Source organism: Pleurodeles waltl, chromosome 3_1 (genome assembly GCF_031143425.1).
Source record: "Pleurodeles waltl isolate 20211129_DDA chromosome 3_1, aPleWal1.hap1.20221129, whole genome shotgun sequence".
In the NCBI taxonomy this organism is placed as follows: Eukaryota; Metazoa; Chordata; class Amphibia; order Caudata; family Salamandridae; genus Pleurodeles; species Pleurodeles waltl.
Genome location: NC_090440.1, coordinates 1,480,502,217 through 1,480,646,395, shown reverse-complemented (window position 1 = coordinate 1,480,646,395; position 144,179 = coordinate 1,480,502,217).

The following is a 144,179-nucleotide window of genomic DNA, read 5'->3' as shown; positions in this document are numbered from 1 at the left end:
GGCCAAACACACCATCTGCACATTCATTTCTGTACACCTGTTCACTCCTGCGGGGGGGACCAAGGCCACATGTGTCCCATCAGTGGCACCTATGATGTTGGGGATATGTCCCAGGGCATAGAAGTCACCTCTCACTGTGGGAAAATCCTCCACCTGAGGGAACACGATGTAGCCGTGCATGTGTTTCAGCAGGGCAGACAACACTCCGGACAACACGTTGGAGAACATAGGCTGGGACATCCCTGATGCTAAGGCCACTGTTGTTAGAAAAGACCCACTTGCCAGAAAATGGAGTACTGCCAGGACCTGCACTAGAGGGGGCATCCCTGTGGGATGGCAGATAGCTGAAATCAGGTCTGGCTCCAACTGGGCACACAGTTCCTGGTTTGTGGCACAATCAAGTCTGTAGGTGACTATTATATGTCTCTCTTCCATTGTCAACAGGTCCACCAGAGGTCTGTACACTGGAGAATGCCGCCATCTCCTCACCTGCCCCAGCAGATGTGCCCTATGAATGAGAACAGCGAGCACAGAATCAGCCAACACTGAGGTAGTAAAAAAACATTTTTATTGCACACATTTGTCAATACGCTATGTGCCTGTCTCTGTGTATATGCAAGGCCTACATATGTGTGAAACATTTAATATTAATGCCATGTGGCCACCTGAAATCGCAGCTGCCTGACGTGTAATGTGGGACAAGGGGATATGAGGTAACTGCGCTGGCGTTGTACACCATCGCAGTAGGCGGTCGAAGACCGCGGCGCAATCCTGCATTGGTTAACATTGGGCCCTATGGGTTCCAGGAGCCAATGACGATGTACGCCGGCAGTGACGGTATGCACCGCTTTGGACGTGACCGCCATTTTCTGTCAGTTCACTCACTTGATACCTGAACTTCGACAGGAGAGGACCTACACTGCAAGTGCTGCTGTGACCTCAGTCTGGAAGCGACGAAGGCTCATGTGTTTGGGGAAAGGACCCCTGCCTTCACATCGGAGGAGTTGGATAAACTAGTGGATCGGGTCCTCCCCCAGTACACGCTACTCTACGGTCCTCAAGACAAACAGGTGAGTACACTGTGATCATGCTGTATGGGCGATGCCTGTTTGGAGTGGTGTGGATGGAAGATACGGGGGGAAGATGAGGCCTGCATGATCGGACGGTGAGTGTATGTGTGTCAGGGCAAGGGTGGGAACGTGGGACAATGACTGTGACGGTCCGGACGGTTAAAGTTTTACATTTTCCCCTGTACTATTCCTCTAGGTCAGCGCACACCAGAAGAAGGATATTTGGCGTGCCATCGCCAAGGACGTCCGGACCCTGGGGGTCCACCACAGATGGAGCACCCACTGCCGTAAAAGTTGGGAGGACATTTGCCACTGGAGCAAGAAGACGGCAGAGGCCCAGCTGGGGATGACCTCCCAACGAGGGAGGGGTGCCCGTCGCACCATGACCCCCCGATGTTCCGGATCCTGGTGGTGGTGTATCCAGAGTTGGATGGGTGCTTGAGGGCATCACAGCAGCCACAAGGGGGTGAGTACCGTCACATCCATTAAACTCGGCGCGCATTGGAGGTGTCTGGGTGGGGGAGCTGGGCAGTGGGTTCCTAGGCTAGGGCAAACTTTGTAGGCAAGGACCCTTTGTGAGGCAGGCTAAGTGGCACCCCATCCCCACCAGTGGTAAGACCCATCTACACCTAGTCAGGCTCCTGTGACTTCCATGTGTGCAGCAATCGGGCACAGGCCATGTACCCCATGTCCATGTGATTAATTTGGGAACTCTAAGTGCATGGCATAGTGCAGAGGGCTGCTGTGTCTGTAGTGTCCGCCGACGGTAGCGGTATTGTATGCACTGAACATGTCTTTCTTCTTTCTCCCCCCCCTTTTTTGTGGTCTCCCTGTTCTTGTGTGCATTAGCATCATCAGGCGGAGGAGCTGTGCCCCCGGAGCAGGAGGGAGCTGCATCCCACATGGCCCCGGAGGGAGAGACAACAGAGCCTGAAGTTACCAGTGGGACGGAGGGCGAGGGGAGCTCCACGGCGGTCACAGGTGCTGAAACCAGCGACACCGACTCTTCCTCTGATGGGGGCTCCCTTGCGGTGGTGGGCCCCTCTGTGCCCACTGCATCCACAGGTACAGCTGCCACCCCCCCTACCAGCACCACCCTCCTAGCAGCCCCTCAGCATGTGTCCCGTGACCACTCACCCAGGAGGGTGGGCATCTCCTTTGCCCCAGGCACCTCAGGCCCTGCCCCAGTCTGCCCTGCTGCCCTCAGTGAGGAGGCTATTGACCTCCTGGGATCCCTCACTGTTGGGCAGTCTACCATTCTGAATGCCATCCAGGGTGTAGAGAGGCAGTTGCAGCAGAAAAATGCATACCTGGAGGGCATTCATTCTGGCCAGGCAGCCCAACAGCGAGCATTTCAGGCTCTGGCCGCTGTACTGATGGCAGCCATTGTCCCTGTGTCCAGCCTCCCCCCTGCAACTTCCTCCACCCAGACCCAATCCCCAGTCCCTCAGCCTACCCCAAGCACACCATCAGACCAGCATGCACACACCTCAACACACAAGGGTGGCTCTGGCAAACATAAGCACCACACATCCCACAAGCATCATACCCATGCACACATACCAGCATCTACTGCCTCCACTGTGTCCCCCTCCTCCACGTCACCCTCCTCCCTCCCTGTCACGTCTCCACTCACACCTGCATGCACTACATCTTCAGCCACTACCTCCATCACCATCCCGCCCATCACCACACACCGCTCACGTGCACTCACCACCCTAACTACCATTCACACATTCCCTGTGTCCTCTCCTAGTGTGTCTATGAGCCCTCCTCCCAAACTACACAAACGCAGTCACACACCCACCCAACAGCCATCCACCTCACGACAGCCTCCAGCCCATGCTCCATCACCCAAATTCAGCATACGAACCCCTCCTACAACCACTAACTCTTCCTCCACTCCCAAACCCCCTCATCTACCCCTCCCACTGTGTCAAAAAAGATTTTCCTCTCAAATGTTGACCTCTTACCTACACCTCCCCCCCGTCCGTCCCCTAGGGCCCGCCTTTCCGGGTCCCAACCCAGCACCTCAGTCACCACATCACCGGGCACAGTGGTGCCAGCAATATCCGGATTCTGGAGGGCGCCAAGCCACAGGGCTGCCAGTGTCCCAAGGAGTGAGTCCAAGGACATTCCCCCACCTCTAAAACAGAAGAAGTTGCCCACATCCCAGAGGGAGAAGGCCAAAACACCTGCCACCAAGGGCTCAGCCAAGACAATAGTTGGGAGTGGCAAGACAGCTGCACCACCATCCAAGGTGGGGAAGGGCCTGAAAAAGAAAGGCAATTCAACGTCGCCGCCAACCTGCACGGCGGACAAGGCCACCTCCGGCACCGCCACATGCACTGCCGCCACGGACACCACTGCCAGCACCCCAGATACTGAGCCCTTCACCACCACCGTAGTCAGTGAGCCTGCCACCAGAACCGCCGCTACTGACACCACCGCCAGTCCAGCGGTCAGTGAGCCCGCCACCAGCACCGCCGGTACTCACACCGCCGCCAGCGCCGCAGTCTGTGAGCCCGCCACCAGCACGGCAGTCTGTGACCAGCCACCAGCACGGCAGTCAGTGAGCCAGCCACCTGCACCGCAGTCAGTGAGGCCGCCCCCAGCACAGCTGGCCCAATGACCGCCGCAAGCACCGCCGCCCCAATGACCGCCGCAAGCACCGAAGCTACTGACCCTGCCGCAAGCACCGCCAGAGGCCATGCGACATCCTGAGCCAGTGGCACCACCGCAGACATGGCTGCCATCCACAGTGGTAATTTGTATGAGGATGGTGGTCAGTTCCAGGGGCCTGGGCAGCTTCGATGTTGCTCCACCGTCAGTGGAGTGTCCCATCCACTACCTCAGTCCTTGGCAGGATGAAGCACTCTGGGCACCAAGCCCCCTCCAGAACCAGTGGAGAAAGGCATCCACTACCTCAGTCCTTGGCAGAATTAAGCACTCTGGGCACAAAGCCCCCTCCAGAACCAGTGGAGACTGACATCCACTTGAGAGACTGTGGCTTTGCACTCCCCAGGATACAACAGTGGGCAAACCACCCACTGGAGAGACTTGAGAGACTGTGGCTTTGCACTCCCCAGGATTAAGCAGTGGGCAAACCACCAACTGGAGAGACTTGAGAGACTATGACTTTGCACTCCCCATGATAAAGCAGTGGGCAAACCACCCACTGGAGAGGATTGAGAGACTGTGGCTTTGCACTCCCCAGGATTAAGCAGTGGACAAACCACCCACTGGAGAGACTTGAGAGACTGTGGCTTTGCACTCCCCAGGATTAAGCAGTGAGCAAACCACCCACTAGAGAGACTTGAGAGACTATGACTTTGCACTCCCCATGATAAATCAGTGGGCAAACCACCCACTGGAGAGACTTGAGAGACTGTGGCTTTGCACTCCCCAGGATTGAACAGTGGGCAAACCACCCACTGCAGAGACTTGAGAGACTGTGGCTTTGCACTCCCCAGGATGGTACAGTGGGCAACCCACCTACTGCAGAGACTTGAGAGACTGTGGCTTTGAACTCCCCAGGATTGAACAGTGGGCAAACCACCCACTGTAGAAACTTGAGAGACTGTGGCTTTGCACTCCCCAGGATGGTACAGTGGGCAACCCAACTACTGCAGAAACTTGAGAGACTGTGGCTTTGCACTCCCCAGGATTGAACAGTGGGCACACCACCCACTGTAGAGACTTGAGATACTGTGGCTTTGCACTCCCCAGGATGGTACAGTGGGCAACCCACCCACTGCAGAGACTTGAGAGACTGTGGCTTTGCACTCCCCAGGATTGAACAGTGGGCAAACCACCCACTGTAGAGACTTGAGAGACGGTGGCTTTGCACTCCCCAGGATGGTACAGTGGGCAACCCACCCACTGCAGAGACTTGAGAGACTGTGTCTTTGCACTCCCCAGGATTGAACAGTGGGCAAACCACCCACTGTAGAGACTTGATTGACTGTGGCTTTGCACTCCCCAGGATGGTACAGTGGGCAACCCACCTACTGCAGAGACTTGAGAGACTGTGGCTTTGCACTCCCCAGGATTGAACAGTGGACAAACCACCCACTGTAGAGACATAAGAGACTGTGGCTTTGCACTCCCCAGGATGGTACAGTGGGCAACCTGCCCACTGCAGAGACTTGAGAGACTATGGCTTTGCACTCCCCAGGATGGTACAGTGGGCAAACTACCCACTGTAGAGACTTGAGAGACTGTGGCTTTGCACTCCCCAGGATGGTACAGTGGGCAACCCACCCACTGCAGAGACTTGAGAGACTGTGGCTTTGCACTCCCCAGGATTGAACAGTGGGCAAACCACCCACTGCAGAGACTTGAGAGACTGTGGCTTTGCACTCCCCAGGATGGTACAGTGGGCAACCCACCCACTGCAGAGACTTGAGAGACTGTGGCTTTACACTCCCCAGGATTGAACAGTGGGCAAACCACCCACTGCAGAGACTTGAGAGACTGTGGCTTTGCACTCCCCAGGATGGTACAGTGGGCAACCCACCTACTGCAGAGACTTGAGAGACTGTGGCTTTGCACTCCCCAGGATTGAACAGTGGGCAAACCACCCACTGTAGAGACTTGAGAGACTGTGGCTTTGCACTCCCCAGGATGGTACAGTGGACAACCCACCCACTGCAGAGACTTGAGAGACTGTGGCTTTGCACTCCCCAGGATTGAACAGTGGGCAAACCACCCACTGTAGAGACTTGAGAGATTGTGGCTTTGCACTCCCCAGGATGGTACAGTGGGCAACCCACCCACTGCAGAGACTTGAGAGACTGTGGCTTTGCACTCCCCAGGATACAACAATGGACATGGAGCCACCTCTTGGATCTGGCGTGGTGCACTCATCCGGCTGAGGTGCCCCCCCTTCCGTTCCCCCTGAGGTAGCTGTTTTATTTCTATCTGATACCCCTGCAGTGTTCTCTCCGTTTTGATCAGGTATCTTGTGTGGGCCTCGCCCATGCATTTTGGGCCCAGTGGTCCACGGACAATGAATGGTGCATTACCTACACTACTAATCGTGGTGTATATTTTGTTTAATGTGTATATATTTATGTATATATTTGCTTACTGTATTTTGATATATTACAATGGTTCAACTCATTTCCTTTTGTCTTTGCATTGTTCCGGGTGGGTTAGGGGGTGTTACTGTAATGTATAGATATGCATTGGTGTGTGTGTTGTAGTGGGTGAGGGTCGGGGTGGGGGTTGGGATGTTGGTTGTGTGTGTCCCTGTGTTTTTGCCTCCCCCTCCCCTATGCCGTAGGTGCAGTACTCACCGTGGTCTTCGCCGTCGGCATTGATGATCCTCGTATAGGAGCAGGAAGACTATCGCTGGCAGAATATGGAGTTCCGGCTCCATGGTGTTGTTTTTCCTCGTGGAGTATGTAGAGGTGAGCGTTTCCCCTTTGAAATGGCTGTTTCCGCTGTGCTCTTATCTGCGGTGACTCCGCCCCGGAAAAGGTGGCGGATTGGTAGGTTGTGATACTGTGGGCGGTACATTGTCCTCCGCCTGTCTGTTTGCGCTGACCGCCGTGCTGTTTATCTGTACTGCCATGGCGGTCGGAGTGTTAAAGTGGCTGTCTTTGTTGGCGGTTTCCGCCACGGTCATAATTCCAATTTTTTTATCGCCGGCCTGTTGGCGGTTTTACTGCCGCTTTAACACCATCCGCCAGGGTTGTAATGACCACCAATATGCCTTCAGCTGAATTCTCACCACAACCCCCAAAGTAGAAGGTGGAAAATAGGCTAGAAGAGCAGACATAGGGTCAAGGAAAACACAGCACCAAACAGCACAGCCTATGAGAATGCCAAGATATCCACTTGAGGAGGTACCCACTTGCAACACATTGGGTAATATGCTAAAGGGATAGACAAAGTCAAACTTCACTACCAAACCTTGGAAAGAAGAGAAGCTGTATACCACCCAAAACAGCACAACCTAATCAAGGTAAGAAGCTGAAAACCCCGCTGACACCTGCCCCGGTAGCATGGGACACCTGCAGGGCCCTCCAGATGAGATAATAATCATTAACACCAAAGCATGATAAGCACTAGATGGCAACTTCCCACCAATGCATATCTTCAACACACAATACAGGGAGCCCCCAAGGCAACTCAATCACCCATTTGGGAGGTGCAGTCACAAGGAGCTATGGAACATTGGGCTAGGAAGTAAGGTACCAAAGGAGGGACAGGAATTGGGCCCAGGGAAATCAAGAGAATGATGCCCACCATGCCGAAAGCTCCAAGGATGGCCATTGTGTAGATAAAGTGCAGACTTCAAGTACAATATACTTGTGCCTTTAAGAGCTGCCCACTGAAGATAGGGATGGAGATGACAAGTGCAGGAAAGATATAAAAGCCATGTACCACAGAGCCAGCACATACATGAAGCAACAGGCACAATTGGAGAAAAGGCCACAAAGAGCCAAGTCATCAAGCAGAGAAACCCCCATACTTCCAATAAAGCTGACCCACAACTCCTGGAATAACTCATGCAGCCAAACCCAAAGGAAAGATGAGACATTAGAAGCTTAGATGGTGCCCAGCAAGCAGTATACATAGAAGGGGCAAATCTCCATTAAATACTTTTTTTGTTCAGGAAGGTGTCCCTTCCTGCACAAAAACAATCGCCCCCGAAAAGCAGGCATCCTTGCACCATGAACAAGGGTGGCTGCGTTGGCATTAGGCAGCTAATTTAACACAAATATGCGCCATATTCATTTAAATACGGTGCATCCTGTAGTGTTGGGAGCCCTAGGCCCTCAAGCTATGAAAGAAGGTGACACAGACACAGTGGCATGGTTCAGGTAACTGGCCCTGGGCACGTGCACACAGCCCTTTTTATTGGCAGGGTCACCTGACTGGGGATGCCTGTGTTGGAAGGGAGTGGGGAGTGGGTGTTTAAGGCCAGCCCTCATCCCAGTGGCTGGTGGAACACTAGAACGTGTTCAGCAGGGCACTACATCCCTACCAAACTTTATTGAGGAACAAAACAACAAAGTCCAATCTGTGGGAGAGAAACAAAGACACCAAATATATATATACAGAGTCTCTTTAGGCAGTCTGCCTGACCTGTGGCATGGAACAGATGCAGCTGGGCACTCGGCATCACAGCACGCCTCCGTTCTTCAACCAGACTGCGCTGGACACGAACAACCGTGCAGATGACATCTGGATACTTCAGTCGCTTGACCACGACCTCACAGTTTGCTGGGGATTGTCGGTCCAGTCCTGCCTGGGCTCACGTTGTCAAAGTCTATGTACAACCTCTGATGAAGGTGCATCTAGAGCAGTGGGGAGTCCACTGTACGCAGTTCTGGAAGGCATTCCGACTCTGGGGATGGCACACCTCCTAAGACTGCAGATGACGTGATGGCCTGGTGCACCTGGGTGTCCAGCAGCAGAGCGGGGGCAGGCTTGCCTCTTGTGCCAGAACTCCATCGAACAGTAGTCTCTTCAAGGCCCTTTGGTGGGCTTCCACAGGACTGTGTGGACTGTGTCGGCCTATCGTAGGCCAAGCAAAGGTGTCACAGAGGAACCGCCTACAGGACAACATCCTAATCTCACATGGAGCCACAAGGGTGGTTGACGCAAGGTCAGCTTGCTCGAGCCATCAGGATTCAGGTGCTCTATCCATAGTGCAACAGTCTTTGGGTGACCAGTGTCTGCATGTGACCTCTGTGCTGCCTAATGCCTGACGTGGGGCTGTCTCAGATGCATCTCTCGCGTAAGGATTCCTCTCCCACCGGAATTCCCTGGAGGCCCTTGCCCCTGGATTGCCACTGGACTGCGTGGGCTGTGCAGGCCAACGTAGGCTGCACCAAAGTAGTCACACTGAACTCCCAACAGGGCCACGTCCAAGTCTTGTGCAACCCCAAGGGGGGATGGTCCAAATGGTCTGGTCTGCTCTCACCGACAGGTGACTGGTTCACGGGGCTCATGGCAGATGTTCAGGTGGTTAGTTTCCATGATGCCAGAGATGCCTGGTCAGCGTTGGTTCTTGTTGTGGACTCTGGCTCCACTCAGGTGGTGCTTTGCTTCTCCGGTGGTTTGGCGATGCACCTCATCAAGATGATGCTCTTGTTTTATCCTTCTGCAGATCTAACAGTGGCGGCATCTTCGTCGGCGGAAGGATCACTTGATGGACTTGATGGACTTGATGGACTTGATGGACTTCGTGGCTACTGGTGGGTCTTGCATGGCCTGTGTAGTTGGCAAAAGGGATGCCATCACAGCCAAGCAGCCAGTGAGAAGTGGCAGGACGGTTGCACTGAGAAGCATGGGGGTCCACCTGTGTAGGTGTCTTCAGCGACATCTGCTCACACCGGTGGCTGTCTTGTGCTGGTGGATACCTTCAAATCTGCTTGCATGAGTTCTCAGATGTGTCGCTCTTCTTTCTTCCGCTTGCGCACCTGTGATGGAATCGATCTGTGGTGTGACAATGCAAGGACCACTCACCTGAAATCCAGGTATTCGCAGGAGCGAAGAGGTAACCCACACCCTTATGAATTATTCTCTCAAAACCAAGAATAACAGCCACTGAGTGAATAACTCCTGGGGGAAGGGGTAGGGATAGGGAAGATGGGTGAGGGAAGAGATAAACTGGTATCAGAAGCTCCAATGACATCCAATCCAAAGGAACACGCCTCTTTTATAGTATATCACAGTACAGCCCTTTAGTGTATGGAAAGCAATGTAACATAAATCAAAACACACATTCACACACCAAAGCCAATGCTGTAGTCAATGCTGGCAATGAGTGCTGACAGGTAAAATTAAAGTTGCATTAATGTTCACTTCTTTTCATTGACGTAAGCAATATTGTCTTTCCATTTCTCTCTATTCTTTCAACAGAATTCCAAGATCGTTTATAAGTCACCAGCAAACGGAGCAGGTAAAAAAAAAAAAGCCTATTATTGCATAGTTAATTCAAAAACATGTCCTGATTAACTTGTACCATAATGTTCCAAAGTTCAAAAAATAAAAGACAGCAGTTTCTTTTAAATAAATGTTGACCTTTATAAACAGTCTTTCCGTGAGAAAGTGGCATTCATTTTTTTTTTTGTCTCTGTAAATGATATCTGATAACACTGACCTTGAACCACCCAGGGGCACAGGGGGCAGGATTCGAATCTTACTAGTAAAACTGCTGGGCTTTGCCTTTTCCACCAGATGAACCAAAATCCTTTCTTGCAGGAAATCTGCTCACTCGCACAAAGACTTCAAGGATCGTCACAGGAACACTCTGACACAAGAGCCAGAACTCTCGAAGCCAAGCAAGGAAAAGATGATTGATTTTGCTTAAATAGCTTTTTACTCATGTTGCACTCACGTTGTTAGGCACGGGAGCCAAGCAGGTGGAAATACTTGTGACAAGGATGATGAGTCACCAGTATCATGTTTGAAGGCTTTGTTTGAAGGGAAGAATTTAGCATAGTTTGTGCACTGAGAAAGAACCAGCATGCTTTTTGTATAATCAGCAACACAAACACTTACACCAAAACAATAAAAAAGAAGTATTCTCTATACTCCAGGGGGTGTACTAGAAGGGACAAGTCCTAACCATAAGAACCCTGCAATTTCCTATATTTTCCTAATTTGTACAAAAGGACACAGACAACGCACAATGAGTGCTTCCTAACAGTACCTCCCCCAAAGATCTCCTTAATGGGCGTGGTTTAGATGGGTAGCGAGCATGAAAAGAAGGTACTAACTGTGGAGCATGGACATCAGTTGCTGATTCCCATGATTGTTCTTCAGGTGGGAATCCTTTCCAGTCAATTAGATAAAATAACCGCCCATGCTGTCTACGGGAATCTAGGATGCGACGGACTTCAAATTCTTCATATTTGTCGATGATTATTGCAGGAGGAGGAGGAATAGGTTGGGTGGTGGGATGGAAAGGTTTCACTAGAGACACATGGAGTACTGGATGAATTTGATGTTCTTTGGGAAGGGCTAATTTAACCACTATGGGATTGATCACCTTCAGTATTGGAAAAGGGCCAATGGATCTGGGTTGTAACTTTCTAGGACCAGGCATGGATAAATGGCGAGTGCAGAGCCAAACTAAGGGGGTCATTCTGACCCTGGCGGTCATGGACTCCCATGGGCATTCTGACCACGGCGGTACAGCCGCGGTCAGAAACGGAAAACCGGCGGTGTCCCGCCGGTTTCCCGCTGCCCTGGGGAATCCTCCATGGCGGCGCTGCAGGCAGCGCCGCCATGGGGATTCCGCCCCCCTTACCGCCAGCCTGGCTCTGGTGGTCTTGACGGGTGTCGCGGGCCCCTGGGGGCCCCTGCAGTGCCCATGCCACTGGCAAGGGCATTGCAGGGGCCCCCTAACAGGGTCCCACCAAGTTTTTCAGTGTCTGCCAAGCAGACACTGAAAATCGCGATGGGTGCAACTGCACCAGTCGCACCCCTTCCACTCCGCCGGCTCCATTCGGAGCCAGCATCCTCATGGAAGGGGGTTTCCCGCTGGGCTGGCGGGAGGCCTTCTGGCGGTCGCCCGCCAGCCCAGCGGGAAACTCAGAATAACCGCGGCGGTCTTTTGACCACGCAGGGGTATTCTGGCGGTTCCCGCTTGGCGGGCGGCTCCCGCCGCCCGTCAAGCTCAGAATGACCCCCTAAATCTCCTTCAGCATACGTAGGTGCAGGCGCTCAATGTTTATCTGCTTGTAATTTCATCTTGTCCTTAGTGTCTTGGAACGTGATTTTTGCCTTTTCCCAAATGCTTTTTAGATCAGAAACGCATGTATGCACTGCAGGTATTTTTTGAGATAGTTGAATAGGTAAAAGTCTAGGATGATAGCCCATATTACAGTAAAAGGGGGACATGTTGTGTGCTGAATGAATACTGTTATTATACGCAAATTCTGCTAGTGGTAAAGCTTGTGTCCAGCTACTAGTTAAGGTAGTTAGTAAACATCGGAGGAATTGTTCCATAGTTAGGTTAGTTTGTTCTGTTTGACCATCGGTTTGTGGATGATGAGCTGAAGATAACCGATGGTCAATGTGAACATTGGCGCAGAGTTCTTGCCAAAATTTGGACACAAACTGTGTTCCACGGTCGGAAATTATTACAGAAGGCAAACCATGGAGTCGGATGATGTGTGTTAAGAAAGGATTAACTAACTCTTCCACTGATGGGAGTTTTGAAAGGGGAACAAAATGGGACATTTTAGAAAATAAATCTACTACTACTAATATACAGGTGTGTCTTTGATCTTTTGGTAAATCAGTCACAAAATCCATACTAATGGTGTGCCAAAGGGTTGGCAGAACTGAGAGAGGAAGTCATTGACCAGTAGGTGCTGATAGAGAAGATTTATTGTTCAAATGTCTGCATCAAGTGATTCCCACCAAAACCATTGTGAACATATGTTTTTAGTTTTAAGTATCCCGGGGTGTCCACTTAAAGGAGATGCGTGACATCATTGTAACACTTGTTCTGTTAGGTCTGGGGGAATGAATAGACATTGCTTGTGATAGAACAACCCATCCGAAATAGAATTTTGTGGTTGCATTAACCACTGTTTACTGTCTTCCTTTTGCAAGCCTATTTTTAATTGTTGCCAAAATGAAAGATCGGAACACAAGCCAATTATTTTTGTTTGAGAGATCATTGGGACGGTTTCTTGTGTCTTTTGTTTTTTCTGGGAGGAGGGTACAGGAATCAGCGAGAGGGTATCGGCTTTTAATTATTGAGCCCCGGGTCTATGAGTAATTACAAAATCAAATTCATTAAAGAAGGACACCCATCTCATCTGTCGTGGAGTAAGTGCCCTGGCTGACCTAAAAAAAAAAAAAAATTTGTGGTCAGAATAAATTGTGATTGGAAATCATGCCCCCCATAAATGGTGCCGCCATTCTTGAAAGGCCAATTTTATTGCCAGAAGTTCTCTTTCAGCAATAGTGTAATTTTGTTCTGCGGGTAGAAGTTTTTGGGAAAAATTAGCTATGGGATGCATATGAGAGAACACCACCCACTGCCACTTGAGAAGCATCTGCTTCAACATAATATGGTAGCGAAGAATCAGGATGTTTAAGAATAAGAGCAGAGGTGAAGCTTGTTTTAAGCTTGTCAAACGCTTCTTGTGCTTCTAGGATGCACAGGAAGGGGACACCTTTTCGTAATAAACAAGTGATTGGAGCCACTACATCAGAAAAGTGGGTAATAAACCTTAGATAGAAGTTAGCAAAACCGGGTACTGTTTGCACTTCTTTTACTGTCGTAGGCTCCGGCCATTTAAGGATGGCATCAATCTTTTTAGAGTCCATGTGAACCCCTTCAGCAGAAAGCACAAAGCCTAAAAAGTCCACCTGAGAGACATGAAATTGCCATTTTTCTAATTTTGCATATAATTGGTGTTCCCGTAATTTTTTAAGAACTTTTGAAACATGGAGTTCATGTTCTTTCTCGTTTTCAGAGTATATTAGTATATCGTCTATGTAGACGATTACAAAGCGATCAAGGAATTCACCTAAAAGCTCATTGATGAAAAACTGGAATGCCGCTGGAGCATTGCATAGGCTGGATGGCATAACACAATATTCAAACAGGCTGTACTTTGTGTGAAAGGCCGTTTTCCATTCGTCACTTTTGCGGATTCGTATGAGATGATAAGCCCCGCAAATGTCTAATTAGGTAAAAAGTGGTGGTCTTCTGTAGCTGGTCCAATATAACTGGGATTAGTGGAAGTGGATACTTATTTTTTATAGTCACTTTATTCAGGGTTCTATAATCAATGCACGCCCTGAGTTCTCCCCCATCTTTCTTAGGGACGAAAAACAGAGGAGAAGAGACAGGAGATGTGGAATGCCGTATGAAACCAATGGCCAAAAGCTCATCTAAATATTGTTTAAGATAGTTATTCTCAGGTTCTGACAAGGCATAGATTCTACTACAAGGCAAGGTAGCGCCAGGCACTAAATCTATGCGACAGTCAAAACTGCGATGAGGAGATAGGGTGGTTGCTTTAATTTTGTCAAAGACATCTGAGTAAGCTTGATATTGTCCTGGAAGGACTATGGTTTCTACGGTGAGAGATGTTGCGCATAATAAAGGTGAGCTCCAGCTCGAGGCTTCTTGATAACAGTACTGTAAACAGAAAGAGGAATTCAGAGTTACAATACGGTTTTCGCAATCAATTCTCGGGTTGTGTTGTTGAAGCCATGGCACTCCTAATATAGCTCCAAAAGTTGGGGTATCAATAAGATCAAAACTAATGGATTCGGAGTGACCATTGTCACAAACGAGAGTGATGGGCTCAGAGTAATAAGTGATTAACCCAGAAGATAACTCAGAACCATCAACGGCTCGAACTGGCTCAGGTTCTTCCTTTACGCAAAAATGTGATTCCTAACTTTTTAGCCAATGTGATGTCTAAAAATTAGCCAGTTGCTCCTGAGTCTAGCAAGTCAGATTGAATTTTCCTTACTTGATTTTTCAATATTATGGTCACAGTTATAAGAAAATGACGTGGAGGTCTTGAGAGAGTATGTTTAAAAACCTTTGGGGTCTGTTTTGCTTCACCCATTGGATTGACTCTTATTTTCATTGGGCTATTTAGTTTTCTGTACTTTCTATGATGACATTTACAGCAGCAACTGTTTTCTTGGGGGTGACAGCCTTGGTTTTGGGTCTAATGGGACATTCACAAGCAAAATGTCCTGCTTTACCGCAATATAGGAATAAATTCTGAGAACGACGTCTCTCTTTCTCTTCACTAGACAAAAGTGAGCGAAGGCCTCCTATTTGCATAGGTTCGCTGCTATCATGTGTCTTCAACACTTCTTTCTTTTCAGTGCGTAACAATAAATACCGTGCAGAATCTCCCCCTTTGCTCTTTTCCCCCTTCCTCTCACTTAAACGATGGTCAAGTTTCACAACCAAATCTATAAACTCAGAGCTATCATCTGGGGGTCCACTATTGGAGACAGAACCTCCTTAAGGTCATCCCTTGGACCTCTATAAAATAAAGAAGTTCTTTTTTCCTTGGGCCAATGTGTTTCAGATACTAATCTGTTAAAATTTGTAACATATGTTAACAGATCTTTCGTGCCCTGTTTTAAATGTAATAATTCTGTATCACTTGCTTGTATGAAGGTATGTTTGGAAAACAGTTTTTTCATTTGTGTCTTAAATGCCATAAAGTTATACAAAAAGGGGGTCATCATTTTGGACTAGTGAGATTGACCATTTGGCAGCATTTTCTGCTAGGTAAGACAAAATGAAAGCCACCTTTGCTGCGTCATCCGGGAAGGCAGTGGGTCTACACAAAAACTGCAAGTGACATTGATTCATGAAAATATCAAACTTGTTGCTATCCCCAGTAAATCTCTCAGGTGGGGCCAAAGGGACATGGACAGGAGTTATCACAGTACGTTTCACAGGTGGAACCTCATCTGTTTTAGTGGATTTACAAGCCATAAATGTAGGTGGTTTTAAATATATTTTATCGTTTTTTGCCGTTGCACCAGACCAAGAATCAACTCGAGGTTTATATCTATCCAATTCAACCCTAAGAGAATAATTCTCCTCCCTTAATAGTGAAACTTCTGCTTGAACCTGAACTAAGGCCTGTGCCAAGTCTACCATATTAACCTCAGCCTGTGACATCTTCGCTCTAGTGGATTTGTTTTTCGTGGGCTTGGCTTACTGACAGTGCCAGGACCACTCACCTGAAATCAAGTTATCCGCGGGAGCGAAGAGGTAACTCACACCCCTGTGAATTATTCTCTCAAAGCCAAGAATAGCAGCTACTGAGGGAATAACTCCTGGCCAGGTGCAGTAGGGAAAGTAGGCGTCAAGTTTGCTAGAGGAAGCAATGGAGGGACCCGCGGGTCACTTAGGCGATACAGACAGGGCACAGGAGGGCTTCTCGGGCCAGCCACCAACTGGGCTAGGATGAGGGCCACCTGCTGGTCACTCCTGCACTGGAAGGTGGTTCCTCTCAGTCCTGGGGGCTGCAGGTGTAGTGCTTGGTCCAGGCGTCAGGTTCCTTTGTTACCAGGCAGTCGCGGTCAGAGGGTCCTCGGGATCCTTGCTGCAGGCATCGCTGTGGGGATGCAGGGAGGTCGACTCAGGGTGTCCACATCGTTGGAGTCGCCTGGGAATCCGAAGCCGGGGCGTCGGGTGCAGAATGTGAAGACTCACGCTTCTGGCGGAAAGTGGAGTCTCTTTAAAAGTTGCTTTAAAGTTGCAAAGTTGTTGCAGTTTCTGAACAGTGCAGCTGTTCTCTGGTGTTTCTTGGTCCTTCAGGTGCAGGGCAGTCCACTGAGTCCTCAGAGGTCGCCGGTCCCGCTGGATGCATCACCATGCAAGTTCTTTGAGTCTGGAGACAGGCTGGTAGGGCTGGGGCCAAGTCAGTTGGTGTCTCCGTCGTCTCTGCGGGGCTTTGAGGTCAGCAGTCCTTCTTCTTTCTTCAGGTTGCAGGAGTCTGATTTCCTGGGTTCAGGGTCGCCCCTAAATACTAAATTTAGGGTTGTGTTTTGGTCTGGGGGGCAGTAGTCAATCATTACTGTCCTTGAGGGTGGCTACACCCTCTTTGTGCCTCCTCCCTGAGGGGGGGGGGCACATCCCTATTCATATTGGGGGAATCCTCCAAACACAAGATGGAGGATTTCTAAAGGCAGGGGTCACCTCAGATCAGGGCACGTTAGGGTCTGTCCTGACTGGTGGATGACTACTCCTTGTTTTTCTCATTATCTCCTACGGACTTGTCATCAAAAGTGGGGGCTTTGTCCGAAGGGGTGGGCATCTCCACTAGCTGGGATGTCCTGGGGTGCTGTAACAACAGGCAGGAGCCTTTGAGGCTCACCGCCAGGTGTTAGAGTTCCCGCAGGGGGAGGTAAGAAGCATCTCCACCCAGTGCAGGCTTTGTTCCTGGCCACAGAGTCACAAAGGCACTCACCCCATGTGGCCAGAAACTTGTCTGGTTGTGGCAGGCTGGCAGAAACTGGTCAGCCTAGCACTAGTAGTCGGACTGGTATTCAGGGGGCACCTCTAAGATGCCTTCTGGGTGTATTTCACAATAAATTCCACACTGACATCAGTGTGCATTTATTGTGCTGAGAAGTTTGATACCAAACTTCTCAGATTTCAGTGTAGCCATTATGGAACTGTGGAGTTCGTAATTGACAGACTCCCAGACCATATACTCTTCGACACTGTAAGGGCATAGTGCTCATGCAACTATGCCCTCACCTGTGGTATAGTGCACCTTGCCTTAGGGCTGTAAGGCCTGCTAGAGGGGTGTCTTACCTATGCCACAGGCAGTGGGATGTGGGGATGGCACCCTGAGGGGAGTGCCATGTCGACTTAGTCATTTTCTCCCCACCAGCACACATAAGCTGTGAGGCAGTGTGCATGTGCTGAGTGAGGGGCCCCAGGGTGGCATAATACATGCTGCAGCCCTTAGAGACCTTTCCTGACCACAGGGCCCTTGGTACCAGGGGTACCATTTACAAGGGACTTATCTGTGTGCCAATTGTGGGGGAAAAGTACAGTTTAGGGAAAGAACACTGGTGCTGGGGCCTAGTTAGCAGGGTCCCAGCACACTTTCAATCATAACTGGCATCAACAAAAGGCAAAATGTTAGGGGATCACCATGCCAAGGAAGGCATTTCCTTACACATAGAGTGCAGAGTAGACTTGCGTGACATAGAGTGCTGTGGTGTAGGCTGGTGCAGAGTGGAGTAGTGTAAAGTGGTGCAGTGCAGAGTAGAATATAGTATAGTGCTGTAGAATGCAGTGGCATGGAGTGCAGAGGCGTAGAATGCAGTAGTACAGAGTAAAGTGGTGTAAAGTGGTGTATAGTACAGTGGCGGAGAGTGCAATGTTGCAGGGTAGAGTGTCAGTGTGGTGGTGTAGAGTGACATAGAGTGGTACAGAGAGCAGTGGCATAGAGTGCAGTGGTGCAGAGTAAAGAACAATGGCATACAGTGCAGTTGTTTAGAGCGCATTGGCTTAGAGTGCAGTGACATAGAGTGGCATGGGGCAGAGTAGAGTGACATAGAGTGCAGTGGAGTAGAGTGTCATACAATAGAGTGGCAGAGAGTGTAGTAGGTTAGAGTGGTGCAGTAGCATAGAGTGCAGAGTAGACTCAAGTGGCACTGAGTGCAGTGGCATAGAGTGTTGCAGAGGGGAGTAGTATAGCGTGATACAGTGCAGAGCAGAGTACAGTGCTGTAAAGTGCAGTGACGTAGAGTGGAGTTATGCAGAATAGAGCGTATTGGTGCAGAATGCAGTAGTACAGAGTAGAGTGGTGTAGAGTATAGTGGCAGCCAGTGCAGTGTTGATGAGTAGAGTGTCAGAGTGCTGTGGCGTATAGTGCAGTTGGTTAGAGTGCATTGGCATAGAGTGCATTGAAGTAGAGTGCAGTGGTTTAGAGTGCAGTGGGGCAGAGTGGCATAGAGTGCAGTGGCGTAGAATATATTGTTTCAGAGTAGAGTGCAGTGGCATTGATTGGAGAGGTGTAGGGTAGAAGGCAGTGGCACAGAGTGCAGTGGCGTAAAGTAGATTGTTTCACAGTAGAGTGAAGAAGAGTAGGGTAGAGTGGAGGTGCATAGAGTGGCATACAGTATGATGGCATAGAGTAAAGTGGTATAGAGTGATGAGGCATAGAGTAAGTTAGAGTGATGGACAGTGTATTGATGTAGAGTGTGGGGGCATAGAGTTGAGTGTTACAGAGTAAAGTGCAGTAGCATAGAGTGTATTAGCATAGAGTGCTGTGGCGTACAGTGCAGTGTTGCAGAGTGGCATAGAGTGGAGTTGGGCCGACTAGATTGGTGTTGCCTAGACAGGAGTGGTATGGCGTGCAGAGGAGAAGAGCACAGTGGTGTACAGTGGTGCAGAGTGCATTAGCATAGAGTAAAGTGGTACAGAGTAGAGTAGAGAGGCAAAGTCTGAAGTAGCATAGAGGGCAGTGGCATAGGGTGGAGTGGTTCAGAGTAGAGGACAGTGCAGCGTCCCACAGTGCAGTGGCATGGAGTGGTGTAAATTGGAGTGATGCAGAGTAGGGTGCAGTGGTGTGGAGTGGTGCAGAGCAGAGTGGAGTGTGCATGGTGTGGTACCACACTGCCATTACACACAACACGTTTTTGATTGAAATGATCATTACACTGCACAGATATACAGTTTTTCAAATAAAGTTACACAGTACACAGATGATGATGTGTAGACATTGCATCACTTAATGTAATGATTTGTTTCAATCATATAAAGGTATTTGTTTCCTGCACAGTTCAGAATTAACAAAAATGAGCTTCATTTGTACTCCTTATTTTGATATATTCTGAAGTTTATTTAAATGATGTCATGTGATAGAAAAAACGCTTTCCTAACTCCAGTATCCATAAATCCTCACACTTTGAAGTCAGAGAAAGAAAAGTAAACTTTAAGTTCCCACTGAAGACAAAGCCTGACATTTATCTTGTTCTTTGAATGCACAGCAAATGTGCTCAGATAAGAACAAGACTTGTTTACAGAAAGGGAGCACTCGGAAGGATACCGTAAATAAGGTTTGGGCAAGGGAAGGGACGAACTCAAGCTGCATAGCCTAAAAAAAATAAAGCCAGTAAACTGAAAGCAACAAAATGTGAGTTACAAATTACAAAGTCAATGGCAAGCAATGGTTGGAATGCATCTCCAAGGAATCTCTATGAATGTACTTAAAGTGACAGCTGTGGGATACTTTGTGGGAAAAGTCCAGTATTTTAGTCCAGTCTGTATCTTGCAGAGGTTTGGCCACATCAATCACCCAGGTGGTATGACAAGAAGACCTGAAGTGGTCTCAATGTTGCAGGAAAGGTCTGTACATCCATTCTATTAGTTTGCCACCAGTCCCTACGGTGTAGAGCTTCTGGCATTCGTCATGTAGGGTTAGTGCTAGGTGGCAGACATGAAATAGGGCATTTAATGATTGTTAAGGTAGTTGTGAGTAAGGACTTGGCCGGGGTGAGGATGGTAGTCTGCCACAGGGGTTTGGAAATTTAGTAGTTTGCCACCCAGAAACAAATCCCTCAATTTTAAGGTACCTGCAGCATACCACTGATGGAGCTGCGCTGAGCACAGCCAGCCTGTGCGAGTGGGAAGGCTTAGCAAAGGTAGTGCAGAAGCACAGGGTTTCCTTGTTTCAGTGAGTTTACAGGTTCTAACAAGGCAAGAGCAAGCTGTGCATGATAACTCCGGATGGTGGTCCGATCGAATGGTCAGTAGGAAACAATGAGCAGTGCAGTAAGCCCTCCTTAAGTCTTTACAGACAAACCCCATCTCATGCAGGGGGATGGGCAGAAAGCTAGCATGCCACCCATTGGACCTGTGCAGCTGAATACTAGCATTTTATGTCCAGAGGTCTAATCCACACACAGACACGGGTAGCTTTAGAGTGGAAAGAGCTACCCGAGGGTGCCCCAGCGATCAAATCAGATGTGTGGCATGTCTGAATAAGGAAAGAAGGTTGAGCGGGGGAAGGTTTGCAAAATAATACTATCATCGAGGTAGCACACCATCTTCATTAGTGCCACGTGGCCCACTACAGAAAGCAGAAGAGAAGACCAAAAAGCAAACTTGGCTCCGAGGGACAATGACAATTTCCATCCTGCAAATCAGTGGGAGAATGGTAGATATTAATAGGTATCAAAAGGTAACTGGTTCCCTGCTCAATCTGAGGTCTAATTGTATTTAGAGAGGAAAACAGTGCCATATGTTAAAGAAACACTAATTACATTTTAAAATGTTTACATTTTGTTTGTTAAATTTATATCCCAAATATTGGGAAGATTCTATGTGTACTTGACACTTAGAGATAACCTAGATCACTAGTTTGGCTTTTGCTCAATTTCAAAGCCATTTTAAGACATGGACAAAGTGGACAATTGTCTTGCACAACCTTGCAAGGGGTCTGGCCCCTGCTCACCCTTCACAAGCACGAACAGCGGACCATTGCACCAGAAGAGTTTAGTGGGTGGGTGCTGCTTGTTCAAACACTTGACAGTGCCTTACCGATTTCTCTCATGTCTACAGAGATAATTCCCCAGGTACCCAATATCTTCCAAAAGTCTTGGTGGACCCATCTTGTCTGAATTTAGGAACTGTCCCACCTTGTTCTTCTCTTCCTTATTGATTTGGTTCTTAGCAAGAACCTCCCATTTGATCTCGATTTCATCCTCCTCTTTTATTCTCTTTGATTGGTAGTCCAGGCTCCCAGTTCTGAGATAAATGTAGAGTCTCAGACATACACTCTAGTGCTGTGAGACTACAGACAAGCTGTGGTATATCACATCCTAAACTTAGGTGTGAGACTGTCGCCCACACCATCTGCCCTGCCTCATCAATTTTTTTTTCAGTTGAAAGTACATGAGCAGTTGGGGTGAGTCAGATGTTTTTGTTCAATTTGTTTAAACTAGCATAAGGTTAATTACCTTAATATTTCCCAAACTGTTTGCCAGGGGTTTTAAAATGTTCAGAAACAGAATCAATTTTTTTTGCTACTTTCTCTTTAAGAAAGAATCAGTATTTGGGTATGGTTGATGGCCTTCACACAGTGCTGAAGGGAATTCATTTACTACTGAACAAGACACCTGTAATGTGACACCTGAATGTAGCATACCAGGAGGCAATCACAAAAAGACTACAGTGAATAAATAGTGCTATGTTAAAAAAGAGTAAATAAATGCACTGATAGCATAATGGGGTATGGCCTCTTTTGGGTGTGTCTGTAAAACTGATGTTTGTTCTTGAATGTTTGTCCTGAATTTTGACCCTTCATCCTGAATTTTTGTCCTGAATTTTGAACCTTTGTCCTGAATTGTTTACAGTCCTGTCCAGAATTTGCCTCAATGCCAGGTAGTCACCCTAGCTTATTTCCTGTTGAAACATAAACTAGGGAGCAGTACCTTTGTTTGACCACTAAATGTCACTGTGGCACTATTTTCAGCTCGAAGACAGTCTTTCCTCCTACGGGCCTTGTTTGTGGAAAACAGATGCTGGTGAGGAAAGCATGCTGGCTGGAAGCAGGTCGTCAAGCTGGTGGGGGCTTCTGGTTCCACGTGTCCTGGGCTGCAGGTAAGTGTTGTTTTCCTTTTCTTCTTTCTTCTTCTTTCTTCTTCTGTTCTTTTTTTTCAAACAAAAACACACCGCCACGTGGGAAGAGGCAGGCACCATGCTGTGTGGTGGTTCGGCAGTCTCATGGACCAATCTCCGGTCCGGTCGCTTGTGCGGACGGGGCAGCCCTGGGCACTTCTCCCCGTTCCTTGGTGTGAAATGACACCATCGCCTTTTCCTCCTTTTTGGGGCCACTGCAGATGTCCGTGACATGCAGGCCGTGTTGCTGGGGGGAAAGGGTGGCCCTGGGCAGTGCTTCAGTCTTCTTTCTGGGTGCAACAGCACCATTGCGCCGTTCTCGTCCCGGCTGCTGCAGCCTTCCTTGATGCTGTGGGCCATATTGCTGAGACAGAGGGGCCTGTTCTTTGTAGGTGGGCTTTCTCTGGGTGGCGCTGCAGACCTCTGCCACCGGCTCCAGGTCCTTGCGGCTGGACGCTTAATACGTTGGCCGCATCACTCTTCCCTTCCTTCACGCAGCTGCAACCAGGGTGGGACACTTCATTTCTTAGTGCCTGCTCTGCATCAGAGCGGCATACGTCGCGCTTCACCAATATCTCTCTCTCGTGGAGCGAATAGCAAGTGGGGTGAGGGGGTCCCACATGCGATGGTGACTTCGTTGGTGCTTCCTTTGCAGTGCAGGCCTCTCTGAGTGTCAGTACGGGGTAGCGCTGCAGGGGAGATGTCAGGGTTTGCTTCAGTGCCACCCACTATCTGGGTCGGCTGTATACTCCCACAAGCGCCTCACACAGGGGCCAGCAAACGGCTGTCTCTCACCACAACTTTGCCGGTGACCCTCTCTCACATTGAGGGGCCTGGCTGTGATGCTGTCTGGGGGAGCCTCTTTATTTGCATATTCTTCCTCCCACGAGGAACAGCAACGTGCAAGGCAGCACGCACGTGGGGTCAGACCCACTCGTCACCATTGTAGTGTTGGGGGCCCTAGGCACTCATGCTACGAAAGAAGGTGACACAGACACAGTGGCATGATTCAGGTAACTGGCCCTGGGCACGTGCACCCAGCCCTTTTTATTGACAGGGTCACCTGACTGGTGATGCCTGTGTTGGATAGGTGTGGGGTGTGTGTGTGTGTGTAAGGCCAGCCCTCAGCCGAGTGGCTGGTGGAACACGAACGTGTCCAGCAGGACACTACACATCCCTGCATTTTTTTCAATGATGCAGTTCAGCTTAGCAAGATTGCTTGCAGTGCTGTGCCAATTCCTTGTAGATGAGGCCCTAAGTCTTTATACATTTGCCCATAGTTAGTATGGGTGAATGAAGAGACCAAAGAAGTGCTTGTGCTTGAACAAACTAATGCTGAGTTTTAGAAAATAGGTCTAGTACAGATGTGTGGATGCTCCTCATTAATGAAAGGGTTAACCATATGTTAAGGTGCTATATTTGACGCTCACCATACCGTCACATTATTGGTGCATTTTGAACTGATCTTCTAAGTTTTTTTAGTGATGTACTACACCTAAACTTTATGAAAGCCTTACCTTTTTCGCTGAAGATGGGTTGGTTGGACGTCCTGCCGTATGGCCAAGCCCTGTGTTCAACCTAACACAGGCATTTGGCTATGGACAACGGGTTTTGCATCGTGACCAGGCTGTGAGAACAGCACATGTAGTCGGTCAACCCCCACTGTTCATGACACCAGTGCACATGAAGTGTTCGAAGATTAGTCAGTTGTGGAAAAGAGCAGTAGTAATACTAGAAATGAAGATGGGTTAACAAAGATAACAATAAAAGGAGTGCGGGCTTATTTTTTTAAAAGAATTATCGTGAATGTTTAATAAAAAGTTAAGATTTAGTGTCATATTTTATACGTAAAGAGGCAATTTTAGCATTTCATAATTATGAATCACATTTTTCTTCAATTATTTGAAAGATCGCAATCGACCTATGTTCTCTCTGCTTTAATTGTATTTCGTTTATTTATTTAGTTAATTTGTTAGATGCTAACTTGTTTTACTTTGGGGTTGTGCAACCCTTATTAACCCCTCTTTTGATGTATTAATTAATCTTGGTTAACAGCATTATATTGTGGGTTTTTAAAGTAGGCCTGTAATATAATCTGTGAAAATAGGCTTCGACAATGTGAATTTAATATGTGTTATACTTCAGAGCTGCTATCTATGCTCCCTTTTTTCAAATAAAGTATTCATATAAGAGCCAGGAACTACAATATACCACACTTTATTATTAAATGTGTAAGACTGTCAATCCTATTGCAGAAATACTAAACTACTATTGAGCCTTGAGCAATATTGTGGAAAAACGCTTTCCTTTGTGCACTACTATATTCGCATGCCTTGCTTGTGCTACTACGAATGACGTTCTATGTACACGTTTTGCACCAACGTTAATTAATATTGTTTTTCCTAAAATTATACGTAGGCATATTGTAGTGTACTTTTCCTTAAAGGCGCCCACTCCTTTTGCACATAATTATATTTCACTTGCCACTAACCTTTTTTGAAGTCCCTCAATGACACAAAAATGGATTAAAGACTTAAACTTTTGCATGCTGCTTTGAAAAATGCAAAATAGGGTTGCCCGAAGCAAAAAGGCTAAAGTGAAACATGAATTCTTAGCAACAGTTTTTATGCTTGATTTGTTTTACAATATTTTTGGTATTTAGTTGTGATTGGAATCTTGTGCCAGAAGACGAAGGGCATTTGGAAGGCAGGAAAGTGTGCATGGAACATTTGCTACTACATGCCCCAAAGCAACATTTTAATGTCAGAAGTAAATTATAACAGCTGGTATTACTGCTGACGTACATTTAAATTCTAATCTTGATAAACTAGACTATGGTTTGAAATCGCTGGGCTACAAAAACTCATCTGCAGGAATCAGTCGTAAGCTGATATATTAAACACGTAGATTCCTGCAGAAAGCACTTTACAAAGTATGGCTCTAATGTAAGTTTTCTTCAATGACAATGCAAAGGAGAATGAATCCCAGCCCAGAAAGGTCGTCATTTTTACCACACAAGTTATACAGAAACTACTACTACGGGAACATACCGCCTGTCAGGCTTTTTCCGATGTCCCTGCTGTGGCTGGGATCACTCAGCAATATAATATATGAAACGGCATCCTCCCCTGTTCCCATTTGGGTTATGAAATATGTAGGATTTATGTTTGCAAAGGTGCTTTCCTTTACAGTTCAAATCATTGAAGCCCCATATCATCCTACTTTTAATGTACAAAGGTCTTAAAACTGAATTGTGATGAGGTGAGCTTGAGATTTCCAAAATGTCAACTTTATAAACTTCAGCATGTTTAGAATTTAGCAGCATGGCTGATAGGTCTCGGCATACCCAGTGCCGGATTAAACCCCCGTGGAGGTCCCTAGGCAGTGGAAATCTCGCCTCCCCCCCCACTTCGAAAATGATCTTCAAATACGTTTTTAATTTTACCACCATCATTTAAAAAAAAATACAATTTCATTACACAAAATTAAGTATTACACTACATAGTTTGCAACGATTTCTTTACAAGCTGACAGAAAATGAGCTTTAAAGAGACAAAGGCGGTGATTCTAACCGCGGCGGGCGGTTCCCGCTGTGCTGGCAGGCGACCGCCAAAAGGCCGCCCGCCAGCACAGCGGGAAAGACCCAGCAACGATGAAGCCGGCTCCGAATGGAGCCGGCGGAGTTGCTGGAGTGCGACGGGTGCAGTAGCACCCGTCGCGAATTTCAGTGTCTGCTAGGCAGACACTGAAATTCTTTTTGGGGCCCTCTTACGGGGGCCCCTGCAGTGCCCATGTCATTGGCATGGGCACTGCAGGGGCCCCCAGGGGCCCCGCGGCACCCCCTACCGCCATCCTGTTCCTGGCGGGAGACCCGCCAGGAACAGGATGGCGGTAGGGGGTGTCAGAATCCCCATGGCGGCGGAGCGCGCTCCGCCGCCATGGAGGATTCTCAAGGGCAGCGGAAAGTCGGCGGTACACCGCCGACTTTCCGTTTCTGGCCGCAGCTGAACCGCCGCGGTCAGAATGCCCAGCGGTGCACCGCCAGCCTGTTGGCGGTGCTACCGCGGTCATTCGCCCTGGCGGTTTTTACCGCCAGGGTTAGAATGACCCCCAAACTGTTATGCCAATCTGATGTCTATTGTTAATGTACTCTAAATGGGTACATTACATTAATACAGTATTTACTCTATAGAATATTTGATGCAAAGTTTTCGTTTCTTTGCGTTGATTTTTTTTTCTATTTTTGGAAACAATTTAAGAAAACTTGAGCATAATTTTCTTTCAAGATCAAATCAATATTATTTTGATCTGTTGTCCCTGGGCCCATAAAAGGAGTAGGGCCAATAGGCCAGTGCCTAGGCTTTTATTTGGTAATCCAGCACTGCACAGACCTATTCACATGTATTATTTTCCTGACAAGCTCCACATGGTTGTTGCAAAAATAAGCCCATTTAAAAGCCTCTGCATAATTCACTTTGTTTTTCCTGTCAGTGTATTTTCAAACTGTGAGAAAGGGCCCTTTTTGCCATGGTTAGCCCCCACTTTTTGCCTGGAATTTGATGCAATCTCAAAGTTGTTACTGTCCAGTGCCCCTGCTAACGAGAAGCCCTGGACCGAGTCTCTTTCACTAAACTGTTGTGATGCACTGGCACAATTAGAAGCACCTCTAGCTGCCGGTATATGACCCTAGTAAAGGGTACTTAGGTAACCAGGGCATGGCGTACTAACGGTGGACCCCTAAGGGCAGCAGCACAGATTGTGCCACCCTATAAGGCCATGCATTCAGAAGCACCCAGCACTGCCATTGCAGGCTGAGTGCTCTTATGGTATCCTAAAAAGCAAACTCGAAATGGCCCACAGTGTGGGTGCCCCATCCACTACACACTGCATGCAATATAGGTAAGTCACCCTCTGGCAGACCTTCCAGCCCTAAGGCAAGGTTCACTATACTGTATGCATGAGCATAGATGTATGATGAATATGTCACTACTGTGTCCTTGCCAAACCTGGGACATAGTAACTGAACAGAGCAGCCATTTTAATGTATGTGCTGGACACTGGTCATTCCGAGTGTCACAGCTACATCATGGCCACTCTGAACTCTGGGCTGTTTGGTATCAAACAACTCAGAATGATAAATCCAAGCTTGTACCAGTATTGGATTTATTACAAAAAGTACCCAGGGGTCATCTTAGAGGTGCTCCCTGAAAAAGCTAACTACTCTGGATTGGTTGCTGGCTAGTCACAACCAGCCTGCCACCACCAGACTTGATTCTGGAACCCTGGGGTGAAAGATCCTGCTCTATGGGTCCCAGTACAAAGCCCTTCCTGGGTGGAGGTGCAAACACCCACTCGCTCAGGAATGTTCACTGCCCTGCTAATGAGTTTCAGAGGGCTTACTGCCCTTGAAACTCAACCCCCAAGCCTGCTGCTATCAGCAGATGGGTGCCCCCATTGCAAACCCTCACTTTAGGAGGAAGAAAACAGTGGGAAAAACACAAAATGGACAGGAGGAGTGGTCAGCCCCAGCTTGCACCACCCCTAAGGTGTTGCATGTGAGGTGACCCCTCCGTTTCATTTTCCTCCATCTTGCATGGAAGGAAAATAGTTTATCGGGTGCAGGGAAGTGACTTTTACCCACATGAAGGGGTCACTTAGTGAGTGTAGTCACCCTAAGGTAGATGAACCATTGGTCACTACTAGGTACTCCTGTAAACACCCACTAAATACAAAATTTAGTGGGCACTTCTAGACCAGGTAATTTGATTCAAAGAACAAAAGAAGACCAGCAACAAAAGAAAGACCCAAAGTTCAGGATCTGAAGTCTTGCTGCACCAAGAAAAGGCACTAAACGCTGCCTGCTGCATCCAGCACTCGACAATTGCTGCTGAGGGGTTGCTTGGACACTGGACACACTCTATAAATCCCCGGGCGACCTCCAGACTTCAAAAATCACCACAGATCTCCCTCCAGAGTGAAGGCATCACTCTCTTGCAAACCAAGACCAAGGCCTAGTGAAGGCCACTTCACTGACTGGATGCCGCAGCCAGACCAAACTCCACCCAATGGACTGTGAGGACAAACTCTGCAAGTGTGCTAAGGTTGGTGGCACTGCACCCTCCAGCGGCCGCACAGCACCATTGCCTCAATTAGTGGTCACCTGAATGAATAAATAATTTATTTTATCAGTTAATTAAACCATAAAACATTCCTTCAACATAAAATTGCGCAAAGCATGATTAGTAAAATAAAACATTATTAGTACACTAAAACAGGACATCATTTATGCATTGGCCAGGTTAACCCCACTTGGCTCGGGCTGCAAATATAGGACTTAATTACAAGAATAATTAAAAACGTGACTACATGAACTAACCACCCTGCCTCTATCTAACCTGTTTTTTTCACAGTAGGTAGTAGTATGATTCAGTGCCCCTGGCGTGGTTCCTGTCCACTAGGGTTATAGGTTATAGGGGGGACCTATTTTTTTTTTTTTTTTGGTGGGGTGATTAGGGAAATAAAAAAAATTGAAATTGAATGAGCCTAATGTTCAGTACGGTGCATCAATTAGGGCTTGTCTAAATGAGGTGACCCCTAATTCATTCAGTTCTTTCTTCAGAATTTGTCTTCTTTCAATGGCCAAAGCTGGACAAATACTGACCACATGCCCTAGGGTTTCTAATGGCAGATGACATAGGCGGCATTCCTGATTGTCTATTTGTGACACCTTTTTTCATTTTGGCATGAGGTCTAGTGTTGGCATATTGCCCAGCGTTAGCTTAAGAAAGCGTTGTTTAATTTTCAGTGAATAGGAAGCAGCCAATAATGGTGATTCTTTGAGTGCTTTATATGAATTATGAACCAACCAGCCATGAGACATTTTAGCCAGTTTCTCCCTAGCTTCTAGCCAGCTGTGTAATTTACTTGATTTATTTACTACTTTATTAAAAGCCGGGCTAGGGAGCGACTGATCCCATACATCAACTAGATTCAGATGTATTAGGCTTCTTTCCAGATACTTTTTACAATTACTATTGCCTCTTTCTAAATTAATTTCCTGCCACACTAAGTTAGCCAACGTCCCTTTTGGGGCATGACACAATTTGTAGCAACATTTGATTTATGCCGCTGGTTGAGCCAGTGACTGCTTGACCAGCATGAATTCCAGTCTAACCTGGGCCGGGGTAGCATATCCTAGTAACCGGAAAGCATACTTATAGGTGTTAGACCTGACAGCCTTAGGGTGGTCACCCCTAACTTTTTGCCTGCCTGGTGTTTATACTGTGTTATTGCATGATTTATTGCACAAATACTTTAAACATTGCCTTCTAATTTGACCAAACGTTTATCCATGTGGGCTTCCTCTATCCCCCTCATTATTTCAGTCCCATATGTGAGAGTTGAAAGTAATTTTGCTCTCATTATAGCTGTCAATGGATTCAGAGCGTGGCCACGAATGGTACTTGCAGGCGTTCCAAAAGCGTGAATGAGTGCTTGTGCCTTGTTTTTTATCGCTTCTTGCGTCTATCATAACTCCTAGGTATTTCTGCAAGGTTACTTTCTCTATGGTCTTTCCATTCAGAAACCACTTGCGTTGGTTAGAGGGTCTACGGGTAAGGGTAATCATTTTAGTTTTACTTTGATTTATTTCTAATTTATTCATTCTTGAATATCCTTCTGGGTTATTCAGCAGTTTTTGCTGCCAATTGTAGTGTTACTAAGCAATATCAGGTCATCTACATAAAGCATGTTGGATAATTGTTGACCACCAAGAGAGGGGGAGTGGACTGACTGATTGTTTAACTTGGGAGAAAAGTCTGCTATACACAGATTAAAAATAATTGGTGCCAGAACATAGCCTTGTTTTAAACAAACTGTTGTTTTAACTGCTCTTGATAGATATGAGCCTCCCCAAGTTTAACCTTCACCCGCATATCAGAATAAATCAATCTAATGGCATTTAAAATTGTTGCTGGCAGCCCCCATTGCTGCAGTTTGCCCACAGTCTGCTGCAGGGGACGCAATCAAAAGCAGCTTTAAAATCAACAAAACACAGGTATGTAGGGGTCTCAGTTGCTTTTGCTCTGTTGATAATCAGTCCCAGTGCCATAAGGTGGGTTAATGTTCCCTGATTCTTAGAAAATCCACTTTGATTTATGGGAAGTATGTTATTGTCTGCAATCCATGCCTCTAAATGTTGCAGCAAGCATACAGAAAAATACTTGAGATTGACGTATAAAAGGGCGATAAGTCTATAATTGCTTGGAGAGGCAGTCTTCCCTTCCTTATATATGGGGTGGATTATTGAACCTTTCCAACTTGCCGGCACAATTCCTGTTGTAAGAACATGATTGAACATTGCAGCCAGAAAATCTGCCCATTTTTCTGATGCTTGTTTAAACAGAGCATGCACTAGACTGTTGGGCCCAGGCGCGCAATCAGTTCATGATCTCCTGATGATTTTTATTATCTCTAATGCTGTGATTGTCAAGGTATTCAAGACGTCGGTTTCCCAAGTGTGGACTCCCCCCGGGATAGGACTGCTTCTCCGGTGGGCAGCTCCCTTACACGTGACTTAAGGTGGTTCACCCAAACTTCCTCTATTATATTAGCATTGTTAACTGCTTTTGGACCCTTTTCAATGGAATTGATTAACTTCCAGAATCTTTTTGAGTCTGATGATTTTGACGAATGGGGTAGTTTGGGCCATAACGTTTGATGCTGATGTTTTTTAAAGGACCATATTTCCTTTTTTAGGAGTTTCCTTTGCTTTCGCAGGGCGCTCAGTAGTGTTCCATTCTCCGGGAATTTGTGCAGTTGCCTCAGCTGAACCCACCACTGCTTTCCTCCTGTGAACACTCTCTGGTATGTGTGTGTGGTTGTGATAGATCAATTGTGCTCCCTTTTTTGTATTTTCTGAAGGACCTTGGCTTGTGAGGTCCTTGACAAAAGTCTCCCAGACCTTTGTCAGATTTGCTGGGTCCATGGCCATGGATTCTAGCCTCGACAGAGGCTCTTCTGCTTGACTTTTGATGGAGTTGGATGACCATTTCAGTCACTTGAGGTTTTCAGTGCTGATCTCTCCTTTCAGAGAACCCACTTTCACCGGCTTACGCAGTGTGGATCGCATCCTAATTGCATGCGGTTTATGGTCGCTATCTACACAGTCCAAAATTCTGAAATTGTTCACCAAAGTGTATGGTGCAGGATTAACTGGTGTGTAGTCTAAATATGATACCTTTTTTTCTGAAGGATCTTGTCCATGCTGGCAGGGTGTTGGCCGGATTCCGACCATTTAGCACGAAAAGGCCTACAGACTCACACATATGTATTAACTTCTCCCCTCTCTTATTTGTCTTTCTGCTCACTGGGATGGTTTGTCGAGGCACCACTGCAACTGTTTGAATATGATCCTCACCATGGTTATGGAATAGGTAGAAGTTAAAATCATCTGAAATCAGCCAATGTGCTGGGTGTATTATACTTTTTATATACACCAGATGCTTTATCAGGTTATTAACTTCAACTGATTTCTTTTTTGGATTAATATATATTATTAGACTCAATGGCTCATGAATATTCTTTCCCCAGCCGTCTAGTCTGACTAGTTGGAATGGTAGATCTTCCTCATTAAGCTCTGAAGTCTGGGTGAGAATACTTGTGCTGACATAAGCTACTAGGCCTCCCTTTGCCCTTCCAGATCTGCTAGTTTTCACAGCCGGTTTAATAAATTCTGTGTATCCAATTATGGGTATAGACTCCTTGGCCAGGACTCCTGTATCAGTATAATGTCAACTGAGCTAAATAATTGGATTATTGCTGAATCCTCCAATTTTGCCTGTAGGCTTCCTATATTCCATGAATAGATGTTTAATACCCCTTGGGAAATTTGTTCCTTTACTATTCAGCTTTTACTGGCTGCTTCTGAGGATAATGCCAGAGGTAACCAATTCCAGTTGGACTGTGAATTCTGGCTTGATACTAATCTCCTTCGCCCTTCTTCATTCCATATTTGAACTCTGAAAGGGCTGCTGCCCTTTTGCTAGTCTTTCCTTCAGTGGCTTTGCTTAGATTAGAGGTAGTGTGTGCTCCATGCAGGACTGACCATGCACCTTTGGACTTGTTGGACTGATGATTTCATAATAGTGGGTATGGATATCTCTCACCTTGATGTGTAACTACCTCAATACCCCAGGCACTCAAGTGGTCCTTCCTCCCCAGGATTTGTTTAGGGAGATCAGGCATTGAAAAGATAATGAGCGTTGGGTCAGTAAGCTGGTTGCCTTTTGCTTAGATGAATTTTAGAGCAGCAATGCCTTCTGTGGACATGTGTTGGAGGTCCGGGAGTACTTTTATGAGTTTTGAGATGGTAGAATGGTTGAGTACATCTGGGGTGGATCTTGAGGTGAATTCTCGGATCCAAAGCAGCTGATGGTTCAGCTCATGACTGCTCATGCATTGTTGAATTGCCCAGTTTCACTCCTGTGTAGCAGTTTGTTAATTTCTCACACTTCTTGTTTTAGTCAGACGTGGGCTAGTCTCTCCAGTTACATAGTTTTTTAACATTACGTCCTGCTGACTCCTAAAGGAAATTGCTCTTTCGTCCATGGGGCCGCTGGCTAATGTGAATGGATGATGTCCTAACTGAGTCCTTGATATCGGGGTGGTGACTTCTAAGTTGAGGGCGTTCTTTGCTGGTACGTTTGAGTTGACATGGGGAGTACTATCCACATTTTACCTTCCACTTAATGCCACTTAATTCTATAGGGATGATCTCAGTGGCCTTTGTAGTGATTAGATGGAGAGACCGAGCCGACTTCCCTCCCTTTCTTGCACGTTTTCATTCTCTTTTTGTTATTTTCCAGGTTGTAGATTCTCAGAGTTCCCGTAAATGATAGCAGCTAGTGAGTGTGCTGGTGCCTCAGATACCTCCATGCTGAAATTTGCCATTACATTACTTTCTGCAGAGTCCCTTTTATCTGCTGTGGGGAAGGATGGGGCCACTTGGGAGGTAAGGGGCGTGCCCTCTGCTTTGGCCACGAGGGGAGCGGATGTTAGCATAGTAGCGAGCGAGTTGACATATGGGCATTCCTCTTTCTCAGCAGTGTGAATTTCTTTTAATGTTCCTTCCAGAATTAGTGGCAGCTGGGATAGTCTATCTACCACCTCTTTGCATGAGCAGATGGTGAAGTGATTGAATTGTTTAGCTTGAGCCCTTGTTGTCAGAGCATTTAGTTCTTCCAGCTTGCTGTCTATTCTGGAGACAAATACCCCCAGTGTATTTAACAGATCGACCTGAATATACATTTTTTTGGAGTGCCATTACTGTTGTCTGCGTTGAAATCAATATTGTGCCCCACATTTCATTTGCACTGGTTGCCGCCGGAGGTTGTGGATTGACTTTCTGGTCACCCCTTTGATCTCCCTCAGTGGTTCTTATATTGGATATTTCTTTCTGTGAGACATTCTCTTCCTCTACCAACCTGTTTGAGGCACCCAGTTTTATCTCCAGGGGCTTCTGCTCATTGTCTTCAGATCTGTACGTCAGGAAGGAGTAGAGCTTAGGGCTGGAGCTCATTGAGACATCTTGCAGGGTCTCTTGCTCCAGGGTTCAGGAGTTGCTACCATCTCTGAGTCAGGAATGGATAGGTTAACCGGACTAGACATCCGGTGGAGATTGTCAGGATCTGTACAAATGTTTATCATACTTTTTGACCTAACATTGGACAACCAGAAGGACAGTCCCTTCTGGACTGTAATGGGACCAAGAGGAAGCCCAAGTCGGAGGACTTTAGAAACCAGCATGGCCCTCCCACCTAAGGGAACCTACAGCCCACCTCCCCCACCCAGACACCTACAATGTGCGCTGAATCAGCAGAATGACAGTGTACTCACCCCCTTGTGGCTGCTGTGATGCCCTCAAGCGCCCATCCAACTCCGGATATGCCACCGCCAGGATCTGGAACATCAGGGGGGTCATGGTGCGATGGGAGGCCATCCCCAGCTGGGCCTCCGCCATCTTCTTGCTCCAGCGGCGAATGTCCTCCCATCTTTTCCAGCAGTGGGTGCTCCGTCTGCGGTGGACCCCCAGGTTCTGGATTTGCTTGGCAATGGCACGTCAAATATCCTTCTTCTGGTGGGCGCTGACCTACAGGAATAGTACAGGGAAAAAGTAAAAGGTATAACCGTCCGCATCGTCACAGTCATTGGCCCGCATCCCTACCCTTGCCATGACGCACATGCACTCACCGCCGTATCATGCACGTCTCATTCCCACCCCCATCTTTCATCAACACCACTCCAAACAGGCATTGCCCAAACAGCATGCTCACAGTGTACTCACCTGTTTGTCTGGAGGACCGTAGAGTAGCGTGTACTGGGGGAGGACCCCATCCACTAGTTTCTCCAACTCCTCCGTGCTGAAGGCAGGGGCCCTTTCCTCAGACACACGAGCCATTATCCCTTCCAGACTGAGGTCACAGCAGCACTTGCAGTGTAGGTCCTCTTCTGTCAAAGATCAGGTATCAAGTGATTGAACAGAGAGAAAATTTTGGTGACGTCTACGGCGGTGCGTACCTTCACCGCCGGCGTACATCGTCATTGGCTCCTGGGACCCATAGGGTCCAATGTTAACCAATGCAGGATTGTGCTGCGGTCTTCGACAGCCTACCGCGACGGTGTATAACGGCAGCGCAGTTACCTCATATCCCCTTGTCCCACATTACAGGTCAGGCAGCCGCCATTACAGGGGGCCACATGGCATTAATTTTTCTGTGTCACACATATCTAGGCCTTGCTTAAACACTAATACAGCCATATGTCGATTTTCAAACATTTTCAGATAAAGTTGTGTTTACCTATGTCATTGTTGGTCGACTCTCTGCTCGCTGTTCTCCATAGAGCACGTCCGCTGGGGCAGGTGGGGCGATGGCGGCATCCTCCGGTGTACAGACCGCTGGTGGACCTGTCAACATTGGAGGAGCGACATGTAATTATCACCTACAGACTTGATCGTACCAAAATCCTGGAACTGTGTGCCCAGTTGGAGCCAGACCTGATGTCAGCTATCTGCCATCCCACAGGAATCCCCCCTCTAGTGCAGGTGCTGTCAGTACTCCATTTCCTACCAAGTGGGTCTTTTCAAACAACAGTGGCCATAGCATCAGGGATGTCCCAGCCTATGTTCTCCAACGTGTTGTCCAGAGTGTTTTCTGCCCTGCTGAAACACATGCGCACTACATCGTTTTCCCTCAGGTGGAGGATTTGCCTACAGTGTAAGGTGACTTCTATGCCCTGGAACATATCCCCAACATCATTGGTGCCATTGATGGGACACATGTGGCCTTGGTACCCCCACGCAGGAGTGAACAGGTGTACAGAAACCGGAAGAGTTACCATTCTATGAATGTGCAGATGGTGTGTTTGGCCGACCAGTACATCTCCCATGTAAATGGCAAATTTCCTGGCTCAGTGCATGACGCTTACATTCTGCAGAATAGCAGCATCCCTTATGTGATGGAGCAAGTCCAGAGGCACCATATGTGGCTATTAGGTGAGGACATGGACCCAATACAGTGTGACTAGGTGTCTGGGTATGGGGATGTCCCTAAGAGCTCGTGTGTGTCTAACAGTTGTCCCTCGCCATTTGCAGGTGACTCTGGTTACCCCAACCTGTCATGGCTACTGATCCCAGTGAGGAATCCCAGGACAAGGGCAGAGGAACGCTACAATGAGGCCCATGGGCGGACTAGGAGGATTATAGAGAGGAACTTCGGCCTCCTGAAGACCAGGTTCTGGTGCCTACATATGACAGGTGGTTCCCTATTCTACTCACCAAAGAAGGTGTGCCAGATCATCGTGGCCTGCTGTATGCTTCACAACTTGGCTATGTGACGACAGGTGCCTTTTATGCAGGAGGGATGGTCCAGATGGAGGTGTTGTGGCAGCTGTGGAGCCTGTGGACAGTGAAGACAAGGAAGCAGAAGAAGAGGACTTGGACAACAGGAACACAGTGATCCAACAATACTTCCAGTGAGACACAGGTAAGAAGACAACACTGCCTGCTACATCTGATTTAATTCTTCTACCTCTCATCTGTCTGTCATATTTACCCAGTGTATGGACTTTCCGCATGGACTAGAGCTGTGTGAAATAGGTATGTTGACAATACATTGGATATAGCATTTTGCCACAGTTATTGCTAATACACATTTTCGAAAGTACAGACTGACTCCAGATTGTTTTGTGATTTAAGGGTGTTTAATTTAGTGCTAAATAGTGGAGGTGGTTGTAAAATGGTCAGGGGTGATGGTGGAGGAATGTCCATGGCAGAGTCCAGTCTATTAGTCTCAGAGGTGCATTGTCCAAATGGGCATAGGAAGTGGAGTTAGGGCAGTTTAAGTATGGACAGGGTGACAAAGTGGGACAGAAGGATGATAATCAGGGTGGTCTCATTTCTTGGCGGGGGTCTTGGCATTGTTCTCTGTCTTTGTCCTGGATCTCAGGGACCGCTTGCAGGTGGTTCTCCATCTGCAGGGGGTGGGCTGCTGATGTCGTGGTCCTGTGGCGGTGCCCCCTGTCCACTAGCGTCGGCGGAGGTGGTGGGCAGTTCGTCATACAGGCTTGTGTCAGGGGACCTTGTTGTGCCACAGTGTCCCTCCTGGTGTTGACGAGTTCCTTCAGCACCCCTACAATGGTGCCCAGGGTGGAATTGATGGATTTGAGTTCCTCTCTGAACCCTAAATACTGTTCCTCCTGCAGTCGCTGGGTCTCCTGAAACTTGGCCAGTACCATTGCCATCGTCTCCTGGGAATGGTGGTAGGCTTCCATGATGTTGGAGAGGGCCTCGTGGAGAGTGGGTTCCCTGGGCCTGTCCTCCCACTGTCGCACAACAGCTCTCCCAGTTCCCCTGTTTCCCTGTGCCTCTGTCCCCTGAACCGTGTGCCCACTACCACTGCCCCCAGGTCCCTGGTTTTGTTTGGGTGGTGGGTTAGCCTGTGTTCCCTGTAGTGGTAGACACACTGCTGCTTGACGTGTCATGGGGACAGAGGTATGGGCCTGCTGGGGGGGTGCTGTGCTTGTGTTTCCAGAGTGGCGAAGCTCTGTAGTGGCCTGTGCCAGTGTGAGGAGACCCAACTGTCCTGAGGTCCCAGATGGGCCGGGCTGGTCATCTAGATCCAGTTGGACAGAGCTGCTGCCATCACCTTGGGCCTCTTCTGTGGGTGGAGTGGACATGTCTAGACCCTCCTGTCCGGTGACGTTGGGTAGGGGTCCTGCAGGGGTGTAAAGGCATGATTATTGCATCTGTGTGTGCCATGGTGTGCAATGGGTGGGTGACCCTGTACCCCAGTGCTTCCATTCTTGTGTGGGACCTTGTGTGATAATGGTTTAGGGGGGTGTATGGGTATGTGCAGTGGACATGCTTTGGTGATGGGTGTCCTTGCTTTGGTGTTACATGCAGGGCTCGGGTTTGGGATGTGTGGTTTGTGATAGTGGGACATGTGTGAGGAGTTGGAGTGATGGAGGTGAGGGTGAGGGCAGTGGTATGTGATAGCATGCAGGTGGGTGGGGGATGAAGTAGTTAAAGGTTTGACTTACCAGAGTCCATTCCTCCAGCTACTCCTGCGAGGCCCTCAGGATGCAGTATAGCCAAGACCTGCTCCTCCCATGTGGTGATTTCTGGGGGAGGAGGTGGGGGTCCGCCGCCAGTCCTCTGAAACGCAATCTGGTGTCTTGAGACCACAGAATGCACCTTCCCCCGTAGGTCGTTCCACCTCTTCCTGATTTCATCCCTAGTTCTTGGGTGCTGCCCCACTGCGTGATCCCGTCCACGATTCTTCGCCATAGCTCCATCTTCCTAGCTATGGTGGTGTGCTGCACCTGTGATCCGAATATCTGTGGCTCTACCCGGATGATTTCCTCCACATTGACCCTGAGCTCCTCCTCAGAAAACCTGGGGTGTCTTTGCGGTGCCATGGGGTGGTGTGGGTGATCTGTGGGGTGGTGTGTGTTGTGATGTGCGGGGTGATATTTAGAGGTGTGTTGTGTGAGGTGCATGGATGTTGTGTGAGTGATGGTGTTGAGTGCCTGTGGATGCTATTGTTCTTTCTGGTGGTGTCTCTCTCTGGCCTTCTGTCGCAATTGTTGTCATAGGGGTTTGTGGGTGATGTGGGTGTGTGTTTTATAGTGTATTGGGTGTGTGGGAGTGGTGTGTGTATGTGTATCAGTTGTGTGTATTTTGAATTGTCCAATGTGGTAGTGTTTTGTGAATGTGTGTGTATTTTGAGCGCAGCGGTGTGTACCGCCAATGGAATACCGTAGTTGTAAGACCGCCGCGTGGATTCATGGGTCGTGATAGTGTGGGCGTATTCCTGTTGGCGTGACGGTGTCGGTTTTGTTATCGCCAGTTTATCACTGACCTTTGATGTGGCGGACTTGTGTGGGTGGCGGATTCCGAGCTGTGGGTCACAATGGCTGTGGCGGAATTCTGCGGCTGCGGCGGTTTGTTGGCAGTCTTCTGCACGGCGGTAAGCGGTTTTTACCGCCAATGTTGTAATGAGGGCCATAATGTCTAGGAGGAATTGGGAATAAGCAACTTGGTCAACACTGTGTCTCAATGGGACAAACAGGGTAGTGCTTGACAGTGAAAATAAAATCAAAAAGGGCATGGCACCAATGATAGTCAATTGTTTGGTGAGATTTGGACCCAGGCTCAATTTGGGGCCTACTGCTTTGGAACCCAGGTCTGTTGCACCCATTAGAATGGTCCTGGTCAAAGTCTGGAAACCAAAAGGTTTTTAAAAGTTCCTAAGTCTCTCACCGAAAATGATCTTTGACACCTTCTTGAAGCAAACATTGAAATTTCTTTTCAGTTCCACTGCGGAATGGGACCTTCTCACAATTTTGAGAAGAAAAATCCTCCTTGTGTGGGAATTGTAGCTGCTGTTGTGGAACTGAAGGTTGGTCCTGCTGGTGCTCTGAAGCCGTGGAAAGTTCTCACTGAAAATGTTTAAAGTCTTAACGCAGAATGGGCATTGGAGCCTGATTTAGTTCTCGGAGAATGAGTTACTCCATTACAACAGTGAAAGATATCTGTCCTGCTGAAATATAAATCCCATAGTATATAATGGGATTTATATTTTGGCGGATGGAAAATCTGTCACCGTTGTGATGGAGTCACGCATCTTGTGAGATCTTGAGATCTTGAGATGTGAGTCTTATGACCTTGGCAGATGGGATACTCTGACACAAACATGAAGGCTATCCTGCCTGCTACTTTACAAGTTGGATAAGATATAATGGAACTTGTAATATGGTGTTCAGGATATTTGTCACATTTGTGACGGAGTATCCCATCTGCCATGGTTGTAATCAGGCCCTTAGTCATTTTTTCTTGAGGTCAGGAGATTTCTGACTGGGACAAAAAAGACATTGAATCTGAGACTGTGGAACTGGCATTTGGATATTTTGGATATTTTTCTGGATGGGTCCCCGTGAAGATTTGGAGCTCTGGAGGAAAAGTTTTAAAAAATGTCCAAACTTTCTTCTGTTGCCCAAGCAACCTCTGGGGTACTGTAAGAAGTAGGTTTATTAGTCCAGCAGAATGTGAGGTCTGCACACATAATAGTTCCACAATTTCCCTTTACTGGGAACTAAGCACACCATTGTAGAACTTGAGTCTCCTAGGGTAGTGAAGCAGAGAAGTCGAAGGCCTAATCAGGGTAAGTGATGTGGGTGATGTGGGTTAGTAATCACCATTTGACGGCATGCAACAGTAAAATTCAATAAATGATTGTGCAAAAAAAAGGAAAAGTACATTTATTGCACACACACCATTAACACACACTATTTAACGCTCTTAGGGCTCCATAACTTTTTTTCACATAAAGTATCCACCTGAACTTTGCACCTTTTTTTCCACATTCTGGAGTGGACCGAGAAAATCTGCAAAATATACCAACATTTAGATTTTTTAAGAAAAGTATTCATTTTTTCCCTAACAATGGCATCCACAAACGGATTGCTGTTTTAAAGACTCCATCTTCCCAGCTTTCAGGAATATGCAGAACTGAGTCCAAAAACCTGATTTTTTATCAGTTTTAGCATTTTTCTAGGAAGCAGCGTATTGTCCCTATTTTTTGTGCTCTCAACCTACTTTCAGTTTGTGGGTGATCAGAAAAGCTATAGATTTCTGAAAAGTAGACAAAATTACAAATTCAGCAAGAGGTATGTAGATCCCTCAAATTTTGCCAAGGAAAATAACTGTTGAAATAAAGAAATATGAGTAGAAAAAAAAAGCATTTGTGTCAACATTTCCGTCTGTAACTTTTTGGCCCAATTGCCGATTTACAAAATCAATGTACCATTATATCCGCTAGACCCTTCCAGTTGTGGGGATATATAGGGATTGTAGTTTCCCCAAGAACCGTAGCTACCCAGAGAACAACTCAGCTGCACTGTACAATGGTCTTTCATGGAGAACAGAGTATAGACCAATTCTTAAAGCAAAATCGGCAGAGTGAAAAATGGGAATGAAGGAAACGTATGATTTCAGAAATGCACATAAGATATGAAATTTAGGAGCAGGGGTTATTTCTACATCTCTGAATTTGTGGGTACCCATACTAGCGTATGATTTGGAGAGTATATCTAAAAATGTAATCTTTCTGATAGACTGGCTTACATTTGAAAGGCACAAATGCAAAAAAAATCCGATAGGTATAACAAATGTTCTACTATTCTATGCTACCACAAGTACCCAATAAAAATTGCATCTGACATGTGTGGGTAGGCCTAGTGACTGTGACTGGAAGCGTCCCAAAACGCAACATGGCTGCAGGCCAGATTTCCACTAAAAACTGACCCTTTTTCCAATGTTGGTATCTCAAAATTTTGCACCCTAGGTCAGCAGGCACCTAGGGAAACCTAGCCAACATGTACATTTTTTAAAACTAGAACCTAGGCATATCCAGGGTGGGCTGACATACGTGGCTCACACCCCTTTTTATATATTTGCAAGCCTCAAACCACATTTTCCTCACATTTCTGTGATTGAAAGTTCTGGAATCTGCAAGATTCCTTCCATCTGTCATTTCTCCAGGACTACAGCTAAAAATGGTACCTCACTTGTGTAGGTAGGCCTAGTGCACGCAACAGGAAATAGCCCAAAGCGCAACATGGATACAGCAATGTTTTCCTAGCTTAGCTTAGGGAGCATGTAGGGATACCTAGCCAACCTGTACATTTTTTTAAACTAGCACCTAGGCATATCCAGGGTGAGTTGACTTGCGTGTCTCACTACACTTTCTATATCCAGAATCTCTTGCAAACCTCAAACTTTCACTAAAAACAAATTTTCCACACATTTTTGTGATGGGAAGTTGTGGAATCTGCAGGGATCCACAAACTCCTAATGAAAATAGTACCTCACTTGTGTGGGTCAACCTGGTGCTCGCTACAGCAAGTTGCCCAAAACGCAACATGGACGCAGCACATTTTTCTACTGAAAGCTGACCTATTTTTATCAATGTGTGTAGCTTGAGATTTTGCATCCTTGTTTAGCCAGCACCTAGAGAAGCCTAGCCACTTGAACATTTTTTAAAACAAAGAGTATCAGGGGTGGGCTGACTTACGTGGCTCTCACCATGTTTTTACCCAGAATCACTTGCAAACCTCAAACTTTTATTAAAAAACATATTTTCCTCAAATTTCTCTGTTGGGAAGTTCTGAAATCTGCAGGGAACCACAAACTTCCTTCCACCCAGCATTCCCCCAGGTCTCCTGATCAAAAAGGTACTTCATTTGTGTTGATAGACCTAGTGCCCATGACAAGAAACAGTTGAAAACACAACATGGGTGCATTGCATTTTTCCACTGAAAACAAATCCTTTTTTTCAAATGCGGGTAGCTGAGTTTTTGTACCCCAGTTCAGCCGATACCAAGGCAAACCTTACCATCCTGCTGTAAATCACTCAATTGTTATCCTGCTTATTCACCTTTCTGCTCCCCTCTTTTCTATCCAGTCCTCGCTTGCAATACATCTCCCACAGACTCTTGGTATCTAACCCATCTATCTGGTATTTGTTGACACTGTCCTTCAGTAATGCCATAAACAGATCTCTCCTAGGTACTTCATTAATATCTGTACGGCCCTCAGAACTCGAGGCTCTCTCAGGTTTCATCCATTCTCCAATCTCTCTAAACTCACAGACAGTTTCTAGTACATCCTTTAAAAGATTAGCTGTCTGATTGATTAGTAGGGTGATTATCATGTTTGTAGGCTAGGGGAGCAAAGAGAATAATTTTGTTTTGCACTGACACGGTCAGTGGTCCATCAAATGGCAGCTTTCATACCCTCTTCCTTAATTCTCTGCATTGCATCTACTAATGTATACCAGGGCTTATCATTTTGTGGCCAGTCTGACTCTGTAGGATACTTATGAGTACATCCTATAACTGCTAACTGCAGTAGGGTGATCTGTTGGTTACCCTTATAACCCCTAAACCGCTCCTGTACAATAGGATCAGTGCTAAGTATATAACATTTTGGGCCAGATGTATCATCCATTTTTGCATTCGTAAACAGTGCGAATGGCTGTTTGCGAATGCAAAAATAGCGATTCCTTTAATATGCAAGCCCATTTAGAGAATCGCAAATTGCGATTCTCTAAATAAGAAATCACAAATAAGGAATCCTTATTTGCTACTTTCAAACCACATGTAACAAGCAATTCCTTAATGCGAATTTGGCATTAAGGAAACTCTATTACCACCAAGTTGAACTTGGTGGTAACCATGTGCAAATTAAAAAAATGCATTAAAAATGCATTTTTAGAATTGACATGTAACGCACACATGCCCCTTTGGCATGTGTGTGCCTTACATGTCCTTAAAAAACTTATTGGGGTGCAGCAGAGGGGGCCTTAGGCTCCCAGCACCCTGGGGTTTGCATTTCCTAAATTTGTGAATTCCAGTTAGGAATTCGCAAATTGGGAAATGCAAAAAAATTGCAAGAGGCCCATAGGTGCGAATGGGGCCTGTCTCGCAAGTTGCGATTCGGTAATAGCATTTGTGATTTTTAAAAAATCGCTATTACCGAATCGCAAAAGGCGTTTTTTGATACATCTGGCCCTTAGAGGTGTCTCCTATATCCATCATCAGGCTAGAGGCTCCTGTAGCAAATAATCGCACCAGACATGTAAGCAATGTTTCCCCAGCTGGAAATTGTTCTCCTGTTGAGTATAACCCTCTAGAGAGTCCATGGGTGTCCCCTGTGGGTACTGAGATCTATGTTTTATCTTTCGTCTGTATATGGGCTGTGCACAAACCACTTTCTGTTTGTCTGCTTGTCCAGACCACCACTTTTGAAAAGACTCTTCACCAGAGTCAGAAAAGTCAGAGGAATCCCAAAAATTTGCATCCCATTCGTCCGAGTTCCAGTCTAGCCCTACTTTAGCAATAGCTAAATGAACTTTCTTTTTATTACCTCTTCCCCTGCGCTTCTTGTACTTATACTTCGCCATGTGCACTGTGGCACATTCAGCCACAGTTTGGTAAATATCAACTTCATGTTGCAGTAATTTACTTTGACATGACAACATTGTAGAAGTATTTTTGGCTTTAACTAGCTGCCTATCTAATTGCTCACATTCTTGCTCTAAGTTAACACACTTCTCATGCATTTTCCGATAAGCAGATAAAAGGATCCAGCCCCGTCTGCCTAGGATGGATGAATCCTGTCCTTTCTCTACTGGCACTTTTTGCAACAATTTAATATCTTTGTTGGTTCTACATCTATAATACATGCGTCCCAATTCCCACTCAATCCAGCACCGTAAGAACACTCATTTGCAAGTGCGTCATAAGGTGCTTTTCCCCACCCGGAACATTATTTGGCATCTGGGCAATTGCCTTTCATTTTTTGCCAAACATTTTCACTTTTTAATCTTTGATTTTGAATCCTGCAAGTGATGTCAAGTTGTGTTGCTCTTGTTTAAACTAAGATGAAGTAATGCCAAAGAATGCATCACTCTTAGTCTGAGTAATATTGAGGCACTTCCCAAATATCAAATAAAAGCACACAAGTACATGAAAATAAGCATTTACCTCAAATGAAATAAAACATGCATATGCCAGAATAATTGCAACAGTTACAGGCAAAAATATGCAATACATCAGCAGTGAATATATATATATCACTAAGAAGAAGTGCTGCTGTTCTTCCTGCGCTCACCTGGCGAGGTTGGTGCTAAAAAAATGGGCGCAGGACCCATTTTTGGCTACAATATGTGGTGAGTACAATTTTTCCCCTGAAGAAACGGATTCTTGAACATTGGAGAGCAATCGTAAACAAGGATGTGACGTACTTGGTAGCTCGCCATTGCAATTTGGTACATGGAGCGATGGTGGAAAAAATGACATTCTTTGGTATTGATAGAGTGTTGGGTACCCCGAGGGGGGGCGATAGAGAGAGGCAGCTAAGAAAGTTGGAATCCAAATACATTATTCGACTAAACAGTCGACATCCTTAGGGTATGAACAAGGATGAAGAACTCTATGTTCATATTGGTTAGTTATGGTAGCAGTAACACGGTAGTGTCCTTACTGTTCAGGGCTTATTTCAATTTTAACTCTAATTTCAATTTTAAATTGACAGTACTGTTCAAGTGGCCATCCAATTAGCTAAACAAGTGACGTTGAGGGTATGTGGATATTTTTGTTAGTGGAACATATGAGATTAGAAGCATGGTGAGGGAGAAGAGAGAAAGAAAGAATGGAAGGAAGGAAAAGAAGAGAAGAAAAGGTAGAGAAAGCAGGGAAGAAAGAGAGAAGAAGAGAAGAAGGAAAGAAGAGAGGGAGGAGAAAAAGAAGAAGAAAAAAGAGAGATAGGGTATAGGAAATAGAAAGAAGAAAAAAAAGAAAAAAAGAAAAAAGAGAAGGAGAGGAAAGAAGAGAGAAAGAGAGAGAAAGAAAAAAAAATTCTTCTATGTCCATGATTTGTAAGAGGTGTTATATATGGGATGTAGGAGGGGCCACTTGGTTTGTGCATTTTTTCCTTTGGGGGCCAATGAAGAAGACCATGATGGTTGAAACACATAGCCATTTTCTTGTTTTTTGGATAATGGTGATTTTTTTTATATGATATGGATTTTTGGATTTGAATAAACAATTTTTGTTGCATGGAGTGCCAGCATCTGAATCAAGTGTGGTGGAACATATATATATATATATATATATATATATATATATATATATATATATGCTAAGAGGTTAAGAATTAAAATCCATCACCATGGGGGTTTAATCCATTATCCTTGCCAGCACCAAGCTGGGGAACCCTGAAATCCTGAAACGGCTGAGACAGGAGACCCTCACCAAGTGGGATTTTCCTGTTGTTAGAAATGGGGACTTTGGTTGGCAGTCAGGTTACCCCCTGTCCAAGCAAGGACCATCACTCTAGTCAGGGTAAGTCACTCACAATTCAAATTATCCCCTGCCCACCAGTGCTTAATTTGTGCTTGCTGTATCCGGTGCTGAGCACAGGCACTTATTTTTTAGGGCCAGGGCTTATTCTCCTGCCTCAAAGATTTGCTGCGAGCAAAATACACATGTGGGAAAGACGGAGGAAAGGAAAAACGAAAAAGTGTCACAAAGGAAGAAAGTAGAACGCTGCAAGAGTGAGCTGAAGGGGCGTGGAGTGGCTTTAAATGGATTGAAGAGGCCATAGATGGCTTCAGGATTACGCTGCCTCAGTATTCTGTGTTCCCACATTTAATTGCAGTAGCCGCATGTTTAAGAGGAGGGCTTTGGGCACCGGCACGTTTATATTCACAAATTAATCACTGGTGCTCACCCTCTGGTAGCTTGGCATTGAGCAGTCAGGCTTAACTTAAAAGGCAATGTGTAAAGTATTTGTGCAATAAATCATGCAATAGCACAGTATAGCACCACAAAAATACACCACACAGTGTTTAGAAAAATATATAATATTTATCTGATAAGATGCAAGTCAAAACGATTAAAATGCTATAAGTATATGTTGAGATATCACTGTAAAAGTGATATTAAGTGTCTTTAGTCTTTTAAAAGCAACAAATGTCTCTTTCAAGCACAAAGTACCTGGTCTGCTTGCAAAATCTCCGCGAAGAACCGCAGAGGAGGAGATGCGTGGAAACAAAGGTGGTGTGCGTCAATTTCTCGGGCCGCACAAGGCGATGCGTTGTTTAGTTTTCACGCAGAGACGGCTGTGTGTCAATTTCCGGTGCTCGGTCGTGGATCCTCTTCAGGTTGTGGGGTTTTCAAACACCCTGGGTATGATGTGTGGATTTCCGGCACTGACAGGACTAAGTCACAGGGGCTGTGTTTATCCGGTGGGCATTCTGTGGAAATTTCTTTCGCACAGCAGGCACTGCATCGATTCCTCTCTGGAAGTCTGGCTGCGTCGTTCCGGGTCGGCTGTGTGTCTATCCAGTGGGCCATGCAGCGAATTTACGGTTGCTATGCTGGCGCTGCGTCGATCTTCATGTTGCGAAGTCGGGCTGGGTCGTTCCGGTTTGGCGTGCGGTGAATTTTTCACCACAGTGCAGGCTGTGCGTAGTTTCTGGCAGGCTATGCTTCGATTCTCGCCACACAAGGAGCCCTTCTTGTAGAGATTAAGTCTTTTTGGTCTGGAGACTTCAGGGGACAGGAGGCAAGCTCTATCCAAGCCCTTGGAGAGCACTTCTCACCACAGCCAGAGAGCAGCAAGGCAGCAGGGCAACAGCAAGGCAGCAGTCCTTCACAGGAAGCAGACAGGTGAATCCTTTGGGCAGCCAGACAGTTCTTCTTGGCAGGATGCAAGTTCTGGTTAAGGTTTCTTCTCCAGGAAGTGTCTGAGTTGGTAGGGGCAGAGGCCCTGTTTAAATACCCAAATGTGCCTTTGAAGTGGGGGAGACTTCAAAGAGTGGCTTAGAAGTGCACAAGCTCCCCTTTCAGTTCAATCCTGTCTGCCAGGGTCCCAGTAGGGGGTGTGGCAGTCCTTTGTGTGAGGGCATGCAAGTGTCAGGCCCTCCACCCTCCCAGCCCAGGAGACCCATTCAAAAATGCAGATTTATGCAAGTGAGGCTGAGTATACTGTGTTTGGGGTGTGTCTGAGTGAATGCACAATGGAGCTGTCAACTAAACCCAGCCAGACGTGGATTGTAAGGCACAGAAGGATTTAAGTGCACAGAAATGCTCACTTTCTAAAAGTGGCATTTCTAAAATAGTAATATTAAATCCAACTTCACCAGTCAGCAGGATTTTGTATCACTATTCTGGCCATTCTAAATATGACCTTCCTACTCCTTTCAGATCAGCAGCTACAACTCAAACAATATATGAGGGTAGCCCCAATGTTAGCCAATGAAGGGAGCAGGCCTCACAGAGTGTAAAAACTAATTTAGGAGTTTTATACTACAATGACTTGTAAACTACACATGTACAGGTCCTGCCTTTTGCCTACACAGCACCCTGCCCTATGGATTACCTAGTGCATACCTTAGGAGTGACATATGTAGAAAAAGGGGAGTTCTAGGCTTTGCAAGTACTTTTAAAAGCCAAGTCGAATTGACAGTGAAAGTGCAAACACAGGCTTTGCAATGGCAGGTCTGAGACAAGGTTAAGGAGCTATTTGAGTGGGTGGCACAATCAGTGCTGAAGGCCCTCTAGTAGCATTTAATATACAGGCCCTGGGCACACACAGTGCACTTTACTAGGGACTTATAAGTAAATTAAATGATCCAATGTTACCATGTTTAAAGGGAGAAAGCATATGCACTTTAGCACTGGTTAACAGTGGTAAAGTGTGCAGAGTCTTAAAACCAGCAAAAACAGTATCTAAAAAGTGGAGGGAGGCAGGCAAAAGTTGGGGGTGATCACCCTAAGGCTGTCAGGTCTAACACCTGTGCAGTGCCTCCACTCAACAGACGAGTTCCTCCCTCAGCGCCAAGTTTAATTGTCTTTCATACCTTAAACTAACTCAAGAGGAAGCTTCTGGTAAGCCCCCTGCCTTCAGTTATGGAATTCAGACGCTGGGTGTACTTGGTCTGTGTTGAAAACACACAAAAGAACTGGCCAGGCCCCAAAGCGCATTCCTGAAATAAAGCTGTACCTTTCCCTGATGAAAACATTCTCAGTCTGGTATACTCATATTGTATCTGCATCCCCCATAATATGTTCCAGCACAGTATGACCCTGCTCAGTGTGGAAAACAAGCTTGGTGTGGAAAAGCCCTGCGCCGCCACTGTGATGGCTACTGAAGCTAAGAACAAAATGGAGTCAATGGTCAAGATGGAATCAGTGGTCACATACACATAGCATTACAGTGGTTTGCTCTCTATTCTTCCCATATCTGACACGTGCAAGGTTATCAGTGTGCAACCTAACCAAAATGTCTAGAATATTTCCAGGTGCTCTCATGTTTTCTAAGACCTCCCTTAGGCCTACTAATACTACATAGAGGTGCTCTTTTCTTAGCAATACAGTTTTCCAACAGTGGGCACAAATCCTTAGTAACTGATGTCATGTAGTTGTCTTTTGCCTGAACCCTATCTGCAGATCTGAAAGAATGTCGTTATCCAAAGCCCACTCCATCAGTTTAGCTAAAATTTGGCAGAAAATTATCTCTTGAAGCCCAAAATATCTTTTGAAGCCTGTAAGGCTGAAAGGTCTAAAGCTTGCTGTATCATCCTGCTGCCCTTTTTGTGCATTGGGATGATCTCAGCATTCTTCCAAGTATCTGGAATATGACCCCGCTTCATAATTGGCCTAGAAAGAGTGTTAATGTATAGTACCCAGATATCTGGTTCGGATGTGTTTGGATCAGCTGGGATATAGTCTTGACCGGGTGCTTTTCTGGGGATGCTTGACTTTATAGCTGGAAGGGTATCTTCTAGGGAAATCTCCATTGTCTCTGGGCGCCTACAGTGGGTGCCTCTTGCATTAACATTGCCTCCACTCAACTCTTCTCCTTCAGAGGTACAATACAAATTGCTGAAATGCTCATACCAAATGGTGTGGATGGACATTAAAAGCTACTGTGGATGATAATGTCCTTCTACCATCTGCATGTAAGTCCCCAAAAGGCCTTCTTTTGTTTTGGCTGCCCGAACTAAATGTAACCAAATGTCAGTCTCCAAACTTAAATTAGCTTGTTCTAGCACCTTCTTGCAATGGTTCCTAAACTGTGGGATAGCAACAAAATTATGCAATTTAATCATTTTCAGAAGGGAGGATTTGGCTCCTTTGTACTTTATATTGTACCATGGATGCATTGTTGCAATGGTTTTAACCACTTTCTTTGGTGCTCTCAGAAAAAGATCCCTTAGCCCATCAAACGTAGTTCTATGTTGTGCAGCTATAAGATCTGGGGATGACCTCCTGGTCTAACATATTCTGCATTTTGCTCAATATATCAGCTACTCTTATGTAGACTTGACTTAAAATGTCTAGATGTGCTGTGATATACTTCCACTTTAGGGCCTTCTTGTTGTTAGAGTAAAGTCCCACAGGAGAGAGGGTTTTGATATCTCACCTCCTGGACCTAGGGGTCCTGTCAAGTGCAATTTTAGGTGATCATTATCACTATCATCCCTTTCCAGGACTACCATGTCCTTCATGAATTGCCAAATATTCAAGAATAATAAAATATAATCTTGTTGGCATAGTTTGACCGCTTAAATGTAGGTTCTCCTTCATGACTTGAGGGGGACCTCCCCTTACAAGCTCGCAATTCTTGACTTAATGTTGCTCCCACTAGCTGATTAGCTTGGTGTCACAATTTATTAGTGGTTCAAATGACCCATTTAAATCACCAGCTACTGTCACTTATGCATCATATGGTAAGCCACTCAACAAGTCATCCAAAAGCATCAATGTTGGAGATTCCTTGTTCACATCAATAGCCGTATTATAAATACTACCCAGATATACAAAATTATAATTTAAGCTTAAGGAAAGTCCAAGTAAATCAGGGAAAGATCCAGGAAGCATTTTAACCTTGCAGTTTAGTGAGTTATTTACCCAGATGATAAAATACAAGGAACCCCAAGTAAGGTCAACTAGTTTAGTTTGTAGCCCAGCCGCATTCCATGATATTATACACCAGATACAGTGATGAAGATGCAGGTTTTGCCATCTACATATTTAATTCAGTCTTATTCCAGGAGGGAACAAAAATTAAAATCTTTACAGTGTGCTGTACTGTGTAAATGTGTGGAAGCATAGGACAGTCAGAGTTTCTTTAATTGTAAAAGGATGTCCAGATAAGTCAGGTGTTGAGTGGATTTGTTCTCCGGATAGTCCATATCCATGATTCAGGCTATACTGTGGCAGCCAGATTTGACTTTTTCAATCATTCCACACACTTCCCATGGGAGGTTTTGAACAGAGACCAGGGTCGCTGGCATGCTGGGATTCGATAGAACAAGCCTCCTGAAGGACCACAGCCTTCCTTGTATGTCTTTTTACATGCTGGGGGTTGATTTGAATTGAATGAAGCATCCCTGTGGGGGAAACAAGTGTGCTTTCATTGCCAGAAGCCCCTTCACAAGATACTGCTTTTTGCAATCAACCTTACATTATCCTGGGAACACTGGCCTTTGGCTAGGCATTGGGCATGGAGCATGTCTGAGTTAACAATTGAAAGACAATGATGGTTATGTTGAATCCAGTGATTCTCCTTGTTAACTAGGGATTCAGTTGATTCACGTTGCCCTTCCGCCAGGTGTGGGACCTTTGTCAGATAGATGGCATAGACTGTACCCCTCTGGGTTGGAGTTGGTGCTGGTATATGATGGCTAGTCAGGGGTAAGTGCGTATTATTTGCAGAATTTTGGTTCAGCTGCCTTCCCTCCAGGAGGGGAGCTAAGATATTGCAACTGCTGGCTTCCCCAATTCTTGCTGAAGTGCAAACAGAAGCATTTGTACTAAATACAGGCTGATTGGTCAACCGTGAAATGTTACAACCTCCTTTTGTGTGATTGTGAATGTTTCCACCATGACTATCCAAATTGATCTGGGATCCTAGGGAGCCTGAAGCACATTTCAAGGGGGGGGTCAAGTGCTAGTTTCTTCCCCTGCATTGCCTCCTTGTAATGACACCCGCAAGAGTGTCAGAACAGAGCAAACTGATGGTGTTCATTTAGCGCCGATCCCAATCTCCTTGTCAGATGTGTGATTAATTTCTGTAACTTCAGAATTGTGGTATTCTGTGTTTGCACTATTTCCTTCAGGGCTCCTAGTTCTTCTCTAAGGGATGAGGCTTTGGTGTAAGTTTGATCAACTATTCCATCTCCTGCGCTAGTGTGAGGTTGGATCCAATGCACATTCTGCTCAGTACCTTCATCACCCAGCCTTGAGAGTAGGGATAGTGATGACTACTGATGGCAATAGCTTAGTGATTTTTCCTTGACTTGAATGGTTGGGTGAAGCAGGGCTTTTCACACCAGTGGCGTAGCGTGGGGGGTGAAAGGGGGGCCGGCCGCACCGGGCGCAACATCTGGGGGGGGGCGCGCTCGCACTCGCGAGTGCTAAAATCCACGGGTTAGGGGGCGCAAATTACTTGCCTTGCCCCGGGTGCTGACAACCCACGCTACGCCACTGTTTCACACATTCCACTTCAGCCAATGGAATTTCTTTTTGACAGTGTGATGGTGTGTCAGAGCCCACCAGGGGGGTTAAAGTTGGGTTTCCTTTGTTCACTGTGTACCTTTTACCCTTTTCTTTAAAATACTGTGTAATTTTAAGCCTTGAGCTTGAGAATTCAGAATATTTTTCCCTCTCCCAAGATATCCTCCACTTCTTCAATTAGGCAGCCTATTGCATCTAATGTGCAATTTTCTGCGACATGCCTCTTTGTACTATTCCCTGCTGGCCCTTGTCCCAGTGAACAGTCTTGTGATTTTATTTTTCCCATTAGTCTATTAAGTGGCAGAGAATGATGTCCTGATTGAGGGCCAAAGATATTGTCCTGCCTCTTAACATCGCTGATGGGTGCAGAAAAGGCCCACCCTTGACCCATGCTTTGCATGGATGCATCCTGCACACGTCATTCACAGTGTGTCAATGGAATGCGTTATATAGCCCAGCAGCAGGTGAAAGGGATTAAAGTGACTGCCTTCTGGGGCTCTGTGGATGATGGTCATTAAAGTCCTCACTCCCTGGTGTGCCTCGATGCATCCCGTGTAGTGGCTCAATTTAATGTGCTACATTGTGCCAGCAGACCACCTCCTGGGGCCCTGTGGATGATGGGAATGGAAGTCCTCACTCCCCAATGTGACTCGATGAGTCCTGTTGGTAAATTAACTTGCTTTGATTAAATCTCTAACAGTTAATATTCATTGTCGAACAATAGCTAAAGTTAAAAGCTATGCCTGTGTTATTGTTTATTAATTGCATGCATCACATTGAGTGACAGAAATGGTGATTACACACTTCAAGATGGTGCCGGTTTATCTAGTACATCATAGTCCTCTTTTCACAAAGCATTTATAGAGGAGCTTATACTGACCCAAGCTGATCATTAGTAATGATGTGCTTTGCTGAAAATGTGTCTCTGATCTTCTGGCTCTTTAATAAAGAAGTTGCAACAGTGTATCCTGTGTGAGCATTTTGTCTGCCTATACAGGAGATACAGGCAATATATATATTCAGTGAAAAAACAAAGATTAAAGTTATGTTGTAGTTAGCTATGGTAATAGAATCTTAACCTATATTAAAAAATATAGATATTCACTGAAAATATCAAAGGCTAAAGTGATATTATAGTTGGGGAAAATTTCAGTTGCAATATATCATTTTGAACAAAAAAACACTTACATTCGCAAATTATAATTAACTCAAGAAGCTATAACTCACGCCCCTGCCAGGCACAGTGTTGTCATCAATGAGGTAAATTCAGCTGTCATCAGTGATGTCCCTGATATCACAGAACTTGTCATGACAGTTGAAATATAATACATCATAAGCTGTACATGACAAGGGCTTGAGTTGTAGTTGGCCATCCAAAGGCAGTGTACGGCAGGAGGTTGGCCATGGTGCCCGGCCTGCTACCCGGATCTGCGCTCAACCCAAAGAGCTGTGTCAAAGTCTTTCACCTAACCTCCCAGCGGCTGGCCAGCACCCAACATTGAACAAAGCCAAGACCTCTCTCTTTCTTCAATTGTTTTCCTGATCACGCAAGACTCTCATGGGAGTCAGCATGTCGCCCTGGACATCCACAAGAGTACAGAGGACCGCAATGGCTCTCATGATCACGACAGCCCAAAAATAAAACTTTTCTTTAAATTTCATATCAAGTGACAACCCCACCACATGGTCTGTGGGGTCATGGTACCCCTTCCCTGCCCCCCAATATCTTTTTCTTTCAATTTGAGGACACAGGACCAAGTCCTGTAATATAATGGCAGCTGCAACATCTGTCTTCATGCTGAGGCCAGGCAATCAATGTACAAGCTCTCGCAGTACTTGCAGAAGCAAGGAGGCTGACATGAAAAAAGTCCCCTCAGAAAATTAGACCATTTGATTATTTAAAGTGGTGTCCCCGATGGACTTGCTCAAGAGTCTAGTGAGTCAAGCTTCCAGATATACATAGAGTTTGAACCTTAATTACTACTACTATACGGATATACACCAATTCACAAAAAGCATGCTTTCTGGATATAGGTCTACTGTCCTGACAAATTTTGGTGTATTTCTGTTGAGTCATTAAAGCTGTAGTGCTGTTTGAAAATTCCTATGGCAATTACATGTGGATATTATCTTTTGGAACCCTCCTTTTTTGTCATTTGCATGACTTATTACCCTGAAGGAGCTGAGCTGACTGAACGTTTTTTAAAAAGCTTTGTAAAGGTTCATCAAATGACACGAAAGTTATTAGCAAATCAAAAAAATCAATTTCTTATTGTAAGTAAGCCTGTTCACTGTGCCATTGGAACCAATCTGCACCCAAGTAATGAGGCCAAAATAGGACAAAACCAGTTCTGGGTTGCTTGTGTTACTGTTCAGAGAGGACCTCGCTAGGCAGTTTGGGCTATTTAACTCTTCCTACTGGAGCATGACCAAGGTTGATTTGCATACGGCTGTGTCTAATCCTGAGATTGGCTTTTCAGTCAAGCGTCTTTGGCTTCACCAGTTGCAGTCTTGGTGACCCATTGGAGCCCTGAGTGAGTTGGCAGTGAGCTATATATTATTAAGTATGGCAAATGTTTTTAACCTGTCCGGCCGGTAACACGTTCAAATTGTTCGTTTGCTGTGGAAAAGTAGCCCCATTGGCTGACCTGTCGGCCCTGATAACTTCTGAATTTGACTACGAAAATAGATACTTCAAGGTATCAAATTAATCATGCCACTACACCTGGCTTGATGCCCAAGTAGAATATAATGTCACTTTCAAGGAAAAGCAACTTTTACAAAGTTACCATGCTGTAGCCAAGTTTGTCCAGTGGCTACACAAAGTCGCTAGCCACCAGGCAGATTTCTGCCCTTCTGGGGAGTATTGTCAATGACTGCAAAGCTCTGGAACAAAAGTAGCCTGCTAACGAGGGAGGTGTTACACCCCCTTGCAGGAAGCCACTCAGGGTGTTGATCGATAAAGCAAGCTCTAAATAGAAGATGCCTTTAGTGGGCAACTGGCGATTAGGCCTTGGCAGGACTCACAGGGTTTTACTCTGTGGAATCCTGCAGAGTTACACAAAAACTTAGCAAGATTCCGCAAGTGGGCGGAATCAGGCATTTTGCGCTGCTTACACTGATTTTTAGCACCTGAAGCTTCTGCACAGTAAAATCAGTGTGGGGAGGGCACCACACGGCGTGCCAGATGGTGCTGCATCTTTCTGCTGCTCAAGTAGATTTTCTACTCGAGAGGTAGCTTTATCATGGTGAAAAGTTGCGACCTGCTGCAACCACTCGAGTTGAGAAATGTTGCCGGGAAGCATTCTAGCACACAAAAACTTGACAAAGAATGCAAATTCTGGCTTGCCAACTTAACATTGGCGAGCTGCACATGAGACAAAACTAAGCCATGTGGCGGTTGGTAGAGTTTTGCCAAAACTCTGTGCTCTAAGTAGAGCGCAAGGTGGGCAAAACTCAGCAATCCCTGCCAGCAAAGTGGAATTTTTCACCCACCCCTAATGGTGATTACAGTCTTGAGGGCTTGCCTTTTTGTTCAGATTTACAGGCTGGCAGCAGGAACAGAGGGTCACACATAATCCATGTATTGTAAGTATGTGAGAATGAATGTATGATCTGGGTAGCATCATTGTGTAATACTAACTCGTGTACGAGGACCCAAATATGGCTGACTAGAGGAGGCATTTACACATACAAGGGTTTGGGCCTGAATCACATGACATGTGACACTCTGCAGATAAAGAACTTGGGTTGCAGTTGTCTGGAAGGACCCTGAGGCCAGCATATGAAGCAAAGCCATGAGCTTTCTCTCTGGTGGTATGGTGGGAACACTGTTGACCACTGGCTGTAGCCTTGGCGCAATCAGGTGTAGCAGCTGTTTGATGGACTTCTTCCTCAGACTGTAATCTGTAATGACCTCTTACTTCCCTAGTCCAATTAATGAGGTACGCTGCAGATAGATGGGCTCCACTCTCCTGAGCTGCCTCTGTGGTGCAGGTGGTGGTGATTGTGGTTGTGATGGTGGAGGTAGTGGTGATGGTGGTGGGTGTGGTTGTCTTTTTGGTTCTCCAAGCTGCAGTAGGAATCTGCCCATGTTGTTCTAGAGCTTGCCAGGGTGATTTGGGTATGTTCACCTTATGTGCCTGTGCCAAGGGATCATCATTTTCTGAAAACCTTGGTAATATGTCTAAATCAGTCCTGCATGATTTTTAAAGGGGGATCGCCTACCTTGCATATCATTGTTGGCATCTGACGCAACTGGATCTGACGCTAAGAGAAAATGACGCACAAAGGGGCAAGTGATGATAGAGGCATCTAGCATCACTTTGAAAATATGGAGTTAGTATTGCGCCACCGCTATGTCAAAAAAATGACATACCGGCAGCCAAGCTCCTTGTAAATGATGCTTCAAGAGATGGGACAAGTGCCCAAACCAACCAGTTTTCCCATGGGCATGTGGCCCACAGGTAGCCACACCTCTAGGGTTCAGACATCTTTGAAGTGAGCAGAATAGTGCACCCTGGGATTGCTAGATACCACACATAGGCAGAAGTTGTCACAGGGCAAGAGGGATCCTGGTAGTTCATTAGCTAGTGACCGTATCATCCTCCAGGGCAGTTTTGGGGCACAAATTTAGCACCTCTCTCGCCCTAAACCTCAGATCACTGTGGAACTGGAGAGGGGAATAAAGGCAGACTGCCATACCCTCCCTTGGACCCAATGGGTAGAGGGGCTGCACTGTCTGCTGGGCAGCACCTTCTGCATCTTGGACTAGTGAAGGGAGGATTGTGGCTGTGGCTTCTGACTTGAGGAAACGTTGCTACCAAGCCCCAGACTAAAGAAGTGGCTCCAAGGGTCAGCACCAGGGCCACCAAAGCAGAAGTAGCCCAACTCTGCAAGTGAGTAGCCACTTCTGAAGAATCACCACTGACTGCCTCTGCCCAAGAGACCAGTCATCAAAGGCCAAGATTTGCACCTGAGTCTGCCGGACCTGGAGTGTCAACTGAGTCCAGACTGGTCACCAAAGAGGGACACTGCTGTGAAAGTAGACCGGTATCCCAGTAGCAGCTGGGATTCTACTGGCTCGAAGGGGACTTTGAGGGGCTCCGACCTCTGAGGCCAAAGTTGCCCTAGCTGATCTGTGGACCGAGGAGAGACCGCACGGACACCCGCGGTGACTGTACAACACCAAGAACATCCTTAAGTATTCACCACCTCTAGCATTCACAGCATCAGGACCACTGTGTAAAAGACTATGGAGGTAAATTCAGAAATGGACTGGAGAATGCGTGGTGACAAGGTGACTGTCCAAATACTCCTCAGTGGTCCCACTGACCTTCTCCCTGCCAGATTTGGTCAATCAAGTTGGGCCCGAGTAGCAGAACACAACTCTTTCAGACTTTTACAAAGTTTCCAAACTTTACAGTTAACAGTGCTTTTTTGCAGTTCTGACTAAAAGAAATGAGATTTACATTTACTTTAAAAATCTATATCTCCGGAACCCTCTAGTGGATTTGGCTCATCTTGGTCTCTAAAACTTCATGTAAATCTCATCTATTTTTATAAATTGGTGTCAGATTTGTTTTGTGTTGTGTGACTTTCTTGTTTCGTTGTTTGGTGTTTCTAAATGCTTTCCACTAGGTCCTTTGTTTAAGACTTGCTAGGCAAAGCTACAGCTACCCAGGATGGAGCTAAATGTTTTTCAAATGAGCCTGACTGGACCCAAGGCAGTTTTTGCAAGTGTATTACATGGTAATGTTTCACAGCCAAACCATATATTACACCCAAATCTTTACAGGGCCACTCCAAGGTAGCTTCTCATAGACCCAGGTACTGAGCCAGAGGTCTGCTTCCTTGGCATGCTTCCTGGGGCTTGCTGTCTATTAGGTGTTGGCATGGTCCTGGAAAACAATGACTAACATGTGGTCTGTGGAAAACAGATTGTACAGCTCCTCATAAGTGTTTACCTCACTATTCTTTGCCCACCCATCCAGTGCTTCAGAAACGTAGCCCGGGAATTCCACCCAGGACAGTTTTTGACTATCCTTGAACTTCAACCTGTACTGCTTAGGGGTGAGACCATACATCCTGACAAGGTTTTTTTTTCATGAGTAAGTACTTCATCCTGTCGCCCTTCCCTAGGGCCAATAAGAAATCCCTCCTCTCAGTGGGAGAGTGCCTCCAGCGAATGGCTCCATGATCGTCCTTAGGCAAGCTATGCATTTCTAATACTACCTCATATGCTTCAAGCCTCTTGTCTATGTTATACCCACTTTGAAGTTAGGCACCAGGTCAGTGGGTATGGGGACCCTTCTCTTTCTCCATTGGACACTGTGCGGTCACTGCCACCATTACTACTAGACTCTGTGAGCTGTTGTATTGTCATCTCCAGTTCCTTCTGACTCACTTCATTACCCCACAAAAGTTTCTTTTCCTCCAGAACTAGTGTTCTCTCCACCAGAGCAATATTGTCTTCCAAGGCCCTCTTTGCAGCTGCATCCATTTTGCCAGCCTCCATTTTGAGTCTAGGCATCTACAGCCTGAGCTCCCTTTCAGCCTTCCTGTCTTCCATTTTCTCAGTGCACATATTGTAGAAGGAAACACTGCTCCCTTGCTGTGGCAGGGGTCCTCACTCCTGTGGGCAAGTTGTCCTTAGAGGCCTGGGTTTGAGGGTTTCTATCCATCTCTGTTATTACTTCTTCCCCCTGCTCCTGCATATACTCATCATCCTCTTGCTCCTATGCTGTAGCTAACAGCTGCTGGGCTTTCTCCCATCCCTGAGGGCCTTCTGGAGAGCCAACGTCTTTAAGCTCCTGGGTGCTAGTAGCACCCTCTCCCTACAAAATCCTTTCAGCTCAGCCACAGTGTAGCTTTCTAAGTTGCTGAGTTTGAACTCCATCTTTGCAGGCAAGAGTTACATGTGCACAAATGAGATAGGAATCAAATTTAGAGGAAAAGGAAAAAAAATAGCTAATTAGGGAGAATTTGAAGAGAGGTCAAGTCTGAGGTCAAATTATTGACATGGGATTTAAGCTTTGAACAAAATCACTGACTTTCATTGCACAGAAAAAGTACTAGCTCCCACTGTTGAACACCAGTGTAAGAATTGGATTGTTGGTTGTTTAGGGTGAAAGCCCCACTCAGACAACCACTGCAATCCTTGGTGAGGTGAACCTCCGTAAAGAAACCTGTACGTAGCCCTCTGCTAGCTTGGCACAAAGCAGCAAGGCCTATCTTTGCTGCAATGAATAAAGTATTAATGCAGCACAAAAACAGTAGTAAAGGAAAAACACAGAACAAGAAAAAACCCAATCCAATTTAGAATAATTGTGAAGTAAAGTTATAAAAATAATATAATACCTGAACAACAACAATTCAATCAGTAGAAGTGGAGACGTTCAGTTTCAAAGATTTAGGTAAATGTATCGCCTAATAGCACAAAGCACCAATCACAGTCATCTGGCTGTGCTAGATTGGTGGAAAGTCACATGTTCAGATCGACTATGATGGAGTACATGCCAGATATAAGGACTAGATTAGTCCAGTTTCTCAAAGTCTGACAATTACTATTTATGGTGGAGAAGGCCACAAGGCGCAGGTTAGAAAACTATATTACAATTTTCTTTATCCTTATGATCATCAAAATCCACTGGAGGGTTCTGGAGATGTAGACTTTAAAACAAATAAATATGGTTAGCAATAATTGGAACCAGCTTTGGTCATCAAAAACTATAGAATCTTTAGAAATGTTGGAAAAATGAGTTTGGCAAGTCCTGCCTGAGTTGTCAACCAAGTCTGGCATGACAGAGGTCCAGGGGTACAGAGAGGATACTCTGGACAGTTACCTGGTGACCAGGGCATTTTTAAAGCACGATCCAAACTTTATAGGATGACCACCATAGATGATAATGAAGTGGCCCTGATGCTGAGGGATGCATGCTCAAAGCTGCTCAAAGATGCTCTGGATGCTGTGTGGTCCACAGGAGTGAAGTCCGGTCGAGTTCTCAGTCCACAGGTGAGTGGGATGACTCTGGCCATAGAGTTCAGCGTGCCATGAAGTCCTCTTTGTAAGGTTTTAAAAGCTGCTGATGACACACCAGTGCAAATCTTTCATGGAGGCTGGTCTCCCTCTTGAGTGATTAGTCTGGTCACAAAAACACGCTGACCACAATGTAGTACAAGCCATATATAGGGACCAGATTAGACCAGCTTCTCAAAGTCTGGCATGAGGAGTTCCATTCATGGTGTTGGAGGCCACAAGGAACAGGGAGAGCATCACAGAAGGTCATTGCTGCAGTGCAAAGAATGCATTCAGAGTGCGGGACTGCCATTGTTTGAGCTTCACATTGGCGGTAACCGTGGATTGTCGTTGATGTAGTGCTAAGTGCAGATGTCACTTGATTGGTCTTTACTGGCAGTTGCAGTAGCACAAGGAGCAGGTCTTCACCAAAGCTTGGCAGTTGCTGTTATTGTGGGTGGCAGTGTTGATGCAAAGGGACTGTTATCGGTCAAGAAGAACCCACACTTTAGGCTTTCACCTTTTCTTCTTGGGAGGTGCTCACATTGATGCCAGCCAAGTATCCAGGACCTTGGGGGACCTCACGGGGATTTGGAACTCAAACCAGCAGAGGTAAGACATGCTGCTTCAGTGAGGAGGAGAACAACATCTTGCTTAGAGAGGTGAATGAGCATCAACACCAGCTGTTTGACAATTCTAAAGTGCCAATAAGTAGGAAGGAGGCCATGTGGCAATCCATAGTCAATATAGTAAACAGTGTGGCAGAGGTGAAGAGGACTGTCACCTATTGCAAGAAGCGCTAGCACGATTGTTAGTGCAGAACTGGCCAGCAAACTAAAGGCAGCACTGCTGACGGGAGGTGGAAGTCCAGCAACCCAGGAGGACCTGGATGAGCTGGAGAAAATGGTAAAAAGAACAGATGATGGACAGAATGCAGAGAAAATCAAACATTCACCCCCAGTCACAAAGATCTCGGTTTAATCCATAATTTTTTTGCTCACCTTGCCACCCCAGGTTGGACCCACCCATATGCAAATCAGTCTTGACCCTGTTCCTCATGGGAACAATCCAGCCCGAACTGCCAAGCCAGGTCCTCCCTGGTCTGGAAACAAGCATCCTAGGACCGGTTTCAGGGTATCATCCTTCATCAGCTAGGCTAGCCCCTGAGGCAGTGATGCAACCTGATGAATTCCCACATTGAAATGTTTGGCAATGTGTCAACTCCTCATGGCAACCCATGTCTTGTAACAGTGACGTAAGGGGGCCAACTGTCCACATGCATTCTCCTTGTCACCTCTTATCATGTATGCTGTATCCTGAGCCACCCATAGTAACGTGCAACTACTTTTCATGTTTGGGATTGTACAGGAAGGATGCCTCTTACTGCTTGACAACACTCATCCCTGCAACACAGGCCTTCTTGCAGCATGGGTGAAGTGTTGCTGCATTGCAGGGATGAGTGTGGAGAGGCCCTTGTGGTGCTAGAGTCTCGTCTTTATGCCCCAGAGCACTGGGCTAAAAGATATGTGTGGATAGAAGACGTACACAAAGTCACGCACAAACTGACTGCAGCATGAATTAGGTGACTGATGATAGCTATGTGACCAAGCAAGTTGATCCCGAGGATCCTAAGCATGGCATTTGACAGTTATCAAGCATGTATTGTGATAGCTGACAGCAATCACAACACAAGTGACTGGGACTAGCAAGGATGGTAGCAAAAGGAAAAGCATTGACATTAGAGATAAATTATGCATGTGAAAGAATGTAAGGGATGGTCATGAGTGACTCACTAACAAAGCCTAGTTCTAGAGTTACATAACTTGAAAATACAGAGACATGTTGAATGAATACCTCCTTTTGAGATGTGCCATCATGCACTTCAGGAGTCTCACGTACATTGCTGATAAATCTCTGGAGCTGCACATGTGATACCATTGCGAACCTGACAGGAACTTGACTATAGGGGATACATGTATTCACACTTGTAAAATGACAATTAATAACAAAGACAGGTGCCTAACATGAACTGTGCATACAAACTTCCGCCCACATAACAAATCAAAATATAGGCCATATATTAGGAATAGAAAAATATATTTATAGAACCATAAAACTAAGCCTAAAAATTCTAAACTAACTACCCTAAACTATTTTACACTATATATTCTTCGCCTAACTTATACTTATGTCTAATTTAACTTATCACTACTTATCCTAAACATATGGCACCACATGATAAACATCAACCCCCTCACCTCCATTATTACACATCTAATGACAAGGACAACAGTTACTAAAGCTACACATCGACTACCTAAACATATGCCCTAAACAAAAATACATACTTTTTGTTGAAGTTTTTTATTTTTTTTATTTGAACACATACCCAAACATCACCCCTTCCCAAAAAAGAAAGTAAAATAAAAATCCTTTACCTCCCACTACTAAGATCACAAACTATTACTAAGTACTACAAACAAATCTACTCTGCCCTAACTCATCCAACCATGACTAACTACATACCCCACTATATACATGCACATTGTAGATTGGAAGGGATATTCAAAGTCTGTGTGCATATGCCCCCTCAGCGCCTCACGATATGTGCTTTGAGTTCTCTCAAAATCAACAAAATTTGTCTATTCTAGTGTTCAAACCTAGAAATCCTATATTTTTGATCTGTCAACTTAGTACAAAACTCATGCACGTAGGGGGGCTCCACGTAGAGATGTACTGCAGGTGTAGCTATCACAGATGCAGTTGATGGTGCTGAGGTGGGTGGTCCTGCCCCTGAAGAATTGGCACTGCTTGTAGCGACAGGCCTCGCTGCTGCATCAGTGGTGGTAGTGAACGCACCCTTTGCTGCCCCCCCTTGAGGGGAGACCTTCCAGGCCCCTGAGGCATGCTCCTGGTTGTACCACCTCTGCACCCTACCGTAACCCTTTGCAACTTGCTTGTTGTGGCGGTACCTCTCAGCCCTCTTTGCAAACTCATGCTTCTCAGATGCACTCATGTTAGCAGCTGCAACATGATTTGTAGTTTTAACGAAAATTGACAATATGCATGCACTGTATACACCATCTGCAGTAGTAACACGTTGGCCTGCACAAATCTACATAACATCCTGAAGGTCAGGGTGGACATACATCTGCATACCAAACATCAACTCCACATTGCCCAATCAATCAATCAATCAATCAATCATTTAATTTATAAAGCGCGCTACGTACCCGTGAGGGTTTCAAGGCGCTGGGGGGTGAGGGGGAGAGCTAGTGTTACTGGTCGAAGAGCCAGGTCTTGAGGAGTCTTCTGAAGGTGAGTAGGTCTTGAGTCTGTCGCAGGTTGGTGAGGAGGGTGTTCCAGGTTTTGGCGGCGAGGTATGAGAAGGATCTGCCACCGGAGGTCTTTCTTCGGATGCGGGGGACAACGGCGAGGGTGAGGTTAGTGGAGCGGAGCTGACAGGTGGGGGTGTAGAAGCTGAGTCTGTTGTTTAGGTAGGCTGGTCCGGTGTCGTGGATCGCTTTGTGAGCGCAGGTAAGAAGCTTGAAAGTGATTCTTTTGTCCACGGGGAGCCAGTGAAGGTTTCTCAGGTGGTGGGAGATGTGGCTGTGGCAGGGTACGTTGAGGATCAGCCAGGCGTAGGCGTTTTGGATGCGTTGGAGGCGTAGTAGGTCTTTTGATGGGATGCCTGTATAGAGTGTGTTGCCGTAGTCCAGCCTGCTGCTGACAAGGGCCTGTGTCACTGTTCTTCTTGTTTCTGTCGGGATCCACTTGTAGATTCTGCGAAGCATGCAGAGTGTGTTGTAGCAGGAGGAGGAAACTGCGTTGACCTGTTTAGACAAGGTGAGAGAGGAGTCGAGGATGAAGCCCAGGTTGCGAGCGTGGTCGGACAGTGTCGGCGGGGTTCCTAGTGTGGTGGGCCACCAGAAGTCGTCCCAGGCGGAGGGGGTGGGTCCGAGGATGAGGACCTCCGTCTTGTCCGAGTTCAGTTTCAGACGGCTGTTTCTCATCCATTCGGCGATGGATTTCATTCCCTCGTGGAGGTTGGTTTTGGCGGTGCAGGGGTCTTTGGTGAGTGAGACGATGAGCTGGGTGTCGTTGGCGTAGGTGAGAATGTTGAGGTTGTGTTGTCGGGCCACTTGAGCGAGGGGGGCCATGTAGATGTTGAACAGCGTCGGGCTGAGGGATGAGCCTTGGGGGACGCCGCAGATGATGTCGGTGGCTTTGGAGTGGAAGGGGGGGAGGGGGACTCTCTGGGTTCTGCCGGAGAGGAATGAGACGATCCAGTCGAGTGCTTTACCTTGAATTCCGGTTTCGTAGAGGCGTGATTTCAGGGTGCGGTGGCAGACTGTGTCGAAGGCGGCAGAAAGGTCCAGGAGGATGAGGGCTGATGTTTCGCCGTTGTCCATTTGGCGTCTGATGTCGTCTTTGGCAGCGAGAAGGGCAGTTTCGGTGCTGTGGTTTAATCTGAAGCCAGACTGGGAGGGGTCTAGAATGCTGTTGTCTTCGAGGTGGCTGGTTAGTTGTGTGTTGATGATTTTTTCAATCACCTTTCCTGGGAAAGGGAGCAGGGAGATGGGTCGGAAGTTCTTGGGGTCGCTGGGGTCTGCTTTGGGCTTCTTGAGGAGGGTTGCGGATTTCGGCGTGTTTCCATTTTTCAGGGAATGTTGCTGTTTCGAAGGAGATGTTGATGACCTTCGGTAGTTGGGGGGCGATGGTGGAGTCGGCTTTGTTGTATACGTGGTGAGGGCAGGGGTCTGATGGAGATCCTGAGTGGATGGAGTTCATGATCTTGCATGTCTCTGTGTCGTTCACGGTGGTCCAGGAGGTCAGGTGGTTTGCACAGGTGGAGTGTTCGGGGGTGGGGTCTGGCGTGGGAGTGGCGTCAAAGCTGACGTGGATGTCGGTGATCTTCCGGTGGAAGAAGGTGGACAGTGCATTGCAGAGTTCTTGGGATGGAGGGATGTCGTTGACGTTGGCGCTGGGGTTGGAGAGTTCTTTCACAATGCTGAAGAGCTCTTTGCTGTTGTGTGCATTGTTGTCCAGGCGGTCTTTGAAGTGGGATCGTTTGGCTTGTCTGATGAGCTGGTGGTGCTTGCGGGTGGCTTCCTTGTGGGCTGAGAGGCTGTCAGGTGTGCATTTGAGGAGCCATTCCTTTTTTAGCTTCCGACAGTGGCATTTGGAATTTAGGAGCTCGTCTGTGAACCAGGTGGCTTTTCTTCTGGCTTGGTTGTCGGTGGGTTTTTTGAGTGGCGCAAGGGTGTTGGCGCAGATGTTGATCCACAGGGTGAGGTTGTTGGCGGCGGTGTCTGGGTCGGTGGAGTCGGGGGTGGGTTCTGGGCGAGGGCATTGGTAAGCTGGTCTTCCGTAACTTTGCTCCAGCATCGGCGGGGTGGTTGTTGGGTGCGGTGGTGCTCGGTAGGTTTCTTGTAGGTGAAGTGGATGCAGTGGTGGTCGGTCCAGTGGAGTATGGTGGTATGGTTGAAGGTGACATGGTCGCTTGAGGAGAAGATGGGATCAAGCGTGTGGCCGGCGATGTGGGTTGGTGTGTTGACGAGTTGTCTGAGGCCGTGGTTGGTGAGGTTGTCGATCAGGGTAGTGGAGTTGGTGTTGTTGTTGTTCTCTAGGTGGAAATTTAGGTCCCCGAGGAGGATGTAATCAGTTGAGGTGAGTGTGTGGGTGCTGGTGAGGTCGGCGAGGGATTCGCTGAATGGTGCTCGTGGTCCGGGGGGTCTGTAGATGAGCGTTCCTCTGAGAGTGGTGTTGGGGTTGGATGTGGATGCGGAAGTGTAAGTGTTCGGCGGTCTTGAGGGAGTCGTCAGTGTGGGTGTCGACCTTGAGGGAGGATTTGTGGGCGATGGCTATGCCTCCTCCGATTCCGTTTTTGCGGTCCCTATGGATGATCTTGTAGCCGTCCGGGATGGCTATTGCAATGTCGGACGCCGAGGAGTCGTTCCACCAGGTTTCGGTAAGGAAGGCTACGTCTGGGGCGGTGGAGTCAAGCAGGCCCCAGAGCTCAATGGCGTGCTTGCGTGCAGAGCGGGTGTTGAGGAGTATGCAGTGGAGGTGGTTAGTTTTGGTCTTTGTTGGTTTTGTTGTTCTGTCGCAGGGGAATCTGCAGGTGCGGCATGTGAAGGGTCCATGGGTGTTCCTTGGTGAGGGCTGGGAGCATGCTGTGATGCGGCTGGGGTTGAGGGCATTGAGTTGGTTGGCCGTGTAGTGACATCTGGAGGTGCAGGGGTCTTGCGGACCAGGGGGGGGTGGCGCTGGGCGCGGTCCAGGTGCAGACAGGCTTGCCTGTGGCGCGCCGGCGTTACAGCTGGCATAAGAGGAGGGGAGGGTGGGAGTGGGAGTGGCAGCTGGAAGGGGGGAGGGCCTGACAAATGAGAGGGGAGGTGGGAGGGGCCGCAGTGGGCCCAGCAGCGGGAAATCCAAAAAACGAAGTGGTGAGGGGGGGGAGGGCCCGCAGGGGACGCAGCGGCGGGAAATCCAAAAAACTAAGCGGTGAGAGGAGGGGGGAGGTGGGAGGGGCTGCAGGGGACGCAGCAGCGGGAAATCCAAAAAACAAAGCGGTGAGAGGAGGGGGGCGGCGGGAGGGGCCGCAGGGGACGCAGCGGCAGGAAATCCAAAAAACGAAGCGGTGAGAGGAGGAGGACATGTCCCATGTCCATGGCAACAAGACTAGCTATTGTAGCACCATTCCTATGACCCATCTTTGAGAATAATTGAAGGACCATGTCACCACTTACTAAGATTGTCATACACGTCAGCCATCTGACCATGCAACATCATATTCATCATGGTGAGTTGCTCATCAATGTCCCTCATGGATATGCAACTAACCTCAGATCCTTTGACATGTAGCAAACTCATCTGAGGAAGGACTGCAGGAAACTGTGGTCTCACTACAGAGCCACATATGGCAAGGTCAGCACAAATAGCTGATTTTAAAAACATATTTATGTGATATTGTAGGGTGATGCAGTCAGTCATGTCACATAGAGGATGATGACACTACTCTCATGGTGACACACGTCTGTACCTGGAGAGCTGGTGCATGACTTGATGCATAGTCCCAGAGTAACCTGTTTCATCACACTAAATTGCCCATTGATTCTATATGTGTCCTAAACAATGATCAGTGTTGTATTACGGCACTTATCACCACCACCTCATATGTGGGTGTATGCATGTCCCACACCACATCTACACAGGGAGCTTGTAACAGCACTGGATAATGCTGTACATGGTGTGTCAGTTGTATTTACATCACATACTGGACAATATCTGGGTCACAACAATTAGATGGTACAGTGTTTCATGGCTTGTCATATTGCAATGTAGTAAGGAAATCCCTCTGGCCAAACATACATGACGAAACATGTGAGGATGACATAGGATTTGAATGGTTGAACTATGACTCAAGTAATGGAGCATGACACCACAATGCTGTTGGTAAATTAGCCAGAGAAAGGGACCTATAGACAAGACCTTTGCGCCACTGGTGCATCATTCTGTTCCCATATCAAAATTGATTCACCAGTGGTGCCAGTGGCTTGCAACTAAGCCCCCCAAGTTTGAAGTGTTGACCACTGACCTGCTAATATTAGGTTACAATGAACATGGTAATGCATCACACTATTAGCTGAGTTACTTGTTGCTATGTGTGGCGCACAGATCAGTTACATGTATTGTCAACCAAATCTTGCTGAGCCGCACACATGTGTTGGACACTTTACTGCTGCCACATGACAATAATATCATCATTGACGTGGGACTCATGTACCATGTCCTTCATTCTTGTGGTCTTTGCTACATATGTTGCCACCAGTGTAATCAGTTCATGGGCAGCACAAGTTACACACTTTATTCTGCCTTAGCTTACTGTCCTGATTTACAAGCCCAGGTGGTGCAGAGAAGCACAGCAAGTGTTTTGCTGTGCTGCCCTGTGCCATCGGGAAAGAACTTGAAAGCGCCAAATCTACAAGATATGGAGCATTCATATCCTCACCCCCTGTGCTACCACACAAATATCGGTCTAGTGGCAGCACAGGCACCCTTGCACCATGGCTGCATTGTGGGGATGATTGTCTTTTGTGCAGGATGTGACACATTTCTGCACACAAACAATCACAAGAGGCATTTACTTCTTTCTATTTGTGCTGCAGAATGTTTTTATTTGTCATTGATAATAGTATAGCTATTATAATAAGTTCTCAAGAATGGCATCATACACGTATCAGTGGCATATAGTGGATAGGCCAGTCTGACATGTACACATATGTGGTTGATCTTTACATAAGTGTCACTACTATATTGTAATATCGTAGCTGATGCTTTCGGAACACAAACCTTTTTATACATTGACAATTGTGATGTCAGCCTGCACATACATGGTTCACAGAACACACATTGCCATGACTGCTTTTACTCCTGTCTGAATTGTGACATCAAATGTACAGAACTATGCAACATACAACAGTAGTTAGGCAATTAGGGGCAAATTTACAAGCCCCTAGCGCCACACTGCACTGCTGAAGCATCATTTTTCCTTGATGCTTTGGTGGTTCAGTGTGCCATTCCATATTTACAATGCCATGCAAAGCCACCTTGTGTGGGTGTTCATGACTTTGTAAATATGGGCCCTTTCACGCATATACCAGCGTGAAAGGGGCATTCTATTGGTTTTGTTGTGGGTGCTCCCAGAGCAACACCCATGGAATGCTAAGGAATCTCACGCATTCCCAGATTTACAACTGAGGAAATGTGACACAATGGTGAGAAATGTATCTATTTCTATCCTTTTTTCCTCTTTCTATGTTTCCTGCATTCTGCAGCAAACATAGAAAGAGGAAAATGCCTGTCTTGAAGGTTTCCTTTCCCGCACAAAAAAATCAACCCCAGGCATACATGCACTATGGTGCAAGGGTGCTTGTGCGGGGCGCTATGAGGCAACCTTTGCACTAGTGCAGGGGGAGAGGGCTTGTATGCATCCTATCTTGAGATACGCTGCATTCCTGCCCTTCTCCGGTGGCCCAGGACAGTGTAGCAAGACACTTGTTGTGCTGCACAGCACCACATAGGCTAATAAATCTGGCCCTAAGTCTTCTGTGATCCTAATTGTGCAGTGTTGCCATTGTCATGGTGCACTATTTCCACCAACACTATACTTACAACCCTGCTCTTTGCCTTATTTTTCTAAAGGAGGCTCTATGGCCAACAGAGATGTACCTGCAACTATGAAGCACAAATCAAACACAAAGCTTGTTTACTCACCAACAGCTCCTCCGACCTCAATGCCATTGTGGTACAGAAGGTCCTGCTCCCTGCTGACAACTTCTGCACAGCGATGTTTCAATTGCCGGTCAGTCCGTTCCACCTCAAAGATATGGCACATGTTGGAAAGGAACTTCCTCACCTGGAGCCTGTAACCCTGAATTACTCGCCCACCAATGGCCAACATGTTTGACAGATAATGGAGCACAAGCAATATAAATCTTCCTAACTACTCAGCAGTGAGGTGACAAGCTCTTTCCCTTCCTGACATATTGCCACACACTCTTAATACACTGAACACCAGAAAAAATGTTACCCCAACAAACCTCAAATATCCTAAATACCTATATTACTCTAGACACAGACACCCAACAATACAATGACACCACAATATTAAAGTCTAATGCACAGGACAATAGAGAGGTCAAGGACAAAATGACACAACAGTAGACAGCACAAAATTACACCTCAAACAACTCACATAGATCTCCACAACAGGATTTCACCAAGACTTACAAAAACATGTGACTGTAAGAGAAAGTAAACAAAAATTTGCATTTGTGACTGTAAGACAAAGTGAAAGTAATTTTGCAGTTCCTGGTGTTCCTGGTAGATCCATGACCTCACTTCCTGTGATGATGCAGCACATTTTTGAGAATGCATCATTTTTCTTGCGGCAAAATACATGTCCGTGAATTTTTTGTCACATGTCAAGACAACATTAGACAGTGTCAATGCATTGCATGGTATGTGTCATTTGTCGGTGGACGCAATGCAAAAAAATGTACGCAAAGCGTAAATGCGTCTAATTTTTGGAACGTAAGGAATGTTACATTTGCTAAAATGTATGGTGCATTAGGGAAAAATATTTTTTTATATTTAAACATGCAGGTGTAGTGTTGTGTTGCTAGTGGATATGTCAAATCAACATTTTGCTCACTTTCCATGTTTCTAAAGTATGTCTTGTAAGTGTACATGTGTGAAGGTACCTGCCTTACAAAGAACAAACATTACATAGTTCAGATTTCACATGTGTCTTGTCAATGTTAGCTGCATAGGGTGGGCTCATGTGGGTACTTTGTGGTACAGATAAAGGTCTTTGCCCACATTTATGCCTATGTTTTGTCATACAATTTTACATACCGGTGGCATTAAACAGGGTCTCACCATGCATCATATATGTTAGAAGTGTCTCAAAGCTAGCATTGTGCCACTTTGTAAACCCATTGTGGCACATCATATTTGTGCAAGGTATGATATGTGCAAGATGGTCATACCTCCGCAGGGATGTCAAATAGCTATAGCATTGTGAAAGTAACTAGTAGTCTTTGCAACATTCTTTTGCACATTTTGTAACAGATGGGCATGGTGGGCGTAAGACTGATGCTACTGCAATTGTCTATGGCTTGTCCATATCTGTCATAGGCTTGTGAAACAGTTTTGGTTGTCTGTCTAGCAAACTGCCACAACTGTGCCCATTGTATTTGTCACAGCTGTGCTACAGAATGCCATATACTGTACTGTATTTGGAATACTGTTCTACCATGGTGTGGTTTGGGGGTCGCTGGGCAATCCAATGACAGTTAGTCATCATAAACAATGCGTTCAGTTTTTTGAGATTATGGCACTATGGGGGTCATTCTGACCCTGACCGACCACGGGAGCACCGCCAACAGTCTGGCGGTGCTCCCACGAGCATTCTGACCGCGGCTCGGGGGAATCCTCCATGGCGCTCCGCCGCCATGAGGATTCAGACACCCCCTACCGCCATCCTGTTCATGGCGGGAAACCCACCATGAACAGGATGGCGGTAGGAGGTGCCGCGGGGCCCCTGGGGGCCCCTGCAGCGCCCATGCCAATGGCATGGGCACTGCAGGGGCCCCCGTAAGAGGGCCCCAAAAAGTATTTCAGTGTCTGCTTTGCAGACACTGAAATACGCGACGGGTGCAACTGCACCCGTCGCACCCCTGCAACTACGCCGGCTCAATTCTGAGCCGGCGTCCTCGTTGCAGGGGCATTTCCTCTGGGCCGGCGGGCGCTCTTTTGGAGAGCGCCCGCTGGCCCAGAGGAAATGTGTGAATGGCCGCCGCGGTCTTTTGACCGCGGTGCGGTCATTTGGCGGCGGGACTATGGCGGACGGCCTCCGCCGTCCACCATAGTCAGAATCAGGCCCAATGTGTGGTGACCTTAGACCACTGATTAATTCACACCCAGGGTTTGCCTGGACTCACCATTGGAATGTGCCCCATACAGCAACATGTAGGACTGGACATATGTCTGACAAAATGTGTTTTATCACAATCTACAGACAGCAAGCTGTCACACAAGGCGTGGTGTTGCTTGAACTGTATTGTCTTATCAAGTGTAGCTACCAAGTTGTCCACTACCATGCGTGGAGCTTCACCATTTTACACCTACCAGTCTCCCCATGTCTACAACATGTTAACTGTAAGTCTCTGTAAGTGGAGGTACATGCGTTTGTGGGCTCTGACTGTACAAAAAGGACATTTACACTAATAATGTAGGTGTTCAATACATTCACTTACATGATACCCCTGATAAATTTTTATACTGGAAAGCATTTCACTTTACCTAGATCAAGGCCACCTAAACCACCCCATGATAGTTCATTTGTGTTTTACTCAAATGTGTATCCAAAGGAGGAGACATCAGTCTGTCACGCAAGATGTATAACGCACAGTTCCCCATGAAGGCAAGTGCAGTGACATTTACAACAGACGTGTGCCGTGGATGTCTTGGTCATGCCATGCATGTGCTTGGTTTGTGTTATTTATGTGTGATGTCTTCCGCCTTACAATGGTATATATGGGATAACAGTGCTACAATCTTTGTGATGTATTCATGACTCAAAGTGCTTCTTCTGAACAATATCTTTTCTCATAAGAGTGACTAACATGTTACACTCTGTAGATACATTGCTATTGTTTGTAAGTGTTAAGGGTGGTTTCTCCACATACCATGAGCTTTGATGTCTCGTTGCTTTTGGCCATGCTCACAATTGTGGGCCACAGAGCGCCAGGTTCACCTAGGGAAGATAGTTAGGTTACAATTTGTGACAATGTATTTAAACATACAACTTGACAGCACAAATCCTCACCACATAATTTAAATCAGAATTGCCTTCTAGCACACACTATGCATGATAGAGTTGCAATCAGACAGGGATGGATGGCTATACATCAGTTCACATACAAATGCAGTTTTCCAAATGTCCATTCACACTCTCCTGCCCTATTATCCACTAGGATCTTACAGGATGTTGAGATAAGCCTTGACCAATTATCCATTAGGGACTTACATGGGATTTCTTTCATCCTTGCCCTATTTCCTACTAGGGACTCACAGGAGATTTCTGTCAGGATTGGGAACTTATCAACTTCGTATTACAAGTGTCGGTGATTAACATTTCTATTTTAATCTTCTGTATTTTTGCACTCCATTGGTAGATAGTGGGACATGGACATGGCAGTAGACCCAGGGTAAAAATGTTGTCAGTTTCAACATGCGCTACTATTAATTGTTTTTGCTGGAGAAACACACAGGTGGACTTGCAGACAGTGTGACTGGGATATTAAGTAGCCTATACAATATGTGTGGTTAAGTTTATGGTCTTATTTATGTGCAATGTTGTATTGTTGATTGATATGTTGGTATTGTGCAGACATTCCAACCTGTAGAAGCCTGATATTGTTTTTTAGGCCTAAATTGCCAAATAGCTGGCAGTGTTTTGAAAAGTGGTATTAGGCACTCATCTTCCTCATTCTCACTGTCCAGTCCTTAATGAATGTTTACTGTGTCTTTTCCATGTGGTATTTGGCAATGACACTAGAGTTTGCTATAGGGCAAACAATATTAACTGTTGATGATCCATTGTATACAGGATGGCAGAATGCCATCCACACATTTCTGGACTCCTGCACAGCACAATGTTGTCAGTAAGTCACCTCCACAAAGTGACTGTGCCAGTTTAGCAGAGGAATGTCTCAGCTGTCCTTCAATATGAGTGTGCTTAACATGGGCACTCACACACATATGTTGTGTACATCCTTTGTGAGATGCACAATGAGTGTGGATGAATTGTATGTGTATTCTTGACAGCTATGGTAAACATATGCATATGTACATAGGTCTGTGTCCAGGTTGACACATGGATTTTGTCAAAGAAATGAGGGATACAATACTTTGTTTAAACATACATGGGAGATGACTAGTTATTTGAGTGGGAGAGGCCTAGACATACTGGTTCTTTTCATCTGTATGTTATAGATTTTTTGTCATGCATGTGTGTGTCACTGACGGATATGTTATGATTTTTCTCATGTGATTGGAATATGACCAACTGATGCGGGCAATGACTGCTCTTTTCTTTCCAGGGGTGACATCTGGATTACATTCATCACAAGGAGAACCATTGTGACTGCTATCATATTTCAAGCCAACAGACCCGTATAACATATATGTTTCAATGCAACAAGTATGTGAAACTGGCAAGGCAAACATGACACACACAAAATCCATTCACTTTGCTTTGTGTAATTGAGAGGTCTTCTTGAGTGTGTTCCTACTTCTTTTCACACTGTTTTGGCGTAGCCTCACTTTCCAAAATGAGTATGATTAGCTTTTGCATTTGCATGTGACAAATACTCCAAGACACTTGTGTGATAAAGTGATTTATTCACAGGTAGGTTGAAGATTACATATCAATGGATGTCTTCAGGAGAAGAAATTGTCAATAATGTGTGCACGCATGCGTGCCCGAGCACTGGTATGAGGTCCATCGCCTTCTTGAGGTGGGTCATGATTGTCTTCCTCCTCCTCCCTGGGGTCCTCCAACTGCTCCTCCCAGAGGACATTAGTCCGCACACATATATTGTGCAAAATTGCACAGACAACAATCATCTTACACACTTGTGGAGGTGAATACAGCGACCTCTCCCCTGAGACAGCCAGACATTTCTGGTGCAGACATGTGCTACATTGTAGGTCTTCCCACCATCACTCTGTGGATTTACATAGGGTGTCATCACCTAGGGCTGAATGACATAACCTTGGTCAGCTACAATGGAAGAGTAGAGACAGTGTTAGGATTGCCCTTCTGATTCGTACAGACTGTCGTTGCTAAGTGTGTGAGTAGAGATACAAACGTGCTTCTGCCATTGTGTGATTTGCTATTTCCAAGCATGATTGTAATTATGTGTGCTAGTGCACCTTCCAGTCATTGATAGAAGCTTAGGGGCTTGCTGATAGCGTGAATTGTGTGTCATGACAGATTACCGTTGCGTGATATGTGTGATGTTGCAGATACTTTTAAATGTGTCCAATAACATGGGACCTGCCAATGAGCTATGCTGTGCGACTTTACTCCTAGTTTGTGTTATGTGTGCTATGAAACAGATGTCAGGTGTTGCGCCCTGTGTGCTGCATGCCCCTCCCCAGGACATTGTACACCTTCTTTGCACACAGAGATGCTATCCAAATTGCCTGTCAGAGATGCATGTGTATGTATGGATGTTAGAAATGGGGTCTATGGTTGGCAGTCAGTTTGCACTCTGTCCAAGCAGGGATCCTCACTCTAGTCATGGTAAATGAGATAAACACCCAGGATACCCGCTGCTTACCCCCTTGGTAGCTTGGCACAAGCAGTCAGGCTTTTCTCAGAGGCAATGCGTAAAGTATTTGTACCAACACACACAGTGAAACAGTGAACTCAAAACAAAATAGACACAACACCACTTTAGCAAAATAGCCAACGTTTATCTAAATCAAACAAGACCAAAACAACAAAAATCCAACATACACAAGAAAGTTATGATTTTTTAAAGTAAAAAAAGTCTTAATCCATAGAAATCATTTGATGCGCTGTTTTTATACAATGTACCTGGTTTGCTTCTAAAATAAAGCTGCACAGGTGAGCGTGTATTAAAAAAGTTAGCAATGCGTCAATTCCTTACTCGTAATTGAGGCAGTGTAGCGTAGGCTTTCATTATCCTAATGAGACTACTGGATTTTTGGGCGGCAAGATCGTTCACAGTGTGGGGGACTAAGTCTAACCCACGGCGAAGGACCCTTGTCACCCCAAATCCGGGTTGAGCTCTGGCTAACTAGCAGTGCCTTATCTCTCCCAAAAGGAAGAGACAATTGGGCAGCTGAGCGCATGACATCTTAGTGCTTCCCAGGGAAGTCTTGGTCACTCAGGTCACAACCAGTTCTCTCATACACAGTGTGGTCTCATATATAAATGACAAAGGCAGTTTGAGTTTTAAAGATTGGTTTAATAAAAACGACTGCATTTTAGCTAACAAGGCGTGAGCCGCAAAACCCAGAACCATACAACACAGTAGGATTGAAATAGTAACAAGGAGAGTGAAACATAAGAATAATGCTATCATATTGCAACTAGATTACGTTCTTTCTCTAAGTTATATTTTGAGCACAGCATGCGAAGCTCTAAGCCTGACTTTCAGGTCCCCCCGGGAGGACATCGACCCTCATAACTGAGCAAAGGCCTGTGATCGGGATCAGCATCTGCAACAGGGCAGTCAGCATCTAGTTGTGGGTTCCTGGTCGGAATCTCCCTCTTACGTGTACCAGGACTGGGAAGTGTTTTTATAACTAACACACTGGTGTTCTAAGAAACTTCCCTACGTAAGAATGTGTACTTTCTAAAAACCCTAAAGACTAAACTTCTACCACGTCTATCGGCAATGTACCAGACTGTATCCTTGACTGAAGCACAGAGCGAGCAAGAATGTATTGTTCGAGAACTTCAGTGCTGAAGTAAGCTAAACAGTGTGATAGAAGAAAATAAAACAAGACCGTGAAACTGGTTATTGTAAAATAACAGTGCAAGGCTAAATAAAATGCATCTAGGGCAAAGTGCACAGAGGCCTAATACTTTAAGCAAACATGCAGAAAGCTACATTAAAAATGGCTACACTACACCCTCCCTTTGTCGGTAGAAAGTGGTTTAACCCGAAGCTAAAAATGCCCTAAGCTAAAAGATCATTAAAACCCTATAGAATTTCAACAAGTCAAGAGTACACCAAAGCACATTAATCCTCAATTTTAAAATAAGCATACGGCTAAGAGCCAAATTCATGTAACACTGTTAATTGAGACCAGATCCAATTTAAACAGTGGTCATGGAAAGCAGGAGGTTCTGCACTTCGGCAGATGACAAAACCGGAAAATCCACGCCAAAGACTATCAAGGAGCAGGTGTGTTCCAAAGCCCCAGTGTCAACCAAGGCGGCATCCCGTACAGAGCCTGTGAACGAGTAAATATCAACTTCCTCCAGGAAGGGTATCTCGTAATCAGCCTCACGAAGCAAACGCAGCCGCAGTGCGCATGTCTGGTAATGAGCCCTTATCGGGAACATAAACAGCTCAGCATCAACCACTAGGGGGCGTTGCTGTTAGAGACAGACCAGTGCATGTTCCAAATTGCACCAACGGCACTGAAACACGGGCTGCACACAATCCAAAACCGGTCTGAATGACAGAGACCAGTCACACCCCAAATGTTTCAGGAGTGTTGCTCCAAAGTGCTGCATCATGCGTTCACGACACAGCTGCGCTGATGGGAGCGCCCACATTCGTCCTTGTTGCGGCAGGACAGCCATTGCGGAAAAACAACAGCAACAGCAAAATGCCGGCTAATAAAGCCAAAGTTATCGGAAATCCCCCACAAATGCTTCCGAATATTGAATGAATAGCCGAATGTATTAAACTGAATATGGAAGAGAAGGTGTGAACGAAACCAACACCAACGGCTTTGAAAAAATGTGCTAATCCAGCTGTGCTGGACGCATTAAATATATGTCCCACAAATTCACCAAAGTGGCTCGGAAAGTTGGTATTTAACAGGGACTGTATTTCTGCTGATGACCTTGCCAGCTGAAGTGCTTAGGTCTCGCGTGCAGATGTAAGGGCCACATGCTTCTGATACAATAAAGCCTTTAGTCTACTTAACTTGTCGAAATTCACCTTGGAAGTAGCATTGTGAGGCCAGATATCTGCTACCTCCCCTAATTTAGTGGGGGGAAACAACACACTCCCGAAAGCAAGTAACGACCTTGGTGACGGAAGCAACGTAAACTATTCCGGCCCGCATGCCACAACAGTCTTCACTATTGAGGAGGACGTAGCTGCCGTTTGAAAGCACCTGGAATGTGCATTTAATCAAGGGGACCGGAACTCCCTTCAGATAGCAAGCCAGGTTCGCAACCAAGGCCTTACATGCCCCATGCAAGGACAGCTGCTTACAAATCATCAAATGGCTGACTGAAGTCTTGTATTCACTACCGCTAAGAAAGACCTCTTTCATGCCATTGAGACATTTGTACAAGAAGGGAAGCTCCCACACCTCATAGATATAACTATCCCCAAACTTCTCATATCTGCCTACCGGAACATGTTTCAAACAAGAAGTGAATTGTAACGTAGAAATAGGCAGATTAATAACCCCGTGTATTAACCACTCTGCAGACGGGATTTCGGCCACGATAAAAAGGCAATCTTTCTAATTTTTCAATGTTGAGCATGACATAAGTCGCCTCCTTCTTAGCCATTAGTTGTTGTTGTCGCGTTAAATTAAAGGAAAAAAGTATCTCCCTGGCACTGATGTGCTGCCACGGAACGCGACCCGCCTTCAATGTCTGAAGTGTCCAACCCAACTGCATAATGGACCGGGTCTGACTTTGTCCATGATATAAAGAAGACATATCAGATTGTATAATGTCTATAGCCGAAGAAACAATGTTGTTAATCGTATATATTCGGTCGGACAATGTGTGAATTCCATTATCCACAACAGCTAATGCCTTTTTAAAATTTTCCTGATCCATCTGCCTCAGCCGGGCTGCGCCTCCTGCTGGGAAAGTTTCCATATTTCATTGTATACTTCCTAACGCTTCCTACGTGGTGTCTTCGGGCCTGACAAAAAATCTTGTAAGTCAGTGTTATTAGACAGGAGAGTGAGATGTGTCTTGACTGCATCTAGCGAGGATGATTTTAACCATTGTTGGCACAATTTACCCACACTATATTTAGTCATTATTTCAGCATGTTCTGGTGATATATAGCGAGGGTCTGCCCGACTCATACGGAAACCCCCCGAGGAGGTGACAAAACGTTGATGACACCCGTTGGTGTCTATAGGCCACAATAACCACCCGCCCGGACATGTCAATGAAGTGTTAAATGTACCATTCTGGACCCAGTCTGTAAGCTCACTAAAAGTGGCATTTATGTATTTCTGCCAGTTATTAATTTTCGCAGGGACAGGTATACTAGGCATGTTCAATTCTCTAATTGTTGCTAAGCCCAAACAGCTAATCTGTTGTACTGTTTCATTTAAAAAAAAAAAACATTTGGATGGGAATGAGACATGCTCTAAACAATGTTTCTCTACCCTTTGTCTGCCAATGTTTTGTTCCCCAAACACTTTTCAAATCAACATTATTTGACCAATATTCATAGCCTTCAATCGACAGTGGGGAAACAAAAGAATCTGAGTATATGAATTTTGTATTAGTCAACAACATTTGCTTATCTTTAGACAGAGTTAACTTAAAATAATATGACTTAGCATTCATTTGATGATGCCCAGAAAAATTCGTAAATTTGTCAGAATAAGTTTTGGAACTCCCCTGCGGGAGAGTCGGGCAAGGTTCCCATTGCGTATAGTCAAATATCGTTTTTGGACTACTTGCTTTTATGTATAAAATGGTGCCCATAATAATTATATCAAAACATGTCACCATAATTGTCTTTAAACTGGTAAACATCTTCATTTTCATAGACAGTATAATATTGTAATTCAGTCATCATGGAATCAACTGTCATCACATCCCAATCATCAGATACAATGCTTGGTATCACTATATCATTCATAGATAACTTTAGGACATACGGTATTTGAATTATCTCAGTCAGACCGTATATATCAAACAGTACTTTATCCCACACAATCCCATCTGGAATTGGCACTGCAGAAATGTTCACAAAGGACAAGTCTCTTCGAACCCTATGTGATGAAAAATGTGGCTTCAACCCCTCCTCCACCTGTTCAATCACTGATCTCTCAGGAAGAAAATGACCACGTATCAACAGAAAAAAGGTAATGACAAACCCTATCCAGAGAAAAAATGCTGACATAGTCAATAAGAGCCACAGATAGTTCCAAGGAAAAACAAAAACGTATCCTTATGCCAACACATCAGCTTACGAAGACCTGACAGGTCAGTAGTCGAAGAGGCAAACGAGTCAGATAGACCATCGTTGTTGTTGGCAAAGTACCCAGAGGCAGTTTGTGCAAAAGGTGTCGCCGTATTCAATGGAGGAGTTGGTGTTTCTCGCGGTGGTACACTGTAGATAGCACCATCCGTCACGTCAGTAGTCACAGTGACTCGATCAAATGTTTCTAAGTTATTTGTTGTCAGTGGAACTAATGCGAGATCATCATCCACCCTCCCCAAGCTCAGTGAGGCAACAGTGTTGGTATAGATAACTTGAAGCAGAGCATCTTCCCCAGTAGTGAGAGGGATTCGGGAACTACCGGACGTTCCTTTTGGTCTGCTGTGCAGAATCGGCCACATGTTGTAACTTGACATTGTCAATAGAAACAAAGCGATTTTCTTTGGCACCTGGCAACGGAGGTAAAATAACAGTTCTCGTTCTGTGTATCCCCAACACAGGGACTGGTGCTCGATAAGAAGGGCCAAATTAGTTTTTCACTGCGACCTTTTCACGCACAAGATCCCCAACTCTCGGAATCCAACCAGTAGGTGTTACTGGCGCATCCTTAATTCCTGTGGAGGCAGCACTTTTAGAAGAGTTATCTTTATGGAACTGTTGTAATTCCTGCAAAACAGTGACACGATCATTTATGTCAAAAGGAGTTTCCGCCGCCTCCACACCAGGACCGTCAAGATCCGGAACAAACATTTGTGTCCCGAAGATGCACTCATATGAAGTACGACCCCCCAGGGACCTTCTAGGCAGGATATTTAGTGCTCTCTGAACTCCATACAGGTGGGTTAGCCAACTACGACCCGTTCCTAAGACTCTGGCTGTTAAGGATTGCTTTAAATCGCGGTTTAATCGCTCCACAACAGAATTTCCCTCGGATGAAATCAAGACGAGTACTGGAGCTGGACCCCCAATGAAGCCATGGTGTCCCTGAATGCCCTTGAGGCAAAAGCAGGGCCCTGGTCCGAATGGAATGCCGCAACTTCATATGTACCAACAAAGACACGCAAATCTTTAATAACAGTTCGAGCGTCAGCCGAGCGCTGTGGCCACACCCACACAAATCTGGAGCAAGAATCAACAGCAACTAGTATATATTTGTATGCACTATCCGCTGTTAGTGGACCGCAATGATCCAAGTACACACAGTGTAATGGTCTGTTTGATATTAAGAGGGGTGTCTGCGGCAGGCGCTTAGCTGTTGAAACTTTAATTTGTTGACAGATGTCACAACAAAGGACATACTGCTTAGTCTCTTTATAGAGACCAGGCCACCAGCAACGAGCCTGCAATAGCGAAATTGTGGCGGCCACGCCAGAGTGTGCAGATGCCAATCCCTCATGCGCTGCTTTGATCAATTGTGGTCTTACAACTTTATTGGGGATGTCGCGTACGCCTACGCTAGGTATTTTAACCTCAGCGTTGAGCATACTTCCCATAAAGTTGTGATATTTATTAGGAAATCCTTTAGGATAAGGCGTGCCATCAACCGTAGCTTTTATGGCAGCCAGAATCTCTGTGTCTGGTTTGGAACTTGAGTGAGTCACTGCAGCCACAGTGGCTACCGCCACTGCTGACTTTGCGGCTTCATCAGCCAAAGTATTACAAGCAACGTGTATTCCAACGAGCTGGTGTCCAAGATTATGTACAACATGGACTTTGGGTAGCGTCTCCTTCAGGTCTGCTACCTTCCCCCACAGTAGTCTGTGTTTTATGGTGTTGCCTTTTGAATCTCTGAACCCATTTAAGCACCAGTGATGTAGGTGTTCATTAAAAGACTGGACACAATAATACGAATCACAAACAATCAGTGTGAACTGTGTCGGATCTGTATGTTTTAATGCCATCAATAGAGCTTTCAGCTCAGCCAATTGTACCATACAATCCCCTAAGGTCTGTGTATAAACATGTTGGGGGCAGAATTTCTCCCCCTCCATATGGCCGCTCACTACCACACATGCAGCAGAATATTGGTGTTTTGTTCCTACCGCCGGTTGCGCAAAGCCATCGGTGTACATGACTTCTTGATATTGATCAATAGGCAACGTGTCAGCGGGAACAGGATATTCAACTTCATATTGCAGAAATTCTTGAGTTTGTAATTTTGGGTCAAAAATGTAATCTACATCAGTGGCTGTTAAAGACATAGCCCATTGTATCCATTGCGGGTGCAGTGCTTTTGCGTTGGGAACGCTAGCTTTTGTAACAGCCTCCAGGTTCGGAATAGCGGAAACAACAATAATGCGTTTACCCTGGGCAAGAGGTTGTTCTTTAATAACAGCAATCTGTACAGCAGTGAGAATTTTCTCTGTGGGTGCAAATCGTTGTTCAGCAGCCGAATACAAGTGGGACTTGTATCCAATCGGGACTGTCTTACCTTCATTAAATGTGACATACGTAAACCCAATGGCCCCAGCTATCACCCTGATGACCAAATGCGTCTTATTGTCCTGTGTATGTAAATGTTTTGCTGCTAGTAGATCTGCTTGTAACTCCCGAAGAGTATGTGTATGTTCTATTGTCCAGAATTTGCTTGAGAAATCAGGACGGATTAATTCATATAAAGTTTTAATGCGTGTAGCATTCTCAGGAATGTACGTTCTGCCAAAATTTAGAAAGCCCAATAATGACTGGAGTTTCTTAATCGTATTAGGTGGTTGCAATTGTGCACACTTTTCTAAGAATTGGGGCTCTAGGCTCTTACCTTCATTTGACAGCTCGTATCCCAGGAATATGACGCTGAGGAAGGCAATTTTAGATTTTTTAAAGTTAAATTTGTAGCCAATGTTGGCAAACCCTACAACAATGCGGGCTACTCATCTTAAATGTTGTAGCAACTCATCATCCGTGAGATATATATCATCTACATAAGACAATGCTTCGGGGTCTAACTTGTGTAAAATTGCAGTCACACGAGCCGCAAACAGTCCCGGGCTGTTATTATACTCCTGAGGCAAACAACAGATTTTTTTCTGGGAGCCTAACGCGCTAAAGCTTGTCAAATCTCTGCTTTCGGGTGCTATATTGTGGCAGAAGAATCCATTTGAGATGTCTAAAGTCGTTTTGTATTTTTTCCGCACAATGTTGTTCATCAGTGCGGCGCTATGTGAATTTTGTATAGCGTATGTACGTGTATGTCCATTCAAATGTCTGTAGTCTAAGACTATTCTATATGTATGGTCCGGTTTAGCTACAGGGAATAAGGGATTATTCATCGGTGAGACACAGGGTTCAATTACCCCCTGGTATTCCAGTTGTGTAAGTATCTCCCTCACCGGTGCCCTTGCTTCATGTTTTATGGGATACTGCGGTTGTGGCTGAGGTTCACCTTTAATCGGAATTACATGATATGGAGAATCCCTATCCCACCCTACGTGATTTCTATATAAGGCAGGTGCTTGTGCTAGAGCCCATTTGATGCAATAGGACTCTGCGAGTTCCCCTGGAACAAGGGGCGAGAACAAAGGTTTATTAACCTCCTCCCCAACTGGGCAGGTGAGGACAAAATCAGGCAGCCAATCCTGTTCAGCCAGCAAAATGTCATATATCTTGACTATACGATCCCAAAAGATTGCGTGTATAGTGCGTTCAATGTCTCCTTCGAATTGTAAAGTCACTGTATACACCCTATCGGGTTCAGAGACACGCATGTCTGCTGTTTCAACTTGTATGACGTCATCAGTTGCTTTCACCTCCAGATGCCCTAGAAGATTCCGGCAAACTATTGTGACCTCTGCCGCGCTGTCTGCCAGTGCTAGTTCCCATGTCTTGTTCTTCAAGAGAACTCTCTTCCTGAGTGGCATGTCTAACTGAGACTGCCGCCACCTTTTTCTTTTTAAACTGTTGTTTTTGTTGTATTGGTTTCTCTTCCTTCTTGACAGAAACCTCCGAAGAGCATTGTAATTCCTGTCTTGGTTTCACATACTCTGTTATCCGCTCTGACCGCCCACCTCTCTCATTTCTCTTTTCCGATGAGTCCTGAAAGGAACGAGATTGGCGTGTATCAGTGAATTGATATCTATCAGGCGTTTTTAGATTATCCCTATTTCTGAGATTATACCTATTCTGCGGGGTCTCCGTACGTGGAGATTCTCCCCTTTCTTTTTTAGGTGCCTGTTGTTTTTTCTCCCAGCGCTTCTTATTACCCTCAGGTTGCTGTTTAGCATTATCTATACAAATTTTTCCCTGAAACTGAGGTTTTTGCGGTCTGTCCCCTAGGCTACCTCGACCGATACTGGAATATGTTTCCGCTATTATTTTTGGCAGTTCCCGCTCGTGATCTAGTTGCGGGACGTCGCGAAGACGCATACGGACCGCAAGTGCAACTGCCTCCCCTTTAAGATTACTTAGGATTATTGAAGAAACCGTGGCAAAGTTACCCATCAGTTGCATTCCTAAATCTAAGGCCGGGGCAGCCCCGTATTCATCCTGAATTTGTTTAAGCACCTCCGGTAAGTTGGCCAATGTCGGTGTACCGTGTGCCGTTGCATAGAGTGCGGCAAACACCGTTCCCCATGTATTACAATGTTCGACTGTGGGAACCATGCCAAATAGTAAACACATAGTTACTATTTTATGTTTGTCCTGAGGTCCTGTATGGGGAAATACCGCATCCAGCGTATTGATTTTCTGTGCCAGGCAATATGGAGTCTACTCCCGTTTTGCTGGAACTTTACCCATAATAGAGTGTACAGTCACCGGGTTTATACCTCGTGTTACTGCATGTGGTTGTGCTGGAGGAGCACGCGCTGGGTTTGTATTTAGTGTCTGCATCACAAATTGTACTAAGCGTCTATATGTAGCCGTTAAGCCTGTATATAAACGACGAACTTCAGCCACCGGCATATTTGCAACCGCAGGATGTGGTGTATATGTGGCCAATAAAGGCCAGGTCGGACCATCATTACTCAGTGGACCTAACCTTACTGGTAATATTGTATGGGGTAGGGCGCCATCAAGCTAATTATTATGTTCTTGATAAGATAGAGGTATCTCTAGGTGTGCGTACGCCCTGTACTGGCCAGGCACATTCGCAACCGTATATGTGTGAAATGTATTTGTATTCCCATCAACTGCTGGAAATGTGACCCAGGAGTAAAAAAGTTCTGTTCTATAGGCTGCGTGGGCGGCCACCACAAACGTGACTGGACCACCCTGGATCTTAAGACCATGTGCAATCAAATGTGCTGTGAGCGGTTGTCTCATATTAAGAGCTATTTGTATTACCTGGGGATTCGCCATTAGAAAAACAGAGAGAGTTCAGAGAAGGCACACCAAGACGGGGTCTTTCCTTTTAAGGTTCAAGCTTGAACAACCATCCGCTATAATTAGGGTTACCAATACCGCGGTGGTGGAAGTCCTCAGTGCTACGGACGTCTCCGTTAAAGGAACTGAGGGATCATTATAGTATATGAGACCGAGAGAAAATGGTGGACCCAAAAATTAGAGCCAGACCAAACGTTGGCGGCGCCATGTCACGTAGGCACTCATTATCCTAATGAGACTACTGGATTTTTGGGCAGCAAGATCGTTCACAGTGTGGGGGACGAAGTCTAACCCACAGCGAAGGACCCTTGTCACCCCAAATCCGGGTTGAGCTCCGGCTAACTAGCAGTGCCTTATCCCTCCCAAAAGGAAGAGACAATTGGGCAGCCGAGTGCATGACATCTTAGTGCTTCCCAGGGAAGTCTTGGTCACTCAGGTCACAACCAGTTCTCTCATACACAGTGTGGTCTCATATATAAATGACAAAGGCAGTTTGAGTTTTAAAGATTGGTTTAATAAAACGACTGCATTTTAGCTAACAAGGCGTGAGCCGCAAAACCCAGAACCATACAACACAGTAGGATTGAAATAGTAACAAGGAGAGTGAAACATAAGAATAATGCTATCATATTGCAACTAGATTATGTTCTTTCTCTAAGTTATATTTTGAGCACAGCATGTGAAGCTCTAAGCCTGCCTTTCAGGTTCCCCTGGGAGGACATCGACCCTCATACCTGAGCAAAGGCCTGTGATCGGGATCAGCATCTGCAACAGGGCAGTCAGCATCTAGTTGTGGGTTCCTGGTCGGAATCTCCCTCTTACGTGTACCAGGACTGGGAAGTGTTTTTATAACTAACACGCTGGTGTTCTAAGAAACGTCCCTACGTAAGAATGTGTACTTTCTACAAACCCTAAAGACTAAACTTCTACCACGTCTATCAGCAATGTACCAGACTGTATCCTTGACTGAAGCACAGAGCGAGCAAGAATGTATTGTTTGAGAGCTTCAGTGCTGAAGTAAGCTAAACAGTGTAATAGAAGAAAATAAAACAAGACCGTGAAACTGGTTATTGTAAAATAACAGTGCAAGACTTAATAAAATGCATCTAGGGCAAAGTGCACAGAGGCCTAATACTTTAAGCAAACGTACAGAAAGCTACATTAAAAATGGCTACACTACAGCAGTGCGTAATTTCTTCTCCGGTTGGGTAGGCAATGTATTGTTTTTCTCTCCCACAGAAGAGCAATGCGCAAATGTCCGGACAGGCAACCTCGAATCCGTGCAGGTTCACAATGATTTTGACGCCTAGTGATGATGTGTGCGAAATATGGTGCATGGTGGTGAAGAGAGGTGCTGCATGGGTGACACGTCAATTTTGGCAGCTGCACACAGGTGTTGTGTTGATTTCTCATCTGCGATGCAGGTGGTGCATCGATATTTTAACCACGAAGCAGGTGGTGCGTTGATTTCTTCCCTGCACAGCTCCTGTGCATGGATTTCAGTCTTGGCTCCACCAGATTTTCCATTCAAGGCCCCAGGGACTGGAATGGGCAACACGTGACAGGGTAGGAGTCTCAGCAAGAGAGTCCAGGCACTGGCAGATGAAGTCTTTGATGGCCCTGAGACTTCAGAACAGGAGGCAAGCTCAGTACAAGCCCTTGGAGACACTTCACAAGCAGGAAAAGACAGCAAAGTCCAGTATTTGTGCTCTCTGAGGCAGAAGCAGCAACTGCAGGCCAACCCAGCAAAGCACACTCACAGGCTATTGGACAGTACTCCTCCTCCAGCTCTTCAGCTCTTCACCTTGGCAGAGGTTCCTTTTTGGTTCCAGAGGTAACCTAAAAATCTGGGGATTTCAGACCACTACTTATACCCCTTTCTGCCTTTGAAGTAGGCATTGTGTGAGGACAGGCACAGCCTTTCCGTTATAAGTGTCAGCTCCTCCCTCCCCACTCTATCCCAGGAGACTCATCAGGATATGCAGCAGACTCCCCAGCTCCCTTTGTGTCACTGTCTAGTGGGAATTCACAAACAGCCCAACTGTCAGTCTGACCTAGACGTGGATTCTACAGGCAGGCAGAGGCACAGAATGGTTAAGCAAGAAAATGACCAGTTTCTAAAAGGGGCATTTTCATCCTGACAGTCTAAAAAACAACCTTACCAAGTGATGTATTTTTAAATTGCGAGTACATAGACACTGCAGTGGCAGGTCTGAGCCCTGTTTACAGGGCTACTTATGTAGGTGGCAGAATCAGTGCTGCAGGCCCTCTAGTAGCATTTGATTTACAGGCCCAAGGCACCTCTAGTGCAACTTACTAGGGACTTACTAGTAGATCAAATATGCAAATCATGGAAAAACCTATTAGATATACAGTTTACACATTAAACTGGGCAGCAGTTATTATGTGCCCAGAGTATCAAAAACCAGAGAAAACAAAGTCCGGCACACAGTCAAAACACTGGAAGCAGAGGCAAAAAGGCAGGGGAGACTACGCCAAGACTGCCAGGACTAACAGTGGACATAATGCAAAGTGTTTCATAGTGGGTTCTGATCTATTGCGATGTCTGTGGCTGCTTTACAAGGCCCTGTGGCATAGTATAGGCAGGACATGCATTGATGCGCCACCCAGCACTACCATGACAGACCAGCGATGCACCATAACTACCAGATACAGTAAATTTCTGTTGTCTGCCTCTACACTGGCACAGTCACAAGTCAGGTGCCAAGTTCCTACTGGGCACCATTGCACCATGGTGCACAGATGCATGTGTTGTGGCTGTCATTGATTATGTGCAAGGAGATGGTCCTTTCTGCACATGGCCAAGCAATGATGGATATTTATTCTCCCTATGTGTGCTTCAGAATGCATTTGACATAGGAAGGTGATATTACTTTAGTGAGATCAGGTATTTATGTTGATTGCACCTTGGTAATGCCACCCAGTGTGTCAAATAAACATTTTAGATACAGCATTGTGTTACCAGTTCACATGAAATGTAGGGCTGTGCAAAAATATGATTGCAATGGTGTTGTGAATGGAAGACCCACAGCAACACCTACTGCACACACCTCCCACACTAAGGGCCATGTTCTTGGGATGCTGTGCATTTCTCCCAAAGAACCTGTTCTGAGATGTACCCCTTGCCCCTCTTAACAACACCGGGGTTGTGCAGTATTCACTATCTGGTGCTACATAGATGTTGTTACCAAAACCAGAGTCAATTTGTTTGATGCAGTTATGGTGCTTTAGCTAGACTTGTGAAAATTATTATGTATATGGTAGTGCAGCTAAGGTCAGGGAGACCCATAAATTTTGGTTTGGGCTGTACCTTTACGGCTGCCCTGAGCACGCTTTTGTACTAAGGTTAAACAATACCACAGTGAGATATAGTGATTTTACCTGTGCCAGTTTGTTCTGTCATCCCTTCATGGGGATGCCACCCTTGCATTCACCATGCCTGACACAGCGATGATATGGCGCAATAGTTTGCTAAGTGTCACAATGCATGTATTGCTATCTTGTTACGTGACACATCTGTATGAGCACTTAACCATCACCTTTGCATCCCACACATGACACTATGGTGTCAGAAAGACAGCACCAGGGGCGTTACAAAATTCCCCTAAGTGTTGTGTGTGAAGGTGTGGCATTGAGAAGACAGCATTAAGCAACCAAAAAATAGCTTGGCACCACCTTGTAAATGCAGAGTGGGCATTGCACCACCAGAGCATCAGTACAAGTGATGCTGTAGTGGTGCAAGGGTCTTGTACATAGGGCCCTATGTGTGGGTGATGTGCATTGGATGTGTGGAGTGATGTATGTTGCATACGTGTTGATGAGCAGTAATGTATGAGTGGACCATGTGTCTTATGTGTTGTATGTGTTATGTAGTGTCTGCTGGCTTACCTACGAGCAGGCCATTCCCATATAGTTAATCCTAGAAATGTTAATTGATGATAGAGTGCCTGGAAATGAAGGCATCTTGAACGCTTACTAGACATTTTGCTAGGGCATTTATAAAGAGGCCCCGGATGGTCCACAATGTCCTACACGTTTATTGAATGTGCATGCTTCCTGTTGCGGTACAGGTTTTCCATAGTAGCAGAAAGGACAAATTGCACATGTGTGCAGTCCATGGCACCCATAATGCAAGGAAACCCAGCAATGGCACAGAACCCTTCTTTAATCTCCTGCTGGAGTTGTTGTCTGTTGGGGAAGAGAATGTGGTGGTGAGTTAGGCGGAAGACGGCATCCAGTACAATAGGCAGGAATAGTGAAAAGGAGCCCTGGGATATTCCACCCTCTCGTGCTGCAGTTGTTTGGAAGGAGCCAGAGGCCACCATGTGCAGCACAGCCAGGAGCTTTGTGATGGGTGGGACGTTGGTTTACCTTCCTGCTCTTGCCGTCATGGCAGGTAAAATTTCTTGGAGCAGCCGTATGATTCACTTCAAATGGTACTGTCTTATGATATCTTCTTCTCAGGCACCAATAATTGTTGCCCCTTGTCGATATATGTGCCCTGTCCTCCTGCGCTGGCTTTCTGGTTGATATGGTGATGGTGAGTTATGCAGTGGCGCTGGTGGGGCCTGGCGTCATCACTGGCGTTGTGTGCAGCTTTCAAGCTGGAGCAGTCGCAAGTCCATGGTGTCCTGTGGCTTCAACCTGCTTTACATTTAAAAAAGGAGTGAGATGGTGGGAGCTTTGAGTGGGACTCACAGTAGAGAAAGCTAGGGGGAGGTACAGGGCGAGTAACAGAGGAGGGGAGATGGTAGCAGATGAACTTTCATCTATAGGCAAATTATCCTGCGTCCTGCTCTAATAGGAAAAGTCCAGCCTAAACTGCTACGCCTTGTCTCATCTGAACAGAACGATAAGCAACACTAGATGGGTTTATGCCTAATTGGGCCCCTTTAGTGTAGTATAGCTTAACATCTATGGCACAGTGATCATAGGTCCAAGGTCTATGCATATCCATCACAATGGGTGGAATCCTAGCAAAAAGCAATCCCTCACCAACTGGCAATTGCACGTGACGGAATTCCAGTCCATCATTTTTCACCCACTATGCCACCCTAATAACAGACCATCAATATGCAAATCAGCCTTTGTCCTATTTTAGTACAAATGGCCCTCAAGAAACTGCCATGTCAGGTCCCCTCTTAACTGGAACACACGTAACTCCAGATTTACTTTGGTGCACTTTGGCCTCACCAGTGAGGAATATGTGACTTACCATGGAACAGGAAGCATGTGCATCCTTTACAGTACTAGTAAATATAATGGAAGAGGAATTACAGCTCCTGTCAAGCATTCTGCCAACCTGGCCTGCCAACACACACTGATGCTATCTCTTTATATGGTTATTAGAGAGTCCTTCTATTATTTACAGAGTACATAGAGCTTAATGGTCTCAATGACAAGCACAGAATATGAGATGCACTTTGCTCTACATGTAGTGAAGAGGAACAGGCTACCCGGAGCTGTACGTCCAGGGAAAATAGAATAGGAGCCTATTGGTGCAGGAGAGTAAAAACATTCTTCCGTAACATAGGTGCAGGACAAGCAGAGCAATCATCCTTTCATCATAGGTTTACTATCTGTTGAAGAAGATTCCCAAAGCAAGCCATGGTTAGAGGGACAATATAGCAGGCTTCCTTTAACCATAGGTGCAAGACACTGAAGCCTGTTTTCCCACAACATATGTTTAGGACAGAGAGGGCAATCGTACCTACAGCACAGATGCAGGATAGGTAGTGCAAGCTTTCCTAAACCACAGAGTCTCCATGAATAGCATATTTCAGACAGAGTAAGCAAAATAAGTTTTGTTAAATGAAAGGTACAGGTTAGAAAGAACAACTCTGCCTGTCCTGCCAAATCTCATGTGCAGGACAAACATCGGAATCTTCTCTGCTGATTTTGGTGTTAATTGGAACCACCTAGCAAAGAGAAAGGTAAAGCTTCATGTTTTCCCTAGGGACTTAAATTGAGGGCACTATCACAGTAGTTAAGCATGAGTGTAGCTTACATGACTATCCTGGGGTAGAAATGGGCAGGCTGACAAGAGAGGTGCTATGAAGGTTGGTATCAGATGTAGCAGGACACCCAGTATCATAGATAATAGCAGTCAATGTTCAATCCAGGATTTATTTTAAAATACTTTGGTGGTCATTACAACCCTGGCGGTCGGTGTCAAAGCGGCGGTAAGACCGGCAACAGGGCGGCGGAAAAAAATTGCTATTACGACCGTGGCGGAAACCGCCAACAAAGACAGCCACTTTAACACTCCGACCGCCACGGCGGTACAAACAAACAGCTTGGCGGTCACCGCCAACAGACAGGCAGAGGTCAATGTACCGCCCACAGTATCACAACCTACCAATCCGGACGCCATGGAACCTGAGCTCCAGATCCTGCCAGCCCTCATCTTTCTGCTCCTCTACCAGGAGCACGAACACCGGCGACGAAGACAACGGTGAGTACTGAACCTACGACACAGGGGAGGGGGAGGGAAAACACAGGGACAAACACGACAAACACCCCCATCCTCACCCACTACGACACACACACTAATACAGCATGATACATTACAGTTACACCCCCAAACCCCCCCGAAGAATTCAAAGACAAAAGCAAATGAGTGTAACCATTGTAATATATTAAAATCCAGGACGCAAAAATATAGATACACTATAAACAAATATATACACCAAGAATAGTAGTCCAGGTAGTGCTCCATTGAAGTCCGTGGAACACTGGGCCCACATGGCATGGGCGAGGCCCACACTCAATCCCCGAGCATGACGGAGAGAACACCGCAGGGGCATCAGATAGCAATAAAAAAGGCACCTCAGGGGGAAGGGAAAGGGGGGGCATCTCAGCCGGTTGAGTGCACGACGCCAGATCCACGAGGGGGCCACATGCCCACTGTTCTATACTGGGGAGTGCAAAGCCACAGTCTCTTAAGTCTCTACAGTGGGTGGTTTGCCCACTGTTCAATCCTGGGGAGTGCAAAGCCGCAGTCTCACAAGTCTCTACAGTGGGTGGGTTGCCCACTATTCAATCCTGGGAAGTGCAAAGCAACAGTCTCTCAAGTCTCTCCAGTGGGTGGGTTGTCCACTGCATTTTCCTGGGGAGTGCAAAGCCACAGTCTCTTAAGTCTCTCCAGTGGGTGGGTTGCCCACTGCTTTATTCTGGGGAGTGCAAAGCCACAGTCTCTCAAGTCTCTCCAGTGGGTGGGTTGCCCACTGCTTTATCCTCGGGAGTGCAAAGCCACAGTCTCTCAAGTCTCTCCAGTGGGTGGGTTGCCCACTGCTTTATCCTGGGGAGTGCAAAGCCACAGTCTCTCAAGTCTCACAAGTGGGTGGGTTGCCCACTGCATTATCCTGGGGAGTGCAAATACATGGTCTCTCAGGTGGATGCCTTTCACCACTGGTTCTGGAGGGGGCATGGTGCCCAGAGTGCTTCTTCCTGCCAAGGACGGAGGTAGTGGATATATCTCTCCACTAGTTCTGGAGGGGCCCTTGTGCCCAGAGTGCTTCTTCCTGCCAAGTACAGAGGTGGTGGATGCCTTTCTCCACTGGTTCTGGAGGGGGCATGGTGCCCAGAGTGCTTCTTCCTGCCAAGGACAGAGGTAGTGGATGTATCTCTCCACTGGTTCTGGAGGGGGCTTGTGCCCAGAGTGCTACTTTCTGCCAAGGACAGAGGTAGTGGATGCCTTTCTCCACTGGTTCTGGAGGGGGCATGGTGCCCAGAGTGCTTCTTCCTGCCAAGGACAGAGGTAGTGGGTGTATCTCTCCACTGGTTCTGGAGGGGGCCTTGTGCCCAGAGTGCTTCATCCTGCTCGTGACGGACTCAGTAGCGTCAGTGCACTTGGCGCTCATGGGCCAGCAGTGCTTGTTGTGGCAGTGTCCTGTTCAGCGGTGCTTGTGGCGGCAGTGTCCTGTTCAGCGGTGCTTGTGGCGGCAGTGTCCTGTTCCGCGGTGCTTGTGGCGGCGGTGTCCTGTTCATCGATGCTTGCGGCGCCAGTGTCCTGTTCAGCGGTGCTTGTGGCGGCGGGGTCCTTGGCAGTGACTCAGCTGCTGGCGGTCCTGTCTGGCACAGCGGGGCTGGTGCTGGCGGTCCTGTTTGGCCCAGCGAGGCTGGTGCTGGCGGTCCTGTCCTGGGCAGCTGGGCTGGTGCTGGCGGTCCTGTACTGGGCAGCTGGGCTGGTGCTGGCGGTCCTGTCCTGGGCAGCTGGGCTGGTGCTGGTGGTCCTGTCCAGGGCAGCTGGGCTGGTTCTGGCGGTCCTGTCCTGGGCAGCTGGGCTGGTGCTGGCCGTAGCCTCCTGGGCAGCTGGGCTGGTGCTGGCGGTGGCCTCCTGGGCAGCAGGGCTGGTGGCGGTGGCCTCCTGGGCAGTGGGGATGATGGTGGTGGCCTCCTGGGAAGCGGGGATGATGGCGGTCTTCTCTGCCGTGCTGCTCTTCCCAGACTTGCTGACTTTCTTGTGGCCCTTCCCCACCTTGGAAGGTGTCGCAGCTGACTCCACACTCCCACCTGTACCCTGGGAGCGGCTTTGGTGGCTGGAGTCTTCCCCCTCTCCCGCTGGGCACTGGCCAACTTTTGAAGCTTCACAGGTGGGGGACTGTCCGTGCTGTGGCTCCTTGCCACACTGGCTGCCCTGCTGTCCGGTGCTCTCCAGATTCTGGTTACTACAGGCACCACTGGTCCCCGAGATGTTGTGGCTGAGGGGCTAGGTTGGGACCTGGAGAGTCGGGCCCTAGGAGACTGATGGGGTGGGGGAGGTTAGGGAAAGAGGTCAAGGTTGGACAGGAAAGGTTTCTTAAGAACACTGGGACAGGTAGCTGGAAGGGGTTTGGGAGTGGAGGAAGAGGTTGTGGTTGTAGGAGGTGTTCGTTTGGTGACTTTGGGTGAAGGTGCATGCACTGTAGGCTGTCGTGAGGTGGATGGCTGTTAGGTGGGTGTGTGCCTGCGTTTGTGTATCTTGGGAGGTGGCGTCCCAGACACACTGAGGGAGGACGCAGGGGAAGTGTGAATGGCAGTGGGGGTGGAGACTGCACGTGAGCGGGGTGTGGTGGTGTGTGTGCTAGTGATGGAAGTAGTGGCTGTAGATGTAGTGCATGCAGGTGTGAGTGTAGACGAGACTGGGAGGGAGGAGGGAGACGAGGAGGAGGGGGACACAGTGGAGGCAGTGGATGTTGGTGTGCCTGCATGTGTGTGAGGCTTGCATGAGTGTCTGTGGGATGTGAGGTGCTTATGTTTGCCAGAGCTTCCCTTGTGTGTTGACGTGTGTGCATGCTGGTCTGAAGGTGTGCTTGGGATAGGCTGAGGTAGAGGGGATTGGGTCTGGGTGGATGAAGTTGGAGGGGGGAGGCTAGAGACAGGGTCAATAGCTGCCTTCAGTGCTGAGGCCAGAGTCTGAAAAGCTTGCTGAAGTGCCGCCTGACCAGAATGAATGCCCTCCAGGAATGCATTTGTTTGTTGCAGCTGCCTTTCTACACCCTGGATGGCTTCAAAATGGTCAATGGCCTCCTCACTGAGGGCAGCAGGGGTGACTGGGGCAGGGGCTGAGGTGCCTGGGGCAAAGGTAATGCCCACCCTCCTGGGTGAGCGGGTACGGGCCAAAGGCTGAGGTGCTGCTGGGAGGGTGGTGCTGGTAGGGGGGGTGGCGGCTGTACCTGTAGATACGGGGGCACAGATGTGGCCGCCACCACAAGGGAGCTCCCATCAGACAACGAGTCCGTATAACTGGTCTCAGCTCCTGTCCCCGCCGTGGAGCTCCCCCCACCCTCCATCCCACTGGTGAACTCCGAGTCCGTTGTCTCGCCCTCCAGGGCCAAGTGGAATGCATCTCCCTCCTGCTCCGGTGTCACTGTTCCTCCGCCTGATGATGCTAATGCACACAAGAACAGTGAGACCACAAAAAGGGGGGGAAAGACATGTTGAGTGCATGCATTACTGCTACCGTTGGCGGACACAACAGACACAGAAGCCCACTGCACTACGCCGCGCACTTGGGCTCCACTGTTCAATCCCTGGGACATGGCCTACAAGGCTATGGCCGACATCTGTACACATGGATGACACAGGAGCCTGACTAGGTGTACTTGGCACTGTACACAGGTGGGGTGGGGTGCCACAGGGTCTGCCAGAACAAGGGGACCTAACTAGCACACTCGCCCTGGCCTACGGAAACCCACATCCCACCTCCCCCACCCAGACACCTCCACTTCGCGCAAAATCAGCAGAATGAGAGTGTACTCACTCCCTTGTGGCTGCTGTGATGCCCTCAAGTGCCCATCCAACTCCGGGTACGCCACCGCCAGGATCCTGAACATCAGGGGGGTCATGGTGCGACAGGCATCCCTCCCACGTTGGGAGGCCATCCCCAGCTGGGCCTCCGCCGTCTTCTTGCTCCAGTGGTGAATTTCCTCCCATCTCTTATGGCAGTGGGTGCTCCATCTGTGGTAGACCCCCAGGGTCCAGACATCCTTGGCGATGGCACGCCAAATATCCTTTTTCTGATGGGCGCTGACCTACATGAATTGTACAGAGGGAAAAGAAAAGGTTTTACCAACTGCACCATCACAGTCATTGACCCCCATCCCTACCCTTGCGGCACATGCACTCATTGTCGTTTCATGCACGCCTCAATCTCCCCCCCCCATCTTTCATCCACCCCACTCCACACAGTCATAGCCCATACAGCATGCTCCCAGTGTAATTACCTGTTTGTCTGGAGGACCGTAGAGTAGCGTGTACTGGGGGAGGACCCCATCCACGAGTTTCTCCAACCCCTCCAATGTAAAGGCAGGGGCCCTTTCCCCAGACGCACGAGCCATTGTCTCTCCCAGACCGAGATCACAGCAGCACTTGCAGTGTAGGTCCTCTCCTGTCGAAGATCAGGTATCGAGTGATTGAACAGATAGAAAATGGTGGTCACATCCATGGCGGTGCGTACCGTCACCACCGGCGTACATCGTCATTGGCTCCTGGGACTCATAGGGTCCAATGTTAACCAATGCAGAATTGCGCCGCGGTCTTCGTCCGCCTACCGCAACGGTGTACAACGCCAGCGCAGTTACCTCACATCCCATTGTCCCACTTTACAGGTCAGGCAGCCTCCATTTCAAGGGCCCACATGGCTTAATTTTGAACTGTGTCACACATACCTAGGCCTTGCCTCAACACTCATACAGGCCACATTTTGGATTATGATTTGTGTTCTGTGTAAGCTGTGGGTACGTACATCTGAGTTGGTTGACTCTGTGCTCGCTGTTGTCCTTCATAGGCACCGTCAGCTGGGACATGTGAGGAGATGGCGGCATCCTCCGGTGTACAGACCGCTGGTGGACCTGTTGAGAATGGAGGAAAGACATGTGATCATCACATACAGGCTTGATCGTGCCACAATCTGGGAACTGTGTGCCCAGCTGGAGCCAGACCTGATGTCAGCTATCTGCCATCCCACAGGAATCCCCTCTCAAGTGCAGGTGCTGTCAGTACTCCATTTCCTTGCAAGTGGGTCATTTCAAACAACAGTGGCCATAGCATTAGGGATGTCCCAGCCTATGTTTTCCAACGTGTTGTCCAGAGTGTTGTCTTCCCTGCTGAAACACATGCGGAGCTACATCGTTTTCCCTCTGGTGGATGATTTGCCTACAGTGAAAGGTGACTTCTATGCCCTGGGACATATCTCCAACATCATAGGTGCCATTGATGGGACACATGTGGCTTTGGTACCCGCCTCCCGCAGGAGTGAACAGGTGTACAGAAACCGGAAGAGTTATCATTCCATGAATGTGCAGATGGTGTGTTTGGCCGACCAGTACATCTCCCATGTTAATGCCAAATTCCCTGGCTCAGTGCATGACGCTTACATAGCAGCATACCTGATGTGATGGGTCAACTCCAGAGGCACCATGTGTGGCTATTAGGTGAGCACCTGGAAGCAAGTCAGTGGGAATGGTTGTCTGGGTCTGGGGATATCCCTACAGGTTATTGTGTGTCTAACAGTTGTCCCTCGCCATTTGCAGGTGACTCTGGTTACCCCAACCTGTCATGGCTACTGACCCCAGTGAGGAATCCCAGGACAAGGGCAGAGGAACGCTACAATGAGGCCCATGGGCGAACTTGGCGGATTATAGAGCGGTCCTTCGGCCTCCTGAAGGCCAGGTTCAGGTGCCTCCATATGACAGGTGGATCCCTATTCTACTCATCAAAGAAGGTGTGCCAGATCATCTTGGCCTGCTGTATGCTTCACAACTTAGCTTTGCAGCGACAGGTGCCTTTTCTGCAGGAGGATGGTCCAGATGGCAGTGTTGTGCAGCTGTGGAGCCTGTGGACAGTGAAGACGAGGAAGCAGAAGAAGAGGACATGGACAACAGGAACTCGGTGATCCTGCAATATTTTCAGTGAGACACAGGTAAGAATACAAACCTGCTTACTACATGTACTTTAACACTACTACCGCACAACTGTCTTTCATTTTCACCCAGTGTATGGTCACTGAGTTGTCACTTTCCCTTACGATTTCACAGATGTGGGTCCCAGTGTGTGACATCTGCTTTGTTTCCTCATGGACTAGAGCTGTGTGACATAGGTATGTTGAAATTACATTTGAAAGAGCATTTTGACACTGTAATTGCTAATACACTATTTTGAAATCACAGACTGACTCCAGATTGTTTTGAGCTTCAAGGGCGTTTATTTAAGTGCTCAATAGTGGAGGGGTTTGTAAACTAGTGAGGGGTGATGGTGGAGGAATGTCCATGGCAGAGTCCAGTCTATGAGTCTCACAAGTGCAATGCCCAAATGTTCTCTTTTCTTGGCAGGGGTCTTGGCATCGTTCTCTGTCTTTGTCCTGGATCTCAGGGACCGTTTGCTGGGTGGTTCACCCTCTGCAGGGGGTGCGGTGCTGGTGTGGTGGTCCTGTGGCTGTGTCTCCTGTCCACTAGCGCCGGCGGAGGTGGTGGGCAGTTCATCGTCTAGGCTAGTGTCATGGGCCCCTTGTTGTGCCACAGTGTCCCTCCTGGTGTTGAGGACTTCCTTCAGCACCCCTACGATGGTGCCCAGGGTGGAATTGATGGATCTGAGTTCCTCCCTGAAGCCCAAATACTGTTCCTCCTGCAGCCGCTGGGTCTCTTGAAACTTGGCTGGTACCGTTGCCATTCTCTCCTGGAAATGGTGGTAGGCTCCCATGGTGTTGGAGAGGGCCTCGTGGAGAGTGGGTTCCCTGGGCCTGTCCTCCCTCTGTCGCACAGCAGCCCTCCCAGTTCCCCTGTGTTCCTGGGCCTCCATCCCCTGGACCGTGTGCCCACTGCCACTGCCCCCAGGTCCCTGTTGTTTTTGGGGTGGTGGGTTAGCCTGGTTTCCCCGAAGTGGTGGACACACTGCTGATTGACTTGTCCTGGGGACAGAGGTATGGGCCAGCTGGGTGGGTGCTGTGCTGGTGTTTCCAGAGGGGGGAAGCTCTGTGGTGGCCTGTGACTATGTCAGGGGAACCAACTGTCCAGAGGTCGCCGATGGGCCGGGCTGGTCATCCAGTTTGACAGAGCTGCTGTCATTCATGTGGGCCTCTTCTGTTGGTGGTGTGGACATGTGTGGACCTTTCTGTCCGGTGACGTTGGGTAGGGGTCCTGCAGAGGTATAAAAGGATGTTTATTACATCTGTGTGTGCCATGGTGTGCAATGGGTGGGTGAGGTGTACCCCAGTGCTTGCATTCCTGTGTGGGTCCTTGTGTGATGGTGGTTTAGGGGGGTGTATGGGTATGTGCAGTGGCCATGCTTTAGTGATGGGTGTCCATGCTTTCTTGTTGCATGCAGGGCTTGGTGTTAGGATGTGCGGTTTGTGATGTTGGGACATTTGTGAGGAGTTGGAGTGATAGGGGTGAGGGTGGGGGTTTGTGATAGCATGCAAGTAGGGTGGGGGATGTAATAGTTAAGATTTGACTTACCAGAGTCCATTCCTCCATCTACTCCTGCAAGGCCCTCAGGATGCAGAATCGCCAAGACCTGCTCCTCCCATGTTGCTAGTTGTGGGGGAGGAGGTGGGGGTCCGCCCCCAGTCTGCTGAACCGCAAGGTGGTGTCTTGAGACCACGGAACGCACCTTCCCCCATAGGTCGTTCCACCTCTTCCTGATGTCATCCCTATTTCTTGAGTGCTGTCCCACTGTGTTGACCCTGTCCACTATTCTTTGCCATAGCTCCATCTTCCTAGCTATGGAGGTGTGCTGCACCTGTGATCCGAATAGCTGTGGCTCTACCCGGACGATTTCCTCCACCATGTCCTTGAGCTCCTCCTCAGAGAACCTGGGGTGTCTTTGCCGTGCCATGAGGTGGTGTGGGTGATGTGTGGGGTGGTGTGTGTAGTGATAAGTGGGGTGATATTTAGTGGTATGTTGTGTGAGGTGCGTGGAAGTTATGTGGGTGATGGCATTGTGTGCCTGTGGATGCTTGGTAGTTGTTTGTAGTGTCGCTCTCTGGTCTTCTCTCGGTAATTTTGTCGTAGGGGTTTGTGGGTGATGTGGGTGTGTGTTTTATATTGTAATGGGTGTGTGGGAGTGGTGTGTGTATGTGTATCAGGTGTTGTATTGCGAACTGTCCAATGTGGTAGTGTTTTGTAAATGTGTGTATTTTGAGCACGGCGGTGTGTACTCCCAATGGAATACCGCGGTTGAAAGACCGCAGTGTGGATTCGTTTGTCGTGATAGTGGGGCATATTTCTGTTGGCGTGATGGTGGAGGTTTTGTTTTTGCCAGTTTATCACTGACCTTTGGTGTGCCGGACTTCTGTGGGTGTCTGAATTTTGGCGGATTCCAAGCACTAGGTCATAATCACCGTGGCGGAATTCCGCGGCAGTGTGTTGGCGGCCTTCTGCACAGCGGTAAGCGGGATTTACCGCCAATGTTGTAATGAGGGCCTTTGTCTTTATTATGCCCATTAACTTTTGAAAGAGCCTTGGGACGGATAGGTTCTTTACATGGTAATAGACTTATACCTCTGCCCTGAGTGGCCAACTGTATTGATATCAAGATCCCTAATAAAAATAATTCTTCTCATGGACTAAGGGCTTGTCAGAACAGGAGGCATGCCCAAAGTGCTACCCTCAAAGTGGTAGAAGGCTACTTACCTTTACCAGGAGTTAAGCAGTATGCGTGTGGTGGTGGCAGCATATAGTGTAATGACCAGTAGGGGTGAACAGGTCCTTTCTAAGTTGTGTCAATGAAGTTAGTCATAAAGGCTCACACACCTTTTAAAGTTCTGATGCTGTGTGCTTAACTCACCCTTGGCCTACATCAGGTTGCTGTGAAGTGCTGAGCAGCCCAGAAGTGGAGGTCGCGTATGTGCAATACATGGAGGGCACTGGGTTCCATTTTGGAAGATCAGTGCTAAAGTGCTTGTGCTCACTTCCCTAAACATAATTTAATGGTAAATACCTAATTGGCATATTCAATATACTTCACTAGTAAAGTGCTGTACATGTGCCCGGGCCTGTAAATGAAATACTACTAGTGGGCCTGCAGCACTGATTGTCCCACCCAGTTAAGTAGCCCTGTAAACATGTCTCAGTTATGTCCTAGATAGGCCATAAGGCAGAGTGCCCTGTAATTAAAATGTAGGACATGTACCTTTCTGTTTTACATGACCTAAATTGTTTTTTTGCTACTGCGAGCCCTACCCCTTTCATAGGATAACATTGGAGATTCCTTATTACACTTAATTATACGTAATTCCTAATTGAGAGGATGTAGATCTGTCATGTTTAGTACCTATGGCATTGTAATGGTAAACCCTCTTTAATGCTAAAATCAAATTCATTTTTGCAATTTTGAAAATGCCACTTTCAGAAAGTTGGTGCTTTCGTGCTCTTAGCCCTCTGTGCCTGCAGCCTGTCTCTAATTGTTTGTCTGGGGTGGGTGAGTGCTGGACTTTGTTTAGTCCCACCAGACAGCCACGTAAAATGAGAGCTTAGGTATGACTTGATGGTCCCTCATAGACCATCAGGATAGGACAGCAGGGAGGAGCTGGCCCCAGCATCACACTTACACCTGAATAGGCTGGCTGTGTCCTCTACCTACACAAAGGGCTACATACTGTTTTGCTCTCACTTAGCCCAGTAGGACACAATGCCAAAAGATTGCACCACTCTTAGTCTACTTAATGAAGTTATTTAGGTACTTCCCAAATATCAAATAAAAGTCATACAAATATATGAGAATATGCATATAACTCAAATTCAGCAGAACATGTGTATATACCATATGAACAGATATATTAAGTGGTCAAGATTTGAAAATAAGGCCCATATTTATACTATTTTAGTGCCCCATTTGCGTCGTTTTTTTATGCAAAATCGGTGCAAACTTACAAAATACAATTGTATTTTGTAAATTTGCTCTGCTTTTCCGTCCAAAAATTACGCAAATGCGTCGCTACAAAAGTATAAATATGGGCCTAAATGTGCAATATATCAACAGAGCGTGTATGCATAAGCTAAATAGTTAGGATTTAGAATGCATCACCATGGGGATAAGCACCATCATCATTGCCAGTGTATAGGAAAGACTGCTGTGCTGTTGAAGGACTGTTGCTCTGCTCGACTGCTGCTCTGGAAGAAGAAATGCAAAATGCTTTCTTGCTGTGCTGGTCTGCTGCCCTCCTTGCCTAGGTGAGAAGGATTGGATCCACATCACTTAAAGGGCAAGTTGACTGCCCATCTGTTTTCTGAAGTCTCACAGATATAAATGACTTTCAGCTCATCTGTTTCCGCACCTGGGCTCTGCCAGTATTGAACCTGCCCAACCAAGTGGTGCCCCTCCCGTCCTGGACCCTTCGAAGAGGGCCTAAAGTACATTGCTAGCAGAATCCACGCACAGCTGTCTACACAGAGACCAAAACCAGTGAATTGTCGTTGACTTGGAGCCCACAACCAGCACATCGCCTCCACTGTGGGCACATCACTGCTTTTGCGAGGGTCAACACTGACACATCACCACTGTAGTGAGGATCAACACATTGCATCACCGCCATTGTGACATTGTGGAGATCAACACCGGTGCATGGCTTGTACTGTGTGCATCACTGTTGATGCATCCCCGCTGTTATGCGGTGCAAAATTAACGCATCAGCCATGCTGTGTTAACTACCTAGCTTTAGCCTTGTAGCCAGCTCATATTCGATTGCCTCTTGACTTTGTCCCAGTCTAGTGTGACCCAGAGTGACTCCAAGGGTCAGCTGACTTCCAACTCTTCTCCTACTGCACCTGCGCTTTGCCAGTTTTGAGCCTGCCCTACCAAGTGGTGCCCCTCTCCTTGACTCCCAAAAGTGGGCTTAAAGAGCATTGCCAGCAGAATCAAATTGCAGTTGATGCAGAGCCCAGAACCAGTGCATTGCTATTGTGGTGGAGCCCAGAACCAGCGCACTGCTACCACTGCCGATGCATCGCTGCCTTCACGAGGATCAACACCAATGCATCACCACTGTTGTGAGGATTAACAGTGATGCATTGCCACCGTGGCAAGGATCAACACCAGCGCATTGATTGCACTGTATGCATCACTACTGTTGAGTGGTTAGGCATAATGTATGCAAGGTGGCATTCCCACGCAGGGAGGCCCGAAACGAAGACACAGAGAAATTTACATTGCACTGCATAATGTTTTCCTCCATTTTTAACACACGCCCAATGCACGTGTTAAAATGACGCACCCATAGTAACCTATGGGCCTCCCCGTGTTTTACTGCAAACTTTTTGATGTTAGTGCAGCAAAGTGCCACAATAGCATAAAAAATGTTGACGCTATTGTGCTAACAACCACCCTGGTGCATTGTATTATAAATATGGCGCAACCATGGTGTCGTTACATGGTGGTAGGGAGACGCAAGAAAAGTGGTACATTGGGACCGATGCGCTGCTCTCTTGTAAATCTGCCCCTGGGTGCCTAGAAATGAATTATAAAAAGGAAAGGTTTAGACCCCAAAACTGTCATCTGCCAAGCAGTTAGGTGTACTGTGTGAGAAGGAGAAGCTCTGAAAAACTTCTGACTTTGTCCAGGACTAGGGGCCAACACCTGCGAGTTTCCCCTGCTGGACGAGAAGACATCACCCAGGGAATAGAAGAACTCATGTCTGGAGCCTGGAGCACCAGCACCTTCCTGCCTGGCATGATGAGGGTGCCCTTTGAGGAAAAGGAGACTGTTGGATGGAGTTAGGTCCAGGGGGAGCTCTGTTGAATGAATCCCAGTGTGAAGTATGAGGAATGGCTGCTGCACCAATCGCGTTGTAGCCGGTGTGCAGGACTGAGGGGGGACCTGTGTATGCCAGGAGAGGGCCACAGCGAAGATAGCAGGGTGAAAGACTGCTGTGCAGTCTGGTGGGAACCTTGTGGGGGATTGGTGCAGTGACCACTCCACCAGGAGGGGCCACTCAGGAAAATACTAATGTGCTATAAGGACAGAAAGCTTGTGAGGTAGCGGTTAAATGATCCCATATGCTAAGAGTGTTGGCTTGTCTAATTTATGCGCTGTGCGCTACCACCAAGCCTTGTGCTACCAAGCCCTGTTATCATGTGCCAGCCGAAGTATACTGGCAATGATGGCCACCATCTGCCAAACCCACCTACCAGATGACAGTGCCACATTCCGTTCTGGAAGCCAGCTTCCTGGTGCCAGTGACTGTCCTGCATTGCTGAGGCACCAGCAGCCACACAGTCTCCAGACTCCTTGGCCGGCAACCGCCCGCACTCCACTGCTACCTGCTCTGAAGCCAAGGGGAGGAGACATCAAGGTCCAAGCCGCTCACTACATCGTGTCCGGTCCAAGTGGTGATGCCCTCGCAGAGCGATAAAGTGCCCTGCCCCCGCCTGCCAACGGAACTCGCAGTAAGCGTCCCTGCATACGCCGCTCCAAGAAACCATGTAGTCTCAGGGCTCAGCTCCTGCCCGACGACACAGGTGAGGCCTCTGACTAAGGACAGATCTGGGAAAGGAAAAAAATGAAGAAGAATATTCAGAAATACTAGATTATTCTAAAGAGAAGGACAATTGAATATTCAATGAGGCATCTACAGACTCAAACAATATACATAATTATCATTGCATCGCTGTTAGAAATGGGGTTTTTGGTTGGCAGTCAGGTTACCCCCTGTCCAAGCAAAAGCCCTCTCTCTAGTCAGGGTAAGTCACACACAATCCAAGATTATCCTGTGTCCACCCTCTGGTAGCTTGGCATGAGCAGTCAGGCTTAACTTAGAAGGCAATGTGTAAAGTATTTGTGCAATAAATCATACAATACCACCATATAGCACCACAAAAATACACCACACAGTATTTAGAAAAATATATAATGTTTATCTGGATAATTGTAGGTCAAAAAGAATAAAGTTGCAATGGGAAATTGTAGAGATATCACTGAAAAGTGATATAAAATGTCTTAAGTCTTTAGAATATAAACAAAGTCTCTTTCAAGCACAAGTACCTGGTTTGGAGTGGAAAAATCTCCTCAGAGGGCCACAAAGGAAGAGGTGCGTGGAAAAAGGGTGTGTGCGTTGATTTCTCCCCAGCACACACGGACTCGCGTCGTTATTTTCCACGCGGGGAAGTCGGGCGTCGTTTTCCGGCGCGCGGACAGTCTCTTTCTGTGGATCGCGGGGATTACAGATGTCCCGGGTCTGTGTGTGGATTTTCCTGCTCGTTCTCCGGCTGCGCGTCGGTCTGCGGGGCTGCGCGTCGAAATTACGATCTCACGGCAGGCATCGCGTCGATTTCTCCTCTAGACGCCGGTCTGCGGGGCTGCGCGTTGAAATTACGATCTCACGGCAGGCGTCGCGTCGATTTCTCCTCTAGAGGTCAGGCGGCATTGTCCTTGCGAAGCTGTGCGTCAGATGTTCGGTCGTCCCAAGAGCGTCGCGTCGATCAGCGTCGGTGTGCGGCGTTTTTCTCGCCGCGGAACAAGCTGTGCGTCGAAATTTTCGGCGCACGGAGCGTCCAAGTGAAAAAGAGAAGTCTTTTTGGTCCTGAGACTTCAGGGAACAGGAGGCAAGCTCTATCCAAGCCCTTGAAGAGCACTTTCACAGCCAGACAAGAGTTCAGGAAGGCAGCAGGGCAACAGCAAGGCAGCAGTCCTTTGTAGAAAGCAGGCAGGTGAGTCCTTTGAGCAGCCAGGCAGTTCTTCTTGGCAGGATGTAGTTTCTGGTTCAGGTTTCTTCTCCAGCAAGTGTCTGATGAGGTAGGGCAGAGGCCCTGTTTTATACCCAAATGTGCCTTTGAAGTGGGGGAGACTTCAAAGAGTGGCTAAGAAGTGCACCAGGTCCCCTTTCAGTTCAATCCTGTCTGCCAGGGTCCCAGCAGGGGGTGTGGCAGTCTTTTGTCTGAGAGCAGGCCCTCCACCCTCCCAGCCCAGGAAGACCCATTCAAAATGCAGATGTATGCAAGTGAGGCTGAGTACCCTGTGTTTGGGGTGTGTCTGAGTGAATGCACAAGGAGCTGTCAACCAAGCCCAGCCAGACGTGGATTGTAAGGCACAGAAGGATTTAAGTGCAAAGAAATGCTCACTTTCTAAAAGTGGCATTTCTAGAATAGTAATATTAAATCCGACTTCACCAGTCAGCAGGATTTTGTATTACCATTCTGGCCATACTAAATATGACCTCCCTGCTCCTTTCAGATCAGCAGCTGCCACTTCAACAGTGTATGAGGGCAGCCCCAATGTTAGCCTATGAAGGGAGCAGGCCTCACAGTAGTGTAAAAACGAATTTAGGAGTTTTACACTACCAGGACATATAACTACACAGGTACATGTCCTGCCTTTTACCTACACAGCACCCTGCTCTAGGGGTTACCTAGGGCACACATTAAGGGTGACTTATATGTAGAAAAAGGGGAGTTCTAGGCTTGGCAAGTACTTTTAAATGCCAAGTCGAGGTGGCAGTGAAACTGCATAGACAGGCCTTGCAATGGCAGGCCTGAGACAAGAAAAAGGGGCTACTTAAGTGGGTGGCACAACCAGTGCTGCCGGCCCACTAGTAGCATTTAATTTACCAGCCCTATGCACATAAAGTGCACCTTACGAGGGACTTATAAGTAAATTAATAGTCCAATCAGGTATGATTCAAGGTTTCCATGTTTTAAGGGCGAGAGCATATGCACTTTAGCACTGGTTAGCAGTGGTAAAGTGCGCAGAGTCTAAAAACCAGCAAAAACAGTGTCCACGAAGTGGAGGGAGGCAGGCAAAAAGTTAGGGGTGACTACCCTAAGGCTGTCAGGTCTAACATGTGTCCCCCCCAGCTGAAAGTGGGGAGAGCTACCCGACCTCCTGGGAGCTCTCATCGCTAAGGCGGAAGTACCTGGAGAGACCATCAGCATTGGCGTGGTCAACCCCTGGGCGATGTTCCACCGTAAAGTCCATCCCTTGAAGGGAAATGGACCACCTCAAGAGTTTTGGATTCTCACCCCTCATCTGCATGAGCCATCTGAGGGGCCTGTGGTCTGTCTGAACCCGGAAGTGAGTCCCAAACAGGTAGGGTTTTAGCTTCTTCAGTGCCCAGAACACAGCAAAAGCTTCTCTCTCAATAGCACTCCACCTCTGTTCCCGTGGTAATAGCCTTCTGCTAATAAAGACTACCGGTTGGTCTAGGCCCTCCTCATTTAGCTGTGCTAGAACTGCCCCTATGCCATGCTCTGAAGCGTCTGTCTGCACAATAAATTCCTGGGAGTAGTCAGGGGCCTTGAGCACGGGGGCCGTGCACATGGCTTCCTTTAGGGCGTCAAAGGCTTTCTGACAAGCCTCCGTCCAATTCACCAACCTAGGTTGTTTCTTGGAAGTGAGTTCTGTCAAGGGTGACACAATGGTACCATAGCCCTTGACAAATCTGCGGCAGTATCCTGTGAGGCCTAAAAAGGCTCTCACCTCGGTCTGCGTTCGAGGTGGTTGCCAGGCCTTGATAGTTTCAATCTTGGCCTGGAGTGGCTGCACCTTGCCACCACCCACTAGGTGTCCCAAGTACACCACGGAACCCTGCCCAATCTGGCACTTACTAGCCTTGATGGTCAGGCCTGCCTGTTGCAGGGCCTGAAGCCCCTCCTTGAGGTGAAGCAGGTGTTCCTCCTAGCTGGAACTGTAGACAGCTATGTCATCCAGGTAGGCTGCACTGAAGGCATCCTTGCCAGCTAGGACCCCGTTAACCAACCGTTGGAAGGTAGCGGGGGCATTCTTCAATCCAAACGGCATCACCCGGAACTGGTAATGGCCATCAGGGGTTGAAAATGCGGATCTTTCCTTATCCCCCTCAGTCAGGGCGATCTGCCAGTACCCTGAAGTAAGATCAAACGTACTCAGGAACTTGGCAGCGCCCAGCCTGTCAACGAGCTCATCCGCTCGGGGGATGGGGTGAGCATCAGTCCGTGTGACTGAGTTGAGACCCCGGTAGTCCACACAGAACCGGAGTTCTGGCTTCGCACCTGGGGCAGTAGCCTTAGGGACCAACACCACTGGGCTGGCCCAGGGACTACTGGATTTCTCGATGACCCCTAGAGTCAACATCTTGGAGACCTCCTCCTTGATGCTGGCCTTCACCTTATCCGACAACCTGTAAATTTTGTTCTTCACAGGGAGACTGTCACCGGTGTCAATATCATGAACACAGAGGTGGGTCAGTCCAGGAGTAAGGGAGAACAGGGGGGAGAACTGCTCCAACAGCTCATAGCAGTCTTCTTTCTGGTTTAGAGTCAGGGAGTCAGAAAGAATGACCCCGCTTACTGACCCATCACCTTCTTGGGCAGAGAGGAGGTCGGGGAGAGGTTCACTCTCCTCTTCCATTCCTTCATCTGTGACCAGAAGCATGTTGATCTCCGACCTCTCAAAATGAGCCTTTAGTCGGTTCACATGGAGCACCCTTAGCGGATTCCTAGGGGTTTGGAGGTCCACTAGGTAAGTGGCCTCCCCTTTCCGCTCCTTTATTTCAAATGGGCCAGACCAGCGGTCCTGGAGAGCTCTGGGCTCTACTGGCTCCATTACCCACACTTTGTCTCCAGGTTGAAACTCTCAGGGTGGCCTTCTGGTCATACCAGTGTTTCATTACCTCTTGACTGGCCTCAAGGTTACTTTTGGCCTCTTTCCAGAAGCGGGTCATCTGGTTGCGGAGGGCCAACATGTAGCTGACCACGTCCTGAGGGGGTGCCTTTGGAGATTTCTCCAATCCCTCCTTGACAATGCTTAAGGGTCCCCTGACAGGGTACCCATAGAGAAGCTCAAAGGGACTGAACCCTACCCCCCTCTGGGGGACCTCTCTGTAAGCAAAGAGAAGGCATGGTAAGAGGATGTCCCACTTACGCCTCATGGCCTCAGGGAGGCCACCAATCATGCCTTTCAGGGTCTTGTTGAATCTCTCCACAAGACCATTAGACTGGGGGTGATAGGGTGTGGTGAACTTCTAGGTTACACCACACGCATCCCACAGAGACTTCATGTATGCAGACATGAAGTTAGTGCCTCTGTCAGACACTATGGCGGTCATTCTGACCCTGGCGGTCAGTGTTAAAGCGGCGGCCAACCCGCCAACAGGCTGGCGGTCCAAAAAATGGAATTCTGACCCTGGCGGGAACCGCCAACACAGGCCGCCGCTTTAACACTCCGACCGCCACGGCGGCACAAACAAACAGCGCGGCGGTCACCGCCAACAGACAGGCGGCAGACAATGTACCGCCCACACTATCACAACTCACCAATCCGCCACCTTTTCCGGGGCGGGAGCCCCGCCGATAAAAACACGGCGGAAACAGACTACGAACGGGAAAACGCTCACCTATACACACTCCACGAGGACGGAGAACAGCATGGAACCCGAATTCAACATCCTACCAGCTATTGTCTACCTGCTCATCTACCACGAGTACGAACGCCGGCGCAGACGACAACGGTGAGTACTGCACCTACGACACAGGGGAGGGGGGAGGAGGAAAGCTTACGTGCACACACATATGCGACCCCCCCCCCAACTATCTACACACCAATGCAGAGCACCAAGTCACAGTGACACCACCCAAACCCCCCGGAATAATCCAAACACATAATTAAAGTGAGAATCACAATTTATGTATAAAAGAGGGTCATTGAAGTCATGGTAAAATAGCAATATGAATTCCAAAAAATCAAGTAAGAACCTTGCGAAACCGATAAACATAGGCAATAAGTCCTGCACAGTCAGTTAAATTTCCACTGTCCGTGGGCCAAAGTGTATCAACACATGGGCAAAGCCCACACAGGAGACCTGAGTCCGTTGGAGAGAACACTGCTGGGGCATCAGATGACAAAACTACAGGCACCTCAGGGGGAAGGGAAGGGGGGGCACCTCAGCCACATGAGTCCACGACGCCAGGTCCACGAAGGGTCCACCATGCCCACTGTGCCATCCTGGGGAGTGCAAAGCCACAGTCTCACAAGTCTCTACAGTGGGTGGTCTGCCCACTGTGCCATCCTGGGAAGTACAAAGCCACAGTCTCACAAGTCTCTACAGTGGGTGGTCTGCCCACTGTGCCATCCTGGGGAGTGCAAAGCCATAGTCTCACAAGTCTCTACAGTGTGTGGTCTGCCCACTGTCCCATCCTGGGGAGTGCAAAGCCACAGTCTCACAAGTCTCTACAGTGGGAGGTCTGCCCACTGTGCCATCCTGGGGAGTGCAGAGACACAGGCCATCAGGTGGATGACAGACTCCACAAGTAATGGAGGAGGCAGGGTGCCCCGAGTGCAGCGTGAACACTAGCTCGACACAGAACCGGCACTGTCAATGGGCCAGCGGTGCTTGACAGGAAGGGCCCAGTGGAGCGGTGCTTGAGACGGCGAGGCCCAGCGGAGCGGTGCTTGAGACGGCGAGGCCCAGCAGAGCGGTGCTTGAGACGGCGGGGCCCAGCGGAGCGGTGCTTGAGACGGCGAGGCCCAGCGGAGCGGTGCTTGACAGGAAGGGCCCAGGGGAGCGGTGCTTGAGACGGCGAGGTCCAGCGGAGCGGTGCTTGACAGGAAGGGCCCAGCGGAGCGGTGCTTGAGACTGCGAGGCCCAGCGGAGCGGTGCTTGAGACAGCGGGGCCCAGCGGAGCGGTGCTTGAGACTGCGAGGCCCGGCGGAGCGGTGCTTGACAGGAAGGGCCCAGCGGAGCGGTGCTTGAGACTGCGAGGCCCAGCGGAGCGGTGCTTGAGACGGCGGGGCCCAGCGGAGCGTGCTTGAGACTGCGAGGCCCAGCGGAGCGGTGCTTGACAGGAATGGCCCAGCGGGGCGGTGCTTCAGATGGCGAGGCCCAGCGGAGCGGTGCTTGAGACGGCTAGGCCCAGCGGAGCGGTGCTTGAGACGGCGGGGCCCAGCGGAGCGGTGCTTGAGACGGCGAGGCCCAGCGGAGCGGTGCTTGACAGGAAGGGCCCAGCGGAGCGGTGCTTGAGACTGCGAGGCCCAGAGGAGCGGTGCTTGACAGGAAGGGCCCAGCAGAGCGGTGCTTGAGACGGCGGGGCCCAGCGGAGCGGTGCCTTTCTGCCCGGCGGGGCCCTCTTCAGCGGTGCCTTGCTGCCCGGCGGGGCCCTCTTCAGCGGTGCCTTGCTGCCCGGCGGGGCCCTCTTCAGCGGTGCCTTGCTGCACGGCGGGGCCCTCTTCAGCGGTGCCTTTCTGCCCGGCGGGGCCCTCTTCAGCGGTGCCTTGCTGCCCGGCGGGGCCCTCTTCAGCGGTGCCTTGCTGCCCGGCGGGGCCCTCTTCAGCGGTGCCATGCTGCCCGGCGGGGCCCTCTTCAGCGGTGCCTTGCTGCACGGCGGGGCCCTCTTCAGCGGTGCCTTTCTCCCCGGCAGGGCCCTCTTCAGCGGTGCCTTGCTGCCCTGCGGGGCCCTCTTCACGGTGCCTTGCTGCCCGGCGGGGCCCTCTTCAGCAGTGCCTTGCTGCCCGGCGGGGCCCTTTTCAGCGGTCCTTGTACAGTCAATCAAGGGAGCCAGACCTGGCCAGGACTCCCTGCTTAGTCGCCCTCCGACCGTGCAGTTGCTGGACCCTTCGCTGACGGAGTCCTGGGCCCATGGGTGTCCTCCCTCACACCCGGGATGGGGCTTGTGGGTCCCTCCTAGTCCGCGCCCCTGCTGGCTGTCTTCTCCGCCCTGCTGCCCTTGCCCTCCTTCGATGAGGCTCTCTGGCCCTTGCCTCCCCTGGATGTTGTGGCAGGTGACTGCCCAGGACTTTGCTCCTTGGGGGCAGCCGTGTCAGTCTTCTCGCGGCGGCCCTTGATTTTACGGGTCCTCTTTCCAGTGGGGGGGCTGGCTATCCCCTTGCTGCTGGCCGATGTATCAGTGCTGGGAAAGGGTGGACTCCAAAACCCGTGCACAATGCTGACACTTGAAGCAGGGCTGGTGGTGGCTGAGGTGCTCTTGGGACTCTTAGCAGATGGAGGGGGTGGGTCAGGTGGGGCAAAGAGGTTAAGTTTGGAGAGGTAAAGTTTTTTAGGACCAATGTAAAGGGTAGGTGTAGTGGGTATGGGAGTGGAGGAAGAGGATGTGGTTGTAGGAGAGTCAGGTGTGCTGTCTTTGGGTGCAGGTGCTTGTGACGGAGGCTGGCGTGAGGTGGATGGCTGTTGGGTGGGTGGCTGCCTGCGTTTGTGTGTCTTGGAAGAGGGGGTGACAGACACAGTGGGAGAGGACACAGGGGACGTGTAAATGGCAGTGGGGGTGGTCACTGCACGTGTGCGGACTATACTGGAGAGTGTGCTGGTGATGGAAGTACTGGCTGATGGTGGTGTGCATGCAGGTGTGAGTGGAGACGTCACAGGGAGGGAGGAGGGAGACAAGGAGGAGGGGGACACAGGGGTGGTAGTGACTGTTGGCATGTCTGCATCTTGGTGTTGCTTGGGTGAATGCTTGTGTGATCTGTGGTGCTTATGTCTGGATGAGCTGCCCTTGGGTGTTGAGGTGTGTGCAGGCTGGTCTGATGGTGTGGATGGGATAGGCTGAGGAACAGGAGACAGAGACAGGGTGGAGGCAGTCAGAAGAGGGAGGCTGGAAACAGGGACAATGGCTGCCGTCAGTGCTGAGGCCAGAGCAGTGAACGATCGTTGATGGGCAGCCTGACCCGAATGAATGCCCTCCAGGTATGCATTGCTCCGATGCACCTCCCTCTCTACCCCCTGGATGGCATTCAAAAGGGTAGACTGCCCAACAATGATGGTCTGTAGGAGGTCAATGACCTCCTCACTGAGGGCAGCAGGGGTAACAGGGGCAGGGCCTGAGGTGCCTGGGGCGAAGGAGATGCCCGCCTTCTTGGGCGAGAGGGCACAGAGCGAAGGATGAGGGGCGGCTGGGAGGGCGGAGCTGGTGCGCTGGGTGGCGGCTGTACCTGTAGAGGCGGGGGGCCCGGATGTTGCCGCCTCCGCTAGGGAGCTCCCTTCCGAGGACGTGTCGGTGTCGCTGGTGTCACCACGGGTCCCCGTTGTGGTGCTCCCCTCGCGCTCCGTATCACTGGTGACCTCGGTGTCTGTACCATGGCCCACCGGGGCCTTGTGACTTGCAGCTTCCTCGTGCTCCGATGCCAATTCTCCTCCGCCTGATGATGCTAATGCACACATGCACAAGAAGATAAAGAAAAAGGGTGGGGGGAGAAATAAAAACAGGTTGAGTGCATGCATTGCCAACACCGTTGGCGGAGAGGACAGACACAGGAGCCTCATGCACTACGCCGCGCAATCGGGGTACACTACTCAGTACTTGTGACTAGGCCAACAGGTCTATGGACAACAAATGCGCACATGGGTGATGCTGGACCATGGATTGCTGTACCTGGCACCCTACAGAGGTGGGGGGCGGGGGCACAGGGCCATGCCTAAAGGAGGGGACTACACTACAGAAAGCGCTCTGGCCTAATGTCACCCACAGCCCTCCTCCTCCACCCAGATGCCTCCACTGCGTGTAAAGATAGCAGAATGTGCTGGTACTCACCGCCTTGTGTCTGCTGTGATGTCCTCACGCGCCCATCCAAATCGGGGTAGGCCACCGCCAGGATCCTGGACATCAGCGGGGTCAAGGTACGACTGGCACCTCTCCTACGTTGGGAGGCCATCCCCAGCAGTGACTCAGCGGTCTTCCTGGTCCCGCGGCGGATGTCCTCCCACCTCTTTCGGCAGTGGGTGCCCCGTCTGTTGTGGACCCCCAGGTCCCGGACTTCCTTGGCGATGGCACGCCAAATGTCGACTTTCTGATGGGCGCTGACCTATTTGACATGTACAGGGTGGGAAAGAAAATTTCAACATTTTCTGCATGTTAGATTTGATTGCCCCCCCCCTCCCCAACCCTGCCATGTGGCACATGCTCTCATCTGTCGTGCCTTGCACTCCTCATTCACCATACACAACCCAGGCATAGCCCATTCAACGTGCACCCAGTGGACTTACCTGTTGGTCTGGAGGACCGTAGAGTAGCGCATACTGGGGCAGGACCCCATCCACAAGTTTCTCCAACTCTTCTGAAGTGAAGGCAGGGGCCCTTTCCCCAGTCGCAGCAGCCATTGTCTCTTCCAGACCGAGGTCACAGCAGCACTTGCAGTATAGGTCCTCTCCTGTGGATGATCAGGTCTCGAGTGATTAATCAGATAGAAAATGGCGGTCACGCCCGCGGCGGTGCGTACCGTGGCGGTGCGTACCGCGACCGCCGGCGCACATCGTCATTGGCTCCTGAGACCCATAGGGTTCAATGTTAGCCAATGCTGCTTTGCGGCGCGGTCTTCGACCGCCTACCGCCACGGTGTGCCACGCCAGCGCAGTGACCTCACATCCCACTGTCACACTTCACAGGTCAGGCAGCCGCCATTTCAAGGGCCCCCATATCTTAATTTCTACTGCGTCACACAGGCCTAGGCCTTGCATTGCCACTCATACAAGCCTTTCAATGCATAGCGATTCGTGTACTGTGCAAGCTGTGTGAACGAACCTGTGGGTTGCTTGACTCTGTGCTCCATGTTGTCCTTCCTAGGCACCGTCCGCTGGGACTTGCGAGGAGAAGGATGAATCCTCCTGTGTACCGACCGCTGGTGGACCTGTCGACAATGGAAGAACGACATATTATACTTCGATACCGACTTGACCGAGCCACTATACATGAACTGTGTGCCCAGCTGGAGCCAGACCTGATGTCCCCCATCCGCCAACCCACAGGGATTCCCCCTCTGGTGCAGGTTCTGTCAGTACTCCATTTTTTGGCAAGTGGGTCTTTTCAGACAACAGTGGCCATGTCATCAGGGATGTCTCAGCCTATGTTTTCTAAGGTTTTGTCCAGAGTGTTGTCTTCCCTGATGAAATACATGCGGAGATACATTGTTTTCCCTGAGGAGGGTGATTTGGCCACTGTGAAGGGTGATTTCTATGCCCTTGGACATATCCCCAACATCATTGGTGCCATTGATGGGACCCATGTGGCTTTAGTACCCCCAAAAGATGATGAGCAGGTGTACAGAAATAGAAAAAATTACCATTCGATGAATGTCCAGGTGGTCTGTTTGGCTGACCAGTACATCTCCCATCTAAATGCAAAGTTCCCGGGGTCAGTGCATGACGCGTATGTCATGCGAAATAGCAGCATCCCTTATGTGATGGAACAGCTACAGAGACACCGTGTGTGGCTAATAGGTGACTGTGGTTACCCCAACCTGCCTTGGCTATTGACCCCAGTGAGGAATCCCCGGACCAGGGCAGAGGAACGGTACAATGAGGCACATGGACGAACTAGGAGGATTATAGAACGGACCTTCGGGGTCCTGAAGGCCAGGTTAGGGGTGCCTCCATATGACTGGTGGATCCCTAATGTACTCACCAAAGAAGGTGTGCCAGATCATCGTGGTCTGCTGTATGCTTCACAACCTGGCTTTGCAACGCCAGGCGCCTTTCCTGCAGGAGGATGGTCCAGATGGTGGTGTTGTAGCAGCTGTGGAGCCTGTGGAGAGTGAAGAGGAGGAAGACGATGGGGACTACACGGACAACAGGGACACAGTTATACAACAGTATTTTCAGTAGCATACAGGTAAGAATCACCCACGCCATTTTACATTTACTTCTGGCCTCCTGCATTTCTACTTTCTGTGTTTCCCCCCAGTTCCTTTTAACTGATTTTTGACTTTCTCTTCCCTTTTCAGAGCTGTATGACCCACAGCGTGACCTCTGCTTTGTTTGCCCATGGACTAATGCTTATTGACACTGGTATGTTGTCATCACAATGTAAATGAACATTATTGAACCGTTATGTGTAATACATTTGTAAAGAATACAAGCAGACTCCTGACATTTGAAGTGCAATTGGTGATTTATTTAAAGTGCTGCGTATAGGTCCATGATAGTAAAACGGTGATGGGTGGGGGTGGAGTAATGTCCATGGCAGAGTCCAGTTCTCAGTAGCACAGGTGCATTGCCCATATGCCTGTGGAAGGATGGAGCAGGGGCAGTTCAAGGTTGGACAGGGTGACAATGTGGGACAGTGGGATGACATCAGGGGGTATCTTATGCTGGCGGGGGTCTTGGCATCCTACTCTGTCTTCTTGTGTGATCTCAGGTTCCGCTTGCGGGGTGGTTGATCTTCAGCAGGAGGTGGGGTTCTGGTGGCCTGTCGTGGTGTGGGGGCCTCCTGTCCACTAGCGCCGGCGGAGTTGGTAGGCTGTTCGTCGTCCGGGCTGGTGACAGGGGCCGTTTGGGGTGCCACATGGTCCCGCAATGTGGTGACTATCTGGTTGAGGGCCAGGACGATGGTCCCCATTGCGGTACCGATGGTCCTGAGTTCGTCTCTGAACCCCATGTACCGTTCCTCCTGCTGTGCCTGGATCTCCTGGAACCTGGCCAGTACCGTCGCCATCGTCTCCTGGGAGTGGTGGTATGCTCCCATGATGGTGGTGAGGGCCTCTTGGAGAGTGGGTTCCCTGGGCCGGTCAACCCCCTCTCGCACAGCAGCCCTCCCAGTTGCCCTGTTTCCCCGGGCCTCTGTCCCCTGGACGGTGTGCCCACTACCACTGCCCCCAGGTCTCTGTTGTTGTTGGGGTGGTGGGTCAGCCTGGGTGCCCTGTAGTGGCGGACACACCGCTGATTGACGCGTCCGCGAGACAGAGGCATGGGTCCGCTGGGTGGGAGCTGTGCTGGTATTCCCAGAGGGGGTTGGGTCTGCTGTGGCCGGTGTCTGTGTGTGGGGAACCGACTGTCCAGAGGTCCCCGATGGTCCGGGCTGGTCATCAGGTTCTAGGTCGACAGAGCTGCTGTCATCCCTGGGGGCCTGTTCTGGGGGCGGGATGGACAAATCTGGACCCTCCTGGCCGGTGTGTTGGCGTTCGGGCCCTGCAGGGGTAAAAGAGTATGGTTATTGCTTCTGTGTGTGCCATGGCGTGCGATTTGTGGGTGCCCTTGTCCCCCAGTGCTGGCATTCCCTTGTGGGAGGAGTTGTGAGGGTGGTTTGTGAGGGGGGATGGGTATGTGCAGTGGTCATGCTTAGGTGATGGGTGTCCATGGTTTGTGGTGGCATTCAGGGATTGGGGTTGTGTTGAGTGGGTTGTGCTGGTGAGACATTGGCAGGGAGGATGTGTGCTGGGGGGTTGGGGGTGAGGGCGGGGTGTGGGTTGGCATGCTGGTGGGTGGGGGGGTGAAGTAGTTGAGATTAGACTTACCAGAGTCCATTCCTCCGCCTACTCCAGCGAGGCCCTCAGGATGCAGGATGTTCAAGACCTCTTGCTCCCATGCTGTGAATTCGGGTGGAGTGGGTGGGGGTCCGCCGCCAGTCTTCTGCACAGCGATGTTGTGTCTTGACACCATCGACCGCACCTTCCCCCGTAGGTCGTTCCAGCGCTTTCGGATGTCTTCCCGGTTTCTGGGATGCTGTCCCACAGCGTTGACCCTGTTGACGATCCTTTGCCATAGCTCCGCCTTCCTAGCTATTGTGGTGTGCTGCACCTGTGTGCCGAATAGCTGGGGCTCTACCCTTATTATTTCCTCCACCATGACCCTGAGTTCTTGGTCCGAGAACCTGGGGTGTCTTTGGGGTGCCATGGGGTGGTGTGGGGTGGTGTTTGTGGTGATGAGTGTGGTGTGTGTGGTGGTGTGTGGTGTTTTGTGCGTGGATGTAGTGTGGGTGATGATGTTGTGTTCCTGTGTGTGTTGGGTTTGTCGATAGCTGTGCGTTCTCTCTCTCTCTCGCCTTCTCTCCGAAATTCTAGTAGTGGGGGTTTGTGGGTGATGTGGGTGTGTGTTTTATAGTTGATTGGATGTGTGGGAGTGGTGTATGTATGTGTATCAGGTGTGTGTATTTGGAATTGTCCAATGTGGCTGTGTTTTGTAAAGGTGTGTGTATTTTGAGCGCGGCGGTGTGTACCGCCAATGGAATACCGCGGTTGAAAGACCGCCGCGTGGATTCGTGGGTCGTAATGGCATGGGAGTGTTTGTGTTGGCGTGACGGTGGAGGTTTGGCCATCTCCAGTTTATCGCTGACCGCTGATGAGGCGGCCTTCCGTGGATGTCGGGTTTTTGGCGGTTTGGCAGTTGTGGGTCAGAATGCCCGTGGCGGTTTACCGCGGCCGCGGCGGTAGAATGGCGGATTTCTGACCGGCGGTAAGAGCCTTTTACCGCCGAGGTCAGAATGACCCCCTATCTCCTTGGGGAATCCCTCACGGGTAAATATCCCCATCAGAGTTCTGGTCACCACCGGTGCAGTTACGGTCCTCAGAGGGATTGCCTCTGGGTAACGGGTGGCATGGTCCACCAAAACCAGGATGAACCTGTTGCCTAAGGCAGTTTTGGGATCCAAGGGACCAACAATGTCGATGCCCACCCTCTCAAAGGGGGTGCCAACGACAGGAAGTGGAATCAGGGGGGTTTTAACCCTTTTTCCTGCTTTACCACTGGCCTGGCAGGTAGGACAAGATCTGCAGAACTTATCTGAGTGTGTCCTCATTTTGGGCCAATAAAAGTGGGTGACAAGCCTGTTAAAGGTCTTGCCTTGCCCCAAATGTCCTGCCAGGGGAATGTCGTGAGCCAGACCCAGTAGGAAGGTTCGGTAACATTGGGGGACCACCAGCGTACGTGCTGCCCCAAAGGCCGGAACCTTAGGCTCACTGTAGAGGAGATCATTCTCCCAATATATGTGGTGGTTGCCAGAGGCGTCACCCGCTGCCTGGTTTGAGGCTTGTTTCCTCAGACCTTCCAGAGTGGGACATTCTTTCTGCGCCTTGCAGAATTCCTCCCTGGTGGGTCCACCCTCAACTTGCCAGCCAGCAAGCTCAGGTAAGTCACCTAGGGTGGCAATGTCTTCCCCAGTTGGCTCTGGAGCCTCCTCCTCAGGAGCCCCGTCAGCCACTGCGGGAACTTCTGGGGCCGGTTTCCCGTGCCCCTTGTCCCTCCTCTTGGCAGCTCTCTGGGCCATTGTTCCAGGCTCCAGACGCCCTTGACTTCCCTCTCGGTCAGCCATGGACCGTGTGGTCATGCAGACCCACTCAGGTAACCCTAACATCTCCAGGTGAGACTTGAGCTCCACTTCTTTCCAAGCAGTATGCTCAAGATCATTGCCTAACAGACAATCTACAGGCATGGCAGGACTCACAGCTACTTTCAGAGTACCAGAGACCCCCCCCCCACTCAAAGGGAACCAGAGCCACCGGTAGGTGACTCTCGCGATTGTCAGCGACTATGACCTGGTGGAATGTATTAGGTACTATCTTCTCTGCTGACACCAGCTGACTCTTGATAGTAGTCATACTGGCTCCTGTGTCACGCAGAGCCTCCACCTTCTGCCCATCAATGGTGACCCACTGCCGGTACTTTGAAGTATTTTTGGGCATGTGGACCTTGGGCACCATTTCTCCTTCTCCCAGGGACACTAGGGAAATCTCTACCTGTTCCCCAAAGCTATCTGGGTCCATCTCCCCCCCGGGCGCTACACTAGTCAACCCAGGTGCCTGTCCGGTAGTGGACGGTGCCCTCTTGGGGCACTGGGGATCGCCTTTATAGTGACCATACTGGTAACACTCCTTGCATTTGGGGTTAGATTTCCCTGACCTGTCATATGTCCCTGGCTTTTTCCCAAATTTGGAAAAGGAAGGGTTGCCACCCCCTCCCTGGGAATTCTTTTGGGGGCCTTTGGAGAGTTCCTTATCTGCAAGTTTATTTCCCCCCTCTTTCTTCTGTTGGGAACCCTGACCACCTTTGTGGGAGTCCCCCCCAGGTACCCTCTTGGACACTCTGGTGCTAACCCAGAGGTCCGCCTCCTCAGCAAGCTTCCTGGGATCAGTCAGCTTGCTATCCACTAAGTGCTGGCGCAACTCTGTATAAGTAGTATTAAGCATATGCTCTCTTAGAATCAAGTCATATAAACCTTTATAATCAGCTATTTTGTTGCCCGCACCCATCCATTCAGTGCCTTACTGGAGAAGTCAAAGAAATCTACCCATGTTTGTGTGGTTTGTTTGGTGCTGTCCCCGAACCTCTGACGGTATCCCTCAGGGGTCAGCCCAAACTTGGCAAGTAAAGTGGCTTTCTGAAGTGGGTATGTGTTTTGATCAGGTTGATCCAATGTGAGGAGTGTATCCCTCCCCAATGGCGGTACAAAACCCCACATAGCTACCCCCCATTGCCCTTCAGGAACCTCATGAGCCCTTAGTGCAACTTCATAAGCAGCTAACCATTTATCTATGTCATCTCCCACCACAAAACTGGGCACCACATTTTTGGGTATACGAACCTTCTTTTCTCCAGCAGGTCCTGTCAGTATGCTGCCACCATTATTGCTGGATTCAGACTGTCTTGCCTTGATCTCCAGCTGTTTGAGACTCAGTTCATGAGCCAACAATAGTTTCTTTTCAGCCAAAGCTCTCTCAGCCTCCACCTGTTTGGTTTCTCTTTCGGCTTCAATTTGTTTGGCTGCTCTTTCAGCCTCAGTTTGCTTGGCTTCTCTTTCTGCCCTTCTCTCCTCCTGTTGAGCCTCAATTTTCAGTTTTGCCATTTGCAATTGGAACTCCCTTTCTTCTCTCCTTTCCTTTGCGGTCAGGCTTTGCACAGAGACACTGCTCCCTGGTCTGGAAGGGGGCACAATTGCAGTGGTAACACCATCCACAGATAGTGAAAATTCCTCTGAGGGGCCATTTTCTGGCTCCTCTTCCTCATCATCCTCTAAATGGGCTTCTGCCCAGGCCCTCAGTGCCACTTGAAAGTCCTCCTTTCTGGAGGCCCCTTGGGTAGGTACCCTCAATGCCCTGCAGAATCCTCTTAGTTGTTTGACCATATATGTATCCAACTGGACTAGGTCAAAGTCCCCTGTCTGAGACCCAGTCAGAGACATGTTGAGTGAGGATTTAGTTTTTGAAAATTGTCAGGAGCAAAAACGGATTTGCAAAAAGAGATAAAAACCAAGTTGACCTTCAACTGTGGGTAGGTAGTGAAATACTTAGCTACTGTATGTCACTGCACAAATACAAGTCCTATCCTCACCGCTGATCACCAATGTGAGAAATGGGGTTTTTGGTTGGCAGTCAGGTTACCCCCTGTCCAAGCAAAAGCCCTCACTCTAGTCAGGGTAAGTCACACACAATCCAAGATTATCCTGTGCCCACCCTCTGGTAGCTTGGCACAAGCAGTCAGGCTTAACTTAGAAGGCAATGTGTAAAGTATTTGTGCAATAAATCATACAATACCATCATTTAGCACCACAAAAATACACCACACAGTATTTAGAAAAATATATAATATTTATCTGGATAATTGTAGGTCAAAAAGAATAAAGTTGCAATGGGAAATTGTAGAGATATCACTGAAAAGTGATATAAAGGCCCTCATTCTGACCTTGGCGGTCTTTTCGCAAGACCGCCGAGTTACCGCCGCGGTGAAGACCGCCGACCGCGGCGGTATGCCGCTGTGCGCATTCTGACCGCTGGGAGCGTTCCGCCGGAAAACCGCCAGCAGCCACACTGGCGGTCGGCGGGAAAGTGGAGACTGGTCAACCTCCACCGCCACGCCAGCAGAACACCGCCCACAGAATTACGACCCACATTTCTGTGTGGCGGTCTTCTGTTGGCGGTCTTCTGTTGGCGGTCACCTCCCCATGGCTCCCGTCGCCTCCCGGAGGACCAACGCACAAGGTAAGTTGACCGTCCGTGAGGGGAGGGGGTGGGGGGGTGTTGTGTGATGTGGGCGTGCATGGGGGTGTGCGTGTGAGTGTGTAGAGGGGGTGTGTGAGTGCGTGTATGCGGGCGGGGGGTGCTGCTGTGTCTATGGGTAATGTGTGCTGTTCGGCAGGTGCGCATGTCGGCATGTATGTGTGCGGGTATGTGTCCCCGTTGTGTATGTGTGTGTAGGGGGTGTGTATATGTGCATGTTGGGGGTGTGTGCATGTCGGGGTGCATGTATGTGCATGTCGGGGTGGGGGTGGGGAGCGGGTTCGTACCACCTCTGGGGGGTGGCAGGGGGGTGGAGGGTGTGGGGGGAGGACTCGGGTGGGTAGTGGGGGGTGGGGGAGACCCCTATCAGTGCCAGGGAAGGAATTCCCTGGCCCCGATAGTGCTTACCGCCATGGTTCGCACGGCGGTTCCCGCCCGCAAGAAACCGCGGCGGTAGGCAGGGTCATAATACCCTTGGCGGTCTTGGGACGACCGCCGGGCCGGAGTGCGCAAACTCCAGCCCCGCGGTCATGACCGCCGTGGCGGTCGGAGTGGAGAAGTGGCGGTCGGTCGCGGCGGGGACCGCCGCGGTCAGAATGCCATTTTTAATACCGCCGGTCTGTTCGCGGTCCGACCGCCGTCTCTCCGCCGACCGCCAGGGTCAGAATGAGGGCCAAAGTGTCTTAAGTCTTTAGAATATAAACAAAGTCTCTTTCAAGCACAAGTACCTGGTTTGGAGTGGAAAAATCTCCTCAGAGGGCCACAAAGGAAGAGGTGCGTGGAAAAAGGGTGTGTGCATCGATTTCTCCCCAGCACACACAGACTCGTGTCGTTATTTTCCACGCGGGGAAGTCGGGCGTCGTTTTCCGGCGCGCGGACAGTCTCTTTCTGTGGATCGCGGGGATTACGAGATGTCCCGGGTCTGTGCGTGGATTTTCCTGCTCGTTCTCCGGCTGCGCGTCGGTCTGCGGGGCTGCGCGTCGAAATTACGATCTCACGGCAGGCGTTGCGTTGATTTCTCCTCTAGACGTCGGTCTGCGGGGCTGCGCGTTGAAATTACGATCTCACAGCAGGCGTCGCTTCGATTTCTCCTCTAGAGGTCAGGCGGCGTTGTCCTTGCGAAGCCGTGCGTCGGATTTTCGGTCGTCCCAAGAGCATTGCGTCGATCAGCGTCGGTGTGCGGCGTTTTTCTCGCCGCGGAACAAGCTGTGCGTCGAACTTGTCGGCGCACGGAGCGTCCAAGTGAAAAAGAGAAGTCTTTTTGGTCCTGAGACTTCAGGGAACAGGAGGCAAGCTCTATCCAAGCCCTTGGAGAGCACTTTCACAGCCAGACAAGAGTTCAGCAAGGCAGCAGGGCAACAGCAAGGCAGCAGTCCTTTGTGGAAAGCAGGCAGGTGAGTCCTTTGAGCAGCCAGGCAGTTCTTCTTGGAGGATGTAGTTTCTGGTTCAGGTTTCTTCTCCAGCAAGTGTCTGATGAGGTAGGGCAGAGGCCCTGTTTTATACCCAAATGTGCCTTTGAAGTGGGGGAGACTTCAAAGAGTGGCTAAGAAGTGCACCAGGTCCCCTTTCAGTTCAATCCTGTCTGCCAGGGTCCCAGTAGGGGGTGTGGCAGTCCTTTGTCTGAGAGCAGGCCCTCCACCCTCCCAGCCCAGGAAGACCCATTCAAAATGCAGATGTATGCAAGTGAGGCTGAGTACCCTGTGTTTGGGGTGTGTCTGAGTGAATGCACAAGGAGCTGTCAACCAAGCCCAGCCAGACGTGGATTGTAAGGCACAGAAGGATTTAAGTGCAAAGAAATGCTCACTTTCTAAAAGTGGCATTTCTAGAATAGTAATATTAAATCCGACTTCACCAGTCAGCAGGATTTTGTATTACCATTCTGGCCATACTAAATATGACCTCCCTGCTCCTTTCAGATCAGCAGCTGCCACTTCAACAGTGTATGAGGGCAGCCCCAATGTTAGCCTATGAAGGGAGCAGGCCTCACAGTAGTGTAAAAACGAATTTAGGCGTTTTACACTACCAGGACATATAACTACACAGGTACATGTCCTGCCTTTTACCTACACAGCACCCTGCTCTAGGGGTTACCTAGGGCACACATTAAGGGTGACTTATATGCAGAAAAAGGGAAGTTCTAGGCTTGGAAAGTACTTTTAAATGCCAAGTCGAGGTGGCAGTGAAACTGCACACACAGGCCTTGCAATGGCAGGCCTGAGACAAGAAAAAGGGGCTACTTAAGTGGGTGGCACAACCAGTGCTGCTGGCCCACTAGTAGCATTTAATTTACCAGCCCTACGCACATAAAGTGCACCTTACTAGGGACTTATAAGTAAATTAATAGTCCAATCAGGTATGATTCAAGGTTACCATGTTTTAAGGGAGAGAGCATATGCACTTTAGCACTGGTTAGCAGTGGTAAAGTGCGCAGAGTCTAAAAACCAGCAAAAACAGTGTCCACGAAGTGGAGGGAGGCAGACAAAAAGTTAGGGGTGACTACCCTAAGGCTGTCAGGTCTAACAATCGCCATAACTGTAAACAATCAAAAGGACTCAGAATGCCCCAAATGCCCACTCCACGCCCAGGCATGTTGGACGATGCCAACACACCATCACCGCAGGCACCAAGACAATTCTCACTCCAGCATGCCATCCTAGGAGTACTGCAACCATTTAGTGGGCGAATGGATCCCGCAACAGCATCACTGCGCTGGAAGGCATGGAAGGGGACACTGAACACTTGTTTCATAGTTATTTGTGAAAACAATGGGTCAGTGAAACGCTTGCTTCTACTCCAGTATGGGGGGATGAGATTTAAAAACGTTTCTCCCCAACAAGGGAACAGCAGATGACTATGAAGCAGCTGTAACTAAACCCAGAATTCAAACGCTTTAAACTCAAACAAGCTCGCCAAATGGAAGGAGAGTCAATGGACATGTTCTTTGCATGGATGTGAGAAATGGCCAGCATGTGCACGGCCAATGATCAGCCAAAGCAAATAGGAGATAAGATCATTTGAAGGATGTAGCAAAAAACACTCAGAGGAGTCATCTTAAGGCATCTGAACATCAATTTAAACAACATACTCATTATGCCCAGGTCCCATGACCTCCCAGCCACCAGAGCTACTGAGATGGACATTGCAATTACTCAAATCCCTGAGAAGACACCAGTAATGAAACAGAACCAGCTGACACAACACACACCCAAGTGAAGCCAGTAAAACCCAAGGCACCAGCCCCCACACCAAGAGGTCTCCTCTGCAACTACTAAGTGACTGCCTGGCCCAGAGCTGCACCTGCCCCAACTGTAGCATGTTAAGTAATTTTGTTGCAGTCTGCTATGGAGGACCCAGAGGAAGGGGGACCAGAGGGAAGCAAACCATAGCCAGAGCCATAAGACAACTGTTCCCAGATGAATCAGGTCCTCAAACTCTTAATAAACAACAGAAAAGACATAGATACAGCCCAGAAGATTCCTCACCAGTGGACAAAGAAGAAGTCTTTCCTGTCTACATTACCTGAGACCTGAAGCGACATTGCCGACCCCAACCTATATGCCTAGTGGAGATTGCTGGGTCAGAATTCACTAGTGGCTCTGTGAACATAACGGTTATTCAACAATACCGGCAACTTCAACCGAGGCCAGCACTAACATCATCTCACAGTTAAATCTTCACATATGGAAGTCTAGCTCCACTGCTACTCAGAGGTTGGATGACTGTGAGCGTACACTCCAATGGCCAGAAGGTCCGTACCATGTTCCACGTAGTTGACAGAGAGGAGGATACTCTCCTAGCAAGACCTTGGGCTAGTGTCATTTGCAAACAATGTGAAGATATTCCGGGTAGACAATATGCTAAACCATATCCCAGATTCATTCAACAGGATAGGGTGCCTAAAAACACCTCATATCAAACTCCATATAGACAAATCAGTGAAGACCACTGCCTTACATCATCAATGAATGTCATTCCACCTGCGGCCACTAGTCAAACAAGAACTGGACAAGCTGAAGAACCAAAGGGTAATCAAGAAGGTGTCAGGCCCATCCTCTTGGGGTGACCCCATGGTGATTACAGAAAAGCCAGGGCAGCCCCCAAACAGATGATAAAATGAGAAAGACATAAAACACCCACAATGGATGACATTATTGCTAATCTTAACGGGTTGAGGTGATTCTCCAAACTAGACATCGACACAGGATACTACCAGCTGCACCTTGCTGAAGAAAGTAGGTTCATTACTACCTTCTCCACTCGCCTGGGGCTGCGTAGATACAAAAGGCTAAGTTCTGGCATCTTATCCACCAATACGAAAGGCCCTGGGGGGCTTCCGGAGTAAGGAATGTAAATGATGACATTATGAACCAGTGGAAGACCAAGCCACACTCAAACAACTCTGGGAACATGGTGTCACTCTTCACAAAGAAAAATACTCATTCTTCCAGGCTTGAATTGAATAATTTGGATATGTCTTTAACCAAGATGGGGTACAAGTTGACCCCCACAAGTTACAAGCAATTAAGCAAGTGCAGGCACCAACCACAGTCTAAGAAATACTAAAGAGTTGATTGAAGAGACCCTAGCGCCACCTTGTGCCACAGTCACATAATTTTGTTGTACGCTAATGTGGCCCAATGATGCCAAAATCACGTCACCAAATTTACAAAGTGGTGAAATGCTTGCATTGCGCCACTTTGTAACTGTTTGAGTTACATTATGCCTGCGCCAGGCATAATGTAAAAAGGGAACGTTCACCCATTTTGGGTGGGCACGAAAAAATGGTGTAAAGAAATTTAAAAGATTTTCTTGCATCAATTATTTTGACACTCCCTGGTCCTGGGGCCCATAAGTAGCGAAAACCTTCCAAAAATCAAGACAGTGCTGCTGAGCCAAACCACAATGACCTACTTTAATCCAAAAAAGAAGATGGAACAGACCCGTAGGCCTGGAGGCTGTACTCACTTAAGACGTTGAACCAGGAAGGTGGGCCCCCTAGCATTCACCAGCAAGGTGCTCAAGCAAACCGAGGGAAGGCATGCCCAAATTGAGAGGGAAACAAACACCAATGATGGTCAGAATGTGGAACCAATCAAACATTCACCCCCAGTCACAGATCAGGGTTTAATCCATCAGTTCTTTTGCTCACCATGCCACCCCAGTTTTGACCCAGCCATATGCAAATCAGTCTCAACCCTGTTCACCCTGGGAACAGTTCAGCCCGAACTGCTAAGCCAGGTTCTCCCTAGACCGGAAACAATCATCCTGGGACCAGTTTCAGAGTATCACCCTTCATCAGCCAGGCTAGCTTGAATCCAGTGGTGCTGTGAGCCCGGGACCCGCATCTGGGCATACCCTTCCCACTTGGGATGACAAAGGGTGTGGCTTAAAAACACAAAAGCTAAAAATGTGTGCTTAGCATAATGTGCCACCCGATTTGTATTTTGCTGCTTCTTCCTGTCATTGTATCCAGATACACAACAAGTAACATTACACCCACAATAAACCATGATGATTGACTTTGTCAGTGGTTGTTAGTTGCATAAAATAAATAAGCAACAACAATGACTATGTTATATACAATGTAGAAAATGTTTTGGTTCGGAAAAGTTGAGACTTTAGACCATAACTAGTCTCTTTGAAGAAACATCAAAGGCAGCGCAGGGTTGTACCGCTACCCAGTTAAGATTATATTTTCACCTTGAGGGTGAGAGCAAAAATGATGAGCCCATTAGAGACCCGTCCCAGCATCTGATTTTTAGAACTGCCGGTGCTGAGCACTGGCAGGAACCAGCCCGCTTAAAGCCCTGATTGTACCATAATATTGTGGTAAAATATTGTGACTGTCAAAATATTGAGGAACATAATATTGAAGGTAAATATATAGCTTTTTCCATTTGTCCCTAATAGCACTATTGAAAGCATATAACACTAAAATATTGCGATCTTATTATTTGCATTAACGATGCAATCTTTATACTTGTTATTATTTTTGTTGAAACACAAATGAAGTTTGTAGATGTTATTTGTTTAATTGTACATTTTTTGATGCTATATTTTAATGTTACATTTGTTCCTAGATTTGTTTTTTTAGGGAATTAGGGTGGGTAGTAAGCATTTTATTTGCCGATTATCATAATTTATTCAGCTATATAAATATTTTTTTAAATGTGAATGTTTATTATTGTTATATCTATTTTATCACACATGATTGATGTTTATCAGTTTTAGCATTCACATAGTTTGGGGCATTTGCTTTCAGAATTTGTTTTTACTGATTATGGGTTTTTTGGATAATTTTGTGGTCCTTGTTGTAATGTTATGGTTCTTTTATCAACTTATTTTTTTAGATCCAAGTGTAACTGATGTATTTATTAGGTATTACTTTTTAAATAATTGTACTACTTTATTGTAGGAGGCTGGCCTGGTTTGTAGTGGGAACCTAAGGTACGTATACCTAATACCAGGTCCATTTATCCCTTATTAGTGAAATATAAGCAGTGTCTAGCAGCTTAGGATGTCTAGGGGTAGCTGTAGCAGAGCAGCCAACGCTGAACTAGGAGACATGCAAAGCTCTTGCAATACCACTGTAGTCACACAGTACTTATACACAATAAAAGATAATACTCAGTGTTACCAAAAATAAAGGTACTTTATTTTAGTGACACAAGGCCAAAAATATCTGAGAGGAAATACTACTGGCGGTACGTATTATACACAATATATACACTAGTAACCAAATCAGGTAAGTAAACAGTCATAGAATAGTGCAAACAGTGAAAAACACAGTAGGTTGCAATGGGCCTAGGGGCAACACAAACCATATACTAAAATGGTGGAATGTGAAAGTCGGATTCCCCCCAGCTATTTATGGTGTGTAGAGAGGGGCTGGGAGTGTAAGAAACCACCAAAGGTAAGTAAAGTACCCCACCCACAACCCAGGAAAACAGGAATAAAGTACAGCAAGTTTCCTCAGAACACACTAGAAGTCGTGGTGAAGGATTATGTAAGAACCAAGCAAGACTGCAAGAAACCAACGATGGATTCCTGGAACTGAGGACCTGTGGAGAGAGGAGACCATGTCCAGAAGTCGATGAAGAGTCCAGGAAGAATAGGAGCGCCTGCCAACCTGGATGAACGTGCAAAAGTGGATTCTCCGGTTGGAAGAAAAGTACAGAAATGCACCAAAGAAGATAGCTGTGGGTTCCTGCTTGGTGCAGGAGATGTCCGACATCGAGTCATTGTAAGCAGACTGTTTACGTCGCTGGATTCCACCAACAAGCCTTGGTTCACGCAAGAACGCGTTTTGCATCAAAGAGGAGCTCCTTGGACCCAGGATGGACCTGGGGGTTTCAACTTGAACTGAGGAGACAGAGGGGTCTCTCAGCACTTCAGAGAGCCCTCAGAAGACCAAGCAGCACCCATGGGAGTCCCAGGCTATGGGGACAAAGGAGTTGCAAAGTGCAGTCATTGCAGCACTACACAGAGGGATCACACGCCGCTGGAGAACAACTCATGGAGATGAGCATCACAGGATACAGTACTGGGGACCTGGACTATGCTGTGCACGAAGAACTTTTGGCAGAAGTGCACAAAAGCCCAAGGAACTCCAGAGGATGCGATGCACAGGGGTCCTATATGGCATAGGGAGGCAAGCCCTTATCTCCCCCAAATTTGGACAGCTGGACCTTTGGACAGTCAGGATCACTTCGGTCCACCACCTGTGTTCCAGGGTTCACACTCGTCGACAGGAGAGGAGTCCCAGAGAGCTGGTCGTCGTTGCGGAGAGGTGCCTGCTGAAGCAGGGAAGTGACTCCGTCACTCCACGGGAGATTCCTTCAGCTCTTCTGGTGCAGAGTGAAGACAGGCAGTCACCAGAGCGTGCATAACCTGGACACTGTTGCAGCTGCTGGCTGGAGCTGAAGTTGCAGGTCACTGTAGCCATCCTGGATACCTTGTTGCAGTTAAAGTGGTTCCTGGAGCTGTCTGCGGTTGATCTGATGGTCAGAAGCTGAAGCAGACGATGCAGAAAAGTCCTGGTGGAGTCTTGCAAACCGAATCTGAGGAAACACCCAGAGGAGAGACCCTAAATAGCCCTGAGAGGGGGATTGGCTACCTACCTAGGTATGCGCCTATCAGGAGGGGTCTCTGACGTCACCTGCTGGCACTGGCCACTCAGATGCTCCTAGAAGGTCCCCACACCGTGGAATCCAAGATGGCTAACGCCAGGGACACTCGGGAGGAGCTCTGGGCACCACCCCTAGGGTGCTGATGGACAGGGGAGTGGTCACTCCCCTTTCCTTTATCCAGTTTCGCACTAGAGCAGGGACTGGGGGTCTCTGAACCGGTGTAGATTGGATTATGCAAGGAGGGCACCATTTGTGCCATTCAAAGTATTTCCAGAGGCCCTTGCAGGATACCCCTCGATTGCCTGTAACACCTATTTCCAATGGGAGAGAGTGTAACATCCCTCTCCTAAAGGAAATGCATTGTTCTGCCTTCCTGGGATTGAGCTGCTCAGTCCCTAGGAGGGCAGAAACCTGTCTGTGAGGTGGCAGCAGCTGGGGCTGCAGTGAAAACCTTGCAGATCAGGTTTGGCAGTACTAGGGGCCCATGGTGGAGCCCCCAGGGTACATGGAATTGGGCTCCCAATACCAGATTTGGATTGGGGGGTTCAATTTCACAATCTTAGACTTCTCACATGGCCATATTCGGACTTACCATTGTGAAGCTACATATATGTATTGATATATATGTAGTGCACGCTTATGATGGTGTCCCCGCACTCACCAAGTCTGGGAAATTGGTCCTGGACAAGGTGGGGGCACCTTTGTTAGTGCAAGGGTGCCCTCACACACAGTAACTTTGCACCTAGCCTTAAGTAACTGAAGGTTAGACATGTAGGTGACTTATAAGTTACCTGGTGCAGAGAAAATGGCTGTGAAATAGTGTGTGCACTATTTCACTCAGGCTGCAGTGGTAGTCCTGAAGGAGTGTTTGTATGAGCTTCTTATGGGTGGCAAAAACAATGCTGCAGCCCATAAGGATCTCCTGGAACCCAATGCCCTGGGTACCTAGGTACCATGTACTAGGGAAGGGGGTTCTAGTATGCCAATCAGAATTGGAATACAGAGTCACTAAACTATAGTGACAAATTTGGTAAACAGAGAGAGCATAAGCACTGGAGGTCTGGTTAGCAGAACTCCAGTGACACAGTCATGCATACTGACAACACATATAGGCCATAAAGTATGAGCACTGGGGTCCTGACTAGCAGGATCCCAGTGAAATAGTAAAAATACACTGACAAACAGGTGGAGATTGGGGGTAACATGCCAAGAAAGATGGTACTTTCCTACATTTATATATTTAGGGGTGCAATTTTTACATATGTTTTAATATTATTTATACAGTGCCCTCCTCAATGTAAGTCTTACTCCTCAATTTAAGTTAGAATAGTACCATTTATACTACCTTGTTGCCCATTTTATTTAATTTCTACAACATTTGTGGTACTGGCATTAAAGTAGTAAATCTACTCCTACCCTATTTATGCATTTTTCCTAATATTTTCTTGATACAAATTAATTACAATTAAAAATTAAAACACATTAATATTTTTAGAGACCACTACTACGTGAGCGTACTACAAAAATGCAGTGTTGTTAATGGGCCCTTGTAGGAGGCTGGCATGGCTTATAGTGGGTATCTGATGGTCCAGTTATCCCTTATTAGTAGATTAGTAGTGTTCTAGCAGCTTAGGCTGATAGAGGTAGCTATAGCAGAGCAGCTTAGGCTGAACTAGGAGACATGCAAAGCTCCTACTTTACCACTTATATCATATAGGTACTATATCATAAGAAACACAATACTCAGGGTTATTAAAAATAAAGGTACTTTATTTTAGTGACAATGCGCCAAAAATATCTCAGAGGATATACTCCCTTAGGAGGTAAGTAAAATACACAAAATATACACACAAACCAAAATCAGGTAAGTAAAATAGTCAGAAAGTAGTGCAAACACTGTAGAATACAAAAGGATGCAATAAGCCTAGGGGCAACACAAACCATGTACTAAGAAAGTGGAATGCGAACCACAAATGGACCCCTAGGCTAGTGTAGTGTGTAGAGGGTCGCTGGGAGTGTAAGAAAACACTAAGGGTGTCCAAGATACCTCACCCCAAGACCCTGAAAAGTAGGAGTAAAGTGCTACTACTTTCCCAGAAACACGCTAAACTCGTGATAGAGGATTCTGCAAAGACCATAACAGACTGCGAAGCACTGAAGACGGATTCCTGGACCTGAGGACCTGCAAAGGAAGAGGGCCACGTCCAAGAGTCGTGAAAGTGTTCAGGGGGAGGGCAGGAGCCCACTAAACCCCAGATGAAGGTGCAAAATGGCTGCCTCCGGATGGAAGAAGCTGAAGATTCTGCTAACAACAAAAGGTTCTAGGAACTTCTCCTTCATGCAGAAGATGTCCCACAGAGTTCTTTGAGGACGCAGAGTTGTTTCTCTGGAGAAAGACTGCAAACAAGCCTTGCTAGCTGCAAAGGTCGCAGTTGAAGAAAATGGGTGCTGCCCGGGCCCAGGATTTTGCCACTTGGGAGAGGAGACAGAGGGGGCCCTCAGCAACACAAAGAGCCCACGCACAAGAAGGCAGCACCCGCAGAGGCCCTTGAACACGGGTTCAAGAAGACTGAGCATGGTGGTCATCTCAACAATACAAAAGAGGGTCCCACGAAACCAGAGGTCAAATCAGGGAGTTGAGCAATGCAGGACAGAGTGCTGGGGACCTCTGCTAGGCTGTGTACGAAGGATTCCTTGCAAAAGAGCACAGAAGCCCTAGCAGCTGCAGTTCATGCGGTGCACAGGATTACTATCTGGAGAGGGGAGGGAAGGTCTTACCTCCTCCAAATTTGGACAGTTGGACCACTGGACAGTCTGGGTCCCTTGGGTCCACCACCTGTGTACCAGGGGTCCCGCTCGTCAGGATGAAAGGTGTCCCAGTGTACCTGTGGTGCTGAGGTTTGGTGCCTGCTGGAGCAGGGGGAAGATTCCATTGACCCACGGGAGATTTCTTCGTGGCTTCCAGTGCAGGATGAAAGCAGGCAGCCCCCAAAGCATGCACCACCAGGAAACAGTTGAGAAAGCCGTCAGGATTAGGCGCTACAATGCCACTGGTAGTCTTCTTGCTACTTTGTTGCAGTTTTTCAGGCGTCCTGGAGCAGTCAGCGGTCGATCCTTGGCAGAAGTTGAAGAGAGATGTACAGAGGAACTCTGGTGAATTCTTGCAAGTCGTTATCTGAGGAAAAGCCCACTGGAGAGACCCTAAATAGCCCTCAAAGGAGGATTGGCCACCTAGTCAGGTAAGCACTTATCAGGATGGTTCTCAGATGCCACCTGCTGGCCCTTGCCACTCAGAGGCCTCCAGTGTGCCCTCACACCTCTGGATTCAAGATGGCAGAGGTCTGAGACACACTGGAGGAGCTCTGGGCACCACCCCTGGGGTGGTGGTGGACAGGAGAGTGGTCAATCCCCTTTCCTTTGTCGAGTTTCATGCCAGAGCAGGCACTGGGGGTTCCTTGAACCGGTGTAGACTGGCTTATGCAAGGAAGGCACCATCTGTGCCCTTCAAAGCATTTCCAGAGGCTGGGGGAGGCTACTCCTCCCCAGCCCTTAACACCTATTTCCAAAGGGAGAGGGTGTAACACCCTCTCTCAGAGAAAATTATTCATTCTGCCTTCCTGGGACTGGGCAGCCCAAACCCAGGAAAGCAGAACCCTGTCTGTGGGGTGGCAGCAGTGGTAGCTGCAGCAGGGAAAACTTCAGAGAGCTGGTTAGGCAGTGCCTGGGGTCCATAGTGGAGCCCGGGGGATGCATGGAATTGGCACTCCCAATACCATATTTGGCATGGGGGGACAATTCCATGATCTTAGACATGTTACATGGCCATATTCGGAGTTACCATTGAGAAGCTACATATAGGTATTGACCTATATGTAGTGCACGCGTGTAATGGTGTCCCCGCACTCACAAAGTCTGGGGAAATGGCCCTAAACTATGTGGGGGCACCTTGGCTAGTGCAAGGGTGCCCTCACACTTAGTAACTTTACACCTAACCTTCACTAAGTGAGGGTTAGACATATAGGTGACTTATAAGTTACTTAAGTGCAATGTAAAATAGCTGTGAAATAACATGTGCGTTATTTCACTCAGGCTGCAGTGGCAGTCCTGTGTAGATTTGTCTATGGGTGGCAAAAGAAATGCTGCAGCCCATGGGGATCTCCTGGAACCCCAAATCCCTGGGCACCTAGGTACCATATACAAGTGAATTATAAGGGTGTTCCAGTGTGCCAATTAGAATTGGTGAAAATGGTCACTAGCCTATAGTGACAATTTTAAAGGCAGAGAGAGAATAAGCACTGAGGTTCTGATTAGCAGAGCCTCATTGACACAATTAGTCACTACACAGGTACACACATTCAGGCCAGAAACTATAAGCACTGGGGTCCTGGCTAGCAGGATGCCAGTGAGACAGGCAAAAACAAACTTACATATATGTAAAAATGGGGGTAAGATGCCAGGCAAGATGGTACTTTTCTACAGCCCTGTTATCTCCTCCTCTTCAATGTGCTTCCCCACCTCTTGTCTGATTGAAAAGTGGCACTCAAATTAGAAAATATCTTGACTTCTCTGAGAAGGGAGAGCCCAATGTGAATAGATTTGCCCTTGTATTTTGGGGCCTAAGAACCTATCTTGGGATTAAGTCATGTTAATATTAGGATGCAAGTCTCATATTTTACAAAAGACTCCGCCTTCTGTACTCCATCAGCTACCAAAGAAAGCAATATGATGTTTTCCACACATAAGAGTATTGAATTCAACTTGTTCCGAATTCTATTTGTGTCTGAAACATCTCTTAAATAGTGCATTTACCAAGTTTTTAATATAGAGTGAGAAGAAGGGCAGCCAAGACACATCCCTGTCAAACACCGCAAAGCAAAGAAAATAACTTTGTACATTCTGACTTTATCCTACTCTTGCCAAAAGGGATAGTTGAAGTCAAGCTAGCATGCTGATCACATTTTGCTTTATGCCCCCATTGATATTGATAGCTGTCCTTACTGAACCTTGGCAGTAGAAAGGTCCAAGAGGACCATTTGTACAAACATTATATTCTTGCCCACCAAAAGTTGGTGATTAAGACAATAATCTATTATCCCCATCCGAGCTCTGAAAACACATTCTGATACCACAAAGATTTTATATTCAGAGACCCAAGACTGAAGACATCATAATGATCCCACCAAAGATTTTAATGGAACTGCCAATGAACAAAGTGGGGTGCTAATAATTCTTGTCACCTAAACTGTTCTTCTTAAAAATAGGTATAGTAAGAGTAAAGGTTTTGCCCCATAATAACAGACTCACATCTCACACTAGAGCATTTAAGAATGGAATCTAAATTGAATTTTAAAATGTCAACTGGAACGTTATCTGGACCTGGGACCAGGAGATTCACCAGTGCATGAGTCCAAATTGCATAAATCCTTCCACAATGTAAGTATTCTATGGAGTCTGATTGCTCTATCAGAGAGTATGAAGGAGATTGCATAGGGTTGTGACAGTAAAGTTTGTAAAAATGACTGGACCGTGGCTATGTTGATAACTTATTTTTAGAGAGACGTCACCAGCTATGCAAACTTCCATTAATTGCTCTTTGGCAAAACTGTTCCTAAAATAAAACCTGGGAAAGAGGTATGCATTTTAGAGCCTCACATAAAGACCAATTCCATTTGCTACAGAATCCTTCAAATTATCTGCCTGAGGCAGAGTCAACCCTTGTATGCAAGGGAACCCTAAGACCTTCAGATATGAATTTCACAATCAAGTGAAAGTCAGTTAACATCTGATTGTCTTCTGTAGGAGACTGGCCTGGTTTGTAGTGGGTACCTTGGGTACTTACACCTTATACCAGGTCCAGTTATCCCTTATTAGTGAAATGTAGTAGTGTTCTAGCAGCTTAGGCTGATAGAAGTAGCTGTAGCAGAGCAGCTTAGGCTGAACTAGGAGACATGCAAAGTTCCTGCAATACCACTATTGTTACACAGTACTTATACACAAGTAAAGACAATACTCAATGTTACCAAAAATAAGGGTAGTTTATTTTAGTGACCCAAGGCCAAAAATATCTTAGATTCAATACTCCTTCTGGAGGTAAGTATTATACACAATATATACACTAGACACCAAAATAAGGTAAGTAATTAGACATAGGATAGTGCAAACAATAGAAAATATCATAGAATGCAATAGGGGAAAATAGGTCTAGGGGCAACACAAACCATACACTAAGAAAGTGGAATGTGAATCACAAATTCCCCCTAGACAAGTGTAGTGTGTAGATAATCCCTTGGAGAGTAGGAAAACCATAAAGGTGAGTAAAATACCCCACCCCAGAGCCCAGGAAAGTAGGAGTAAAGTACTGCAAGTTTCCTTAGGACACACTACAAGTCGTGATTTGAGTTATTGCAAGAACCAAGCAAGACAGCAAACAACAAATGGTGAATTCCTGGACCTGACGACCTGTAAAGAGAGGAGACCAAGTCCAGAAGTCGCAGAAGATTCCAGGAAGGACCGGAGCCCCTGCCAACCTAGAAGAAGGTACAAAAGAGGAGTCTCCGGTTGGAAGAAGACTGCAGAAATGCACCAAGGGAAGATGGCTGTGGGTTCCTGCATGATGCAATGGATGTCCCACTTGGAGATGCTGGATGCAGGCGACTTTTGCTGCTGGATACATCCAGCAAGCCTTGGTTCAAGCAATGTCACGAACTGCATCAAAGGACCCAAAAGGGACCTGGGGGCCTCAACTCAGACTGAGGAGGCAGAGGGGGCTCCCAACACTTGAGGGAACCCAGAGATGACCAGGCAGCACCCATGGAGGTCCTAGGACATGGGGACAAAGAAGGTGCAAATTGAGGTTGTTGCAGCACTACAAAAGAAGGCCCCATGCTGCCGGAGGACAACTCAGCGAGTTGAGCATCGCAGGATAGAGTGCTGGGGACCGGGTCAGGCTATGCACGAAGGATTCTTGCAAATAGTGCACAAAGGCCTCAGGAGGTGAAGATGATGTGGTGCACAGGGGTACTGTCGCAAACGCGGAAGGCAAGCTCTTATCTCCTCCAAATTTGGACAGCGGGACCCTAGGACAGTCTGTGTCCAAGGGGTCCATCTCCTGTGTTTCAAGGAGCAAGCTCTTTGCCAGGAGAGGAGTCCAACAGAACCAGTCATTGTCTTAGAAGGTGCCTGCTGGAGCAGGGAAGTGACTTTGTCATTCCACAGGAGATTTCTTTAATCGTTCTGGTACAGGGTAAAGACAGGGAGTCCCCAGAGCGTGCACACTGGCTGGAGCTGAAGTTGCAGAGAAAAACTAGCCCTTCTGGATACATTGTTGCTGGTACAGAGGTTCCTGGAGCAGTCTGCGGTCGATACAAGGTCAGAGGATGAAGTAGTAGTTGCAGAGGATTCCTGATGGAAATTTGCGAGCAGAATCTGAAGAGAAACCCACAGGAGAGACCCAAAATAGCCCTGAGAGAGGGATTGGCTACTTTATCAGGTATGGACCTATCAGGAGGGGTCTCTGAGGTCACCTGTTGGCACTGGCCACCCAGAGGCATTCAGAGTCTCCCCACTCTGTGGAAAACAAGATGGCTGAAGTCTGGGATACACTGCAGGAGCTCTGGACATCACCTCTGGGCTGGTGATGGACAGTGTAGTGGTCACTCCCCTTTTCTTTGTCCAGTTTTGTGCCAGAGCAGGGACTGGGGTCCCTGAACCGGTGTAGACTGGTTTATGCAAGGAGGGCACCATCTGTGCCATTCAAAGCATTTCTAGAGGCTCTTAGAGTCTACCCCTCCCAAGCCTGCAACACCTATTTCCAAAAGGAGAGGGTGTAACATCCTCCTCCCAAAGAAAATGTTTTGTTATGCCTTCCTGGGACTGAGCTGCTCAGGCCCCAGGAGGGCAGAACCCTGCTGTGAGGTGGCAGCAGCTGTAGCTGCAGTGCAAGCCTCAGAGGGCTGGTTTGGCAGTACTGGGGGTCCATGGTGGAGCCCCCAGGATGCGTGGAATTGGATCCCCAATACCAGATTTGGAATGGGGAGACAATTCCATAATCTTAGACACCTTACATGGCCATATTTGGAGTTACCATTGTTAAGCTACATATAGGTATTGACCTATCTGTGGTGCATGCGTGTAATGGAGTCCTCGCACTCACGAAGTCCGGGGATTTGGCCCTGGACAGCATGGGGGCACCGTTGCTAGTGCAAGGGTGCCCTCACACTTATTAACTTTGAAACTAGCCTTCAGTAAATGAAGGTTAGACATATAGGTGACTTATAAGTTACTTAAGTGCAGGGAAAATGGATGTGAAATAGTGTGTGCACTATTTCACGCAGGCTGCAGTGGCAGTCCTGTGAAAGGATTTGTCTGAGCTCCTTATGGGTGGCAAAAGAAATGCTGCAGCCCATAAGGATCTCCTGGAACACCAATGCCCTGGGTACTTAGGTACCATATACTAGGGAATTTTAATGGTGTTCCAGTATGCCAATTAAAATTGGTAAAAGTGGTCACTAGCCTATAGTGACAAATTTAAAGGCAGAGAGAGCATGAGCACAGAGGTTCTGATTAGCAGAGCATCAGTGACACAGTTAGGCACTACACAGATATACACATTCAGGCCACAAACTATGAGCACTGCGGTCCTGGTTAGCAGGGTCCAAGTGAGACAGACAAAACACACTGACAAATAGGGTTTGCACTATGAGCACTAGGGTCCTGGCTAGCAGGATCTCAATGAGACAGTAAAACACACTGACATATACTCACAAACAGGCCAAAAGTTTGGGTAACAGTGCTAGAAAGAGGCTACCTTCTCACACACCAACATTGGTATTAATGCAGTATTAGTGTTGGAGGGCATGCAGCATCCCGCAGTTACGTTTTCACTAATGCCACCCTGAGTCTCTCAGAGGGTTATATGGATGTCCCTGAAATAGGTATGGTTCAGTTTTCAAGCTCTCCTGAAGCTGTTGCTCTTGTATAAACTGCCTAGAGCGTATAGACCTCTGCAGTTTGGTACTAAATCTGTAGTTGCAGCATTTTTAAAACAGTAGAAAGGTTTTGACACATGTAGTACAGAAATTCCAATGCTTTGAAGGGCACAAATTGTGCCCTCCTTGCATAATCCAGTCTACACCAGTTCATTGACCCCCAGTCCCTGCTCTGGCGCAAAACTGGACAAAGGAAAGGAGAGTGACCACTCCCTTGTCCATCACCATCCCAGGGGTGGTGCCCAGAGCCCCTCCAGAGTGTCCCTGGTGTCAGCCATCTTGGATTCCAAGGTGTGGAGACCCTCTGGGAGCATCTGCCCCACGATTGCAGCACCACCTAGCTGTGTCCGTGTCCGTGTCCCTGACCCCCGCCCACGCTGCTGTTCGCGTGTTCGAGGCCCTCCTCCGCCCTTTTCCATTCGTTTTTTTCCATTTTTGTGCCTTTTCTGGCTTTTGTGCCTTGTTTTCGCCCCTTGTGCTCTCCCCGCTCCGGCTCTCTCTGAGGCGCTCTCCGATCACCTGCCGCTGTGTCCCTGCATCCCCGCCCCCTCGCGCCCCCATTTGCCTCTCCCTCCCGCCTCCCAGCTGCTCCTCCCTCCCTCCTCCCTTCTTAATGGCGGTCGCTGCGCGTCGAGGGTGAGCGACCTCTGACCTACCTTTGGTCAGGAGCTCGCACCCGCACGATCGCAGCACCACCTAGCTGTGTCCGTGTCCCTGACCCTCGCCCACGCTGCTGTTCGCGTGTTCGAGGCCCTCCTCCACCCGCAGGCACCCGCCTGCGCCTCATCCCTGGTATTTAGTGGGCTTCTGGTAACCGTCGCTAGACTTGTGCATTTGTAGCTTTTGTTATTGTGCTTTGTTTCATTGCCTTGATTTATTGTGCTGTTTTCCATTAGTTTTTTCCAGTTTTGTGCCTTTTCTGTCTTTTGTGCCTTCTTTTCGCCCCTTGTGCCATCCCCGCTCTGGCTCTCTCTGAGCCGCTCTCCGATCCCTTGCTGCTGCGTCCCTGCGGCCCCACCCCCCTCGCGCCCCCCCTCGCGCCCCCATTCGCCCCTCCATCCCGCCTCCAAGCTGCTCCTCCCTCTCTCCTCCCTTCTTAATGGCGGTCGCTGCGCATCGAGTGTGAGAGACCTCTGACCTACCTTTGGTCAGGAGCTCGCTCCCCCAAAATTGCAGCACCACCTAGCTGTGTCCGTGTCCCTGACCCCCGCCCACGCTGCTGTTCGCGTGTTCGAGGCCCTCCTCCACCCACAGGCACCCGCCTGCGCCTCATCCCTGGTGTCTAGTGGGCTTCTGGTAAGCGTTGCTAAACTTGTGCATTTGTACCTTCTGTAATTGTGCTTTGTTTCATTGCCTTGATTTATTGTGCTGTTTTTCATTTGTTTTTTCCATTTTTGTGCCTTTTCTGGCTTTTGTGGCTTGTTTTCGCCCCTTGTGCACTCCCCGCTCCTGCTCTGTCTGAGCCGCTCTCCGATCCCCTGCCGCAGCGTCCCTGCGGCCCCGCCCCCCTCAGACCCCCATTCACCTATCCCTCCCACCTCCCACCTGCTCCTCCCTCCCTCATCCCTTCTTAATGGTGGTCGCTGCGTGTTCACGCCGCTGGCCCGCCAGAGGTAAGCCCGTTTGTGCCCGTCCACGCCTGGACCACGTCCAGCGCCACCCCCCCTGGCCTGCGGGTCCCCCACACCTCCAGACGGCGCTAAACGGCCAGCGACCTCATTGCCCTCAATCCTGGCCACAACACAGCCTGCTTCCAGTCCTCACCGAGGAACACCAACGGTCCCTTCTCCTGCCACACCTGCAAATTCACCTCCTACAGAACAACGAAGCCCCCCACAGCCGGAACCAACCATCTCCACTGCATACTCCTCAACACCCGCTCCGCGCGCAAGCACGCCATCACACTCTGGGACCTGCTCGACACCACTTCCCCAGATGTAGCCTATCTGACCGAAACCTGGTGGAATGAATCTTCGGCGCCCGACATCGCCATAGCCATCCCAGACGGCTACAAGATCACCCGAAGAGATCGCACCAACGGCATCGGAGGAGGAATAGCCATCGCCCACTAATCCACCTTCAAAGTCTACACCCACACGGACGACACCCTCAAGACCTCCGAGCACCTACACTTCCGGATCCACACCAACAACACCCTCAGAGGAACACACATCTACAGACCCCAGGGACCACGAGCGCCTTTCAACGACTCCATCGCCGAACTCGCCAGCACCCACGCACTCCCCTCCACGGACTACATCCTCCTCGGGGACCTCAACTTCCACCTAGAGAACAGCAACGACCCCAACTCCACCACATTGATCGACAACCTCGCCAGCCTCGGACTCTGACAACTCGTCACCACACCCACCCACATCGCCGGCCAAACGCTTGATCCCATCTTCTCCACAAGTGCCCACATCACCTTCAACCACACCACGAACTCCACTGGACCAACCACCACTGCATCCACTTCACCTTCATGAAACAAACCAAGCCCCACCGCACCCAACATCCACCCCGCCGCTGCTGGAGCAAAATTACTGAAGACCAACTAACCAGCACCCTCGCCCAGAACCCACCTACCGATCCCACCGAACAAGACACCGCCGCTCTCAACCTCAGACAGTGGATCACCAACTGTGCCAACTCCCTAGCGCCACTCAAGAATCCCCCGAACAACCAAACCTGCAAAAAAGCCACCTGGTTCACCGACGAGCTCCAAGCTTCCAAGCGCGACTGCCGGAAACTAAAAAAGGAATGGCTCCACAAACGCACACCCGACAACCACACAGCCCTCAAGGACGCCACCTGCAGATACCACCAACTCATCAGACTAACCAAGAGATCCTCCTTCAAAGACCTCCTGATTACAATGCACACGACAGCAAAGAGCCCTTAACATCGTGAAAGAACTCTCCAATCCCAGCACCAACGTCAACAACATCCCACCTTCCCAAGAACTCTGCAACTCTCTGTCCACCTTCTTCCTCCAGAAAATCACCGACATCCACAACAGCTTCTTCATCACGACCACGCCAGACCCCATCCCCGCAAGCTCCACCAGCCCCAACCACCTGACGTCCTGGACCAACGTCAACGACACAGAGACACTCAAGATCATGAACTCCATCCACTCAGGATCACCGTCTGACCCATGCCCACACCATGTGTACAACAAAGCTGATGCAATCGTCGCCCCCCAACTACGGAAGGTCATCAACATCTCCTTCGGAACAGCAACATTCCCGGAAAGCTGGAAGCACGCCGAAATCCAGGCCCTCCTCAAGAAGCCCAAAGCTGACACTAAGGACCTCAAGAATTTCCATCCCATCTCCCTGCTCCCGTTCCCGACAAAGGTCATCGAGAAAATCATCAACACGCAACTGACCCGCCACCTCAAAGACAACAACATCCTGGACCCATCCTAGTCCGGGTTCAGATGGGACCACAGCACCGAGACCGCCCTTCTAGCCGCCACAGACGACATCAGACACCAACTAGACAACGGCGAAACATCAGCCCTCATCCTCCTGGACCTATCTGCCGTCTTCGACACAGTCTGCCACCGCACTCTTATAGCACGCCTCCACGAAGCCAGAATACAAGACAAAGCCCTCGACTGGATCACTTCCTTCCCCTTGCGGCAGAACCCAAAGAGTCCGCCTCCCTCCTTTCCGTTCCAAAGCCACCGACATCATCTGCGGCATACACCAGGGCTCTTATCTTAGCCCAACACTGTTCAATATCTACTTGGCCCCCCTCGCACAAGTGGCCTGCCAACACGACCTCAACATCATCGACGCCGACGACACCCAGCTCATCCTCTCCCTCACCAAGGACCCACACCCCGCCAAAACTAACCTTCACGAGGGTATGAAGGTCATCGCCGAATGGATGAGAACCAGCCGTCTGAAGCTGAATTCAGACAGGACGGGGGTCCTCATCCTCTGACCCACCCCCTCAGCCTGGGACGACTCATGGTGGCCAACCACACTGGGAACCCCACCAACACCAACCGACCATGCACGCAATCTAGGCTTCATCCTCAACTCCTCCCTCTACATGTCCAAACAGGTCAACGCAGTCTCCTCCTCCTGCTACAACACCCTCTGCATGCTCCGCAGGATCCAAGTGGATCCCGACTGAAACAAGAAGAACCGTGACAAGGCCCTCGTCAGCAGCAGGCTAGACTACGGCAACACACTCTACACAGGCATCCCGGCCAAACACATACAACGCCTCCAATGCATCCAAAATGCCTCCGCCCGATTGATCCTCAACGTACCCCGCCGCAACCACATCTCCCACCACCTTCACTGGCTCCCCGTAGACAAGAGGATCACATTCAAGCTCCTCACCCACGCACACAAAGCCCTCCATAACACCGGACCAGCCTACCTGAACAAAAGACTCAGCTTCTACACCCCCACCCACCAGCACCGCTCCGCAAACCTAGCCTTCAATGTCGTTCCCTGCATCCAACGAAAGACCTCCGGCGGCAGATCCTTCTCTTACCTCGCCGCCAAGACCTGGAACTCCCTCCCGACCAACCTATGGCAGACCCAAGACCTCCTCACCTTCAGAAGACTCCTTCAGACCTGACTTTTCGATCAGTAGCAGCACCATCCCCCTTTTTCCCACAGCGCCTTGAAACCCTCACGGGTACGTAGTGCGCTTTATAAATACGTTGATTGATTGATTGATTGATCTGAGTGGCCAGCGCCAGCAGGTGACATCAGAGACCCCTCCTAATAGGTGCATACCTGGTTAGGTAGCCAATCCCCCTCTCAGGGCTATTTAGGGTCTCTCCTCTGGGTGTTTCCGCAGATTCGGTTTGCAAGATTCCACCAGGACTCCTATGCATCCTCTGCTTCAGCTTCTGACCGTCGGATCAACCACAGACTGCTCCAGGAACACTGTAACTGCAACAAAGTATCCAAGAAGGCTACTGTGACCCTGCAACTTCAGCTCCAGCCAGCAACTTCAACAGTTTCCAGGTTGTGCACACACTGAGGACTGTCTGTATTCATCCTACACCAGAAGGACCAAAGGAATCTTCCGTGGACTGATGGAATCACTTCCCTGCTTCAGCAGGCACCTCTGAGCAACGACAACCAGTAGTCTGGGACTCCTCTCCTGTCGACAAGCATGATCCCTGGAGCACAGGTGGTAGACCAAAGTGATCTTTGGGAGAATGAAGTACTCAATGGAATAATACATTCAAGATTGCAGACTTATGACTTGTGAAGGACTCCTATTGTTCACATCTCAAAACTCACTTTTTTGCCATCACCTTAAGAAGTCCTAAAATGTGTAAGCCTGCTGCCAGTACATTGAATGCCAATGCCCAAACTTGTCTTATTAAGTTAGTTGAGGTCAACTTCAGGGCCTTAGGTTTAACCATTTTGCAACACAATTTCTTCTAATGACACAGGTGAGCAATTTTCCAATTTGAAAGATTTAGGCCCTCATTACAACCTTGGCGGGCGGTGGGCGGCGGAGGCCACCCGCCAAGGTTTAACCGCTGAGCGGCTTCCAATGCAGCCGCAATCCCACCGGCCGCATTATGAGATCCCTGCTGGGCCAGTGGGCGGAACCGGCCCAGCGGGGATGTCGGCTGTAACATGGGAGCCGTCTCCTAATGGAGCCGGCGGTGTTGCGGCCGTGCGACGGGTGCAGCTGCACCCGTTTTGCTTTTCACTGTCTGCTGTGCAGACAGTGAAAAGCAGGGTGGGGCTGTGCCTGGGGGCCCATGCCAAGTGCATGGGCAGTGCAGGGGCCCCCAGGGGGCCCGTGACTACCCTTCCCACCAGCCTTTCCATGGGGGTCTCTACCGCCATGGACAGGCTGGCGGGAAGGGGACTCGTAATCCCCTGGGCTGGCAGATTAAAACCGCTGGCACAACCATTGTGGGAAACCGCCGGTGCGACCGCGGCGGTAATTCGCCAGATTGTACCGCCAGCCTGTTGGCAGTACAATCGCCGAAACAGCCCTGGCGGTCTTTGACCACCAGTGTTGTAATGAACAGCCCTGGTGGTCTTTGACCACCAGGGTTGTAATGAGGCCCATAATTCTTTAGTAGAAATCAGTTGACTAACGATCAATGTTCATTAAGTATTATAATTATTGTGAGAAAGTGGGCTGTTGGTTGACTATGGTGTGAGCCCTGGTCAAGCAGCAACTACAATGCTTGTCAGGGTGAGGCACAAGCCAACCCTAAATTAAATTGTGCTCAATCCTCTGGTAGCTTGGCACAGAGCATTCAAGCTTAACCTGGAGGTTTAAC